General features: G+C 40.5%; 3 protein-coding genes across 7 annotated transcripts; 2 read left to right on the top strand and 1 right to left on the bottom strand.

Annotated features, from left to right (window-relative positions):
• Positions 1-24,857: 24,857 nt before the first annotated feature.
• On the top strand, positions 24,858-67,847 carry SGCG (sarcoglycan gamma). 3 transcript variants are annotated; one of them, XM_060194711.1, is made up of 8 exons: positions 24,858-25,017; positions 37,810-38,004; positions 50,915-51,016; positions 53,379-53,466; positions 57,140-57,259; positions 62,980-63,052; positions 66,039-66,162; positions 67,058-67,847. In XM_060194711.1, the coding sequence occupies exons 2-8, from the start codon at positions 37,810-37,812 to the stop codon at positions 67,229-67,231; spliced, it is 876 nt and encodes a 291-aa protein (XP_060050694.1). In that variant the 5' UTR covers positions 24,858-25,017; the 3' UTR covers positions 67,232-67,847. The 3 variants fall into 3 exon arrangements, with proteins under 3 accessions (XP_060050694.1, XP_060050693.1, XP_060050695.1); XM_060194710.1 differs by having other exon boundaries at positions 67,055-67,847; XM_060194712.1 differs by lacking the exon at positions 50,915-51,016 and having other exon boundaries at positions 67,055-67,847.
• Positions 54,144-54,960, top strand: LOC132539447 (thymosin beta-4-like). Its single transcript, XM_060194713.1, has one exon. It carries the CDS (start codon positions 54,462-54,464, stop codon positions 54,699-54,701), a length of 240 nt encoding a protein of 79 aa, XP_060050696.1. The 5' UTR covers positions 54,144-54,461; the 3' UTR covers positions 54,702-54,960.
• A 6,281-nt stretch (positions 67,848-74,128) lies between the features above and the next one.
• On the bottom strand, positions 74,129-131,779 carry SACS (sacsin molecular chaperone). 3 transcript variants are annotated; one of them, XM_016192771.2, is made up of 10 exons: positions 131,563-131,779; positions 131,338-131,488; positions 115,283-115,370; positions 114,217-114,302; positions 109,520-109,631; positions 98,008-98,154; positions 95,510-96,995; positions 94,263-94,354; positions 91,716-91,742; positions 74,129-86,948 (listed from the first exon to the last, which is right to left on the bottom strand). In XM_016192771.2, the coding sequence occupies exons 1-10, from the start codon at positions 131,571-131,573 to the stop codon at positions 75,388-75,390; spliced, it is 13,761 nt and encodes a 4,586-aa protein (XP_016048257.1). In that variant the 5' UTR covers positions 131,574-131,779; the 3' UTR covers positions 74,129-75,387. The 3 variants fall into 3 exon arrangements, with proteins under 3 accessions (XP_016048257.1, XP_060050697.1, XP_060050698.1); XM_060194714.1 differs by lacking the exon at positions 91,716-91,742 and having other exon boundaries at positions 131,563-131,778; XM_060194715.1 differs by lacking the exons at positions 114,217-114,302; positions 131,563-131,779 and having other exon boundaries at positions 131,338-131,364.
• Positions 131,780-144,179: the final 12,400 nt, after the last annotated feature.

Raw genomic sequence — 144,179 nt, 5'->3', positions numbered from 1 at the left:
AAACCTGCAACTTCAGAGGCTCAGACTAAAGTATTTTTCACAATCATTATGCTATCTCCCCAGCCCTTTCATCATCGTCATCATCATCATCATCATCAGTAGTAGTAGTAGCAGTAGTAGTATACCAGAGCACTGCTCATCTCTAGCTTATGGTAGTGCTGGGGGTTGAACCTGAAACTTTGGAGCCTCACAGGCATGGAAGTCTTTACATAACACTTATGTTGTGTCCTCCACCATAATTAACATTCTTACACACTGGTACACACCAGTACTGAATCCAATAATAACAGAACTTGGAGTCAACTGGATGAATAGACAGTCCACTAGAGAAAAACCCGTGTTAAGGCTCTTATGCTAAATATGAATACTCAGGACTCCCAGTCAGATCAATTTACTTAATAGTTAATTGTATTTATAAATCCTTTTTCAAGTTTGAGAGCTACTTTCTACCCTAATCTAGATTTCAAGTTCTATTTGCAGCTCTGACCCCATCCTCCCAGACAATATTTCTAATCTAGCCTCATGTTAGCTATCAAGCTTAAGCAAAAATTACCAAATTCATAAGCTCCTAGGAACATACCTAAAAGGGGAGTCCTAGCTTTTTTTCCACCCTGGGGTCTCTTTTCTTATCTGCTATATTTTAATTATGAATGGCCATAGTCTTCTATTTTTTATATGAATAATTTTTAATATTTATTTATTTCCTTTTGTTGCCCTTGTTTTATTGTTATTATTGTTGTCATTATTGATGTCATCATTGTTGGATAGGACAGAGAGAAATGGAGAGAGGAGGGGAAGACAGAGGGAGACAGAAAGATAGACACCTGCAGACCTGCTTCACCGCCAGGGGCTGAAACTGGGATCCTTAAGCTGGTCCTTGCGTTTTGTGCTACGTGCGCTTAACCCACTGCACTAACAACCGACTCCCAGTCTTCTATTTTTTTTTTTTTTATTTAAGAAAGGATTAATTAACAAAGCCATAAGGTAGGAGGGGTACAACTCCACACAATTCCCACCACCCAATCTCCATAACCCACCCCCTCCCATGATAGCTTTCCCATTCTCTAGCCCTCTGGGAGCATGGACCCAGGGTCACTGAGGGTTGCAGAAGGTAGAAGGAGTGGCTTCTGTAATTGCTTCCACGTTGAACATGGGCGTTGACTGGTCAGTCCATACTCCCAGTCTGCCTCTCTCTTTCCCTAGTAGGGTGTGTCTCTGGGGAAGCTGAGCTCCAGGACACATTGGTTTGGGTCTTCAATCCAGGGGCCTGGCCAGCATCCTGGTGGCATCTAGAACCTGGTGCTTGAAAAGAGAGTTAACATACGAGGCCAAACAAATTGTTAAGCAATCATGGGCCCAAAGCTTGGAATAGTGGAGAGGAAGTGTTAGGGAGGTACTCACTGCAAACTCTAGTGTACTTCTGCTTTCAGGTATATATTTTGCAGTAGTTTATGGATACGTGTGAACATAAGCTCTCTCTCACAGAAACTGGTGTATATCTAGGTTATGGGACTTTGTTAGAAAGTGAACCACCTGAGATGAAATTAGGAAAGGTCTCACCCGAGTAATGAAGCTGAAGGGTTGTCATTCCATATGTGAAGTCTCTGGACACAGTCTGAAGTGAAGCATGTTGCGGTGGCAATCATTGCGTTGGATAGGTTGTGATCGGCGGATGCAATATTATTTGATATGGATTGGGAGAGGCATACGGGAAAGTGGGCCCTATTCAAGGGTTCCAGGACTGGGGGAAGTAGGGGCTCTATAGTGGAGATGTGAGGTTCCTGCTGTCTTAGGGTTCAAAAAGACAATGGATAGTTAGTGTTATCATCACATTATTTGTTAATTGGGTTAACTTTGAAAAGTCCTTTTGTTATGGTTTGCTGTACATTATCCAGTATCTTGTATATAGCTGTGCTATTGGATGCTTCTAATCTACTTGGTTTAGGCTTTTGAGAGAGTCCACATATCAAATACACAGCCTATATATTAAAAAGATTCAGTTTGTGTTTTGAAAAACTTTGAGACATACAATTGATTTTCCCCCTCTCATATTAATTAACTACTGATTTATATGTCTACATTTTGCTAGGAGTGTACATAAACACCATTCCCACCACCAAAAGACTATGACCCATCCCTCCCACCCACTCCCACCCCCCCACTGTCCCAGGAAGCTGCATGTCTACCCCTCACCACAGGGTTTTTACTTTGGTGCCCTACTTACAATTTGATCAGGTCCTACTTTTAGTTTCCCTTTCAGATCTTCTTACTCAACTTCTGTTGATGAGTGGGATCATCCCATACTCATCTTTATCTTTCTGACTTAGCTCACTTAACATAATTCCTTCTAGCTCTGTCCAAGATGGGTCAGAGAAGGTGGGTTCATTGTTCTTGATAGCTGCATAGTATTCCATTGTGTATATATACCACCGCTTTCTCACCCACTCATCTGTTGTTGGGCACCTGGGTTGCTTCCAGGTTTTAGCTATTATGAATTGTGCTGCTATGAACATAGGAGTACACACCTCTTTTTGGTTGGGTGTTATGGAGTCCGTGGGGTATAACCCCAGGAGAGGAATTACTGGATCATATGGAAGGTCCATGTCTAGCCTTCTGAGAGTTTTCCAGACTGCCCTCCACAGAGGCTGTACCAATTTACATTCCCACCAGCAATTTAAAAGGGTTCCTCTGTCCCCACATCCTCTCCAGCATTTATTGCTGCTGTCCTTTTTGATGTATGCCATTCTTACAGGAGTGAGGTGGTATCTTAGTGTTGTCTTAATTTGCATTTCTCTGACAATCAGTGACCTAGAGCAGTTTTTCCTATGTTTGTTAGCCTTTTGGATCTCCTCTGTAGTGAATGTTTTGTTCATATCCTCTGCCCATTTTTGGATGGGGTCATTTGCTTTTTTGGTGCTAAGTTTCCTGAGCTCTTTATCTATTTTGGTGATTAGTTTCTTGTCTGATGTATAGCATGTGAAGATCTTCTCCCATTCTGTGAGGGGTCTCTCTGTTTGTTTAATAGTTTCTTTGGATGTGCAGAAGCTTTTCAATTTGATGTAGTGCCATTGGTTTGTTTCTGCTTTAGTCTTCCTTGCAATTGGGTTTGATTCATCAAAGATGTCCTTGAGGTGTAGGTGGGAAACTGTTTTACCAATGTTTTCCTCTAAGTATTTGATTGTTTCTGGTCTAACATCTAGGTCTTTGATCCATTTGGAGTTGATTTTTGTTTCTGGTGAGATAAAGTGGTTCAATTTCATTCTTCTGCATGTTACAACCCAGTTTTCCCAGCACCATTTATTGAAGAGAGCCTCCTTTTTCCATTTAATCCTTTGGGCCCCCTTATCAAAGATTAGATGCCCATAGGTGTTGGGATTTATTTTGGGGCTTTTAATTCTGTTCCACTGGTCTGTGTGCCTATTTTTGTTCCAGTACCATGCTGTTTTGATGATGATGGCTTTATAATATAGTTTAAGGTCTGGTAGTGTGATGCCTCCATTTCTGTTTCTTTTCCTCAAGATGGTTTTGGCAATTCTAGGTGTTTTCAGTCTTCTATTTTTTTTAATAGAGGAAGAGAAGGCAGAAAGGAGAAGAGAAAGAGAGAAAGTTAAAGAGACCAAAAGACTGAAGCTTCATTCAGTGCAGTGAGGGCTGGTATCAAATCTGGGTTACTACATAATACAGCAATGCACTATCCATGTGAGGTACTTCACTGTCTTGAGTATTTCCTTTAGGATCACACAGAGGCTAAAATTGAGCTATGTTTCTGAGAAAATCATTTTGGACTCAACAGTCTTCTCTCAAAATTCTAACACTAACTTAATCAAGAAATTGAAGCTGTCTAAAGTGATTGTCTAATCACACATGGTCAAAGAGTGCATACCACCATGCACAAGGTTCTGGGTTCAAGCTCCCAGTTCCCACCTTCAGAGGAGAGGGAAGGCTAATGGGTGCTGGAACAATGATGCAGGTGTCCCTCCTTATCTCTGCCCCTCTGCCTCTCCCTCTCTCTAACTCCCCTCCTCTCTGTCTCTCATACTTTAGCAAAAAAAAAGGCTGCTATCTTCTTCAGTATCATCTAACAAGTAGTTTTTGTGATTCTGTGGTTGTTTTTTTTTTTTGCAGTAGCCTTCAGATTTTAAAATATTAGACACCACTGGAAACAGGAATTTCAGGTGCTGAAATAAATGCATCTGTGAAATTCACTCATGCACGTGAATTTCATTAAGCTAAGTGGAGCAAATAAAATTCATTGCTATGAAAGGGACATTTGACAGCTCATAATTACATAAAAATAAACGTAGCTGTGAAGGAGTAGAACAAAGTTAAGATGTCAGCATTGATGAATCACATAAGTGAAAATCTTAGAAACTCAGGAACTTTTTTCTGTTTTGTGTAACCATGTGAAATTTGTAGCAAACAATTTTGCAGCAACTTGACAGTATTTTGTGCTTTTTGCTGTTTTTGTCATTTCTGGGAGTTCACTGCTCTGAGTCATTTTTTAATTCCAAACTGCTGGATTTATTTTATTTTTTGGTGATTTAATAGAGCTTTACAAGATTATATAGTGGTATATATAAGCTTTAAAACATTATAAGTGGTATATATACAAGATTATATAGGGTGGTATAGTTGTTCACCACTCCCATCGCCAAAGTTCTATGCCCCCCACCACACCCCGCCTCCCCAAGAATAACCACCATGGTTCTTTCAAGAACTTAGATATGGGTTGGCTATTTTTTATAATTTTCAAGTTCATGGTTTCAGTTATCTAGATTTCACATATGAGTGAAAGCATCTGGTAGTTGTCTTTTCACATTTTTACTTCACTAACCATAATTACTTCCAGTCCTATTCATTTTATCCCAAAGGACATCATCTTTTTTTAATTGTCAAGTAGTATTCCACTAAGAATATGTCCCACAAGTTCTTTATTCAATCATCTGTCAATGGACATTTAGATTGCCTCCATATTTTGGTTATTGTGAATAATGCAGTTATGAACATGCTGGTACATATGCCCCTTTGAATTACTTTCTATGTCTTTTGGATAAATGTCTAACAGTGGTATCGATGGATCATAAGGTATTTCCATTTTTATTTTTAAGGGTTCTTCATACTGTTTTCCATAATGGTTGCACCAGTTTGCACTTCCACCTGCAGTAGAGTTTCTCTTTTTCTACATCCTCACCAACACTTATCATTTCCTCTTTTGTAAGCCATTCTCACAGATGTGAAGTAGATTCTCAGTGTGGTTTTTATTTGCAGTTCTCTAATTATGAGTGAGGTGGAGCATTTCTTATCTGTGGGCCAACTGTATATCTTCTTTAGAAAACTGTCTATATATGTTTTTATCCACAGCTATATTGAATTGTTCCTTTACTTTTTGTTGAGCTATATGACTTCTGTATAGGTACTGGATATCAAACACTTGTAAGACAGGTGGTATGAAAATATCTTCTACAAGTTACTGAGTTACTTGTTTATCCTTGTGGAATTTTTATTTGGTGTGTAGAAGCTTTTTTAATTTGATGTAGTTCCATTTATGAAATGTTGGTATGCTTCTAATTCTGCTTCTAAAACCCCTTCTGTTTCATTGGTTTAATCCCCCCTGCTTAACACTGTATTCTATTTACATAAGCACTGTTAACTAAGCACTGCCCTGCCTGCAGGGCATTGGTTTAATCCCCACTGGTTCATGATGTCTTTTTGCTCCACCCCCTCTCCTAGTACACCCTGATTTCCACCAGTCTTTTTTCGCTTCACCCTCTCTATGTCATATCCTGTTTCCACCCTACTTGGCGAGTATATATAAGGACAGGATTGTGATTAGAGATAGCTTAGATTGTGCTGCGTTCCACATGAATAAAGACTGAACTGCATACCACTCAGCCATGAGTCCCGGGTCATCTGTCTCCCACCCACGAAGCTAGTCCAGCAAAATGGTGCCCAAACAGGGGCTGGCAATGTAACCTTGTCTTAGCTTCACTTAGCCTTAGAGCTGAGTCTTCAAATATATCTTTGATGTTAAGGTCCTAAAGTATTTCACCACTATGTTCTTCTATGTATTTTATAGTTTCATGTCTAATATCTACATCTTTAATCAACTTTGAATTAATTTTGGTATATGTTGTTAAGTAGTGATCTAGTTTCATTTTTGTACATGTGCTGTGATAAATTTTTAGATAGAAAGACAGAAAGAGAAGGAGAGAGAGAAAGACCACATTATTGAAACTCCCCCACCCCTTGTGTTTAGTGCTTAAAAACAAGGATTACAATACACAAAATAAAAATGACACTATTCAAGTTAAAAGTTCATTAAAAGGTAGAAATCCCTGTCTTTTAGCTCACTTTTCGAATGGGCCATCATCTAGGTGGGGGTGGGTTTTATCAATAAAGAACTTACCTTGTATTTTCGTGCAGTAACTCAAGACCTCCAGCCAAAGGATAATGGAGAGAAAATTTTTTATAGAAATATTAAACAAAGGGGCTGGGGGATGGCACACCTGTTTGAGTGCACATGTTACAGTGCATAAGGATCCAGGTTCAAGTCCCCAAACCCCACCTGCAGGGGGAAGCTTTGCGAGTGGTGAAGCAGGCCTGCAGGTGTCTCTCTGTCTCTCTCCCTCTCTATCTCACCCCTCTTCTTCATTTCTGGATGTCTCTCTGCAGTAAATAAATAAAGATAATTTTATTTAAAAAAAGAAACATTAAACAATCAACTGATGTTGGACCCTGCACTGAGCTCTGAGCATCAAATTAAAACATTCTGCACTGAGGTTGTGGGGACAAAGGAACCCTCCTGCACTGCTGGTGGAAACGTAAATTGGTCCAGCCTCTGTGGAGAGCAGTCTAGAGAATGCTCAGAAGGCTAGAAATGGACATACCCAATGACCTTGCAATTCCTCTCCTGTGGATATATCCTAAGGAACCAAACACAACCATCCAAAAAGATTTGTGCTTACCTATGTTCATAGCAGCACAGTTTGGTCTAAAACCTGGAAACAACACAGATGGCTGATTAAGTTGTGGTATATATACACAATGGAATACTACTCAGGTATTAAAAAATAGTGATTTTACTTTTTTGAGCCCATCTTGGATGGAGCTTGAAGAAATCATGTTAAGTGAAATAAGTCAGAAACAGAAGGATGAATATGGGATGATATCATTCACAGTCAGAAGTTGAAAAACAAGATCAGAAGAGAAAACACTAAGCAGAACTTGAACTGGATTTGGTGTACTGCACCAAAATAAAAGATCTGGAGTGGGTGAGTGGAAGGGAATACAGGTCCTGGAACATGATGGCAGAGGATCTAGTAGGGGTTGTATTGTAGTGTGGAAAACTGAGAAATGTTATGCATGTACAAACTATTGTACTTACTGTCGACTATAAAAACATTAATTCCCCAATAAAGAAACTAAACACACACACACACACACACACACACACACACACACACACACACACATTCTCCACCACTGTGCCTCTGAAGGTCAAGTTTTGGATCAACTGTTTTAGGAACATCCTCACCAGTCAACCTCTTTTCCTGAGTCCCAACACCCTCTTTCCTCGGCAGCTTTCTGGTGATGATGCCCCTATTGTATCCCTCTGTGGCTCATTCATGGGTGCCCCAGTCAGAAGGACTGATTCTCTAGAGGCAGATGAATCCCTACTAAACCTACCCAACCAAGCTCAGTGCCCCTTGCTTTCCACATAAACAGTCTGATGGGGATCCGGGTAGTGGCACACACATTAGAGAATACATTACAATGTGCAAGGACCTGGGTTCAAGTCTCCAGGCCTCACCTGCAGGGGTAAGTTTCATATAGAGTGCAGCATTGTTGCAGGTGTGCCTCTCTATCTCTCTCCCTCTCTATGTCCCCCTTCTCTCCCAATTTCTGTTTCTATCCAAATTTTTAAAAATAAAAATAAACAAATAAATGGTCCATGATGCTTGAACTTCATAGAAACCCTTGCAGAAATGATGAACTGTGGAACAGTGCTGCTGGTGTTATTCCTTCACTGTGTTTCTCTCTTCCTCTATTTCCCTCCCTCTCTGTCTCTCACCCTCTACAAAATTAAGAAAAAAAGAGAAAAAAGCTGCCAGAGCCATGGACTCATTATGCAGGCACCAAACTCAGTGCAAAAGATTTTTTAAAAAATTAAAAACATGGAACATTGAGATCTAAGCACACATATCACCATGTGTAAGGGCTGGAGTTCCACCAATCTCCTCCCCACCTGCAGGGGGGATGCTTCACAAGCATTGAAACAGGTCTGCAGGTTTCTCTCTTGGAGTGTCTTTCTCACTCCCTGTATCCCTCTCAATGTTCTTCTGTCCTATTAAATAAAATAGAGAGGAAAAAAATGGCCACCAAAAGTGGTGTATTCTTAGAACTGGCACCAAGCCCCAGTGATAACCCTGGCAGCAAGTAAATAAACAAACATGTAACGCCAATCATGTAGCGTTTTGCGCAGAAATTAGGTTTACTTTGAAAAAATGCTCCATCCTGTGAGTTGTGGTGCATAACAGGTTTGCATAACTAGCAAGAGCATCATGGCCAACACTCACACACATGGAACTCTTAGTTTTGTGTCAGAACCCAGTGACCCATCCGCTTCGTGAAGCATAACTACAAACCCAAAGAGAAGAAGCTGTAATCCTTGGAAGTTTAATGCAAGTGCCACACTACCTGAAATCTGCTCACTAAATCGCCAGCCACCCATCTTTTTTTTTTTAATTATGTAAAACTTAACTGATGTCTCAATCTAGAGAAAGGCAACCCAAGAATATAAGCCAGTACTACCGAATGTTACGCCTTAATCAAGGCCAGAGCTGCATGGCCATTGGCCACTATTTGTTCTCTGACTTTTCAGACTGTAGATAGAAACACACAAGAACTAGCAGGAAACGCCAAGCCACATCATCACAACTGAGGGAACAGACACTGAAAAAAAAATTACACACACACACACACACCAAAGCGCCTTCTTTAAAATAGCATTGTTTAGGAGCTAAATGCAGCATTATTGGGGCTGCTATCCTGTTTCTGCAAGTTCCTAGCTTTGCAGGAGTGTCTGAAAGCCCTGTGCCCCGCTTTTGGGCTGCGCTGGGGGGGACCACCTATGCCACCTACCATACCCCTTCTAGTCCCTCACCCCCACCCCAGGTTTGGCCTGAAGCCTCAGCTCTGGGGGACGGGACTCTTGCTGCAAAGGGAGGGCTGAGCGGGAAGAGGAGCCAGGAGCTCTGGGAGCACAGGCAGCAAGGAAGTTCCCCATGGGGGTAGCAGTAGAAGCTCCCAAAGTTCTGCCTGGGCAGAGCTACCCTTGAGGAAAAGGAAGGGAGCTGTAGGGGTGCAGCGGTGGGAGGACTGGACAGTGGCTGCGGAGGCGGAGGCGCAGACGCGAATCAGGAACGCACAGGGGCTTGTCATGTGGTTGCGGGGGGGGGGCGTTGTTTCTGGGGTGTAGGGGTATGTGTTAGGGTATAGTGACGGGGAGTACATGGGGCGTTCCAGGGGGCTTAGGGGCATGTCTGGGGGAGTAGGGGCTTATCTGGGACGCAAGGCCGTGTCTGGAGTAGTATAGGAGCGTGTCTGTGGAAGCACCGGTTTGTCTGGGGTGCAGGAGCGTGTCCAGAGTGTGGGGAGTAACCTACACAAGAGCGTGTCGGGTACAGGGATGAGTCCAGGTGTATAGCGGAGTGTCTGAGGCGCAGGTGCTTCTGAGCTGCAAGGGCAGGTCTAGGATGCAGGGGCGTAATCAGCGTGTAAGGCGTGTCAGGTGTGTAGGGGGCGTACCTAGTGGCACAGGGCGTGTCTAGAGTGTAGGGGTGTGTCCTGGGTGCAGGGGAGTGTCCAGGTTGTAGGGACCAGTCTGAGGGTGCAAGGGCGTGTCTGAAGGTGCAGGGGTGTGTCCAAGGTACAAAGAGGAGTCTGGAGCGCAGGGGCGTGTCCACGTGTGTAAGGGCATGTCTGTGGTGCAGGGACTAGTCCAGAGGAGGTGTGGGCCAGATAGCGCATCCCTGTGAGTCCTTCTGGTAGCTTCTGGGTTGCATGGGGACTTCCCCAGGTGCCGCTCACCCACCCCCTTTCCCGCCGCAACCCGGGGATGTGTGCACTGGCCGCCTGGGGGAGCAGCTTCCCTCCAGGGCGCTGGGCCGCGACGCGGGGGCTAAGCCTGAGACCAAGCTCGGGCCGCCCTGGGTGCTGTGTCCTCCGGTGGGCGGTATGCAGGGCCCCGCGGCGCGCGCCCCTAGACACCGAGGACACAGGCAGGTAAGGACCTGCCCCGCACACACTGCCCGGCGCCACCCCGCCCAGGACCTATCCAGGTCCCCTTCGTCCTGGGTGCGTGGTTAGTCCCTCTCTGCCAGCGCTGAGAGCCATGCAGAGCTGTACAGCTTGCACTATCTGTGCCCTCCCAAGACTTTGCTGAGCTGCACCCTTAGATGCGAGAATAAATGTGTGTGTGTGTGTGTGTGTGTGTGTGTGTGTGTGTGTGTGTGTGTGTGTGCGCGCGCGCGCGCGCGGCGCGAGCGCCCATTCACTTAGGAGGTCTGTAGGTGACCAAGTAAGCCGAGAGTCTTACTTAAAAAACAAAAATAATGCAAGCTTGCTTTGCGTTATTAAACTTATTATAAAACTTGGGCATTTTCTTTTGAAATGTTTGCGTTTATTTATTTATTTATTTATTTACTGCATAGAGACAGACAGAAAGGAATTGGGAGGGGAGAGAGAGAGACAGCGAGACAGAAAGACACCTGTAGCCCTGCTTTACCATTCATCAAACTTCCCCTCTGCAGATGCGGACTTGAACCCGAATCCTTGCACATGGTGACATGTTCACTCTACCAGGCGAACGGGTCACAACCTGACCCCTTAACTTGAGCATGTTCAAGGGGACACCTAGGTCTTCTAAAATTACAAAGGGCTGATGTCTTCAGGGGTATTATATTGTAACTTGATGCTGGACCTCTTAGACCTACCAACACCCCCCCCTGCGCCCTCCACACACACACACACACACCCCTTATTGGTATATTTACATGTTACCGCTTGACATTTGATCATTTAAAAAGATCCGTGCTGCCTGGTCTGGTGCTTCCATATACTGAGGAGATCATGTGTGGTTTATCAAGTAATGCTGAGTGACATCCTAGACCTTTACTGAAGTATAGAATGGGACCAGGAAGCTAGCACAGAGGTATGCAAAAGACTTTCATGCCTGAATTCTGAGATCCCAGGTTTAATCCCTACCACAGGGATAGAGAGGAAGGAAGGAAAGAAGGAAGGAAAAAAAGGAGGGGAAGGGAAGGAAAGGAGAAAAAAATTATATTCTGTTTAGATTTCCAAGTGTTTCTTCCAACTAAGAATCACCATATAAAGCCAGATAAATAGAAGTTGCTTTTCTCTTTGAATGTGGTTTCTTTCTTGTATGATTTTTTTCACTTCCTCTTTAAGTTTTTACCTTTTTTCTATCATCTACTGTTTCTTGGATTACTGATTCCCTTATTGGCTGAAGATTATATATATATATATATATATGTATATATATATATACATATATATAGTTTCTAATATTTTATTTGCTCGGTGGTTTTTACCTGTTTTTGTAAGTTCCTATCCACTGTGAATGACTCTTCAGAGGGAATCTCAAGTGTACCACTCGGCTTTGCTTTGGAATTTAGGTGTGTGCTTGTTCATGGGGCAAGGTTTATGCAAGTATCCTGCTCTGTTGTTAGAGTGCCATATATTGCTCCAGATTGTAACATACTGATATCACCACAGTCCAGGCTTCTGGTTGGCACAAGCTCATGACTTTACTGTCTTTCTCGTGATTTGTCTTTCCACATGCATCCTGAGAGGAGGTTTGCCAAATATCATCTCTTCCTTGTTTGGGGCATGAAATACTTTATTTATTCATTTATCTTATACCAGAGCACAGCTCAGCTCTGGCTTATGGTGGTGCTGGGAACTGAACTTGGGAGTTCAGGAGCCTCAGGAATGAAAGTCTGGTGTACTACCTATGGTGCTATCCTTTTTTGCCCAGTTGTCCAGAAATTGCGGATGTGTGCCAGGCTTCCACTTTGAAGATGGCACTGTGAAGGGAGTTCTCACACCTTTCCTTCCTGAAGTCAACAGCAAGCATCAAGCAGAGTAAGAGTCTCATTCATCAAAGTTGGAGACAACATCCCAAATCATGAAGTCAGTGCAAAACTACTTGGGAGGTGGGGTGAAACAATTCACTTGGATAGTGTGCTGATTTGCCAGGAGCATGACCCAGGTTCAAGCCTGGCCCCACCCACCACATTGCAGGAAGCTTTGGTGATGTGGTCTCTCATTCTCTGCTTTTCGTCTCTCTGTCTCATTGTATATGAAAAATAGGATAGGATGGATAGGATAGGATAGGATAGGATAGGATAGGATAGGATAGGATAGGATAGGATAGTTAGGATAATGGAGTAGAGTGGAATGGGATGAGATAGGATGGAATGGAGCAAACTGAGCAGATGCCTTTCTGAAAGGAATAGCGAGAAAGTCACAGAATCACTCTCTGACATACACTTGTTGCCACTGGTTCTTTCTTGGGATTCCTGTTACCCTACAAAGCCCTTCCCTGACCATAGCTTTTCAGACATTCTCCCCATCATCCTCTTTCTTCCTTTTTCCTGTGGCCCAAGAGATCAGAGTCAGGACCTCACCACTGAACCAGCTCCCTAGCCCAACTTCCTTCTCTGTGCTGGTGAATGAGAGATAGAGAGAGTAAGAGAGAGAGGAGGCAATCAAAGCTCTCCCCTCCATGCAGTGAATGGAGCTCTGAGCAGCGTTGGGGATAGAAGCAGAGCCCCAAGCATGTGAGGATACCACTCTGTGCTAAGTCACTCACCTGGCCCCTCTCTGTCCCTTTTCCTAGAAAATGTATTACTCTGAGAAACTGTCTCCTTGACTGTTTCTTATTTCCTGAGTGTCTCTGCTCAACTGAACTTGGAACTCTAAGCAGGCGGAGGGAGCTTGTTGGTGGGTCAGTGTTGGCTACTTAGCATCTAGACCAGTGTGTGTTGGGTAGGCAAAACAGTTCACTTTGTGGACAGTGTGCTGCTTTACCATATGTGTGACCCAGGTTCAAGCCTAGTCCCCACCACATTAAAGAAAGCTTCCATGTTGTGGTCTCTTTCATTCTTTCTCTCTTTCTTCCTCTTTTAAAAAAAGAAAACTAGAGAGGGTCGGGCGGTGGCTCAGTGGGTTAAGCGCATGTGGTGCAAAATACAAGGACCGGCGTAAGGATCCCGGTTGGAGCCCCCGGCTCCCCACCTGCAGGGGAGTCCTTTCACCAGTGTTGAAGCAGGTCTGCAGGTGTCTTTCTTTCTCTCCCCCTCTCTGTCTTCCCCTCCTCTCTCCATTTCTCTCTGTCCTATCCAACAACGAACAATATCAACAATGGCAATAATAATAACCACAACGAGGCTACAACAATAAGGGCAACAAAAGGGGGAAAAAAATGGCCTCCAGAAGAGGTGGATTCATGGTGCAGGCACCGAGCCCAGCAATAACCCTGGAGGAAAAATAAATAAATAAAAATAAAAATAAAGAAAACTAGAAAGAAAGAGGAAGAAGAAAAAAATCATTAGAGCAGTGTGTGATGCCCACTAGGATCCCACATAGCAGGGCTGTTCCCAGCACTGTGCTTCCAGGTAGCCTTCTCACCATGTAGTGACTCATATATCACAAACCAACTCAACATCCCAGAAAAAAAAAAAAAACCTTTCAGGGGTGAGAGTGAGCCTTTTTGTGCAGTTACCTAAAATCAAATTACTTTCCCGCTTAGACAAGTACTGGATGTGTCGTGTCATTTAGCAGACACACACACACACAGAGACACACACACAGACAGACACACACACACACTAACAAACAAAAGCAAAGCTCAGACAATCCTGGATGAATTTTATCTAAAATTGTGGTTGACAGACAGTTGCTATCATCCCTCACTCCCTTGGACTGTTATCATAGGTGAGCAATCAAAATATCCATCCCCCCACATATGTTAATAGCTTTTTACTGAGAATTACATTCAGTGACATGTGATAGTTAAATCGGCAGAGGTATTTGTTTTCTTTGTGGCATAAAAACAATATTTTTAAAATGGCCAGTCTTAGACCAGTAAAATAGCTCACCTGGATAGTGTGCTGCTTTGCCATTTCTGTGAGCCACATTCTAGCCTGGCTCCCACCACATTGAAGGAAGCTTCAGTGCTGTGGTCGCTTGCACTGTCTTCCTCTCTTACTTCTCTGTCTCTACTAAAATAAATAAGTAAAATGATAAGTCTTAGCTTCCATGAAAAAGCCAAAGGTTTTCTTATATGGTTTCTTGAATTTATACTAGGTCTACAATTTCTTCAGAATTCCACTGGTCTTTTCTTGTCAAATAAAGTGATCTCTCTTTTAAAAACTACTTATTTGTGTTAATTTATTTATGAGAGAGGGGAGAGAAAGAACCAGAGCATCATTCTGACACATGTGATACTGGGGAATGAACTTGGGACCTCATGTTTGAGCCCAGCACTTTATCCACTATGCCACTTCCAGGACTATTCAAGAAATTTCTCTTACCTTTGACCTCCCCAGAGCAGGTGATAGATCAGGGGTGCCACCAGAGAAGACTTGGATTTCCATGACTTATAGGCTTTGTTGGTACAACCAAGGTCAGAGAGTCATTCTCATTAGTGTTCATCATCTCTCTTGGTTTTCTGAAGTTCTTCTCATTCTAATATCACCAACTCATTCTTGCATTTCTTGGGATTTGTGTACACTCCACAGCATCCTAAAAAAAAAGTTATTTACATGATCACATTGGTTTCACTAAAACTTATATTAGACATTTATGCTCAAATACCAGCTATACAACAAGAATATCCCCCCCAAAAAAATTCTCTCTCTCTTTTTTTTTTTTAGTAGACACAGAGACAGAGTGAAAGTGGTCACAGCCCTGAAGCTTCCTTCAATGTGGTGGGGACTGGGCTCCAACCTGGGTCATGCAAAAAGCAAAAAGGCAATTTCTTGGCTGCAATCACTGAAAAATACAAGACAAAATCTGGCTCAGTTGTATCTGCATCCATGCTGCCATTGGTAATAGTATCTCAACTATAGGCTAATGCTATAGTTAACAATTTCAAATATGAGGGGCTTATTTAGTAGAACATATGTCATGCAGGAAGGAAGCTTCACAAGCACTAGAGCAGAGCAATGTAGGTGTTTCTCCTTCTGTTTTCTCTCCATCTCTCTCTGTCTCTCAACATCTATCAAAAAGAAATAGTAATAGCTTCCAGAGTGATGCAGGAACTGAGCTCCGGGTGGCAAAAGGGGGGGGGATATTTCAAATATTTCAAGTATAACACTATGTTACTTAAAGATTCAAAGTAAGTATGAGAACATCTAAGTAGTGACTTCTGGCCAATGGAATTGGAGACAGGACAAAGAAAAGCAGGAGAGAGTTTGTTGTTGTTGTTTTAATCATTTAAAGAGGGGGGGCTCTTTCCACATATAGGTCCCATTTTTGCAATTCTTGGTGCATTTTCTGTGAATATTGTAATGCCATAATTCTATAGCCTGCCCAAAGTGAGAATTCCTGCTCATGAAGTCTATACTGAGTGCAACACTGTCTGTTCCCAGTAAAATATTCAAAGTCATATGTTCCTGGAATCATATATTTAAAATATTATAACTCAGTTCACTGTAGAACCTTTACAACTTCAGGTACTATTTAGTTTTTCTGTTCTGAAGCCTAAAAGTGTTTTTGTTGTTGTTTTGTTTTTCCAGAGCACTGCTTAGCTCTGGTTTATGGTGGTGCTCAGAACTAAACCTGGGACTTCAGAGCCACAAGCATGAGTCTTTTTGCATAAGCATAGTGCTATCTCCCAGCCTTATTCTTTTTCTTTTAATCCTTCATAACCTCTTATTTCTCTGCCATTTATTTGTTCTACCCCCTGCCACCTTCCCATTCTGTCTTCCATGACAACACTCATTGACCCTTTATATTACACACTAACTTCTAGACTCCCTGCAAAGTACCACTAGGAATATAAAATACCTGTACTTAACAGCCTAGTGACAAGTTTCATTTCTGTTGATATGACAACCATCAAGGGAGTTATTGTTACTAAAATGTGTACAACTGGAGTTAGAGAGATAGCTCATTGGGTAGGGCATGTGCCTGTTCAACACAGGGTTCAGGGTTAATTAAACCCAGGCACCACATGAGAGGTTCTGTGGCAACAGAAGAATCAGGCGCTATGGTTTCTCTCACTCTTTGTCTTAGAGTCAGCAATCACACATGTGCAAGCCCCACCCCATACTCATTTAAAAAATGAAATGTGCACACTTGGATGATTCATGTTCTAGATCAGTCAGGGAACCGTTGGTGCCACACCCAGTTCAGCGCACATGTTACTATGCATAAGGGCTTGGGTACAAGCCTCTAGTCCCCACCTTCAGGGAGGAAGCTTCACTAGCAATGAACAGTGTCTGTCTCTCTCCCTCTCAATATCTCTATCCCCTCTCAATTTCTCTCTGTTCTAATAAATAAAACAAATATTAATATTTTATAAATCTGTCATTCTCAAAATATATCTTTGAAAACAATTCACTAATCCAAGAAACTGGGTGAGAATCATCTACTTAATTATACCAATTATATTCCAGGAGATTTTTTTTTTGAAGCACTTCATCAGTGTGTTTTGATTATGTGACATTTATGGGGCCATATATTTCAAAAAGGCAACTTCAATCAGGCCAGCACATAATTATCATGATATTTCAAGAGGCCTAACGTTGCAGCCAGAAAATGGCACAGTGGCTGGAGTGTGGGACTCTCAAGCATGAGGTCCTGAACTTGGTCCCTGGCATCACATATTTCTGGGTGAGGGTCTAGTTCTCTCTTATGTTGTAAAAAATAAATTAATCTTTGGGCTATGTTAGATAGCATAGTGTTAATGCAGAAAAACCTCATGCCTGAGGCTCCAATGTCCTGGTTCAATCCCCCACACTATCATAAACTAGAGCTGAGCGGTGCTCTGGAAAAAAAAAAAAAACCTCACTAAAAAAATAATTAATATTTTTAAATAATAATAATGATGGGCCAGGGAGTGGGATACCCAGTTGAATACACACACTACCATATGCAAGGACTGGGGTTCAAGCCCCCATCCCAACCTTGAGAGGGGAAGCTTTATATAGAATAGAGTAGAGCTCAGGAGTCAGGCAGTAGCACAGTGGGTTAAGCGCGGGTGGCACAAAGCACAAGGACTGGCAGAAGAATCCGGGTTCGAGGCCCCGGTTCCCCACCTACAGAGGAGTCGCTTCACAGGCGGTGAAGCAGGTTTACAGATGTCTATCTTTCTCTCCCCCTCTCTGTCTTCCTTTCATCTCTCCATTTCTCTCTGTCCTATCCAACAATGACGACATCAACAACAATAACTACAACAATAAAAAAAAGAATAGAGTAGAGCTATAATAGAGTATATAAATAGAGCCCTAATAGAGTAGGGCTCCAAGTGTCTCTCTCCCACTTCACTCTTGATTTACCTATGTCTCTATCAAATAAATAAAAAATATTTTAAAAGAAATTAAATGAGTAATTATATTCAAGACTTTAAACTGATCACTTCCAAAATCATTAGATTCTACATTTCCTTGGTCCTAAAAGACACTTTCAGTGCTGTTGTACTGACCTCTTGTGGATGATTCTTAGAATGGCAGCCTGATCACTCACTGCATCTCTGCCTGTCACTGAGTGGAGTCATCAGCATAGATGAACTTCCTTGAAGAAGTTTCTGGGAGGTCATTGATGTAAATATTAAATAGCGTAGGAGTCAGAACAGAGCCCTGGGGGAGGCCACTTGAGACAAGTCTCCATCTGCTAGACTTGTCACCCAGATGTACCTGGAATCTTCTGTTTTGGAGAAGAAACGATATAGTGTTGGCCACCCATGGAGGCAGGCATCTTGAGATCTTGACTAGGAGACCACGGTGCCAGACCGTGTCATAGGCTGCTGTGAGATCAACAAAGACAGCAACTCAGGCATCCAAGTTTGACATCCTCGAGGAAACACTCACGAAAGACATGTCTCTGATATCTGATTACTGTAAAAAATGGCGACTAATCCCTAGCACTGCAAAAATGGTATCATCTGTTTTCCATCTACACCATGCCTCGGCCTCGCGTGAGCTTAATGTGCAGCTTGGCGATACGAGAATCCGGCATGAAGCCCAGCCAGTCTATCTTGGCGTTACTCTCGATCGCACTCTGTCATTTCACGAACATCTCATAAAAACTGCAGCAAAGGTGGGCGCGAGGAATAACATCATTGCAAGACTGGCCAGCTCCTCATGGGGCACAAGCGCTTCCACACTACGATCATCATCTCTGGCATTATGCTATTCCACTGCAGAATACTGTGCCTCAGTATGGTTCCGTAGCCCCCATGTCCACTTGGTCGATTCCAAATTATATTCCTCCATGAGGATAATTTCTGGAACCATGGCTGCCAGTTCTTAGCAACATCGCCCCGCCAGATATTCGTCGGGATGCGGCATCATCTAAGTTCATTCCCCACGTCATTATATTATTATATAATGAACAATATCCGCGTATATTGTTCATTCTGCCAATATACGCGGATATCTTCGCCCACCCTGTTCAACGCTTGACGTCTCGTCACCCAATCTGGTCCCCTACACCTACACTGAACTTCTCTGTTCCAGTCTCTTGGAAACAGAGCTGGCAGTCAGCTGAGGTAAAGAACAAACACCTCATCACAGACCCCTGCAAGCGTCAACCCGGCTTTGACCTAGCACGTTATGATTGGGCCCTCCTCAATCGCTATCGAACAGGCCATGGCTAGTGCGCCGCTATGTTCCATCGCTGGGGAGCCAGAGACGACCCGAACTGCCCCTGCGGCTACAGACAGACTGTGACCCACATAGTCAATGACTGCCACCTCTCCAGATTCAAAGGAGGTCTCGAAACTTTACATCAGGCTCAACCTGATGCTGTTGACTGGCTACGGAAGAAGGGCAAACGCTAGAAGAAGAAGAACTGAGTGGAGTGTAGCTGTGGACAGACTGTTTATGGAACACTCACTGATGGAGGATGCCCAGTGAGGCCCTGGTAGGGCAAAAAAACAGCTGACTTCACCTTCTGCAGGGATTTGCAGTCTCAAATTGTGGTCCCCCCACAGAAGACAGGATTGTGAGATCCACCATGGACCCGAGAGCAGTGAGTTCTCTCTGGCTTCTCTTAGAAATTGAAAAGCAAGGCACAGCGTGTTGGACACCTGACACAACCAACCCCACCCAAGGTGTGTGTCCTGCTGTGACAGTGAGGGTCCCCCACTAGATGGGACCAAGCGTGGAGCGCTCAGGCAGAACCCAAGAAACTGAGGGTGGGTGGGGTGTAAGTGGAAGATGACTGATAGGCTGGTGAGTGAGGGAGATTCTTAAATCTCTAAGAAAGGAAAGAGGTACAAAACAGTGGGTTTAGGAGCAGGTTTAGGGTTTAGGGGAGATAGTATAGTGGTTCTGCAAGCAGCTCTAATGCCTGAGGCTCTGAAGTTCCAGGTTCAGTCCTCAGCACCACCAAAAGCTAGAGCTGAGCAGTGTTCTAGTCTCGGTTTATCTCTTTCTCCATCTCCTCTCTCTCTCTCCATATATATATATATATATATATATATATATATATATATATATATATATGTCTCCATATATATGTAAAATCTTTCCTTTTCAGTATATTTATACAACACAATTCCAATATGGTATGCATCCACATTGTAGAATACAGTCATAAAAATATAAAATGTACAGGCTCGGGACTTAGCATAATGGTCTGCAAAAGACTTTAATGCCTGTGGCTCTGTGGTCCTAGGTTCAATCCCTAGCATCACTAGAAGCTAGAGCTGAGCAGTGCTCTGGAATAAACAAATGTAAAAAAATAGGAAATGGGTATTGTGCATTGGAGAAGTAGGGATGTCCAATCCCAAATCCACCTCCCACCCTGTCCTTCTTGCCCTTTTTTATATTTTCTGGTTCTTACTAATGTGAAACTCATTAGGTTCACCTCAAGTAAGTTACCATGTAAGCTACATGGTCAATTATTCTCTGTGGTTTTCCAGGTGAGGGTTAAAATTGTGAATTTTCCAGGCTCACAGCCTGGGGGAAAGACCAGATATTTTTTATTCTTTCTTGCTTGTTTACAAGAGCCCTGTGAGAAATTGCGTGTTTTTCACTAGCTTTAAGAGTGATCACTCTGGACACATTATCATACACAAGGACTTGGGTTGAATTCCCTGGTCCCCATCTGCAGAAGGGAAGCTTCGTGAGCAGTGAAACAGTGCTGCAGGTGTTTCTCTTTGTCTCTCCTTATTTATTTCCCCCATCTTGTCAATTTTTCTAACAACACAAAAAAGAAATAAGAAGGAAAGAAAGGAAGGAAGGAAGGAAGGAAGGAAGGAAGGAAGGAAGGAAGGAAGGAAGGAAGGGAAAGAAAGAAAATAAGGAAAATGGATGGTCACCAGGAGCAGTAAGTTACTTTTTTGCAGGTACCAAGCCCTAGAGATAAGGCCTAGTGACATTAAAAAAATAAAAAATGAATAAAAGAAAGTAAGTGATCACCCTAACCCTAGTTCTAATCTAAGTCACAAGCTGCAATGTCATTAGTCCTCCAAACAGAGGAGGAGCAAGGAAGGGGCAGAATTGCTCAGTGATGACCCAGAGGTTGAGGGAGAGTTCCAGAAGGTCCCCAGAGCATATACTATGTGTAGAGGCACTTTTGTGTTGGAGCCTAGAGTCATTCAAAGGCAGTTCTTCCCCTACCCAAACAAACCCTGTTATGTTGAGTATAGTGTGAGACTATGTATTTTTTTAACACTTCAAGATGTTGTGATTCTGTTAAAAAACAATTAAGATGTATACATGTGAGTCACAAACTTGCTAGATAGGCCTACATTAAAAATAGCTCACCTGGATAGTGTTCTACTGGGCTATGTGAACAAACCAGGTTTGAGCCCAGCACCCACTACACTGAAGGCAACTTTGATACTGTGGTCTCTTTCATTCTCATTCTCATATTCTCTCTCTCTCTCTCTCTTTCTCTCTCTCTCTCTCTCTCCCCTTCTCTATCTTTAAAAAAAATTTAGAGATCTTATTTTAATAATTTCAACTATTCTGTGGAATCAAGACTTTATTCTCTAAGTCAGCCAGTCTCACAACTAAGAGTAGATGCTGATGTGTTGAATGAAAGTATACATGCAAGCAGAGCCTAGATACATAGATCTGTCTCCAAGACACCACTAAAAAATTCACAATCATCAAAAAAGTTTACTGACAGACAAAAATGTCCCTTAAGGGTGGAAATAGATAGCATAGTGGTTATGAGAAGAGACTCTGAGGATTGAGCCTCCAAAGTCCTAGGTTCAATCCCCTGAAGCACCATAAGCCAGAGCCAAGTAGGGCTCTGATAAAAAATAATAATAATAATAATAATAATTCCTCAATATGTAACCTTTAACTATGTGATATTTTAACAAAACCATTGGCTTGGTGCTCATGTTCTGACTATTCAGGCACACACTAATAGAAAAAAATCTTGTATCATTACTTTCTCTCTCTCTCTCTCTCTCTCTGTATATATATATATATATATATATATATATATATATATATATATATATATATATATATATATGTCAAGTGGTGGCACGCCTGGTTATGCACACATAGTATTAAGTGCAAGGATCCAGTGTGAGCTATCGGCTCCCCACCTGCAGTAGGCACACTTCACAAGTGGTAAAAACAGGTCTGCCTGCAGGTGTCTCTGTCTCTCTCTCCCTCTGTTTCTCCCTCCACTCTCAATTTCTCTCTGTCCTATCCAATAAAATGGGGAAAAAATGGCTGTAAGGAGCAGTGGATTCGTAGTGCCACCCCAAGTCCCAGTGATAATCCTGCCTGGAAACAGAATAAAAGGGGGGTGGCATGAGGAGGCCAGAGAAGGAGTGGAGGAGACCACAGCACTGAAGATTCCTTCAGTGTGGTGGAGGCTGGGCTCAAACCAGGATCATGCACATGGCAAAGCAGAGCAGTAAGTGAGCCCTTCTGCAGGCCCATGTTTAATATTTTTGTTAAGAACTTTAGCTGCGCCATAATACTATATCTAACCAAACTGCCTCCGTAGGAAAAGTAGTAGTATACAGAGAATGCATGAAAAAAAAAATCTCACTATTTCATAAATAAATGTATGTTTACTTGAAGTTTTTAAGTCCTGCAGCTGTTGGTATAAGAGGTGTCAAATTTCAAAGAGAGCCTTTGAAAAAATACTGTAAGAGAACACTCCCCTGAGGGCAAGAGTCATTACATTGCTCTCATATTTAAAGCAGGACATGAAAATGCAAACCCCAAGTGTGCCATTTAGTCAGCTTTAGTGCAAGCTGCAAAGCCGGCAGTATAGAAATAATGTGTAATGAAAACCTGAGATGATTTAAAAACTTTTAGTCTCTGATCTGGTTTTTTTTTTTTATGCTTTACAGAAATTGAAGGCTCTTGAAGGTTATTTATTTAAGTAAAAATAGCAAAACACATTGATGTATTCACACAACTTGTTAGACTTAATATGAATTTAGTTTACTCAAAAATATTGTCACCATTTCTTATAATTTTTATTATCTTTATTTATTGGATAGAGACAACCAGAAATCAAGAGGGAAGGGGGAGATAGAGAGGGAGAGAGATAGAGAGACACCTGCAGCCCTGTTTCACCACTTGCAAAGTTTACCCCTGCAGGTGGGGATCAGGAGATCAAACAGGGGTCTTCGCACATTGTAAGGTGTGCTCCACCAGGTGTGCCACCACCAGGCCCCATAAAATATTGTCATAGTTTTAACATACAAGTTGTTTGCCTTTTCATTTTACTTTTAGGAGCAGACAGAGAGAGTGAGAGAGACCACAGCATCTCCAGAGTAGTGGGGGCTCGGCTCAGACCTGGGCTGCACACGTGACAGAGCAAAGCACAATCCAAGTAAGTTAGTTCAGTAGCCCTGGAATGATTATCTTAAAGCTTTTTCTAAGGTCCAGAGACATAAATCATCTGGAAGGATGCCTGCTTTGCCATGAACAAGGCCCCCAAGTTCAAACCCCAGTACTCCATGGCAGGTGCCATGACACTAGATGAAGTTCTCGTGCTGTGGTATCGTTCCTTTTCTCTCTTATCTCAATGAAAAAAAAAAATCCCAGAAGTGGTAAAGCCACACATGTGTGACACCCCCTGCCCCCTCCACCAGCCCTAGCCAGGCCCTGAAAATCAGATTTTTCTCCTCAAATATTAAAGAGGATTACAGAAGTTGGCTTTTGAAGTATTAAGTGATAAGGTACATTTTGTTGGGTTGATAATAGTTTTCACTGGACATAAAAAAAAAAGTCACAAGCTTTCAGTAGTGCCTGTCAGCCTGAAGTATTTTATCTGATTCTTGTGGTATTTGATTCTACTGGAAACTCATCTCAAAGGTCTGTTGCTGATACTATCATTCAAATATGAACAGTACCAGGAGTTTGCCATTACCAGACCTGCCTTGCAAGAGTTATTGAAAGAAGTGGCAGAGAAAGAAACAAGCAATATTCAACTCTCAGCAAGGTGATACACAGTAAAACAGACCCCAGAACACAAGCAATGGGAATATGAGGCGACTTTAAAGTATTAAAGGGAAGGGGGAAAAATGGATAGAGGATGTTTAAGCAAAGAATGGTGAGACAAGGAAGTTGGGTGGTAGTCCAGCGGGTTAAGCGCACATAGTACAAAGTACAAGGGCAAGTAGAAGGATCCCGGTTCGAGCCCCCTGACTCCCCACCTGCAGGGAAGTCGTTTCACAAGTGGTGAAGCAGGTCTGCAGATGTCTATCTCTCCCCCTCTCTATCTACCCCTCCTCTCTCCATTTCTCTCTGTCCTATCCAACAAAGACGACATCAGTAACAACAACAATAATAACTACAACAACAATATAGAACAACAAGGGCAACAAAAGGGAAAATAAATAGATATAAAATTTTTTTAAAAAAGATTTCCCTTAAAAAAAAGAATGGTGAGACAGTTTTTAAAGACTCTTAGATTCATTTGTATAAGCTATATGCAATACCTTTATGTATGATACATTTACATGCACACAGTCCTCTATGCCTGGTTAAGTCATGTCATTTCTTTTTACGACTTTTCAGTCTTTCTTCTTTTTTTTTGTTGTTTGTGTTCAAGAACTCTTATTGCTATAGCTTTTATCTGTTACCAAATGACCTGCTTTTCTCTGAAAGACAGCGGCCAGGTGATTTCACTCGTAAGTATGATATAGAGAAATGAGCTATGTGATCTTCCTAACAAAGGAAAAAAAAAAGTAGTGAAAGTGTCACTAAGATTTTTTAAAACTATGGTGGTTACTATTGGGGAAAAAGGGGTACAGAACGGTGGTGGTGGGTGAGGTATGGAATTATTCTTCGATAGTCTTATGATCTTGTAAGCCATATTAAATCACTAATAAAAATAAACTTAAAGAAAAAAAATAAAATAAAATAAATAAACTTAAAAAAATATGTCCGCTGCTGTTCCTTTAAGACAAAGTTTATTTTAGAGAGTGATGCTTACATAGCACTATCATGATTCAGGGTTGTAAATGTTGGTTTTGTAAGATATATATTTTTTCTTTTTTGGCACACAGAGTGTCCTAGAATCAGTGGCCAAACAGTGTTAAGTATGGTCTGAGCTGTTTATGTCACTGGGTAAAATTAGATATGCCTGTTGCTAACAGGAGGGGTGAAACATGAAACCAGGCCAAACCCAAGTCTCTTCTGTCAAGCAGGACTGGGAGGCCCACACTCTCCCTTTTCACTTTGCAAATAAGGAGAAACTAAGTCATTTTCCCGCAGCTAGAGCTCAAGCAGGCTCCCTTAATTCACTGGAGGGCCTTTTCACACATCTAAGGTAAGTGACCAGTTTTAATTTGGATTCTTGATAATAATCAGAGTGTAGAACTTCAAAAAATCAAAAAGGTACAACACTTATGTCCTTCCCCGGGGGACACAAAACATGTGAAAGTCATCTGGAAGTAACACTATGGTATCAACAAGAATGAGTTAACTTCTCACACCAACTTCTTAGAAGTTCTCTTGACTACCTTGCTAGGTATTTTAGCATAATGAAGTATGTCTGATTTTTTTTTTAACTTGCCGAGTGCTATGATACTATTTGTCTTTCTTCTGCATTCACTTAGTGCAATTCATGGAGACACAGTATAATTTTCCAGATCTCCTACTTCAAATTCTGCTCTTAAAGTGGAGGGACTGAATTCTGTGTGCTTTGCATTTTGCCAGCAATTTCCTTATAGATCCTCAGAGACAGATTTTAAGATTAAGGAGACTAAAGTTGCTGGTTGCTTGCTTAAATCGGGAATAAACAGAACCAGAGTAAAAACACCCACTTTTGAATGGAGAGGGGAAAATGATTTTTCTCCCCAAGTATGCCAAAGCTAAAATGTCGTTCGGCGTGTGTATCAAATGGTAAAGACAAATCGGGCAGAAGGTAAGCGTATGCTAGTAGTATTTTTGGCTGGCTGAAGTCCTCAGGATTTTCTTATTGTTTCCCATGTCGAAGCCATTAAAAGTAAGTGCTTGGAGAAAGCAGTGGGTAAGATAACTAGGGGGAAATGTAATTCAAGTGGCTGAAAGGTTTATAGCCCAGTGGGATGACTCATTGTTACAAAATAGGCCACTTTACTTTCCTGGAGACATTTTGTAGTGAGGAGCAGAAGGCAGCAGATGCACAGAATTTAAAACGAATGAGCCAAGTTAACTGTACAAGTTCCAGAATTTTCCAAGCTTTCCATTTGAGGCCAGATATAAAGGACTGTGCAGGGACTTTCAAGGTTGAATCCCAGCGCTAACAAACCCAAGTTTCCAAAAGATGCTAGTTAAGCTTGCATGCTGAAGATGCAACTGGTTCCTGCTGTCATTTTTTTTAAGTGTATTTTCTGGGTTGATAGAATAGCTAACCTGGATAGTGCCCTGCTTTGCTATGTGCAAGGCCCAAATTCAAGCCTGGCCCCCACCACATTGGAATAAGCTTTGGTCTCTTTCACTCTCCTTCTCTGCCTCTATCTATCTGAAAAATAAAGGTATAAGGTGTATTTTGTTAGCCATTAGACTGAATCGCTATTTTATTGAATATAAAAGGCAGATAATGACTACTGGCGGTACTTGATCTGGGGCCTTTGCAGAAGCTCCAGTTCTCTTCTCTTTCCTGCCCTGCTGGTCTCTGCCCAGTCCCTGGTTTCTTCTCCCGCAGGCCTAGGTCTGCCCTGGACACCTGCTGTGGTTTTTCAGTGGGAGGAAGAATTGCAAAATCTGTCTGTGCCGCCTGCTTCTGGACCCTGTCCCCTCTGAACCTGCTTCTGCCTTGCTTTCTGTCTGTCCTTCTCTCTTCAGTTCTTTTTTTTTAGTTTTATTTATAAAAAGGAAACTCTGACAAAAACCATAGAATAAGAGGGGTACAACTCCACACAATTCCCACCACCAGAACTCTGTATCCCATCCCCTCCCCAATTCTTTCTCAGCCTCATGAGCTCCTGGCCAAGCTTCATTCTTCACTGGTGACTGTGAGGAGACTCAACTGTGTGAGCCCATGGGTTTGGTCCTAACACTGCATTAAAAGAATAACAGCTTTGTTCTTCTCTGGACCTGCAGGGCCAGGCACTTCTATGATAGTTTCATGATTGTTTGGCAAGTCTTTATTTTTATTATTTATTTATTTATTTATTTATTTATTTATTGCCACCAGGGTTATTGCTGGGGCTCATTGCTTGCACTCTGAATCTACTGCTCCTTGAGGCTATTTTTTCTTATTTACTTCTTTTTTTCTTTTTCTTTTTAATTTGACAGAATAGAGAGAAGAGGGGAAGGCTAAAAGGGGCAAGAAATAGAGAAACCTGCAGCACTGCTCCAGTGCTTATGAAACTCCACCCTGAAAGTATGGGCTGGGGTTTCAGTCTGGATCCTTGTGCATGGTAATGTGTACGCTCAACCCGGCACTAGTGTTTCACAATTCTTTGCCCACTGTGTTTGCTATTTCAGACTCCAACTCAACTTTTTTTTTTTTCAACAGACAGACAGAGATGAGGTGATTTCACTGCTTTGGGCTGCTTTTTAGTCAGAAAGATTGTTAACACAGAACAATCACCACACTGAAGTTTCCTCCAGTGCCACAGCCTCCCATGGGGTTCCAGTTCCGGGCTTAGAACCCAAGCCTTATGGATGGCAAAACACATGTTCCATCTTGTGAGCTTCCTCCCTGGTTTTCTGCTTTACTTTTTTATTTCTATGCTTTTAAAAAATATATATTTGTTTATTTTATTATTTGATAGGACAGAAAGAAATTGAGAGGGAGGAAGGTAGAGAGGGAGAAAGAGACCAGAAGTACTTCTTCACTGCCCTGTGCAACTGAGGACTGTGGGCTTGAACCCAAGACCTTGAGCTTTATAACATGTGGACTCAACCAGATATGCCACCACTTGGCCCCTCAACTTTACTTTTGATTTGTTTGTTTGCTTGTTTGTTTAGATAGAGAGGCAGAGAGAGACCACAGCACAAAAGTTTCCTCCAGTGCAGTGGAAGCTGGGCTCAAATCTGGGTCACTCACACTGCAAAACAGGACACTATCAGAGTGAGCTATTTTGTCAGCCCTATTTTTTTTTAATGATTTACTTATTGTCATGAGACACACACACATGGGGGCGGGGGATAGAAACCACAGCACTGTGGTCTCTAGCATGTGTAGAGCCAAGGACTGAAGCCTCAGGGAAGTGAGTACTTCCCAGCCCTGCTTCAATTTTATGTCATTAAGACTTAGAGGATTGTATGGTAGAATGAATGTAGAAGCCTTTACTGTGTTTTGGGTTTGCAAAAGCCTCAACTCCTCCCTCAGTGACGCTGCTAGGAGGAATGTATGCCTTCCAGAACACAAAGAAAACAACATTCTTCCTGACAGTCACCACTGCCTAGGGGAGATCTTTAGTATTCTTGAAAGGAACAATAGATGATTGAGATTCCTGGGACTCATTTCCTGTCATAAAATATTTTAGATGGCAAATGAAAATTATCTAGAACATACTCTGAAAGTATGTATTTATTGTCAGGGCTCAGTGGTAAGAATTTCCTTGCTTTTTTAAAAAAATTTTATTTATAAAATGGAAACATTGACAAGACTATAGGATAAGAGGGGTACATCTCCAGAGTGCCCACCCCCAGAGCTGCATATCCAGTCCCCTCCCTTGATAGCTTCCCTATTCTTTATCCCTCTGGGAGTATGGACCCAGGATCATTGTGGGATGCAGAAGTTGGGGGGTCTGGCTTCTGTAATTGCTTCTATATTGAACATGACCAGGAGTGAGGAACATCCATTGCTTGGTTGGGTCCTGCCATGGTAACCACAGACAACACTCAAAATTCAGGACAGCTATCAAGGGAAGGGGATGAGATACGGAGTTCTGGTGGTGGGACTGTGTGGAATTGTACCCCTTTTATCCTATGGTTTTGTCAGTGTTCCCTTTTTATAAATAAATTTTTAAAAATTCCACAAATCTAGGAGCTTTTCTCTATAAGAACATTTGCTGCTGATCGTTTTTTCTAGACTGAGAATGATGCCAGAACTCCTACCTTCTCCCCCCCCCCAAAAAAAAAATTAAATAAAACAACCTTGACTCATACTTCGTACTCCCAGTAGGGGAAGAAGTGATAGGAGGAAGAAGTAAGAGGGCTCTGAACTCCAGCTCCATCAGCACCTAGAGAGAGAGGAGGAAAAGCAGAGAGACATATGGAGGTAGCAATGTTGTTATAAGTGGCTTGGAGGGGGAGAGAGGATTGGATCAGGAAGAAAAAGGGGGCAATTGTGTATAAATGTGAACAGTTGTAGAGATGATGGTTGGCCCATGTCTACAACATTAGGGGAACTGTGGTGGTTTGCAGTAGGGAGACTAGAGATTCAGAACTGTGGTGGTGGGAATGTTGTGGATTTATACCCCTGTTGATATGTAATTTTGTAAAACTAAATAAATTTTAAAGAGAGTGATGCTATAAATGACCCTTGGCAGGAAAAAAAAAAAAGGTTCCACTGCTCTAAAGGACAAGAGACAAAGGGGAGAAGGAGCGACACCACAACACTGCTCTACCACTCATGAAGCTTCCTTCTGCAGGCAGTCCTATGTGGGGCTCAAACTCAGTTCTGTGTGTGGTCTGTGTTCTCCACCAGATGAGCCACCTGTTGGGCCCCCAAAGACCCTAAAATGTTCATCTTGTTGAAACCTAGAAGTGCAACCCTATAGTAGTAGTATGCATCAAAATGAGGGATTTTAGGGGCCAATGGTGGCACACCTGGTTGAGTGCACACACTACAGTGCACAAGGACCCAGGTTCAAGCCCCCTGTCCCCACCTGCAGGGGGAAAGCTTCACAATTGGTGAAACAGAGCTGCAGGTGTCTCTCTGTCTCTTTCCCTTTCTATCTCCCCCTTTCTTCTCAATTTCTGACTGTCTCTATCCAACAAATAAATAAAGATAATAAAAATGTTTTAATGAAGGTTTTATAATAAATAAATAAAGATAATAAAATAAATAAAGATAATAAAAATAAATAAAAATAATAAAATATAAAGATAATAAAATTATAAATAAATAAAGATAGTAAAATAAAAATAATAAATTAAATAATAAAAAATTAATAAAGATAATAAAATTTTTTAATGAGGGGTTTTTTTTTAGGGTGGGTTGCCACCAGGGTTATTGCTGAGGCTGTGTTGGCACAAGAAATCTACTGCTTCTGGTGGCCATCTTCCCCCCCTCTATTTTTTTCTTTCCAGTTTTTATAAGATTGGACAGAGAGAAATTGAGTGAGGATGGGGAGATGGAGAGAGGGAGAGAAAGCTAGACATCTGCAGCCCTGCTTTGCCACTCATAAAGTGAACCCCTTGCAGGTGGAGAGCAGGGACTCGAACCTTGATCTTTGGGCATGGTAATTAATATGTGCATTTAACTGAGTGCACCACTGCCTGACCCCCAATTTCATCATATTTGAAAAGCACTTTAGTTTCCTTTTTATAAATAAAAATTTTTTAAAAAATAGAAGCACTTTAAAGCATCACATTCCAATCACAAAGAGAAGATGACTCTAAAAATAGAAGTGAGTTATGACCTTGAAGTCCTCTGACACTTTACCATGAACCAGCATGACAGGACAATCACATTTAAACCACATTTAACAAGAGCTGATTTCTGTCTACCCAGAGAATTCTTTTGTGCTTTAAGTCTTCCAGCTTGAAATTTGTGACTAGAATAAAACTCAGTTTGGTTGAGATTTTAATTACTTTCTTTGCTTCAAGATTGGGGGGGGAGGGCAGCAGGCAGTGGAATGCCTGGTTGACTGCACATATTACAGCATTACAGTGCACAAGGACCGAGGTTAAAGCCCCTGGTCCTCACCTGTAGATAGGAAGCAGTGTTTCAAGTGTCTTTCTTTCTCTTTCCATTTTTTTAAAAATTTTAATATTAATTTATTTATTCCCTTTTGTTGTCCTTGTTGTTTTTTATTGTTGTAGTTATTGTTATAATTATTGATGTTGTCATTGTTGGACAGGACAGAGAGAAATGGAGAAAGAAGGGGAAGACAGAGAGAGGAAGAGAAAGACAGACACCTGCAGATTTGCTTCACCACCTGCAAAGCTACTCTCCTGCAGGTGGGGAGCCAGGGGCTCGAACCAGGATCCTCACGCCAGTCTTTGTGCTTTGCGCCACCTGCATTTAACCCGATGCGCCTCTCTTTCCATTTTTATCTTCCCCTTCTCTCTTGGTTTCTGTCTCTATCAATAATAATAATAATAAATATTTTTTAAAATATTTCCCTTAACTTGGAGATGACTACTTTGTCAGAATTAGAACTTAGAAAAATGCTGTTTGGAGCCATGAGAAGAACTGAAGAGGTGAAGTGGGGAGGAGGTTACATACATTTAGTTGGTTTGCCCGGAAATTTCAGTTGCAGGTATAAAAATCAAGATTTAGTGCAGCTGATGCCAAGTGAGGCTACCTTCTTTGGTTCAATGCAGTTGAACCAAAAGGAGAGGGGGAGAGGAGAGAAGGAGAGGGAGGAAAGAAGAGGGGGAGAGGAGAGAGGGAGTGGGGGAGGGGGAGAGGGGGAGGTGAGAAAGGAGGAGAGGGAGATGGAGAGGGGGAGAGGGAGAAAGAGGGAGAGAGGGGGAAGGGGAGAGGAGGAGGGGGAGAGGGAGGAAAAGGGGGAGGGGGAGAGAGGGAGAGGGGGTGAGGAAAGACATGAATCAGAGCTTCACTCTGGTTCATGTGGTGCCAGGAATCAAACTCCAGACTTTATGCTTTCACATCTAATGCTCTAGCTGCTATACCCTCCTGGGCCACTGACACATATTTTAATAAGATGATAAATTGTACCCCTAAGATAAAAGACATCTTGTAAAATAACATTTCCTCAGAATATTTTTTATTTTGAAGCAAACCAAATGAAGTAGCCATACATATCCTTTTAAAATGCAAAGACTGTTGGTGGGGCTACCATTCATGCTGAAAAGTGGAGCAATGTGTGGAGTCCCTGAGGTATGATATGAGGGGGTTCAATTGATCAAGTTATCAGGGCAGTCTGCTCCACAATGTGGAAATCCCTTCATTCCCCCTTATTTGTATGGGTTCTAGGTTTTTTTCCTAGCAGGTTAGAGGTTTTCTATTGAAGTAGGTAGGTAGGTATTAGTTAAAGAGTAAGTGTGAGAAATATATGAACCTTGAGTAGAGATGGATTGATTGGGCTGGGGAGATGGCATAAGGATTCTGTCTCTGCCTAAGGATCTGAGGTCCCAGGTTCAATCCCCAGCACCACCAGAAACCAAAACTGAGCAGTGCTCTGGTGTATGTATGTGAATGTCCTTTTCTTTTTCTTTCTATATCTCTCTCATTAAAGTAAATAAAATATTTTTCACACATGAAACAGCTTAAGTTTTTGTTATAAAAGTAACGTGTTCAGTCTATAAATTTCAAACCGTATAGAAAGGTAGAAAGCAGACTGCAAAACTTTAAGTCACTTCCTCCACAATTGAAAATAGCATTTGTTAACATTTTGGTATATATTATTTTTTAATTTATTTAAAATTTTTGTTATCTTTATCTATTGAATAGAGACAGCCATATATTGAGAGGGAAGGGGATGATAGAGAGGAAGAGAGACAGAAGGACACCTATAACATTGTTTCATCACTTGTAAAGCTTTCCTCCTGCAGGTCAGGACCGGGGGCTCAAACCCAGGTCCTTAAGCATTGTAACATGTACATTCAACCAGATGAGCCACTACTGGCGCTGGTATATAATCTTCTGTCTCGTTCTATCAACTTTAAACAATGATGTATAAATAATACTTATACATATTGCCTTCAGGGTTATTGCTGGGACCTTAGTGCCTGCACTACAAATCCACTGCTCCTGGTAGCCATTTTTCTATTTTATTGGATAAGACAATGAGAAATTGAGAGAGGAGGGAGAGAGAAAGATAGACACCTGCTGACCTGCTTCACTGCTTATGAGGTGACGCCCACCCCCACAGGTGGAGAGCAGGGCCTCAAACCAGGATCCTTGGGTGGGTCCTTATGCTTCATACTATATGCACTTAACCCAGTGAGTCATCACCTGGACCCAATAAAATATGTTTTAAAGGTGGAATGATTTGGGATTCAAGAAAGGAAAGCTTTCAAGGAACAGTAAACCATTTCAAATAGGATAAATAATAGAACATATAAAACAAGATAAATCAATAAAATAAGCATAAGAAAGTACATACTTGGTTTGGAAATAGGGCTATACAATCTCCTTGACAGTGATCAAAGACAAAGTTATGAAATGACTTTTTATAGAGAGCTAGAGAAAGGAGAGAGGGAGGTAACGAGGCAGAGGAGGAGAGAGAGAAAGAGAGAAACACTGAACCTTCCTTTAATTGGTGGGGACCAGGCTTGAATCTGAGTTGTGCATATGGCAAAACAACACACTATCCAAATGAGCTATTTTGCCAGCCCAGATGAAAAGACTTTTTCAGAAAAACAAAAATCACTTTGTAGCTAAACATTTGATTTCAGTAAGGAATCTACCTTGCTAGAAAAGCAAATGGTCAGAAGTAATTGGAAAACATTCTCAAGTGGGTACCTTTTTGTTCCTTTCTCTGTGGCTCAGAGTTGTAGAAGGTTCTGCTCTTAATCATCTTGATGAATGTATGATTCAAGATGGCTTCGGGTGTGAGTGACAGAAGCACCTGTCAGATCAGCTCAAACAAAGAAGGAATCAGAAGGTGCCTCCTGTGCAAGGCATGAAAATAGATGCAGGCTTGCTTTGTGGCTGCCAGCTCTTTCTCAATATAGCACTATTTGGCACTAGCTTAAGTTTCACACATCAAATGGATGTGTGAGCACTGAATCAGAGGTCAATAAGAGGTATAAATTATGCCAAGAACTACAGTTTCAGCCTTGTCCAGGCTGAAAGACTAGGTCTCAAATGCAGCCATTTCTACAATGATACTTTACTGCATGCATTCTAATTGACATAAATCAGGTTCTTGCTCCATTACTATGTTCTATGTCTTATTCTGCCAATTTCAACTTCTGGAATCAGGGAGACAACACAATGGTTATTGAAAAAGACTCCCATGCTTGTAGCTCCAAGATCCCATGTTCAATCCCTTGCACCACTATAAGCCAGAGCTGATCTATGTTCTGAAGAAAAAAAAAAAGAAAGAAGACTAAGGACAAAGTAAAAGGAAGCAGGGGGAAAAAATCACTTTTTAAATGCTGGTAGTACTATAATGACAATATAGTCACTTTAGATTTCTGAATTTATTAATAAAAACAAAGAAAATCGCAAGGAAAGCTATAGATACATTGATGGCCTTTATAAACATAATGCTGTTTAAAAATTAGCCTATCCCTGAAATTAAAAATTTAAAAGAAACTGCAGAGCACAATTGGTGAGTCTGAGTCTTTTTCCCCCTGTATGTATTCAAATAAAGGTTTCTTTCTGGTTCAGGTCTGTGGACTATAGGTGGTGGAATCCACTTGTTCTGTTGATCTGTTGTGTTTTACAAGGAGCTTTTCTAAAAATAGCAGTATTTGAAATTTGTTTTAAACACCAGTACTGTTTATTGTGGCAAACGCTAGAAGAAGAAGACTGTTTATTGTCAGGGACAGGGAATAATTTGGGAACTTTTATAATCTGTGTGTGTCTAGGTGTATCTGTGTGTGCACATACACATATGCTCCCATGTGCTTGTGTATTGCTAATAGGGCCTGTGCAGTAGTGAAAATAATGCCAGTTGTAAATTTGCATGAAATTGATGGTTATAAACCATGTATTTTGCTATGCTGATATGTATCTTACTGAAGAATTTCACTAAAAACAATAGTATTCATGAAGTTATTTGGCCATCCTTAATATGTAAACATAAATTTGGTATAATTATAGCATGTTTATTATTGACCATGCTATAATTAAAGGCATACACATTCTAATCTGAAAAAAAAATCTTTGGGAAATCTAATTTTTAAGTGACGCAAACAGATCATAAAGAGAAATCATTAACAATTTTAAATTTTCTTTAGTCTTCTCTTTTTCTGTGAATATAGATTTTAATCTCAATATTAAATATTTATATTATACCTTTCTTTTCATTTATTACAATATTATTATTGTAATATCGTTCTCTGGGTGTCATAAACTTTCCAAACATTTAATTCTCTAACTGTAGTATTTCAGTGAATCAACTGCTTTTACTTTTTACAGTTTTTACAGTCAATCACAGTTACTATTTACTTCTTAACTTGACATGTTTCCAGATTTTACTGTTTACTTATTTATTTAACTAGTTTCCAGATTTTCATCATGATAGATAATGCTAAATTAAATACCGTTAAACATAAACCTTCATTTTCATTCTTATTTCTTTAGAATAACTTCCTAGAAGTACCATGCTTGAGGCTTTTGGTACATAGAGTCAAATTCCTTTCTAGGATTATGTTACTTTCTCTTTTAATAACAGAGGGATCCTATCATCATTTTTTAAAATACTTTGTCACTATTTGGCTACTACCTGCTTTTAAATATCTGTTAATCTAATGAGACTTCAGGGGAAGATACCAATAGAAACCAAGCAAGCTAAAAGGGGCTGGTACCTACCTTTGCTTTGGTCTTGAAGTGCCCGCATCCCAACATTCATGATTGACTGATTCTTGTTTACACGATCATTTGTGATTGGCCCACGTAAAGGTGAGTGGCACTTTGTCGGGGGTCACATGTTAGTAGTGGTGCTGAGGAGGGGGCCGCTATGTTTTCTCCTGAGTATCAGCCACCTGGTCTTCACCATTTTTACGTTTTTAATATAAAACTATCCCTACCCCAAACCCATCTCAGTTTTAATTAGCACTGTCACACTTGTGTTTACTTGCATTTCTCTAATTCACAGTAAAATGAAAGATTTACTCTGTATACTAGTTATTTGTGTCTGTCTCTTTGTCTATCAGCTTTGTCATGACCTCATTTGCCATTATAGTAGCATACAACTGTTTAACACCTAAGTGTCATTTTACACATCCAGTTGTACAAGATATAGTTATGGGCTGTCCATAAGCTGATTATGTAGTCGTAATTAACCTCTCCCATGAGCCACTTTGTCTCCTTCATGGCTGATGAAAACTATACCATCACAAGATGGTATAGTTACATAAGCAAAAGTTATGCTGCTAGGATCTAAGAGCTGAGCGAGGTTCATGAAAGACAACTTTTAAATTTTGAAATACAGTTCTCCCTCGAGCTTCAGGAAATTTGAATGAATGCTGTAAGAGGGTTGACAAACAATTTGGCCATATGCCTCCTCCCTCCCCATGACCCATAGGACCTTACTTGTGGCATATTGAATTCCATCCTTGCCACTCAGGTGAATCTCCAGTGAAGAACAGAGGACTGGAAAAACTGTATCCATTGGCCCCACCTCCACCCCTTAACTTGCTGCCTTGTAGTGACCTTTCCTGAAATTAGCCCACCAACTTATCCAAGAAAACATAATATGAAAAAAAAAACAGAAAAAGAAAGCATAATATGAATTAGATGCATGTATCCAAGTGAGTGTATTCATCAAGTCTCAACCACACTCCTCTTAATGTTCCTCAAAGACGGGGTTTTGTCTGATCCATTATTCTGTTACGCTTGCCTAACTTTACCCTGCTGTCACCAGATCAAAGACTTTATAGAAAGCATGTACTTTCGTATTTCTTCATAACACCTTGTGGAGTAGTATGTTATCTTATTTTACAAATGTTATGAGTACTTGGAAAGAATAGTGTTTCCCAGGCTGGCAAAATAGTTCACTTGGTAGTGTGCTACTCAGCACTGCATATGCCAGAGTGCTGCTCGGAACTTTCTCTCCCCTTTTTCTATATCTCTTTATCTTATGGTATAAATAAAATAAATCCTTAAAGAAGAAATAAATAAACAATGCATTGTAAGATCATTAAATGTTTAGCATTTGAATAATGTAGATTGCCCTCAGGATTTGACAATCTTACATGATGACTATACCACAATATTAGATAAACAGAACAAGGGGACACACTTATTGTTAAGTTAAAAAGCAAGTTTAAGAACTATTTTAGGCTATGATTTACTTTAAATAAAATATCTTCACAATATTTCTAAAAATAAATATATGACATTTGCATAAAAAATCCCAGACTTTTATGTTATGACTCATTGTTTCAGAACATTTATAATCAGAAAAGTCTTCACGATCAGTCTTCACTTTGTAAATTAAATCCATTGTCTTTTTCTCTTTGCATAAAACAAAAATAAATTTCTCAAAAATGTTTTTTTCTAAACTTTTAAATTTTTTCATTAATAGTACGCTACAAGAGTGTAAGATTACAATGTATACTTCCACACCACACCCACACCACAGTCCCATATCCCCATTAAAAATATTTTCATAGAGTTGAAATGTTAAGTTGTTAATCTAGTGTCTACAGTACAATATTTTTAGAATTTATATGCACACACATTTTCTAACTTTCTTGTAAAGGAACAGTACTTGGAAAATATCATAGGCAAAAGTTAATATGGTAACTACCCTGTAAATATTATACTTAGTTGAGTAGTTCATTAACTGAAAAAAAAGATGTGATTTAATCATTTGACACAAAACTGAGTAATTGAACTGTAGTTTTTAGAATCTGTATAGGTACCAACTTGATTATCTTTCTATTGCATCAATTAATCACTTGAATTATCTTTTCATAATCTTTTAATGATTTGGTCATTTTAAGGTGATGCTTCAATTTCAATTTTAACCTGAAGAATTTTAAAAGCTATATGTAAACTGAATTTATTGATCAAAATCTAAAGCTCTGGTCATTGGACTTTAGATGGATTTGACATGTGCAAAATATTCCCAGCAGCATTAAATAGCACTTTGGTTGGAGCACAGTGATATATTTGAAAGTAAAGTTTTAGTCTGTATGTTAAAATTGGCCATTTGGGAAATTTTGGCTAGATTCATACTAAGTCATAAATGACAAATAAGTCTCTCTCCTTCTCTGCCTGTTTGTCTCCCTCTGTCCCTCCCTCTCTCCTCTTCCCTCTCTCCTGACCCTATCCATCCCTCCCACCCTCACCCACACCTCCTGGTGACAGATGGTACGTGAACAGTACACCACAACCACAGAAGGAACCCATATAGAAAGACCAGAGGACCAATACGTGTACAAGATAGGCATTTATGGCTGGAGGAAGCGTTGCCTCTACTTATTTGTTCTTCTGTTACTCGTCATCCTCCTTGTGAATTTGGCACTCACAATTTGGATTCTGAAAGTGATGTGGTTTTCCCCTGTAAGTATTCCTTCCTGGTAAGCATGTCCTCATTTTGTTTGCTGTATCACTTCACCCACATGGTATTGGAAGAAGCTGATGGTCCTTTCCTTTCTGAATCAGAATTTTCCACAGTACAATATACTAGAGCATTTACCTCATTTTTTTAACCTCTTGTAGAATTCCACTGTGAACTACAATGTGTTGGGTTTATTAATTTTTTTTACTGTAATTCTTCTCTAGCTAGAAGGGAAATTCTAGTAATTTTGAATTTGTGGTCAGTTGGTTCAAGGTTGCTTGAGAAGTGCTTAATTCATTCATTTGGAAAATTTTATAAATCATAATTTCCTAATCTCACTAATTCCTGAATATTTACCACCCAAATGCTATTTTCTTCTCCTTCTCTCTCTCTCTCTCTCTCTCTCTCCGTGGTATGTGTTTCCTTCTCTCTCATTGCCACCTGAATTTTTGTTGAGGCTCAGTGCTGGCATAATTCACTGTTTCTAGTGTTCATTTCCCCCCCCCTTTTTTTCTTTCTTTTTGATAAGGAGTGAGAGACAAAAAGAGATAGTGAGATAGTGAAGGGGAGAGAAAGGAGAGACACCTGCAGCATGACTCAACCACTTGTATAGCTTCCCCCCAACAGGTGGGAGCTGGGGGCTTGAACCCTGGTCCTCATGCATGGTACACTCTAATTGGTAAGCCACTGTCCAGCCACTAGATGCTACTTTCTTATTTAAAAGAAACTCCACTCTGACACTTAATACATTTTTGTTCATACTTCAACATTTAATAACAGATTTAGTGACTAAAATAGCAATGTTCCTACAAAATTCATATTAAATTTTAAACATCCTCCTATTCTCAGGGTAGGTGGGTGCTTTGATGATATTTTGTGTAGTTTAAAAAAAATGATTTAATGCAGGATATCATATTTTTATGTGGATGTTATATTCATTCTGAAATGCCTTTCACTGATAAGCATTTTTCACTTTTTATGCCCTGACATACAATTTAAAGATTTATTTTATTGTTTAATAATAAGAGATGGAAAGAGAGAGAAGCTAGAACACACACTCTGGTACATGCAGTACTGGGGATTGAACCAGGAACCTCAGGCATATGAGCCCAATGCTCTCTGAGCTATTTCTTCAATCACACTATACATTTATTTCTATCCTACCAGATTTCTGCCACCAGTAAACACATCATTTGTTTGGCTGGCATAATTGATCAATGTTTATATTATCATATATGCAAAGAAATTTAGTATCAACCCAAATGAAACATGGCTTGAAATGTGTTGTTTAATATAAGTGTGTTTCACATATCAAATAAACATTTCAGCCAAGTGTACATTGTGATATATACATTATGTAACATACATTATGATAATTATTGACTATAGATATATGGATTGACTATACTGACTATATAATTATTGACTATAGATATTAAATATATAATACAATATATATTATATAATAATTGGCCATAGATATATAGATAGGTAAATATATAGAAATATTTAAATGGTCCAAATTTAGGTAGCCACTACTGCTTAAAATCTACAGCAATAATATTTGCAGTTTCACAGTAGGATTCCATTTTATTGGACAACTTCACTTGAGCTTGGTGTTTTATTCAACATTAGAAAGCTGGTGCTAACTAGTCATGCATGTTGAGGAGTCTTTGAAAAGTGATGCCTTTCAACAAAACAATGTGAATGAACACTAACATTTGTGGGATCAGAAGGCAAAATACACAGAGGTATGATCCCAACTGAAGAACCAGGCCTTAAAGACGGTGCGTAGACACTATCTCATTAATTTCACAATGGAATGACATAAATGAACTTGATACTCTGTTTTTTGTAAGTACTGTATACATTATGAAGCTCTCAATTGTAAAGCTATGCTTTATGAATGTCTACATAAAAGATTTCATTTTCTTCTTAATTCACAAATAATGTTCTGGGAGTTGGGCGGTAATGCAACAGGTAAAGCACACGTGGCATGAAGCACAAGGACTGGTGAAAGGATCCCAGTTCGAACCCCCGGCTCCCTACCTGCAGTGGTGTCGCTTCACAAGCAGTGAAGCAGGTTTGCAGGTGTCTGTCTTTCTCTCCCCCTCTCTGTCTTCCCCTCCTCTCTCCATTTCTCTCTGTCCTATCCAACAACAACAATAATAATAATAACTACAACAACAATAAAAAGCAAGGGCAACAAAAGGGAAAATAAATAATAAAAAAATTAAAATATTCTTTCTTGACTATGTGCTCACAAAGTAGACTCTAAAGAAGCTTTTTCAAAAGTGCTGAATCTGAAGTAATTTTCAGGTAGAACTTTCAACATTTAAAAACAGATATCAGGGGACCAGGCACCAGATTAAGCACACATGACAAGAAACGCAAGGTCTGTCATAAGGATCAGGGTTGGAGCCCCTGACTCCCCACCTGCAGGGGGGTCACTTAACAGGCAGTGAAGCAGGTCTGCAGGTGTCCATCTTTCTCTCCCTGTCTCTGTCTTCCAGTCCTCTCTCCATTTCTCTCTGTACTATCTAACAATGGTGACAACAATAACAACAATGGCAACAAAATGGAAAAATGGCTTCCAGGAGCAGTGGATTCCTCGTGCAGGCACCGAGCACCAGCAATAACCCTGGAGGCAAATATATATAATTTTGAACATTTCCTTCTTTTTTTACAAATTGATAGGAGTTGAACATTTGAACATAAATTTTGAACATTTATGTCTAGTATATAATGCTATAACTAAAGTCAATATAATGACTTTTTACTCAGCTATACTCTCTAACCAGACTAGGTAAGAGATAGCTGTTATTTCTCAAATTAACCAAGTTTAGCAAGCTTTCTCTACTTAGATAGTAGCAGTAAAGCAACGTGTCTATTATGTAATATGTATTCCCATTTCTTTCTTATTTTGCCACATCTGCTCTATTCCGCTGTGCCTGGTAGACTCTCTCACTCTCTTTTTTTAAGATAGAGGATGAGAGACAGAGAAGCAGAACAGTACTGCTCAACCATTTTTGAAGCCTCATTTTTTCCCGTTTATCTGTGATTAATAGTGGGTTACAAGATTGTAAGATTACAGTGTAACGGTGGCGGGGGGCAAGTGGTGGCACACCTAGTTAAGCACACACAGTACAGTGCAATGGGACTACCTAGTGCCACTTTAGATGGCACATCTTCTAACACAGTTGCTGAGACTAGATATAGGCTAGGGTTTAGTTTACTGGCAACAGGTGTACCTGTATCCATAAGCAAGAAGCAATTATGTAACTCAAGGTAAATGTGCTTAATAACCCTCTGTGATAAGACTTAGACACAATAAGCCTGGAATCCTAATAGAAGTGCCTCAAGAAAGCATTATAAATTTTCTAATCAATCAGATTTAGACCAAATTAGCTTGACAATCTAGCAGAAAGGCCCAAAGAAGACAGATCCCAAAAACTGAATTCTGGTGGGAATAGTAAATGTCTCTCAATGCTTAAACAGCTGGGAGAAAGTCTAAAGTCATCAGATAAAGAGAGGACTGCGAAAGTTGGATAAGGACAAGAGACTGGCTCACTTAATAATGGCCCTTTTGGTCAATATCACACTACCCCATAATCTATGGCCCTAGTTAAGGAATCCTGAATTCCCACATAAATATGAAGGGCCTAGACCTCTAATAGATATATCTCCATATCACTGGTCACTTCCATCAGGAACAACATCATAAGCCCTCTTTCAGGCCTTCCCAGGACCTTGCTCTCACCATAAAGCAGTGATGTAGAGGTTGTCCCAGTCTCCAAAGGGAGGTTGGGGTATCCTGCCCTAACACGCCAGAAAGACTGGTCCTGAATTAAGTGCATTTTGCGATGTTCCCAGATGTAGCCATAAACTGTGATCTCAAACCAATAAGGACTCAGGTTACACAGGCTCTAGTGCTATATATATGCCTTAGGTCAGGTGGATGGAAGAAACAGTTAATTTTATTAATAGATTTTTTTTTAAAAGGGGAGCTATTCTCTGCCCTAATCCAACGTTCTAGTCCTTTTCTCTACTCTGACACCATATCCTTATCCTTTTGTTCAACTCCATGTTAGCTATCAAACGCAAGCAAAAAACTGTGATCATTGTAGAACCCTAGAAACATGCCTAAAATGACCTTCCTAGCTTCTTCCTGTCCTAAGATCATTAACTTCATCTGCTCTACTCCTTTTTGTTTCCTATTCATTAAACATTTTTCCCTGCTTTAAATCTTAACCACCTTTCAACCTCCAAATTATGGACACTATCATGACCTCACCATGTCCTAGAACCTCACCTCTCCAGATAAAAACAGGCTGGGGGTATGTATCGACATGCCAATGCCCAGATCCAGTGGAGAAGCAATTACAGAAGCCAGGTCTCCCACCTTCTGCACCCCCAAAATAAGTTTGATCCATACTTCCAGTGGAGGAGTAATAATAGGGGGAAGAAGACCAAATGGCTCTGAACTCCAACTCCATCAGGAATAGGAGAGAAAGGAGGAAAAAGGGAAGGACATTTGGATGTAGAAATAGGTGTATGTGTGACTTGGAAAAGAAGGTAAGATGAGGCCTTAAGGTGGGGGTATTTAGGCAGATAGTTGTAGAAATATTAGTTAACCCATATCTGCAACCTTGGGAGAACTACTGTAGCTTACAATGGAGGTATTGGGGATCCAGAACTCTGGTGGTGGGAACAGTGCAGAATTGTACCTGTTATCTTGTAATTTGTAAGTCAATATTAAATCACTAAAAAAAAAAAAAGCTTATTGTGTATAGTTCCAAACCACTCCCACCACCAGAGTTCTATGTCCCCACCTTCTCATCTCTCAAAGATAACCAGCATAGTTCTCACAAGCCTCTGCTGACCTCAACTAAATCCGTGCAATGAGTGCCACCACTCCACATTTCACCTCGGACTGTAACCAGAGCACCAAGCCTGAGTGAGATGTCAACCCTCCAACTCCAATAATCTAGTGAGACCTTTCCTAACACATGGGACTTCCACCTAATTCCATTTCATATGGTGCATTTCCCAACAGTTACAGAACCTACAGGCCTAAGGGACAGGGCACATATGCATGTATCCATAAGTTAAGGGAAAATATATACCTCAAAGTAGAAGTGCTCAGTAGTCTGTTGTGACTAGACTGAAACCTAATAAGCTCGGCAATCAAGTATAAAAGCCTAAAGAAGACACTGTAAAGTACCTAATAAAGTATTTACTACTTAGGCCTAGACACCCTCCTCTCCTACCTCATATTTCACGTCTCTCAATCACTTTAAGTCTAACCTCATCAGATAAAGTAAGGAATACAAAGTCTGGATAAGGGCCAGAGACTGGCACACTTTAATAATGACCTTTTTGGTTACTACCAGGCCACCCATCATCTGGAGTTCAAGTCAGGGAATCCTTGGATTCTCACAAAAATGGGATGGGCATAGACCTCTAATAGATCCCTCTCTCCACCATCACTGGTCACTTCCATCAGTACTGTCATTATAAACCCTCTTGTGGGCCTCTCGAAGACCTTGCTTTCAATGTACAGCAGCAATGGTAGGGATTTCTCCACTCTCCAAAGGGAAGTTGGGCAACCTGCTATGCCACTTGAGGAAGACTGGTCCTGAAATGAGTGCAGCCTAGAACACTCCTAGCTGTGACCATGGACTGCGAGTTCAGACTGACAGGGATGCAGAAGTTACATAAGCTCCTGTGCTAAACAGGAATATATATGAGCCCTAGGTCAGATCAGTAAGGTCAATAGCTAATGGTGTGTGTGTGTGTGTGTGTGTGTGTGTGTGTGTGTGTGTGTGTGTGTGTGTGTGTGTTTTCCTCATATTTAGGAACTACTCTCTGCCCTAATCCAGCTTTCTAATCCTATTCTCAACTCTAACACCATCTTTCCAAACAATCTATTTAGCCCACCAGCATGTTAGCTATCAAGCTTAAGCAAAAATTATTCAAGTCATGGACCCTTTGGAACATACCTAAAATAGACTTTCTATCTTCTGCCCACACAAAGACACCTAATTTCATCTTCTCTATTCCTACTTTTGGGTTCCTGTTTATTAATGTATATCCTTTAAGAAGATAAAAAATCCTCAGAAGATGTATCCTCAACAAGAATTTTAAATTAACTCATTTTAGGAAGTAGCAGTTCAAAATCTTCCAACAAGGATCTTCGCATTAAGCAAACAAATCCCAGGCACATTATCTCTGCAGATTTCCTTTGATAAATACTTCATTGATGGGGCCAATATAAGTCTGATTAGACTGAACAGAGTTTGATTTTTAAGTAGCTTATTGGAGGGCTGGGGAGTCAGCATAGTTCTGCATAAGACTTTCCTGATTCAACAGATGAGTGGCTGAGAAAGTTGTGGAATACTATTCAGCTATTAAAAATAGTGATTTCACTTTCTTCACCTCATCTTGGAGGGAGCGTGAAGGAATCATGTTGACTGAGATAAGTCAGAAAGAGAAGAATGTGTGCGGTCCAGGAGGTGATGTGGTGGATAGTGTTGGACTCTCAAGCATGATGTCCCAAGTTCAATCCGGGCTGCACACGTGCCAGAGTGTCTGGTTCTTTCTCTCTCTTTAAAATATCTTTAAAAGAGAGAGAAAGAGGGAGAGATGAATATGAGATGCTCTCACTCATAGAAAAATGGTACCATGATGCCAAGATGCCTCCCCTGGGCAGATGACCTCACCAATGTGTCCTAAACCCTACCTTCCCAGAGTCCTACCCCACTAGGGAAAGATAGAAACAGGCTAGGAGTATGGATCAACCTGTCAATGTCCATGTTCAGTGGAGAACCAATTACAGAAGTCAGGCCTCCTCCCTTCTGTGCCCCATAGAGATTTTTGGTCCATACTCCCAGAGGGATAAAGAATAGGGAAGCTGGGGTGTCAGGCGGTAGTGCAGTGGGTTAAGCGCATGTGGCACAAAGCTCAAGGACCAGTTTAAGAATCTCAGTTTGAGCCCCCGGCTCCCCACCTGCAGGGGAGTCGCTTCACAAGTAGTGAAGCAGGTCTGCATGTGTCTGTTTTTCTCTCCCCCTCTCTGTCTTCCCCTCTTCTCTCCATTTATCTCTGTCCTATCCAACAACAACATCAATAACAACAACAATAATAACTACAATAAAACAACAATGGCAACAAAAGGGAATAAGTAAATATTTTTTTAAAAGAATAGGGAAGCTTACAATGGAGGGGATGAGATATGGAACTCTGATGGTGGGAACTGTATGGAATTGTACCCCTCTTATCCTATAACCTTCTTTATAATTATTAAACCACTAATAATATTGAAAATAATTTGAAAAATAAGAAAATACAAAGCAGAACTTGAAATGGATCTGGTGTACTGCACCAAAGTAAAAGACTGGGGTGGGGGTGGGGGTTCAGATACTGGAACATGATGGCAAAGGAGGACCTAGTTATGTGGAAAACTGAGAAATTTTATACATGTAAAACTACTGTATTTTACTATTGACTGTAAACCATTAATCCCTCCAATAAAAAAAAGAGAGAGAGACTTTACTGCCTGAGGTTCTGGGGTCCCAGGTTCAATCCCCAGCACCACCACCACCACCAGAGATGAGCTATGTTCTAGTCTATTTCTCTGTACCTCTCTCTTTCATTAAAACAAATAGGTAAAATATTTTTATTTGTTTGTGTGTATTTTTACAATACCATTGCTCAGTTATTGCTGATGATGGTTCTGGGGAATGAACCTGGAACTTTGGAGCCTCAAGCATGAGAATCTCTTTGCACAACCATTATGCTGTCTTACCCTGCCCAGTAAAATATTTTAAAAATAATAAATGGAAGTTAGATGGTAACACAGAGGGTTAAGTGCAGGTGGCTCAAAGAACAAGGACTGGTGTAAGGATCCGGTTTTGAACCCCTAGCTCCCCACCTGCAGGGGAGACCTGCTTCACAAGCAGTGAAGCAGGTCTTCTGGTATCTATCTTTCTTTCCCACCTCTGTCTTCCCCTCCTCTCTCCATTTCTCTCTGTCCTATCCAACACCAACGACATCAATAACAACAGCAATAGTAACTACAACAATAAAACAACAAGGGCAACAAAAGGGAATAAAGAAATATTTTTTAAAAAGAAAATAAATAAGAATGGGAAGACAGCATAGTGGTTATACAGACTTTCTTTTTTAAAAATATTTTTTAAAATATTTTTATTTATTATTGGATAAAGACAAAGAGAAATTGAAAGGGATGGAGGGCGGGTGGTGGTGCAGTGGCTTAAATGCTTAAGTGTTCAAGTGTTGCTTGTCTGAGAAGATTTTTATGCCTCCATCTGTTCTGAATGAATGTTTAGCAGGATACAGTAATCTTGGTTGAAAGCCTTTCACATTGAGCACTAGATATATAACTTGCCATTCTCTTCTGGCCTGTAATGTTCATGTGGAGAAATATGCTGCTAATCTTATGGGTTTTCCTCTGTAAATGACTCTTTGGTTTTCTCTTGTAGCCTTCAGAATCCTTTCTTTATCCTTATTCCTTTTCATTCTAAATATGATGTGTCCTGGTATCTTTAAGTCTGGATTACTTCTGTTTGGGAATTCTTTGAACTTTGGGCTTCTTGAACCTTTATGTCTTTTATGTTTTCTAGAGTGGAGAAGTTCTCAGCCTTTATGTCCTATAGAATGATTTCTCCCCCTCCCAACCCCCCACTTTCTTCCTCTGGTAGGCCTACAGTGCATATATTACTTCTTTTGAAGTCATCCCATATGTCTCTATTGTTGTCTTCAGTATTTCTTAATCTCTTTTGAGATCTTTACTTCTTTCTTAGTTTTCTCTATTTCATCCACAATCTTGCTAATTCTAGTTTCTGCTTCATTTATTCTATTCTCTCCCCCTTCTCTTGTATTTTGCAGCTCAGCTATTTTGTTACCCTGTTCTGATACCATATTAGTTTGTTCAGCTAGTTGTGCTCTTATCTCAGCTATTTCCGCTTTCAGCTCTCTAATTAGCTTGAGATTGTTAGTGTCATCTTTTGGAGTCTCTGTTGTTTCCCCATTTATTTTTTAACAATTTTATTTATTTGTTAATGATAGCGAGAGAAAGAACCAAACATCACTCTGGTACATGTTCTAGTGAGGATTGAACTCAGAACCTCATGCTTGAGAGTCCAGTGCTTTAGCCACTGCACAACCTCCCAGACCACTTATTTCCCCATTTCTGATTACATTTTTTTTCAAACTCTTTTCTCACTCCTGTTACTATTCCTCAATTAGTGTTTGGATCTTGTCCTCATTCTTATGTGCTTCTATCTTTGGGGGGCTTTTATCCAGGCTTTTGTCCTGGTTCATTTCTCCAATGTTTCTTCTTGGTTTAACCACTGTATATTGTGTGCTATGATGTCCCTCTCTCTGTACGTTTCAATCCACTGATCACTCCTGGATTGACTTGTGTCTAAGTAAGGTACTTAAATAGTTCACAGTTATGGAAATTAATAGTTATTTAAATGTTTTCTCAATCACTGAGTTGAAGCACAGTGGTTGTTAAAGCCTCTTTTGTTCTTTTTTCTTTCCTGTAGGCTATGGTAGCCTGAGGGATTTTTTCTATAAGTAGGTTTTTAACTTAATCACTCACTTCTTGCCAAGAGATAAAGCAGGATGGGGCAGAGATAGCACTGTGGTTATCCAAAGAGACTCCCACAATCCAAGGATACAAAGCCCCAGACTCAAGTTAGCATCTCTGCTGGCATCCAGAAACAAGCCTAGCAGCATTATTTGAACCTGTGAGTTTCTATACAAGTCCCATTGATAGTCTGTGGGTTCTGAGGTATTCACTGTGTTCTAATCAGAACAATGTCAATGTTTTTGTTTATTTGTTTTTTTATTTTCAAGTACTGTTTTTTAATTTGTTATTTGCAGGGGTTTGTAAATGTATTTGATTAAAAATCATAAAATTTTATAGGTGAAAGAAGATATGCTAATCTTATACAAATACCTTCATTTTAAAACCAGCCGGAGGATAAAACAAAACATGGCTAGCAACCATTAGCTTTGGTTATCTGCTTGTGTAAATTATTTACTTCAGAGATAGAAATGACAGTAACTGTATGGACTCCTCCCCCCAACCCCAAGTATATAATATTCTAGAAAATTCCTGCCATTTATTCTTTTGAATCCAGAAAAATCACCAGCAGATCTTCAGATTAGAATTCATAGTCTTGACATCTCACTTAGGTGAACTTTAGCATGTTAACTTCTTGGTGAAATTGTTGGCTTAAAATGACTTATGTTTACATAACAGTGTGATGTAACTAAGGCTACCAAAAGGCAAAGAGGTTAAAAAGTTGCAGAGTATTCATGAAGGGCTCTAAGTATTCATTTTTGTTAGGTAAAAAGAAAGAGATGTGCAAACTCAGCACACATAAAACAGCTTTAAAACAGTTTTCAGGGTATCTGAGAGTAGTGATGGAACTTTTCTGTTCTGACTGTGTTGGTGATTACATACACCTCAAAGGTTCATTTATTATTATATTTATTTAAAAAATGTAAAGATGGTGCTGGAACATACCTAAAAATAGACATCCTAGCTTCTTTCCATCCTATGATCCCTAATCTCATTCGCTATATTCCTATTTTCTGGTTCCTGTTAATTAAACATTTTGTTCTACTATTGCCACCAAGTTCCAGATGCTACTATAATCCCATCCTGAACTCTCTGGGCAAACAGCCTCACTGACATGTCCTGGAACCTCACCTCTCCAGAGCCCTACCCCACTAGGGAAAAATAGAAATAGGCTGGAGGTATCGATCAACCAGCCAATCTCTATGTTCAGCAAAGAAGCAATTATAGAAGTCAAAACTCCTTCCTTCTGTAGCTCTCCCCTCCCCCCCCCCCTTTTTTTTTGTCAGTACTTCCAAAGAAGGAAAATATTAGGGAGAAATGACCAGAGGGCTCTGAATCCCAATTCCACTGGGACCTGTTAACTTTTGTAACCAGGAACCTTTATTTATTTATTTTTAATTTTTTTATATTTATTTTATTTATTCCCTTTTGTTGCCCTTGTTGTTTTATTGTTGCAGTTATTATTGTTGTTGTTATTGTTGGATAGGACAGAGAGAAATGGAGAGAGGAGGGGAAGACAGAGAGGAGGAAAGAAAGATAGACACCTGCAGACCTGCTTCACCACCTGTGAAGCGACTCCCCTGCAGGTGGGGAGCTGGGGTTCGAACCGGGATCCTTATGCCAGTCCTTGTGCTTTGCTCCACCTGCGCTTAACCCGCTGCACTACAGCCCGACTCCTGGAACCTTTATTTTTATTCCATCATAAAATGAGAGGGAAGATAATCTGGATAACACCCAAGGAAGTTGGGTGCTGTTTTTCTTGTCTGAGAGAGAAAAGGAAAAAGTAAGGACACACTGAAGTTGTAATAGATAATAGATGTAGGGGTGACTTAGAAAGGAAGTGAAGCCAGTGCCTTAGAAGTGAATAAAAATAGACACACACACACACACACACACACGCACACACACACACACACACACACACACACACACACCATATGTATAACCTTGGGAGAATTCTAGCAGTTACTGCTGGATGGGGATGGGGGCACATAACTTTGGTGGTGGTAGTGGTATAGAGATATACCCCTATTATCTTATATTCTTGTAAGTCATTATTAAATAACTAATAAAAGAATAAATAAATAATAATAAAAGAGACTGGTAGTGGTACACCCAGTAGAGAGAATATATTGCCTGCCATGCACAAGGACCCAGATTCAAGGTCCCAGTCCCCACTTGCAGAAGGAAGGCTTCACAAGCAATGGTTCAATGCTATAGATGTCTTTATTTCTCTCTCTATCTTTATTTCCCCCTTCCTTCTTTACTTCTCTGTCTCTATCCAATAGACTTTTTTTTAATTGTGAAGAGAAACTGTGGAGCTAGTAGATAGCTTAGCCAATAGACACTCACCTTATATGTGTGTACAAGTCCCTAGGCTTAAGCCCCAGCATCACACAGGAGCACCGAAGCCCCAAGGAAACTCCATGAATAGTTTGGTGGTGTGGTGGTACTCCTTTCTCTTTTTCCCCCTTACTACCTAAATTTTATTTATTTATTCATTTATATATATCTCATTATTAGGACTTTTTTTAGATAAAGAGAAATTAAGAGTGAAAGGGGAGGTAGACAGGAAGATATAGAGAAAGAGAGACATTGTATTGCTCCACCATTTCTGAAGCTTCCCCACTGCAGGTGAGGGTGAGGGCTTGAACCTGAGTCTTTGTACATGGTAACCTGTGTGCTGCACAGGATGCACCACCACCTGGTCCCAAAATTTTAAAGGAGTGAAAAAGTCAGCCACGGAGTATTAGGACCATGGTCAAACAAGAAAAATTTGATTACTATTACTATGATTACTATGACTTTTTTCATAGTAAGATTTTTTTCTTACATGGTAGTAGGTTCTTAGATGTTATTGGAAAGTAAATCTTAAGTGTATTTCTAAATAATTCTTTGTATTTACACAGGATTTAATAAAAGGCTGACTATGAAACTAAAACAGCTAAAATTTCAAAAATTAAAAAAAATACAGAAAAGTGCCAATAGGAGACCACTGAAAATATATACATAATGGGATTGGATGGTGGAGCACCCATTTGAGGGCTCACATTACCGTGGGCTAGAACCTGGGTTCAAGCCCCTGGTCTCCACCTGCAGGGAGGAAGCTTCAAGAGTGGTAAAGCAGTGGTATGGGTGTCTTTCTCTCCCTAGTTCCCTCTCACATCTCAATTTACCTCTGTCCTGTCAAGATAAATAAACAAACAAACAAATAAATAAATAATGCATGGACAATTTAAGTTGATTCTGGAGAAATCAAAGTAGTAAAAACATTCCTCTTGTCTCTTCTCTTCCAGACAGGAATGGGCTACTTAGGGGTTAAAAAAGATGGACTTCGCCTGGAAGGGGAATCTGAGTTTCTATTCCCCTTATATGTCAAAGAAATACACTCCAGACTGGTAAGAACATGGCAAAACAGGTCAATTTTTGTTTTGTTAGTAAATGATGGCAAAACAGAAATGAATTATTGCTGTGAAAATAGAAAATCTTAGGTCTGGGCAGTGGCCTACCTGGTTAAGCGCATGCTTAAGGACTTGGGTTCCTTCCCACTTGCAGGAGGGAAGTTTCATGAGCAGTGAAGCAGTGCTGCAGGGTCTCCCTTTCTTCTTATCTCCCCTTCCTTTCTGATTTCTCTCTGTATTTATCTAATAAATAAATAGTTTCTGTGAAAACAGAGAAGCTCATTCTGAGCTGCCAGCCTCAACCTTCTCCCCTGGAAAGTGGGAACATGCCCCCTATTGCTCACAGCAAGCATTACAGAGTTTTCCAATGCACCTGTCAATATGAAGAACTCATCAAAAATGAGGAGTACAATGCACCAAACTTGTCCAAGATTGTGTTTTCTCTTTCTGCCCTTGTTTCTTAAGTTCCATCTATAAGTGAAAGCAGCAGATTTTATTTCTTGTGAAATTACTACATTTACTGAATGTCATGCCATGACAAACTATGGCTATTTTTAAATACACTCTGACCTAAAGGTATTCCTTGGGAAAGTAGTAGTATTTATATTGTTATACATTTGAAAATAGAGCATCACACTTGCAAATAATTACTTCTTATATTTAGTTTTTTTGGCTTAAGCAAATACAACATGGTTGTTCTCTTTGATGTTTTAAATGCTAGTGAGCAAACATCAGTCCCTTGTAGTAATAAAAAATGTATGTTAAAAAAAATGAGAAGCGCACGTCAAAAATCTTTTGACAAAATCTTTCCTGTTAAGTAGTCCAGGAATAATTTGTATCATTTTGATGTTGATATGTTACAGAGCAATTTCTACTTTACATTGCAAGCCACAAAATACACCTGCTACTGGCCAAAACTAGTAGAACATTTGTACTTATAAAAGAAAGAAAGAAAATGGGGGTCGGGCGGAAGTGCATGTGACGCAAAGTGCAATGGCCGGGCGGAAGGATCCCGGTTCAAGTCCCCTGCTCCCCACCTGCAAGGGAGTCGCTTCACAGGTGGTGAAGCAGGTCTACAGGTGTCTCTTCCTCTCTGTCTTCCCCTCCTCTCTCCATTTCTCTCTGTCCTATCCAGCAAAGAAAGACATCAACAATAATAATAACCACAACAAGGCTACAACAACAGGGGTGACAAAATGGGGGGGGGGAATGGCCTCCAGGAGCAGTGGATCTGTGGCCCAGGCACCAAGCCCCAACAATAACCCTGGAGGGAAAAAAAGAAAGAAAGAGAGAGAGAGGAAGGGAGGGAGGGAGAGAGAGAGAGAGAGAGAGAGAGAGAAAGAAAGAAAGAAAAAGAAAGAGAAAGAAAGAAAGGAAGAAAGAAAGAGAAAGAAAGGAGAGAGGGAAAGAAAGAGAAGGAAAGAAAGGAAGGGAAGAAGCTATGAAGGGCAGAAACAGTGCAATCAATAGCACAAGACCAACAGTGTCTCTGCCACCACCACCACCACCACCACCACCACCACCACCACCACCACCACCACCACCACCACCACCACCACCACCACCACTACCATGCCCCATTCCCAGGGGATGAATTGTGAAAGCTCTTTTGAATTTGTGAAAAGCAGGAAATGTTTGCCTTTTGGAAATAAATAGCCTGGTATTTGTTATAGGAGACCTAGCCATTCTCCAGCCTACCTCCTAACACATTGTGTTTTGGATATGGATGATAATTGAACTTTGATATCTTCAAAATAAAAAGAACACTGGTTAGAATTTGATTGTGTTAGACCTTCCCCTTGAGAACTGACTGGGCACACTGTAATACATGCACCAAGTGCTATAACTCCAAGACATTGTTTTGTGTGCTGAAGTGACACTGGTTTACTTCATTGTCTGTGTTTCCCAGTGCTTTTGACACCTCTTTGTAAGTCAATATTCACACTAGACCCATCACTAAAGTCCCCAAAGTCTCCTCTCCACCACCACTAAAACCTACATTATTTTATGGGGGAAATAGTTAATGCATCTGCTCCCATAGCAAATAAAATTATCTGGACCAGCATATTAGCTCACTTGGTTAGTGTGCCTGGTCCTCACCTCACTGAAGGAAGCTTCAGAGCTGTGATAGCTTTCTCCCACTCTCTTCCTCTCTGCCTTCTCTGTTCCTATCTAAAAAAATAGTAATAGGAATAAAAATCGAAGATGCTTAGATAATCTTAGCCACAAATGTACAGTACCATTGAATCTATGACTATGGGAAAATTATTGCACATAAATCCTAAAACCTACCTATCAGTGTAAAGGCAGTGCCATTGGAAATGGTCTCCACTCACCCAGTGGTGTGATCCCTTCCTAGGAATCATCTCTGCTTCTGCAGTCGACTCAGAATGTGACAATGAGCGCGCGGGACCCTGAGGGAGAGGTCACAGGCAGGCTCAGCGTGGGTGAGTCTGTCCTCAGCACAGTGTTTCACACTTCCATGGCCCCTGAATAGCGATGCTTAATGATTGGATGGTTTGTTCTTCTAAATCAAGCTGGTTGACCCCAGAGAATCATGAACATCACATGAAGGGAATGGCCCAGAGGATTTTTTTTTAATTAAAGTTATTCTGATTTCAAGAAGCAGAAAAACAAGGCCCAGGTGGTGGCTCATCTGGTAGAGAGCACATGTTATCATGTGTGAGGACCCAGGTTCAAACCCTGGTCCCCACTTGCAGGGAAGAAGCTTCACAAGTGATGAAGCCGTGCTTAAGGTGTCTCTACTTCTTTCTGTCTCTGTCTCCTCCTCTATCTCTCTGTCACTTTCTATCAAAAAAAAAAAAAGGATGAATAGTATGGGTGTTTAGCCCCATCAGTAACAATAATGGCAAACAAATATTTTTTAATTAAAAAAATTAAAGAAATTAAAAAATGGAGAACTATGCCAGGAAATATAGAAAGCATAATAATTGCTATGGTATACAAAAGAACTCCACAGGCACAAAAAGAAAAAGCAAAGATTGGCCTCAAAATAGCAGAGACAAGAACCGAAAACCAAATGTAAATCCCACCACTCTTTCCCTCCTCCCCATGGTATTCCTTTCCAGGGCAGCTCTGCCCATAAGTTCTACTTGGATACTGTGGCTGCATCAGTTCTAACTCTACAGGAACCCTGTGGCTCTTTATCTCATTGATCATAGTTCTCAGCACCAAGTAATTTAGTCTCCAGCTTCACAAGTACTAAATTCACAACAAAGACTCTAACCAAGCTAACTTACCTATTTATTCTTCTGAGTGCACTTTGGGTCAGTCATGTGCACACATTCATCTGTCAGTTAAGGCTAAAGAGTAAGGCTCCATGGGAGTGAGACCCTAAGGACCCTTACTAAAAAAAGAATAAAAATAAAATATAGATGAAAGAAATAGTAAAAAAGGAAATCACCTGGTGAAAGGAGTATGTATGTATTTTTTACACTATCAAGATAAGATGCGACACTTGGTGGCTGCACTGTCACAGGTCAACTCTCCGCTCCACTCTTGCCTAGCTCCGCTCTCCTCTGCAACCATGTCTGATAAACCCGATATGGCTGAGATTGAGAAATTCGATACGTCAAAATGGAAGAAGACAGAAACGCAAGAGAAAAACCCCCTGCCTTCAAAAGAAACGATTGAACAGGAGAAGCAAACTGGTGAATCGTAATGAGGCAGGCGACCCCAATATGCACACTGTACATTCCACAAGCATTGCCTTCTTATTTTACTTCTTTTAGCTGTTTAACTTTGTAAGCTGCAAAGAGGTTGCATCAAGTTTAAATGACTGTGCTGCCCCTTTTCACGGCCAAGAACTACTGACAACGATGGCCAAGCCTGCCTCTCCCACCCCTTGGCTGGCAGGGAAGGGAAAGAACTTGCATGTTGGTGGAGGTGGAAGCTGGGTGGGAGACTGTGAAATCTAGAGTCAAAATCCTAAGGTGGTCTAAGGTGGCCTGCAGGCTATAAAATGCAGTTACATCAGAGTGCCATTTTTTTTTTGCTCAGTAATTTTAATTATTGGAATGTACAATTTAATATGCAAATAAAAAATTTAAGCCTGAAGAAAAAGAAGATAAGATGCTAAATCTTGATATGCTTAATCTAAGAAATTGGATGGTAGTCCCTTACAATGGGAAAACAGATGAGAGTTGGACTGAGAAGATAGCATAATGATTATGTAAATAGACTCACGCCTGAGGCTCTGAGGTCCCAGGTTCAATCCCTGGCATCACTATAACCAAAAACTGAGTAGTGTTCTGGAAGAAGAGGGAGAGAGAGAGAGAAAAAGACCTTGTCTGAGGAAAAACATGGTTATTATCCTCTTTCAAGTTAGGCTGCTAGGTTGGGTATAAAAGATGAGTTCCTTAATTTTTTTTTTTTTGCAGAAATGTAAAATCTTTGAGTTCTATAGAAATGGCTGTATTATGAACTCTTCCATTTAGCAGTAACTTGGACCCCACCTACAGGGGGAAGCTTCACAAACAGTGAACAAGCTTATCTTTTTGTTTGTTTGTTTAATATTTTCCTTACTTGATAAAACAGCTAGTGCTAAGTATGAACGGGAGTGTGCTACTAAATTCTAGTAAGCAATTATACCCTAGGGTTAAGCCCCCAGTAAGAAAGCCATACTATAGGGGGCCAGGCGGTGGTGCACCTGGTTAAGTACACACACTGCAGTACACAAGGACCCAGGTTCAAGCCCCTGGTCCCCATCTGCAGTGGTGAAGCAGGGCTGCAGATGTCTCTCTCTCTATCCCTCTCTATATCCCCCTCACCTCTTAATTTCTGTCTGTCTCTATCCAATAATAAATTAATAGAAAAGTATTTTTTAAAAAGCTTCTAAAAAAAAGAAGAAGAAAGAAAGCCATACTGTACATGTCTCAGTGAAGTTAGAATCTTAAATAAATTGTGTATTCAGGGACTGGGAGATGATTCACCCATTAGAGCATACACTTTACTATAGACAAAGATCAGGCTATGAACCTGTGGCCACAACATGGGGGCATCATGCAAAGGAAAAGCTTCATAGACAGCAGAGCAGTGCTATGAAGTCTCTTCTTCTCTGTATGTGTCTCTCTGTTAAACTATCTGGAAAAAAAATCTAAGGGGGCCAACCCATGGTGCATCTAGCAGAAAATACATATTACCATGAAGAATGACCCAGGTTCAAGCCCCTCAGTCCTCACAGGGGGTAGCCGCATGAGTGGTAGAAAAATATTGCAGCTGTCTCTTTTTTTTTTTTTTTCCTCCTCCAGGGTTATTGCTGGGCTCAGTGCCTGCACCATGAATCCACCTCTCCTGGAGGCCATTTTTTCCCCCTTTTGTTGCCCTTGTTGTAGCTTCGTTGTGGTTATTATTATTGCCCTTGTTGACGCAATTCGTTGTTGGATAGGACAGAGAGAAATGGAGAGAGGAGGGGAAGACAGAGGGAGGAGAGAAAGATAGACACCTGCAGACCTGCTTCACCGCCTGTGAAGCGACTCCCCTGCAGGTGGGGAGTCGGGGGCTCGAACCGGGATCCTTACGCCGGTCCCTGCGCTTTGCGCCACATGCGCTTAACCCACTGTGCCACCGCCCGACACCCGCAGCTGTCTCTTTTTATTTCCCTTTTTATCTCCCCTTCCATCTCAGTTCCTCTGTGTCTCTATCCAGTAAATGACTAAAGAAATTAAATTAAACAAATGTCTGTTAAGAGTTTTAGAATCGGGTAGGTGTGAAATCTCAGTGGCCATCCTGGCTGCAAAAACATAAAATAAAATAAAGTGTATGTTAACAGAGGGTTAAAAAGCATAATGGTTTTGCAGAGACTCCTCTCATGCCTGATTCATCGAAGACCCCAGGTTTAATCCCTCATACCACCATAAGCCAATGCTGAGCAGTGCTCTGGTAAAATAAATAAATAAATAAATAAATATAAATAAGAATAAGATCAATCATAAATTGTATGTCAGCTAAAAAAGTTTACTCACAGAACAAAAATAGTTATTGTTTCTTAAATATTTCATCATCTGTTTTTGCTGGATGACACAGCATGTGTGAAAATAAAAACTTTGACACAGTTTACCGTCAACTTGTGCTAACTAAACATTTTAACACATTCCTCAGGTCCCAAGATGGTGGATGTCCAAAGCCCACAGCTTCAGATCAATTCCAAAGATGGCAGAATGTTATTCACAGTGGATGAAAAGCAGGTAGTGGTTGGCCCAGACAGACTTCGGGTAACAGGTGAGCACACACTACAAGTTTACTTTCAGGGGAGTCAGGCAGTAGTACAGCAGGTTAAGCGCATGTAGCGCAAGGATCAGCATAAGGATCCAGGTTTGAGCCCCCAGCTCCCCACCTGCAAGGGAGTCAAGGGAGCTTGTGAAGACAAGCAGTGAAGCAGGTCTTCAGGTGTCTGTCTTTCTCTCTCACTTATCTAAGTCAGCTTGTTTTTTCCAGATAGAAAGGGAGAGGCATAGAGCCAATAGGAGACCAAGAAATAGACCACAGCACTGAAACTTCCACCAGCATGGCAGGGGCCGTGTTCAATACTTGGTTGTGCACCTGGCAAAGAAACGGCACTACCCAAGTGAACTATTTTGCTGACTCTATCAACCCACTTTTAAAAATGAGAAACCTTAGTCAGCTGAGGCATGGTTACTTGCCTGAGATCACTCAGTTGAAGCAGGAATAGAATCGAGATCAATCCAGAATCTTAGTCTCTAGGTTACTCAGCTAGAGTGGATTTCCAGTTACCAAGAAAGACACTTAGGTTTCTTGGCAATTTCATCGTTAGATTAAAAACTACATTATATACTTCTGAAAGAGTTACTCCCTTACTTTTGATAGAAAACAGAGCAGCTGTTCAGCTCTAGCATATATTAGTATCTGGAGCTGAACCTGGAGCCTCAGATGCAAAAGTCCTGAGCTGAGAAGGTAGCTTGATGATGGTTGTAGCTGATGCTGATGCAGCATCTCTGGGGACCACACTGAGACTCACTGCCCTACCCTAACTTGACCAGAGTCAGGAAGAAACAGCATATCAGCAACCCACAGATGCTCTTGCACACACATTCATGTCATCTTATAGAACAGGTACTTGATCTCTTTATTCTAAGCACTTCTTCTCCCTAGCGAAACTCTCTACCTGAAATATCTCTCTCTCTCTCTCTCTCTCTCTCTCTTTCATATCATCATCATCAACAACAACAACATCAACTTGTTGTATTGTCACAGTGTCTTTGTAGCAAGCTAAAAAACTTGTCACAGGATGTCTATGAGTGGTGAGTGTAGGGACAGCACAATTTGAACCCTAACCTGCACATAGTAAGAGAGTAAAAGAATTGGTTTTGGGCTGGCAGAATAGCTTATCTGGATAGTGCATCTGCTTTGCCATGAACATGATCCAGGTTTGAGCCTAGCCCTACTGCACTGGAGAAAGCATCAGTGCTGTGATGTCTCTCTCCCTCTCTCTACCTCTCTCCTTCACTGCCTGTCTGAAAAACCTCAGCTGAGTAGACTAATAAAGTTATACCAGTTACTTTTTATAATTTTATAGCCACAGATGCAAGCTTACAAGAAACATAATTACATTGAAAATTAGCAACCATTTACTAAGAATTGTTCTGTGAAACCTCTTAGAAACCCCTCATTTTTTTCTATTCAAACATATTCTGAAGACAATTTTCTCTGAGGCTGAACACTAATTAAATAAACAAGATTATACAATTAGGCACTTACAATTCAATTACAAATAAACTGCTCCCCTCATTTAAAGATAACACATGCTAGTGTATCAGCTTTATGTCTGCTTACAAGCACAGTAGCATTAGTATATGTTTCTGTAAAACAGCTAACTGGTCATATTAGAACATAAGTAATTGGCATATGCTTATAAATATATTATGTAGTTATATTTCCTCATAAAAATAGTGCCTCTGGGTACTCTTTAACTTCCTTTTCTTAGGGGAAACATACTTGATGCCATCTTTAAATTAAAATCATCCCTGCTACTAGGAGTATGTATCAACCTGTCAACACCCATGTTCAGCAGGGAAGCAATTACAGAAGCCAGACCTTCCACCTTCTGCATCCCACAATGACCTTGGGTCCATACTCCCAGAGGGTTAAAGAATAGGAAAGCTATCAGGGGAGGGGATGGGATACAGAGTTCTGGTGGTGGGAATTGTGTGGGGTTGTACCCCTCTTATCCTATGGTTTTTGTCAGTGTTTCCTTTTTATAAATAAAAATTTAAAAATAATAATAATAAATAAAATAAAATCATCCCTGCTACTGAAATACATTGCAAGTCCAACTTCAGTTTTACAAAAGTGATACATTTACAGACAATAAAATATGTGGCTACTTTCTTTTTTTTTCTTTTTTCATTTTTTATTTTTAACCAGAGCACTGCTCAACTCTAAGACTAGAGTCTCAGGCCTGAGAGACTCTTTGTGTAATTCTCATGCTAACTACCTCACCAATTTTTTTTTTTACTGATGATACATTTTATAAATTTTTTCCTAGAACATGGTGCTGATCTGGAATAAAGACTACAAGGAATACAAGTATTATACAGATTGATGTGCTAAATTATTTATCACTGCACAAGAAACAGAAAATGTCTGGGGCAGCCAAAATAACTCACTAGAATAGTATGTTGCTTTGCCATGTGCATAACTCAGGTTCAAGCCTGGCCTCCACTTGCACTGAAGGAAGCTTTAATGCTCTCTCTCTCTCTCTCTCTCTTCCCCCCCTCCCTCCCTCCCTCTCTCTCTCTCCCCCTCCCTCCCTGCCTCGGTCTCTCCCTGCCCCCACCCTTCTCCCTCTACCTCTCTGCATTCTCTATAAAAAAGTTGTCTTTTAGGTAAACCAGGAAATGTATTACAAAATTTGATTAGTATCATTTACTGTTGAAATGCTAATGTTTAATATCTCCTTCCTCTGCACAATGGTTACCATTATTATTCAGCTTTGCTTTGAGTTTTTATTTGATTTTTTTAAAGAGTTATTTATTTTTAATAGAGACAGAGAAAAATTGGGTGAGGGCAAAGAGCAAGAGAGAGACCTACAGCACTGTTTCACTTATGAAGCATCCCCCTGAAAGTGGGGACCTAGAGCTTGAACCAGGATCCTTGTGGAAGGTAACATGTATGTTCTACCAGGTGTGCCATAGTGTGTGTAGGTATGTGTGCTTAAGGAGATGTATCCTGTTATAGCAAGTATGAGCATCTGTTTTTTCTCTCTCTTTTAGTACTTTATTGTTTATTTATTTGTTTGTTTATCAGATTACTGCTCAATTCTGGTTTATTGGGGTACTAGGGATTAAACCTGGGACTTTAGAGCTTCAGGCATGATAGTCCTTTTGCACAACCAGTATGATATCTTCTGAACCCTTAGCCATCATCACATCTGTGTGCACTTTCTTTTTAGTTAGTCATAGTGTTGATGCTAATCATGCCTCTACTTCTGATCTGCAATTTTGAAGTTATATTTTGTACTAATTACAGACTCTTACTTCATGTGCCACAAACTATTATTTCCTGAATGAAAGCTTTCAGTGCACATTTTGTCATGTCCTCATATGAAACAAAATCGGCAGTGAATCACCTTAACAGCCTCTTAGCCTATGTTTTTTGTCAGTGCTTCCTTTTTATAAATAAAAATTACAAAATAATAATAAAAATAAAAAATAAAAATCATCCCTGCTACTGAAATACATTGCAAGTCCAAGTTCAGTTTTATAAAGGTGATACATTTGCAGACAATAAAATATGTGGATGCTTTCTATTTTTTATTTTTCTTTTTTTTAAAGTTAATATAGTCAGTAATAGTATATAGGAAATGTGAGAGCATTGTAGCTTGCTAAACTTGTGAAGAATTCTGACAAGACCTTGTGTTTAAGCTTCTAATTTCTCACCTTCTTATATGAGACACTGACACCCAGATAACTTTTTTCAATATCAAACATCAAAATTAGTCCAAGAGTTTGTAACTAAAAGCATTTATCAAATCATTTCAGTGTTTTCGAAAGAGGACAGTCTACACAATGAGAAGGAAATCCTAAGCATTTTGGGAGGGATATCATTTTACTGGCAGAGAGGTTGATGGATACATAGATACAATCTCTTACCTCCCCTTGATAAGTGTCTGCACAATGGAATACTACTCAGCTATTAAGAATGGTGAATTCACCCTTTTTGCCTCAACTTGCATGGAGTTTGAAGGAACCATGTTAAGTGAGATATGCCAGAAAAAGAAGGATGAATATGGGATGATCCCACTCACGAACAGAAGTTGAGAAATGGGAAGTCAGGCGGTAGCACAGCGGGTTAAGCACAGGTGGCACAAAGCGCAAGGACCAGTGTAAGGATACCAGTTCGAGTCCCCGGCTCCCCACCTTCAGGGGAGTCACTTCACAGGCGTGAAGCAAGTCTGCAGGTGTCTATCTTTCCCTCACCTTCTCTGTCTCCTGCTCCTCTCTCCATTTCTCTTTGTCCTATCTAATAATGACGACATCAATAACAACAACAGTAATAACTACAACAATAAAACAACAAGGGCAACAAAGGGGAAAATAAATAAATTTTTTAAAAAATTTAAAATCAATTAATTAATTAAAAAAATAAGTTGAAGGGAGTTGGGCAGTGGGGCAGCGGATTAAGCGCACATGGCACAAAGTGCAAGGACCTGCAGAAGGATCCCGGTTGGAGTCCTCAGCTCCCCACCTGCAGGGGAGTCGCTTCACAGGTGGTGAAGCAGGTCTGGAGGTGTCTGTCTTTCTCTCCCCCTCACTGTCTTCTCCTCCTCTCTCCATTTCTCTCTGTCCTATCCAACAACAATGACATCAGTAACCACAACAATGTTAAACAACCAGGGCAACAAAAGGGAAAATAAATAAATATTAAAAAAATAATCTTTAAAAAAAGAAGTTGAGAAATAAGAACAGAAGGAAAACACAAAGTAGAATTTGGATTCTGTTTGGTATATTGCACCAATTTAAAGGACTGGGTGGGCCAGGGGGTGGGAGGCCTCTAAAGCCCTGGTGCATGATGGTAGTGGAAGACCTATTCAGGTGGAGGATAGAGTGTTCTGCAGAAAATTTTAAAAAATGTACACATGTACCAACAACATTTACTGTAAACCATTAATCACCCATAATTTTTAAAAAATTTGAATAGGTTTAATAGATTAAATGGGAGATAAAACTTATAGCAACTCCATTAAATAATTTGATTACTTTGAGATTTGAAATAAAAAGTGTAGAGGACTCTTTTAAATACAATATGAAAGACACACTTGGATGACCCTATGGAATCCTTGGCGTTCCCAGTGAACTAGGTTGGTTCATTTCTAAACAAGGGCCATGTTTCCTGCCTCTGGGCTACTGTTCTTGAGAATCATTATCTGTGCACCAGATGATGGTGCACCCAGTTGAAGACACATATCACCAAGCACAAAAGAATCATTGTCTGCCGTGTGTTCATAAATGTCTGTTTTATGTTATATGAGAATCCCTACAGCATATGGATTATTACAAGTGTGGACTTTAGGGTTGGCTTTTTGTGCACCCAGTAGAGTGCATACATTGCCATGCACAAGGACCTGGGTTCAAGACCCTAGTCCCCAATTGCAAGGGAGAAGCTTCACAAGCAGTGGAGTAGTACTGCAGGTGTCTCTCTGTCTACATCTCTATCTCCCCCCTCCCTTCTTACCTCTCAATTTATCTCTGTCCTATCAAAATAAATGAATAATGAACTGAGTGAATATTCAAGGGATAGTTTTGAGGTTTAAAAATCAACCTGCTTATTTATCACGACTTAGAAATCTAGAGAAAAACACAATCACTTTGAGAAAGCTGGAGGGCAGCTGTGTCTCTTTCTTCCCTATAGCTGAATGCCTCATTTGCTTGGTGTTGTTTACATGATTTCTCTTAAATACTGCACCTTTTGTTTTTGTTTAGGACCTGAAGGGGCTCTGTTTGAACACTCTGTGGAGACACCCCTTGTGACAGCCGACCTGTTTGACGAACTGAGGTAAGAGTTTTGTTCTTCCTTAGAAAATAAGTGCTTGGATTCCGCTTGTTTTTGCTGGAATTCTGTGCTAGCATTATCACCATGTCCTTGTTCCTTTAATTGTCTGGATTCTTATGAAATGACTCAGAAACACTGATTGCTAGAAATCACATAATTTTTAAAACTTAGAATTTTTTATTTTTTTCTATATATTTCCTGATGCGCCTTGAGATACAGTTGACACAGGACATACGTTTTACTCATAAAAGCTAAAGAATCTGTCAAATTAATCAAGTGAATGTACTTTGAAAATATTAAATGATATTTCTATATCCATTTCTGACTAGTTACTACTTACTAAAATCCATTATTATTTTTTACAATTATTATTATTACTATTATTTAGCCAGAGCTCTGCTCAGCTGTGGTTTATGGTGGTACTGAGAATTGAACCTGGGACCTGGAAGCTAGAGGCATGAAAGTCTTTTGCATTACTATTGTGCTATCTCTAAGGCTCCAATGGCTAACGCTAAAGTGTTGTTTTTGACGGGCTGGCTTCACGGGCGGGTAACAGACGACCAGGGACTCATGGTTGAGCTGTAGGCAGTATCTCTTTATTCATGCAGGACGCAGTGCAATCTATACCAAGCTAAGCTAAACTAACTAACTACAAACAATCTTGTCCTTATAAATCTACTAGCCCAGTAGGGTGGGAACAGGATGCGACACAGAGAGGGTGGAGAGAAAAGTGACTGGCGAAAATCAGGGTATGACAAGGAGAGGGGGCGGAGCAGGCAAGAATTCTACCACTGAACCACCAATGCCCTGGAGGGAGGGTGGTGCTTGTTAATAGTGGTTATGTAAATAGAATACAGTGGTTATGTAAATAGAATGCAGTGTTAAGCAGGGGGGATTTAAACCAAATGAAACAGAAGGGGTTTTTAAAAGCATACCAACACTAAAGCAGGAAAAATCCTGCCGATCTTCTGCCCTGCTTTTCTCCAGCCCTCTATGCTGACCTGGATCACTGCTTCTGTTTAACACTCTTCTGTTCCACAAGCTTCTAGGTTTGTCCCTTTTCAGTCTGTCCTTCATACCAAAACTAAAGGAACTGGGAGTCGGGTGGTGGCGCAGTGGGTTAAGCGCACGTGGCACAAAGCGCAGGGACCGGAGTAAGGATCCTGGTTCGAGCCCCCGGCTCCCCACCTGCAGGGGAGTCGCTTCACAGGCGGTGAAGCAGGTCTGCAGGTGTCTATCTTTCTCTCCCCTCTCTCTCTGTTTTCCCCTCCTCTCTCCATTTCTCTCTGTCCTATCCAACAACAAAAGCAATGTCAACAATGGCAATAATAATCGCAACAAGGCTGCAACAACTAGGGCAACAAAAAGGGGAAAAAATGGCCTCCAGGAGCGGTGGATTCATGGTGCAGGCACCGAGCCCAGCAATAACCCTGGAGGAGAAAAAGAAAAAAACAAAAAAAAAAACTAAAGGAACTTTGTTACATGCGGCTCTCTAGAATGTTCCCTAGACTCTGACTCAGGCATAGAAAGATTTGGAGCTCCCCAGGATACTCACACCTGCATAAACAACACAGCAACACTACTGCTCTGCAGCCTGGCCCCAGCTTCATATTGCTACACAGCTATTCCCAGCTCCCACAACTTATCTCACTCCAGGAGACCTCAGAGATGTCTGCTTGCCCTTCATGTTTGATTTCTGTCAGGTGCTGCAGTTTTTTCACTCTTGTCTTTCACCAGTTCATTGTTTTCCCCTGAAAATCATCAGCAAACATTTCCAGAAACACCTACCATCAGAGCAGAATCTTTGTACCAGTTAAAGAAAGAAAACTGGGGGGGGGGGGGAGGTTGAGCAGTAGCGCAGCATGTTAGGCACACATGGCAAAGTCCAAGGACCAGCGTAAGGCATGGTTCGAGCCCCCGGATCCCCACCTGTAGGGTCTCGCTTCACAGTTTGCAGGTGTCTGTCTTTCTCTCCCCTTCTTTGTCTCCTCTTCTCTCTCGAGTTCTCTCTATCCTATCCAACAACAACATCAATGACAACAATAACAATAGTGCCCCCCCACAGGTGGAGAGCCAGAGGCTCAAACCAGGATCTTTGCACAGGTCCTTGTGCTTTGTACTATGTGCACTACTTCCCAGTCTCTAATTTTTTGTCATTATTGGGGGGATTAATGGTTTACAGTCAACAGTAAAATACAGTAGTTGGTACAAGAACAAGGACAACAAAATGGGAAAAAATAACCTCCAGGAGCAGTGGATTCGGAGTGCAGGCACTGAGCCCCAGCAATAATCCTGGAGGCAAAAAAAAAAAAAAAATCGAGTAAAAACTAAAAAGAAAGAATGGCAGTCCTATGTAAACTTGAAATTCACACATACACAAAGACATTTCTGAACGGAGAGATGCACCCCTGATTTCAAAGCCATACTATTCATGATAACCGAAGTATGGAAGCAACCTCAGTGTCCACTGACTGATGATTGAAGAAAGAGATTATAAGAGGGCTGGTGAAATAGCTCCCTCAGATAGTGAATTGCTTTGCCATATGCTCAAGGGAACCTCAATGCTATGTTTCCTTCGTCCTCTCTGCTTCTGTACCTCTCTATATCTATCTATCTATCTATCTATCTCTCCATCTAAAAAAGTCGTCCGGAGCTTTTGAGTTTCTTGTTCACAAGTCATCTTTCTTCTGAGAGCTATGCTACAGTGTCTAACCATGTAAAACTATAGCACAGGGCTGGGGCTGACTAGTGTTTTCCATTGCTTTTAAAGAGCACCAATTTCATGTACTCTCTTGAGTAAGTAATGTATTTACTATAAAGAACACTGTTTCTGCCTTTGCTGGTGAATAGTGTATGTCAGTACATAAGAATAGCATGAAGATGCTGTACACCCTCTAAACTGCATTCTCTGTGCTAAGATGCTCACTGAGGAATTTCTGGGATAATGTTTTATTGTTATTATCTTTTTCTTGTTTCCTTCCCATTTGAGACTGGAGTCCCCCACACGGAGTTTAAGCATGGATGCTCCAAAAGGTGTTCACATTAATGCTCGTACTGGGAAAGTAGAGGCTCTTTCTCAGGTGGATATCATTCTTCATAGTAGTGATGGAGAGGTGAGTTCAATAGCTCAAGCTTTTTTTTCCCCCCCAAAGAACTTATTTTATTTATATTAATGAGAGAGAAATACAAAGAGAAAGACCTGAGCACTACTCAGCTTGAGTATATGGAGGTGCCCAGGGATTGAACCTAGAACCATGGAGCCTCAGGCATTAGAGTCTTTTTGAACAACCATTGTGCTATCTCCTCAGCCAATTTTATTTCCTTCTACTATGAAGACACCCTAGACTGATCTGATTGCCCCTTAAAATGGTTCATAATTCCTAATTTCCAATCTCAGTCTTTGTGCTGAAATATGAGAAAACTACCATAGAATCAAAAATATCCCATCACTTTCATTTTATTTTGGTTGACTTTGGCTTTTCAATATCTAACAACAGGCAACTGAGTTTCAAATTATATTGGTCACCTAGGGAAATGGTTGATAGCTAATGGGATAAATTTTACAGAAATTTATCTTACAGAAAATAGAAACAGAATTAATTCCAACATCCACAGGTAAGGATTATTCAGATGGTTCTGTTTTTTATGGCCTATACATAATATTAATAGAGAGATTTAACAAAGTGGATCACAAGAGAAATGTGACCCAGCAAAAACCAAACTAAGTCATTCTGAAAAATGGTTTTGAGATGCAGTATCGGAGTAGTCCTAGCTCAGCTAGAAAAATGGATGAAAGAAAGCTACTTCCTTATAACTTAGAAAAGGAATTCTAAAGCTCAAGCCTAGATGGGAACTAGAATTGGAGTCTAAAGTATCAGGTCACTGAATGAATTCAGTCCCGTCAGGGACCAATTTCATATTCTATGCAGAAAACTAGTTCCTAGTTTGGTCCATTTTGAGAACATGAAGTTCATGCGTTCATTCTTTCTCTTCTTTCCTCCCAAGCAGCTTGTCCTGGATGCAGATACTGTGTTACTACCCAAGTTGATTCAGGGAAGTGGGGGCCCGGCTGGCAGCTGGCAAAGGCTCTATGAAATCTGTGTGTGCCCAGACGGCAAACTGTACTTGTCAGTGGCTGGTGTGGAGACCACATGCCACAAAAATACTCAAGTGTGTCTCTAGACCTTCAGCAGCTTATAAAGAACACCACCTGCTCACCTCAGCCTGATTTCCTGTCTCCACAGTTAGAACTATGCCCAGACACTGAGTAGGGGCACAAAGACTCACTTCCATAGGAGGCATTCCAGAAAAACACACTAGTGAAAGTTTTCTGATGAAATGACATGATCTCAGAGTGGTAGGTGGAGAAGTCACAGAATGTCAGAAGGAGGGGGGTTACTCCCATAGGTCAGTGTTTATCAAACCTCTGTGCTTTTTCTTGCCTCTCTCCTTCATCTATTGTATAATGAAAGAGACAGTGGAGTAATGGGTTGGTGCACAGAATTCATGATATTCCACTCTGGATAGCCATATCCAACTCTGTGTAAAAACAGCACCTGAAGAAGCATCTTGGCCTCAAAGTTCTGAGATGTTGCCATCATTTCACACAGACTTGTATGTTCTTCCTTCACTTTTAGGCAATGTGTGTTAGGTTTCACCAGGAAATCTTCAGGCTTTAAAAGGGTTTTGATTTTATTTTCAAAACATAGTCAAAGGGGGGGAAAGCTATACAAAAATGAATCAATCTTTTTATAGTTAAAAAGCAATAAATATCAAGCTACCTTTTCCATAAATTTAAGATGATGTCTTGCTTTCTTTAACCCTCAGTACAAACCTTAAAGGTAAGTATTTTTCCTCAAATTACTGGTTACAAAACAGACTCAGAGAGAATGTGAAGGGGGGAGAAGGGGTGGGTGGTGGCACACCTGATTGAGTACATGTTACAGTGTGCAAAGACCTAGGTACAAGCCCCCAATCTCACAGATTGGCTGTGTTCTGGCTGACAGTAACTTAAGCAGCCAATTCTGAGCACAGTCACAAATGCCTAGTTATAGTCCCGCGAAGTTACATGTAGTCTTCTATCTGTAGGGGTAAGGTACACACACAGGGCAGACTATTAAATTCCCATCACCTCCAATAATCTGTCTGTAGATGAACTATACTTTTCTTGAATACTTTATGCCATATAACTTCACTCTTCATTGAAAGTCCAATGTCATGATTTAATGAGGTCTCAGCCTTGGCATTTGAAATAGCTATAGACCAGAATGTTATTTTATTGGCCAAAACAAAAACAAAACAAAAATCAGCCTTTATTTTTTATTATCTTTATTTATTGGATAGAGACAGGCAGAAATCTAGAGGGGAGGGGTGACAGAGAGGGAAAGAGGCAGAGTGACACCTGCAACACTGCTTCACCACTCTCAAAGCTTTCCCCCTGCCAGTGGGGACCAGGGGCTCGAACCTGGGTACTTGTGCATGGTAAGGTATGCACTTAACTAGGTACGCCACCACCCAGCCCCAGCCTTTCTTTCTTTTCTGGTTATAAACCAAATGATGTAGACATGAGCCAAATAATCAAAATCTCAGTTTTAATAGTAAGTTTGATTTGGAGCAAAACAGACTAAAATTTCAAAATAATATTAACCTTTCTCCCCCAAGGAAGAGGTAGGTACAGGTTCCAGACTCCTGCCATCCCACAATGTGAGAGGGGCCCCAGGGGAAGAATGAGTGAATGAATGATAACCATCATACAGCATGCTCGTTCCAGCCAGGCATGGCAAGTCTTTGGAAGTCATAGTTGTAGGAAGTTCTGCAGGTACACACTGCCCGTGGGGTAGACCTGCATCAGGAAACATAGGCTTACCCAACCCCCACAACACCAGGTAGTGCTTGCCACTCCTCTCGTTTATGTCCCCAAGTGCCCTGAGTAGTACACAACTCATTAAATTCATTTCTATTGGCTGTTACCAATGTAATTCTTGAAAACACTGAATGAAACACATCAAGAACAGAAAATGTCAACTGCCTGAAACGAAAGAACATCCGCCCACCCCTAACCCAGCATCAAATCAGACCTGTGAGTGACTTCACTGTTTTATCCTAAGACATTGATTTCAATATCTTATCAACATCCTGCTTGGGTAACTGGCTCACCCCACACTTCCAGAGACTCCTGCTTTGGAAATGGGTTGGAGTGGGTCAACCAGTTAGCTCATTTGGGAGGGTACCTGTTTCACTATGTACTCAACCCAGGTTTGAGCTCAGCTCTCACCACACTGGGGAGAAGAGCTTCAGTGCTATGGCTTCTTTTGCTCTCTCCCTTTGTCTCTATTTCTCTTTAGCTGACCATCCTAGCATCTGAGGCCCTAGTTAGGGAATCCTTGGATTCTCACACAAATATGATGGGCCTAGACCTCTAATGGATCCCTCTCTCCACCATCACTGGTCACTTCCATCAAAAATGCCATCATAAACCCTCTTACAAGTCATCCCAGGACCCTGCCTTCACTGTAAAACAGCAATGCCAGGGATTGCCCCAGGCTCCAAAGAGAGGCTGGGGTCTCCTGCCCTGTCTCTCAAGAAAGACCTGGCCCTGAAATGAGTGCAGCCTGCAGTGTTCCCAGTTGGAGCCATGAACTGCAAGCTCAGACCAATAGGGACTCAGAGGTTACACAGGCTCCTGTGCTAAATATAAATATATATGGGCTCTGGGTCATATGGATAAGGTAAACACTTAATTTTATTCACAGTTTTTTTTTCCAAGATAGGGAACTATTCTCTGCCGTAATAAAACTTTCCCTTTTTATTTCTTAATTATCTTTATTTATTGGATAGAGACAAACAGAAATTGAGAGGAGGGGGGAAGACAGATGAAGCTTTCCCCCTGCAGGTAAGGACCGGAGACTTAAACCCAGGTCCTTGTGCATTGTAACGTGTGCTCAATCAGGTGTGACACCCCCCAGCCCCTCCTTTCTAGCCCTTTTCTCTGTGAAACCCTCTTCTCAGACAATATTCTTGTCCAACTCCATGTTAGCTATCAAACTTAAGAAAAAAACCCATGATAGTCATAGACTCCTAAGAGCATTCCTAGCTTCTTTCCATCCTAAGATCCCTGTCTTCATCTGCACTACTCTTTTTGTTTCCTGTTCACTAATCATTTTGTCCAACTTTATATTTTGCTGCCTTTCAGTCACCAAGTTGCATATTCCATCCTGACTTCTGTGGGTAGATGACCTCACTAATGTATCCTAGAACCTCATCGCCCCAGAGCCCTACCCAACTAGGGAAAGACAGAAACAGGCTGGAGGTATGGATCAACCTGCTAACGCTCATGTCCATCAGAGAAGCCAGAACCTCCACCTTTTGCACTCCAAAAATAAGTTTTATCCATACTCCCAGTGGGGGAGAAATGATAAGTGGAAGATGATCAGGGGGCTCTAAATTCCAACTCCATCAGGACCCAGAGATAGAAGAGAGAAAAAAAAAAAAAAAAAAGGAGGGATATTTGGATGTAGTAATAGGTGTATGTGTGACTTGGAAAGGAAGAGAAGATGGAACCATAGGGGAAAAAGGGGGTGGTGGGGAAATGTATACAAATATAAACAGATACTTGTAGAAATAATAAACACTTATCTCCAACCTCAAGAGAACTGCTGTAGCTTACAGAGGTGAGATTAGGGATTCAGAACTCTCGTGGTGGGAACGGTGTGGAATTGTACTGGTTATCTTGTAATTTTATAAATCAGTATTAAATCACTAACAAAAGAATTTTTAAAAGAAAGCTACATACACATACAGAAAGGCCACATCACTACTCCACCATCCATGGTGCTCCCATGTGGTGCCAAGGCTTGAGCCCAGGACCACACAATTGATAAGGTATGTGCTTTACCAGGTGAGCTCATTTTCAGCCCCAATAGCAAAAACTTTATATATATATATACATATATATGTATATATATATATGTATATATATATATTCCAATGGATGCATGACTTTATTCATTTTTGCCTGAGCCTGACAGCTAAAATGCAGGTGGACTAAAGATATTGTCTGGGGAGATGGTGTCAGAGTTGGAAATAAGACTAGAAAGCTGTATCAGGTAAAAGTATATAAATACCATTAACTATATACCCTATCGATCTAATCTGGGGCCCTATCCAGCACAGGAGCCTGTGTAACCTCTGCATCCCTGTAGGTCTGAGTTCACATTCCACAGTCACAGCTAGGAACATTCTAGACTACCCTCATTTCAGGATCAGTCTTCCCCAAGTAGCAAAGTATGTTGACACAGTCTCCCTTCAGAGAATGGGGCAGTCCCCACCATTGTTGTTCCACATTGAGGGCAAGGTCCTGTAGAGGCCCACAATTGGTTCCATAGTGTTGTTCCTGATGATGACGACCAGCAGTGGTGGAGAGAGAGGTCTGTTAGTGATCTAGGTTCATCATAATTATGTGAGAGTGCCAGATTTCCTTGACTAGGGCCCCAGATGATTGTGTGGCCTGGTAGGGACCAAAAGAGCCATCATTAAAGTATGCCAGTCTTTTGCCCTTATCCAGTTTTTGTAGTCTTTACCTGATAAGGTTAGCCTTAGAGTGGTTGAGGAAAGTGAAGTAGAAAGTAGGTGAGGAGGGTATCTAGATCTAAGTAGAAGCTATTTAATACTTTATAGTGTCTTTTTTTTAGGTTTTTCTACTTTCTTGCTATACTTATTCACTACAAACTACTATGCACTTTTACTTTAAGGTATATATATATGTTCCCCTAACTTATGGATGCATGTGCACATGTGCTCTGTCTCATGGGCTCTGGTCTATATCTAGGTTCTGTGGCTTTGTTAGGAAGTGTGCTACCTTCCTGTAATGGAACTAAGGAGTCCTATGACTTAGGAAAGGTCTCACCAGAGTAATAGAAATGGAGGGTTGACATCCCATGCCTAGCATCTCTGGACACAGTCCAAAGTGAAACATGTTGAGGTGGTGCTGGTTGCATTGATTTGATTGGGCTCAGCAGATGCAGTATCATATGGTATGGATTAAGAGAGGTATCAAGGAAAATGAGCCAGAGGTTCCAAGACTTAGAGAAATATGAGTTTTATAGAGAATGGGGAGGTTCCTGTTGTCATGGAGTTTAAGAAGGCAATAGATATTGTTATAACCAAGTTATTTGGAAATTTGGTTTACAAATCCATGCTTAGGATTTGCTATATACCACATTAGACCTTACCATGATTTACATCATTTAATGCTATTTACAAATAACTGTATCTTATATACTGACAAGACCAGTTGCTTCTGTTTTCCCTGGTCTAAGATTATAGGTGATTTAATATTTCAAAAAAAAAGCCAATATTAGAAATGTACTAACAATTCAAGCCCACTGTTAAAATTCAATCAGGTTGCCAATTTGATACTCTAAGTGCTTAAACTGAAGGAATATATACTCAGAACTGGGGTCTATGCATCAAAAAGTTTGAGACATTCAATCCATAAATAAGCTTCCTAGCTTTTTGCAAGATGGAGACCTCCCAAAACTCATCTGCTCTTCCTCAAAACTCATCCTTTAGGTTCATGATTAGTCAACAATTTGTTCTGCTTTCTATCTTACTGCTTTTCAACCACCAAGTTGCAGATGCTACCATGATGCCAACCTGACTTCCCTAGGCAGACAAACTCATCTATTTTTCCTGGAACCCACCTCTCCAGAACCCTGCCCCAAGGGAAAGAGAGGGACAGTTTGGGAGTATGCATTGACCTGCCAATGCCCATGTCCAGTGGAGAAGCAATTACAGAAGCCAGAACCTTCCACCTTCTGCACCCCTTAATGATCCTGGGTCCACACTCCCAGGGTAATAAATAGGAAAGTTTCTAATGGAGGAGATGAGATTTGGAACTCTGGTGGTGGAAATTGTATGGAATTGTACCCCTCTTATTCAGTGGACTTGTCGATCATAATTAAATCAATTAAAAAAATTGATTGGGTGAAAATATTCAATATCCTTGTTAGAAATGAGTGCGTACTGAAATTTATACTTATCTACATCTATTTATATTGTTTATATATTAAAATTTCCCATTGACTATCCTGATAATAATAAAAATTTATTGGGGGATTTAATGGTTTACAGTAAGCAGTAAATATAGTTGTTGGTACATGTGTAAAAAAAAAATCTGAAAACAGTTTTCTGCAAAACACTCTAACCCTCTTGCCTAGGTTCCCCTCCACCATAGTGCACCAGGACCTAAGAGCACCCTTCAACCCCCAGAGTCTCTTTATTTTGGTCCAGTACTTTTAAACAAAGTTCCAGGAAGCTGAAAGCCCAGGATTAGAACAGAGAAATCCATGATCTGCTCTGTCAAGTTAAAGACTTGCTCCTCATTCATAATAATGAGCATTTGCTCTCTGTAAGGGCTGAATGAATCAGTACCACACAAGAAGGTCTCCCTTGTGGCAAAGGAAATAGCACATCCACCTACAGGAAAGACACACTGAACGAAGCTACTTCCAAACATATACACTATAAACATAATAACTCCACTCTAACCAGGGTCACATTTGCTTACTTAGCATATACATATACATCTGCATATTTATTACAGTATTGCCCCACCCAAAGATGAAACTCTAGGTCAGCAGATACTGAATAAAACTTGGCATACACCAAATGTTTTCTATCCATTAATGGAAAAGAAAGCTACTAAAATTCTAGCATGAAATATAGAGAAAAAGTCCCAATATTTCCAATGAGGGCATACACATATATCAAACAAGTATAAAAATATCACATTTGGTGTGTGTGTCTATGTGGTTGAGGGCCTGCACATGCACAATTTCATTGCACTCAAGATGACTGTTTCACTCAAACAGACAAGATGGTCTGGGATTGGAGAAGTGTCGCCAAAACACAAGATCAAGAGCTTCCTCCCCCAGTTCCATGGCACTCTCATATGGTGCTAGGGCTCAAACCTGGGCCACATCTACAGCAAAGCATATACCCACTACCAGGTAAGCTATCATTCCAGTTCACATTTGAATTTCAATGAACATCTTCAAAGGAAATACTAGTTACAATGACTTCATATGTACATTTCCTTTATTAAAATTATGGCACTTAAAATAACAGAAGAAATAATCAGATGGCTCCAAACCCAGAAGCAATTGTGGAGGCAAAACATTCCTTATTACCAATAAAAATTAAAAAGTTTTTACATGTTCCATAAGCCCTTAACTGTATATTATATTTAGCATCATGTACAGCCAGCACACGGATATAAATTATTGATTATTACCTTTCTTCTATACTCTGCAAAGCAATTATGTTGAGAAAGGATAGCAGGACACTCAGATATGATGAAAATCCAATGTCAGTTCTGAATCACTCATGGCAACAATACAAACTAATCACTGTTTCAAAGCTATCTAATAGGGTCCTAATGATTTTATCATTTTCAAATTATTTCAAAGTAAATCCCAAAAAAACTCCACTTCATTTTGAAGGACAAAATTTTGTTATATGCAGCACCTTTAGACAACAACAAAAAACTACATCCTGTTCAACCTCACTGTATAAATTAGGACATCTGTGAGAATCACATACATACAGAAAACCAACGTACAGAATTGGCCCTCTGTTGTTTTGGTTGGCAGTTCTCAGAAGCAATGTTAACATCTATTGTCAAGACTCACCTGCCACTCTTCCGAATCTCTATAACCTATCTTCAGGAAATGGGAAGCTTGTAAACATAAAGTGTAAAAAAAAAAATTCAAATAAAAATGGAAAAGGCTACTCAGTGCACCCTAGGAAGTACTAGATGCACACCCTTGATCAAGTTATGTTCAGGACTAAAATGCTGTACCATTTTTGTAGGATTTACTATTGAAGATGTAAAACTACTACACATTATTATCAGATCCAGCTGATAAGAAAAGAATACATCCCAAAGAGGAGCCACTTAATAGATTAGCTCCTTGTGTGTGTATGTGGGTGGGGAGTGAGGGAGAGGTCAGTGATATATCCAGTGTTTCATGAGCTCCTTCCAAACTACCTTGTTGGAAACACAAAATTAACTCTGCCCTAGCCAGAGGCACACAGACCCTCTCCCTCACACTCTGCCAAGCTTTGGCTGGTAAAGTGCAGTTCAATGCTGTGTGATTCCAACTCATCAGACAACTTTGTAGTTAACTACCCGCTTCAGAATGTCAACTTCAGCTGAGATCTTCCGTAGGTATTCCAATCTGTGCTGTGTTTCTGGGTTCCTAGGGAAATGGCAATCAAAATAGCAACCAGTTCACCCATGTCACACACACCAGGATTCACCTCAGCATTCTATGCTGTCACACCTTCTGCTGTATGAAATTCTCCAGTTTGATGATGATGCACGCAGTGCACTCCATCACCCGCATGGCCACCTCAGAAGTGAACCTGTCATTGGGGATCTGGGGGAACGGGAGCAGGTCCGGGTATCTCGTCTTCAGACTGTCCACGCCATAGGCCTCCAATGTGTGCACATCATTGGTGAGCCCTTCCAGTTGCTGGCTGTACTCCTCAATTTTCTGTGCCAGGGCAGCTGGCTTCACATCTTTGTCGGACTTGCCCCTCACGGCGTAGTCAGCTGCAATCAGAGCAAGCTTGGTGGACAGGTAACATTTGAAACACACCCACTCATTGGCGTTTTTGTGAAGATCATTCCTGGCAGCAGAGAAGTTGGCCCTGGCTTGCCTAAGCCACCTCCTGGCTTCGACAGGATTCCCGACCGACTTGAAGGTGGGAGGGACGAAGAAGCGCTGGGAGTAAGCCTGGCCAGCCGTAAATGTACACCTGTCTTTGTTTTGCTGCTGCCGTTCAGATTTGTGGCTTGTTGCTTCCTGGTTCCAAGAGGTATAGAACCTCTGGAAGGAATACTTGTCCGACTGGAAGCGGGATGCTGCTGATGTGGTGAACGTGCGCCTAGAGGTCCGGTCTGCACTCTGGTCAAGAAAGGCCTGCTTCTCTAACCTATTGATCTCATTTTGCAGGTGCTTAAAGACTTCATTGGCCATGTCATGATTCTCGGGGTTTTTGTCCGGGTGCCATTTCAAATACAGCCGCCTAATGATCTTTTTCCTCTCTGATTCTGGCAGCTTCCAGGCCTGCTCCACCACGGATGTCACCTCTTTTAGGATTTCTGGTAGAGAATTTGCCTTCAACTTTTTGGGAGACTGGTGTTTGGAAGAGGAGGGCCTGTGGCTCTCCTTCCCAGAGAACAGAGGGGGGATGCTCCGCAGCCCAGGTGTCAGTAGCTCTGTGGGGCTGGTGGGAGTAGAAGGGGCACTGTCTCTGCTTTGGGAGCTCTCCTCGGGCCTCGAAAACTTATACAAATCAAGAGAGCTGACGATTTTATACTCACTGTAACCAATATCAATCTGATAGATCTTTCCTAGAAAGCTTGAATTGTCAGCATCCTCTCTTTCAACTTCTTGCACAATGATCGCATATGTGTACGTTGGCTGGTATGAGCCGTAGATATCACCACCCTCAGCATCAACAAGGTATCCAACATATTCTCCCGGGTAGAATACATTCATGGGGTCCATCAGCAGAGTGTAATGGATTTCAGCAGGTATTGGTGTGCCAGGCATTGGAAGTTCCAGTTTGGAGGGTTCAGAAGAGTCATATTTCACCCCCAAACTGTCAAGTTTCTCACTGAGCCTATAAATGTCATTGCAACCAAGCATAGCAATTAAATATGAAGTGTCCGAAATCAGATTGTCAGTGGCTGACTTCAGTGTCATGGCTAATGCTAGAAGGAAGTTGATGTCTTTACTGTCCGAATGCTGGATATAGAGGAGGATAACCGCATTCCCAAATCGCTTCAAGAATGCAAAGGTCTCGCTCCTGCTGTGAGGGATGGGGTTGAAGCCTTTGACTCTCAATGTTGTCTGGAGCTTTTCAAAGCAGGAGACTTTGAGTCCTTCTCGGAGGGCCTTGCAAAGCCTTATGGCTTTCTCCTCATTGGCCAGGAATGCATTGTCATTCTCATGCTTCATGATTCTAATGAGTCCTGTGATGAACTGTTCAGAAGATAAGAGTAACTGGAGCCTTCCCTGGAGAGAGCACAGTGCTCCAAACTGACAGACCTTGGGTGTTTCTTCATCCAATTGTTCCTCAAGTATACTGCTCAGTAAGCGAGGCCTGAGTTTTTGGGGGAAAAGCATTATTAACTTTGTATGAAACCCATGGTCTTTTCCCAAGTAGCACTGGCTGAGATCCACCAACATCTGCACACCAATGTTCCCCTGGATTCTACTTTTGTAGTGGGGTGCATCGTCAAACACCAGGATGCTTGACTTGACCAACCTTCCATCCTGGCTGGGGAGGTGAAGTGCAAGGTCTCGAACATTCTCAAGGTCACTCCTCACTTTGACTGAATCATTCTGAAGACTCTTGAACAAGCCAGAAACGACTCTCTTAACTGTACGCATTTCATTGGGATCCAACTGTTTCCCTTCGGAGTTTTTGAAGATGCGGCTCAACACTTCCACGTATTGCTTAGTGGAAATTATATCTTCCGTACCTAGAAGTTTGAACAGTTGGTGGAATGTGCCCAGTTCTAAAGGTAGCTTGTATAAGTAAGGCTTGAAATCAGATTCATATTCTAGGTTTATCACAACCTCCTCAGGCTTCAGAAGTTTCCAGCCATCTTCTACCATCACAAAAGCAACACCCCGAAGTTGAAAACGAAACTCTCTTTTCTCAGCACTGAGAAACTCATATATGCTCCTTAAAACCTTAGCTCTAGTCTTGACCATTTCTTCATCCAAAGTTGTTATGTTGCAAATGTTTCTACAGTTATTAATGACCTTATCAAGTGGAGGGTCCAGATTAACATTAAGCATACTTAAAACTTGCTCAAGCTGTTCTTGTGGACCAAGGTCACTACCTTCTTGTTCTCTGATACTCAGGGGTGTGGCTTTTTCTGGAAGGATAGGACAGGATGTCCATAACAACTGGAGCACATCACACTGCTTGAATTTCGGATTCACCTGTGCTCCATTAAACTTTATAAGAGGTAGTGTTCCATTTACCTCTTGATATTGAGGATGGAATCTAATGAATTCAGCAGGGGCCCGCTCAGGACACAAGAATGGTATTAAAGACAGTTCTTTGAGAAAATTTCCAGATAGCAAATCCATTCTTTCCTGAAATATATGCTGGAGAAGGATATCAACTGTATTTTGCAATGTTTCTTTAGACCAGTTTTCTGTATTTGCTCTCACACTGATCTCCTTAGCAAACTGTAACAACTGTTGCTGGGAAAGGATGTATTTTAGACCAATGTTTCTTAAGAACTCTACCCAGGATGTCATAAAGGCAACCTGATTCTTGGGTTTGATAAGCTGTTCCAATTTTTTAAAGAAATCCTTAGGGATAAAACACTTTTCAGGAAGCATCACCTCAAAAACTCTTATAGTTCGATCATAGAAATGCTTTGCTGGCTTTAATCGACTATTGGCATCGTGGATTACTAATAAGGTTTCCAGCTTTTCAAAAAGTTGTTCCTTAATCTCTGATGATTCCTCAATGCTCGATAATCTAGTCTTAATATAGATCAGATGCTCTAGTTTTGCATCATAAGATAGGTTTTCAATCTTTGGTAAAAGATGCTTCAGATAGACTTCAAGGTCATCTACAGGTACACACCCGAGCACCTCATAGAGCTCTTTCAAGTGTATTTTTTCTTCAAGAAATGCAGATGGTGATGACTGTGTCCATTTTTCTACTTCAGCTGAAGGAATGCTTTTTGTAAGTACATAGCTTGTCCCAAATTTGGCAATGCTCATATAGCGGCCACTGATGGACTTATAGCATGGAAGTGACTTTAAAATCTTAATGTCATCTTGGGACATCAAGTGGTTCAGATTGCAGTTGAAATACATCAAAAGGGCTTCAAAGTCACTTTCGACTAATTTCTCAGTTCTAAACGTTGACGTTTGGACCATGTGATGAACAGCCTTCAAAATGCTAGTGGGGCTTTCTATGTTGGCTGTGTGGCATGACAGCAGTGGGACAAATGCACTGTCTTTGGAACATATTTTGTTCAAGGCGAGCTGAATGCAACCAGCTTTCATGAGAGTGTGGAAGACTTTGTCACTTTGAGCATTGGGGAAGACGGCAATGTGCATAAGGCTCAGTGGAAGCAGAACATCCCCTTCAGGAACCACAAGATGGTTGGAGGATACAGTAAACTTGATTCCTGGAAGTAGTGCCCAGTCTTTCAGAGTGTCAACAATAACCTCAAATGTTGGTTTCATTTCCTCTTGGTCTTCTTTCACACTTACAGATTCACTGATGAAGTGCCATGTGTTCTTAAGCCAGGACTCACTAGCAAAATTCTCTTTCCACTTGGTAAAATTTTTGGTCTTATATTCACGAGGCAAGACAGAGGGAAGCAAATCTGCAAAGCTGGACATTTCAAACACTTTTGCAACTTTGCAGTTCAGCAAAATGCTACTATACTTCAGGTATAAAGTGTTCATGAACAAGTCCTTGCGAGAGGGAATCAATTCATGGTATGTGGTCAAGAACTTAGCACGCTTCGCATCAAAAGTCTGCAGAACACTGTCCAGGGTAATGAGAAGGGGAAGCCCCTCCACTTCAATTTCACTTTCTTCTGCATCCTTAAAACAATAGTCAACTAATAGCTTCAAACTATGGAAAAGTTTCAGATTCGTCTGCTGGAGACGACATGGCAGCTTTCCAATGTGGCAATTTGTATCAGGAGAGGAGAAAGTCATTAGGAATGCTCTAACATCAGCAGGAGTCACGTAACTCACAGGTATGTCTGCATCAATAAGACAGTGGTACAGGTTTGCAGTTTCATCACAGTTGTACACCAAGTTGAACCCAATTTCCAGGAGGAGGTGCTTCAGTCTGTAGACATTCTCAGCCACTGTTTTGCGTGTGGTAATGTTATAGTCAGCATTTTTCAGGTGTTGCAGTTCATCCTGCAGTAAGTTGTCAAAAAACGGTCTTGTTTTATTGGAAGTAGACATATTGATCCAGGTAATGATAACTGCTGAGTGCAAATCAGAGCCATCAATATTTGGAGCCCGTACAACAGGCAACAGACGCTTCATGTCCTCATGGATACAGCTGTAGAGGGCCTTCACTAGACAGTAAAGGTCTGGTTGCAAGTCAAGCCTGTTCACTGGGAAGAAGGACAGGAATTTCTTTAAAGTGTCCTTCACAACATGAATAGGGGTGTTCTGCAAAACAGACAGTGTTGGATCAGAACCAGGGAAATAGCGCTTTTTCAGCTGAATCAGTAACTCAACATATGCAGGGGCTATGAGTGCTGTCATCAAGCTGTTGTTCCAGTCACTCCGAACACCCACCCCATTGTCATCCCGCCACAAGTTTCTTCTGGCTGAGTCTAGAGCAAAGTGGCCATTCACATGAAAGGGTAAGCCTGTTTCTAAGGAGAGGGGCAAAAAGCAGAAGACCCTGTGGGGCTTTTTATAATTGTGGGTAATGCAGGCAGCCACTCCACCTCGTGGGAAGAGAGTAATGTCTTGGTTCTTGTGAGCTGATATCACACTCTTAGAGACTTTTTCCATGCTGGAAAAACCTGATCTATTACATATCAGCCATGTAGTAAGGTTGCCTTCAGTGTCCTCGGTGTCCATAGTGTAGGTTATCTGTTGAACTGGTATGTCTTTAAGCTGCCTCTTTTTGGTGACGCTATCAATTACAGATGCATGGAACTGCTTCCTTTTCAGTCGGTCTCCATCCGTGATTTTGCCCTTCACAGAATACAGCACATTGAGAGCCCCCGTAGCTTTGTCTATTTCACAAATAGAGATTTTTTCCATATGATTTAGAAACATTAAAAGCTCTGCACCATCTGAGCGCAGTTTGTCCAGAAGGTTCTGGACCATTCTGTCTGATGATGGAACTGATGAAATTTCTGAGACTTTCGCCATTTCTGCATTGCGAAGGGGAAACCTAAACATGGTGCAATTATCCAGCTTAAAGTGGCTTCCCAAGTAAAGATCCAGAACGTCTGAGAACTGTGTCCTAAAATCTACATCCAGATCTCGAAACATACGCCCAGGGCTAACAGATGTGGCTCCTGGTGCATACCTGGCATGAGGGTCAAAAATGCACAGGATGTCATTGCCAGAAATAAAAGAAGGGCAGTCTGTAATATGGTACACAGAATTGAATCCTATTCCATACTGTCCTGTTTTACAAGGATTTCCTTCCTTGGTACCCTTGCCTAGGTTCTGAATTCCTCTGACATCATCTTCCGTAAAAGGCTGGTTATTATACACACAGAGTGCAGGTCCCTGCAGTGGTGCCCATTTATCATCGAATATCCTATCAACTGGGTGCTGTCGTGGATCAAACACAAAGCAGATCTCTGTGGCCTTTGCATCATCAGCATTCTGAAGCAGTTCTTTCAACATTTCTTTTTCTGAAGGATAGGCATTAAGGATGCTCTTGATTCTACTGGTCAATTTTTCTTTCTGGCCAAATTCTGTGCCAAGTGTTGTAAAACAGATATTGGAGGCATACCTTTCTAAGGCTTTGTGTCGCTTTGGCACTGCTCCTAGTTTCACAGCTACTTCCCTGGGTATGTCAGCATGACAATATTTCACAGAGCTATCCTTTACTTTTATCCAGGGGCAATCATTATAGCATAAAGATTTAGCAGGAAGAAGCTTAAGGTTAGTATCTGGCAACAATATTTTACCATAATTTTTCTCACAAAATTCTTGTTTCTTTTCTCTGATGAGACTCCATATCCCTTCACTAATTATTCTCCGACAAAGCTGAAAATTCTCTTCTGTTATTTGCTTTGATCCCTTTTCTTGATCAATAGCTTCCAAAACAAGGGCAAAATCCTCAACAGAAAATGACTGCCTCACACCCACACTTTCAAAAAGTTCACGAAAATTATTCTTATATTTATTAGGCAACTGATAAAGGTATGGTGCTGCTTCAAAATTCAAATGGAAAGAGACCTTTTCTGAATCAACATAGGCATTCTCAACTAGGATGAAGCAAAAGAGTTTCAGCTTTTCAGTTATTGCCAGCTTAGTGACCTCATTTTGCAGCATGGCTTCATGAAGGTATTTGTAACAAGCATTTGTGATGTTCTCCTGGTACAATGTAATCCCATCATCAACAGATCTAGCAACTTCTTTTAATTGGTTTACCACCAGATCAACTGTTGGTTTTCTCAGTAAGCCCAAAAACTCCTTCACAGCCAGTGGCACAGAACCACAGCCTCTGAAGGAATGTGAATTTTCATTTAGAATTGGCTGCAAAAGGCAAACTATGTCTTGATGCTCAGCTGTATAAAGATCAGTTGCTGCAAACATGGTTTCAGGCTTAAAGCTGTTGCCTTTCCAGTTCAAAGAGAAACCCGCTGGCTTGGTTAGAAATGGAAGAAAGGGGATTGTTTGATATTTTGCAGCAAAATCCTTTGCTCTGGGATCCCTGATTTTCAGTTTCTCATCAATAAGGCTGAGGAGGATGCTACTTCGCAGGCAAGCAGAAGCATGATCACTTTTGTTAATTTCAGCTACAGACTCTGCACGTTCGAGCATGTCATCCCACAAGATGTCATCTTTTGCCATGCCTAGCTGAACCAGTTTAATCAAGATAATGGGGTTGAGATAGTCCTGGGTAGAGCCATAAGGAAATCGCCCATCTGTGGTGTCAAATAACTTTGCAACTCGTCCTTCAGGATGGATGAGTCTTGATGGTAAGACCAAAGGATGGCCCTCCAATGAGCAAGGAATGCAGGGAGTAACACGGAGAATCCCTGAGAACTCATCGAGCTTTTCATTAAGCACAAAGCTCATTAAAGGATCTCTGAGTTCGGCTTCAATTTCCTGAATATTTGGAAAAAACACTTCTGAAAAAAACTGTCTCTCTGAAAATGTGTTTTCAAGCAGTATATGTTTGCAGCCAGCTTCTTCAAATCCTAATTTTACTGAGGAAGGAAGTTCAACAGCACACAGGTTTTTTGACCCAGTTTTCTTAAGATATTTCAAAAATATCTTGAAGGCTGCTGGGCCAACATCTTTTCTTTTAAGGATAGAATCATCTAGAAATCTCACATTTTTCATGGACACCCATGTCGAACCATCAGAGAAGACCCGGGTCAGTTCTTTCCCTTTTCCATGAGCTATGTCTTCATAAAAACCTTGACAAATCACAGAAAAGTCATCATGCACTGAGTCAGGATCAGGCCACACTACATAATAAGTATAATCAACTAGCTCTCCGCTGATGGCCAGGTCACGCAGGACACAAAGTGCCTCTAAGTATGCTTTCACGATGACATGTCTCATGAAAGTGGTATTCCACCGCCCTTTTGTGTCTGTCTTCCAGATTTCTTTTCTATTTGAGGTGACTGCAAAGCACCCATTTATGTGGACTGGAAGGCCTGTTCTTATTCTTAAAGGTAGGTAGCAGAATACTTCTCCAGTGTGTGCCTTCACAGTCCACTTCTGATCTTGGATTTCAGACAGGAGAACTCCTACTGCTCCACAAGGAACCAACCCTAGTCTTCTGCCACTTTCACTCAGAGAAAACTTCAGAGCCTCTCCTATGTCCATGCAGGTACAAATAAGCCACGTGGTACAATCCACTGTCTTCTGTGGCAACTCGTCTGATGGCTTTTTTGACTGGCCAGACTTAGCCATCTCAAAGAGAGCAACTGGATCATCATCAGGCCCTCTAAAAAGTGGCGACTGTAAATCGGCAATCCTTCTGAATACATGATGGAACTCTTCCACTGTGATCTGAAGAATGCAGGAGGACTTTGGTGCATCTGCAGGAAGCTTCTTATTACTGGTGCTGCAAGTCTTCATGAGCTTAGCAGCTTCTTTCAAAACACTTAGGACAGGTGCATTTAATGCTTTGGAAGGGCAGGGATTTTTTTTTATTATTATCGTATCTTGTGCTAAGTTGGGATTGGCTTCCTCTATTTTCAAGTACTTCAAATACATTGAATTTACACTCTGAGTGAAAATGATAAGCCGGTGTCCACAGAGACTAAATTCATCCACGAGAGAATAAATATCTGCTGTATTATAGCAGGTACTGCTAACTTCACTCACTTTTGCTTCCTGTTGGGTTCTAAAAGATAGTCGGAAAAGAGTTCCATTGTAGCTATATGGTGCTTCTACAGACAAAGGTAACTGACAGCCAAATACATCAATAAACGGTTTGAACTGGTTAGGAAATTTCCGAAGTCTTTTCTGCTGTTTACTCCAATTAATTTTGATCCCAGGGTTAGACTTGTCCTTAATGTGTTTGCTGATATGGTTTATATTTGGATCAAACATTATCATGAATTCTCGACTCATAATAATAGGAATGTCAGTGATATGATACACAGAATTAAACCCAAGGCCAAATTTCCCAACTTTGTCAACTTCTCCTCTTTTTAAAGATTCTCCTAATCTAGTTATGTTCACAAAATCTGAATCAGAGAACTCAGAATTGTTAAATGACCACAAAGCCGGTCCATGACAAGCTGCCATTCCTGGGTCTAAAAGATTCTCTCTGATGTCCATATTTCTTCTCATGTCAATCATGAAACTGCATTCTGTTGCATTGGCATCATCAGCATTTTGAAGCAGTTCTTTAAAAATATCTGACACTGAAGGGTATTCTTCCAGAATATTTTTTATCCTTACAGTAAGTGGCTCTCTTTGTCCTGACTGCTCAAATCCCATATTTTCAGGGTTGATCAATCTTGTACTAAGACATGGAACTTTCAACCATTCTGCAGTTTTCATTGGTATATCTTCGTGCACTAAGATGATTGGTTCTACTGAATCTTCCAATATGTCATTAAGATCATCAACTTTGATATCACAGTAACAGCATTCATGAATTGGTTTCATGATGAGTTTAGAAGGATTTCTGCTATGATGTATAGGAACTGGAGTGTTGAGGCTTGCTGGAATCTGATTGCTATACAGCCATCTAATAATATTCAACATAAGATGAAGATTCTGTTTGCTTTCCTGCTCACTGAGATCTTTGTCACTTTTGAGGTATACCTTCTGAATAACCATGGAAATGTGATCTGATGTCAATTCTTCTATTGAGCCACAGACCTTAAACAGCTGGTGGAACTTTGCCATAGTTTTAGGCACACTATGCAAATAAGGCTGAAGGTCCAGATCATGAAATGGTTTTATCACTGCCTGGGCAAGGGAACAAAATTTTTTGCCAGTCCAAACCCATGGGAATTTTAAGGCTCTGAAAGCATCTTTCCCTTCATTTAAATGATCATGCATGAATCCATAAATTTCAAGTAAGATATGCTGGAACTGGTAGTAGTCTTCATCACTGAACATTTTTGAAGTATACCAGTCAACAACAATTTTGAAGTGTTTTAAGACTGCACTGATACTTGGCTTGGTTAAGATCCCCAGTGCTTTTTCCAAGTTGATGTGGATAGTCTCAACAAGAGGAAGAGATGAGCCCACCAGAACTGCATGGGCTACATCACACATGTCTGGTGGTGCACAGAGATGACAGAGATCTCCTTTCCAAACTAAAGAGGCTGGGTAATTTGGAGGCCTCTCCTTATAAGCTGGGATCCACTTCATCTTCTTCAGTGCCATCTTCCCTTCAGGTGTCTGCAGTAGAGTATGATTCTTATTTAAAACAAGCAAGAGTGTTTTGGCTTTCTTTAAAAGAACATCCTGATTTGGATAAGAACTGGCCTGTAAGGCTTCAACTTTCTTTGCCACTTGTATAATGTCCTTCTCTTTGAGACTGCCTTCATTTTTTAAACCAATCTGTCGTAAAGAGTGAAGAATATCTGGTGAGGTAAAGCCTTCAGGTGGGAAACAAGTTGCTTCTTCAAAGGAAAAGAGGTCCTTGAGTACTTCTACATCAGGATCGAAGAGTTCACTGGCTGATACCATCTGCTCAGATGACATCTGAATAAATTTTAATGGTACTAACCAATCAAGGACATTTGGATTCTCATTTTTAAGAGAGGACAGGTTCTCAAGAATCCACAACATAAGGTGTGTGACTTCTTCATGTGAATAAAAAGCATTTTCAATGTCTTTTAAAATAAGCTTTAAGCAACTAGTAGTCTTCAATTTCTCTATTTTCAACATGTTGGCCAAGCGAATAGTAGCTTCATCACTACTATCTATAACTGAAACAGAGAGTCGGAGATCTGGTGGAAGCTTGGCAGTGTGGTGCATAACTTTACAGCCTTTCAGTTTTGTATAGGAGGAAATGCCCTGACCAGATGAATGGTTGATCCGCTTGAATATTGTCAACTCTTGGATTATTCTTTTCTCCTTTTCACTGATATCAGTTAAACTAGCTAAGAACTTTCTCAGGGCATCTTTGTGTGTTGGAAGAAGTGAAGTTACCTGACTGCACAATTTCTGCAGTGGCATCTTCTCCATTATCTGCAAAACAGCACTTGGTAGTGGAGAATGAATATACTTTTTAATAAGTGGATGTTGTATGGAGGCATCTAATTTCTTAAGGACAATCCCTCCAAGTTTTTGTATAATCTCTGCTATAAATTCTGGGAGCTGTGCTTCAGATTCATCGTCTAAAATGACTAATGAGGGAATCCTGAGTCTAATAAGTTCCACACATGCATGGCCTTCTTCTAGGGCAGTTCTGGGGATGAGTGGCATCTCATCAACCAAGGTCAGATCCTCTGAAAAATGTATATAGAGATTCTTCCAGACCATTTTAAGCCAGGAAAGAGATGGGTGATTCTTGCTTTCATCAAATGGATACCACTGAACAATCAGCTCTCGGCCAGGCCAGAATGTATTCATTACTTCTTTGATAAGACGTACAAACCGTTCTGGATTTAGAAGCTGCAGCTGTGTACATGGTCTCCCTGTAAAATAGCAAATATAAATAACATCAGTATATATCATTCTGCTCTATTTCACGTAGCTCTCTAAACTAGAAAGCCACTTAAGTACACTATGAAAATGTCACAGTTCACCATCAGCAGGCTGAAATAATTTCAAAATAACAAAATGGAAAGAACTGACAAACCAATTCCTATTTATAATAACCTGTGGGAAAATTATTTCTCTCTGGAAAGTGTTTATGCATACAATGCGTTTAAATACTTCTGTGGGGCATAAAGACACAAAGCCAGAGAACAGGCAGAGCCAACTCCTAGTCTCTGATGGCAGACCTGAGACTGCCAAGAGCACTGTGTGTGTGTTGGGGGTGGGGGACGCTTTGGGAAGAGGGAGGGAATCCTGTGGTTTGTGGTGGGGGGACACTGACACTTCGGTGGTGGGCCTGGTGTGGCAGCACCTAATTTGGAGAGGTGGGAAATTATATCCCTAAAACATAAAACGGTCCTGTAAATGAGTGTTATCTTAACTTTAAAAATCGTTGCAAGATGAAAATTTCAAGATATTTTTAAGATGCTTTTTTAAAAAATTATTGGGTTGTTGGAAAAGTCACAACATAAAAAATATACACCATAAATTTTCTGACAACCTGATATCTTCTAATTCTATAAACAACATCAGCATGGAAATGTTCTGTGCATAGTTATCCACAAATCAAAGATACACGATCTTCAGATGTCTAACCTTTATATAGGTAGAGGTCACAGAAGTAAGACTTTATTTAAGGGAGTAATTTATAAGCACTGGGGCCAAGTGGTAGTGCACCTGGTAGTGCACATGTTATAATTCGCAAGGACCCAGGTCAAAGCCCCCAGTCCCCACCTACAGGAGGAAGCTTCACAAGGAATGAAGAAGGGCTGCAAATGTTTCTCTCTCCATCTCTTTCTCCCCCATCACTCAATCTCTCTCTGCTCTATCCAAAATTTAAAAAAAAAATTATTAAAAATAAAACACTAGGGGCTGGGTGGTGACACACCTGATTAAGTGCATGTATGCACAAAGACCCAGGATCAAGCTCCAGCCCCCACCTGCAGGGCAAAAGCTTCACAAGCACTGAAGCAATGCTGCTGGTGTCTCTGCCCTTCTCTCTCTCTACTTCCCCCTCCCCCTCAATTTCTCTCTGTTCTATCAAATAAAGTTTAAAAAATAAAAGAATAATAAAATAAAACATTTTTAAAAAAAGTATACGCAGGCACAGCATGAAGCTTTTTCAGCTACTGAATTTTTCTATGGGTCTCAGGCTGCCAGGACAGTGAGAAGGGCAAGAGCACAGGAGTAGGGGACTAAGTCGGAGTAACATTTTCTGAAGCTGAAAAAGGAAAAAGATCCACAGATTCCTGTCTGCTACTAGCTGGATGTGCAAGCGCCATGAGACTTAGACTTCCTGGGACTTAGAATCTCTCACCTGAAGAAGATGGGGAGATTCTAGGTATTAAAATGCTCTATCTGGAGCATGTTCACAATGTCTCTAGGCAGCCATGACCCAGCTACCTCGGTTCAGCAGTGAGTTCTTCAGAGTCCTGGGGTGCTGCAGAAATCCTTCAGAAAAAAGCAACAGCAGGGCTCTGAAAGCAAGGTAGGGCTGTCCACCACCACACAGCTCCACTTAGGAGATTAACCTGACTTTGGGAAGGGTACCTGCTGATTTTTTAACCACTGGTGCAGAAAAGAATGCTTTATTTCTAATTGCATCTTATGTTTCAGAGTATTTATGATACCAACAGAAACAAAATGTGAGAAAAAATAAAACGACCTAAAGGTTGATATTCACCCATAGACAGAGAAATTTAAAAAGCATTCCAAATTTATTCTGTAGAAAATCAAAACTCAACTTTCTCCTTTTATACATATAATAACTATATTCTCAAAACACTAATTTTGAAAAAAAAATATGAGGGCACACATCAGGTTTCTTGAAAATTTTGTATACCACTCTTTTTCAACTAAGGACAGACACCCGTATTTTACTCTTACACATTAGAAAGGTAACTTTAGCATCCACCAAGAACATTATCTTTCTTACTAAAATGACACACTTTGAAATGACTACCACTGAAACTGAAGAAAGGGCAACTTTTAGAAGATGTAAATATCCAAATTCAGGACAACTGTATCTCTTTTTTAAAAGGTATTTTTAAATAATTTTTATTTGTTTATTATTGGATATAGACAGAAAAAAATGAGAGGGGAAGGAGAGATAGAAAGGGAGAGAGAGAGAGAGAGACACCTGTAGCCCTGCTTCACCATTTGTGAAGCTTTCCTTCTGCAGGTGGAGACTAAGGGCTTGAACCTGGGTCCTTGTGCACTGTAATGTGTGCACCACCACCCAGCCCCCAGTTTATGTCTCTATATCACTCAAGGTAAATCAAGTGGCAATGTTTAAGAAATCATCAAGTGTTATCAGTAGTCTGACCAGGATAGCCTTCTTTAGCTTTGAGTCCATTAAAATATAGTTTTATAATTAATTCATAATGATGTTCTAAAAAGGCATTTACTAAAGTAATTATAATAAAATTTCCAAATCATAACTAGGGCATGAGTATTATGTCAAAGGTATAAAAAAGTTAAAAATTGAAATTCAGAACACTCAGAAAACACAAATATGCACTTCACTGTGTTCTTTGTTAATAATTTCCACACAACATGCATTTTTAGAGGCAATTCTTTCTGATATCCTCGCATGGAATTTGGCAATTTGTAAAACATATATCTACTTATGGAAAATTATCTGATATTAAAGTATAAGTGGAATACCAACAACACATACACAAACACAAAAACCACATATAACATGCAATTAAAACAACTACCATGCAGAACTAAAAATCATAACAAAAAATAAAGGAGAGAGAAAATGTAGGAAGATACATTCTCAGTATACAAAAGTTTATTCTATTTGCTTTCAGCTTTTAGCCCTAAAGGACAACAGATGTGAACAGAAGAGGGGAAAAAAAGTGACCTGGATTAAATAGTTTTGAAATGATAAAGGACCTCAGGAGACCAGCAAAATTTTTGTAGCACTCAAATAAACAACTTGTGGATAGCCTAGGCTTTAAATTTAGCAACACTGCCAAAAAGTTAACTAGATAGTACTCCACAGGTGGTGAGAAATGGAAAGGTCCTCTCTAAACTATTCTGATTACTTAGACATAATTATGAATAGCTTCTGCTTTACTGTAGATCAGCTCAGAATAATGACATCCACTGAGTAACTGTAAAATTTGTGCTACTTTACTTTTTAAATGTATGTACACATTCTATACATTTACACAATCAGTACTAACATTGAGAAATATTCTCAACATGGATGGAAATATTATAATAGGGGCCAGGTGGTGGTGTGCCTAGTAAAGCACATACCTTATCGTGAGCAAAGACCTAGGTTCAAGCCCCTGGTCCCCACCTGCAAAGGAGGAAGTTTCATGAGTGGTAAAGTAGTGCTACAGGTATCTTTTTCTCTCTCCCTATCTCTCTGCCTCTCACACTTTCTCAAAGGAAAAAATGGTTGCCTAGAATGGTAGAGTCATCTTGTAGGCACTATGTGATAACTCTAATGGAAAAAAAAATAAACTAACTAAAAACATTTAAAAATTAAAAGATAAAGTTTATTTTAAAGTGTTCCTAACCGTTGTGTATCCTGGGTGCTGTCACTAAACAGTTCACCACACATGACCAGGCTCTCTTGGAGCCACACCCAAATAACTACTTATGACCCCTAAGCTTAGCTGTGGCTCTAGACTCTCCTCAAACAGAATGGCAAAAACAGCTGATGGTGGATGAGTCTAGCAATGCTGTGTTGTGATTTGTAAACACATGTAATAAAAGAAGGCTCAAGTACATGACATACATGATAGAGTCTACTGTCAAGTCTCCAAAGAAAAAAAGCAACACAGAGAAAGGGTGAAGACCTTAAGTGTTAAGTGGTAAACCACTTTAATACAAGCCAGAAACCAAATGTAAGGTTTGTGCATATTATCTGTATCACAATCGAGTGGTTTCTAAATTAATTTTGAAACACCTATAATGAGCTTTAGAAATCAGAATGACTCCAAAGATTTGATTTACTCTACTGTAGTCTCTGATTTTCTAAGTCAGGCATGAACTTGGGGAAAATAATGCAAGCGAGTCAAAGCCTTTTTATTAAAAAAATAAAGATGAAGAAAGTCACTAAATAAAATGCTGCAAGAAAAATCAGCCTTTGCTCCTACTGAGAGCACATTAACTGCTATCCATCTTGGATGTCAAATCCAGGAACACTCAGCTTCTCCCAGCTTCAGCAATGTGTCTACCTACCACCGTAGGTGTCCAATCTACCACCGTAGATTGCCACTTGCCATAAGGCCACCCTTCCTAATCACAGATTCTAGAGCTGACTCCCTGTTAGCCTTCTGTTTTTATGTTTCCTATAGCAGAAGTGCATTCACTCTCTCACTCTCCTATTAAGTACCACAGTTCTAAATATGAGTTTCAGCATGATGCCTTTATTTGGGACTGAATTCTCTAGAGTGAGGGTTTCAAGTCATCTTAGTGTGACTTCACTGTGGTATTCATAGTAACCACTTATATGTCTGTATTGGTACTGTTTCCTCTCTCCTTTAAATATTACCACAAAAAAAAAATCACCAGTATGAGCCTAACTACTTAGGTTAATGAAGAAACGGGATTCAAAGAATCAAATCAACAAAAACACCAGACTACAAAAAAAAATTACAACACTTAGCCAGTTATCATACCTGAGTATCCCCAGAGAAGCTGTTGTGCTAGAACATAATTAAATCCATTCTTAGAAAAAGTCAAAATTGACATAAATTTTCACATGATGGCTACATAAACAATCCTGTATCTTAAGATAATAGTGCTTTAATTGAACTTTACATATCTTTATGTAAATGGAAAACCACTTAAAAAAAAAGACGAACAAAATATACATTTAAAATGTTAAAATATATCTCAATGCAAGCTAAATCCAAACTGCATAATTGTAGGAAGTCTTTACTCAAAAAGAAAGCAGAGATAGAAAGAGTATGTACTCACTATGAACAAATCACATTTCACCATTTGAAAAGCTACCAAAGAGCTTTTGATACAGACTGTCCTTATAGAGTACTGAGATATTCTAGATAAAAAATTAACAATAAGAACTTGGGGGCTAGGAGCTGGTGTATCCAACAGACCACACGTTACTATAAGCAAGGACCTGGGTTCGAGCCCCCACTCCCCACTTGCAGAAGGGATGTTTCACAAGCAGTGAAGTGGGTCTGCAGGTGTCAGTCTTTTCCTCTCTATCTCCCCCTTCTCGTTCAATTTCTCTCTATCCTATCAAGTAAAATAGAAAGGGGGAAAATGGTCACCAGCAGCAGTGGACTGGTAGTGCAAGTACTGAGCCTAAGTAACAACCTTGAGGGCAATAAAAAAATAAAGAAAAGGAAGAGCTTTTGATTTTTAATCTGATTTGATAATTAAACAAAGCAAAACAAAGGCAAGTTTTAGCTGTTTGACTATGATAACCATACAACCCAAAGAACCATTCCAGGGATAACTAACATCTCCTGTGTCTAATGGAAGCCATTTACTTATCAGGTGTATTTTATACACCTCTGTCAAATGCCTGCATCTGTATGCCTTAGGCTAGATTAGGCACATAACACAGAGACTACTGCTTTTATCAAAGCAATTTAAACTTTTCTAATCTTAACTTCTTCCAATTACTTTAGAGGCATTTTATCAGTCAGTCAACACACTTCTTTTCGGAAGGGAACAAAACAGACCTTGTCTTACAGCCTAATGGAGAAGGTAGGTTTTAGGAACAGTGTGTTATAGATGGTTAAACTGGCTCCAGTGTATGAGTGCTCAGTGCTTAGTCATCACAGTATGTTAAAGATGAGTGTGAGGCAGCATGAGAAAGGGGGCATGGCTGAGGAAAACATAGGTCCTATACTAAAGGGGAGAAAAGAGCAGCTTAATGAGAGGAAGATTAAGGGAGACCATGAAACTAAGGCAGGAGATTATTTATAATCATTATACTAGCCAGCATCCAGATACTGAAAAACACCCAGGAAAGAGAGGTGACTCAAAGTGCTGATTTCTTTCAGTAGAGGAAAGAAATTCTGGCCTTTGTTCCCAGGCAGAGAAGGGAAGGCCTTAGAAAGATTTTCACACAGAAAGTGGGGGGGAAAAGAAGATGAAGAAGAAGGAGGAGGAGGAGGAGGAGGAGGAGAGGGAGAGGGGGAGGGGGAAGGGGAGAAGGAGAGGGAGGAGAGGGGGAAGGGGGAGAGGGGGGAAGAGGGGGAGGGGGAGAGGGGAGGGGAGGGGGAGGAAGGAGGAGAAGGAGAGGGAGAGGAAGAAGAAGAAGAAGGAGAGGGGAGGGAGAGGGAGAGGAAGGAGAGGAAGAAGAGGAGGACAAGGAGAAGGAGAAGGAGAAGGAGAAGGAGAAGGAGAAGGAAAGGAAGAGGAAGAATAAGAAGAAGAAGAAGGGGAGGGGAGGGAGAGGGAGAGGAAGGAGAGGAGGAGGAGGAGAAGGAGGAGAGGAAGAGGAAGAAGAAAAAGAAGAAGAAGAAGAGAAGAAGAAGGAGGAGGAAGAGGAGGGGAGGTAGAGGGAGAGGAAGGAGAAAGGAGAAGGAGAGGGAGAGGGAGGGGGAGAGGGAGAGGGAGAGGGAGAGGAAGAAGAGGAGGAGGAGGAGGAGGAGGAGAAGGCTGGGAGCTCACGAAAGAAAGGAAATGGGAAAGCACTGGAGAACTGTAATACCCTGTACAGATCTGAGAGATTATTTCTTTTTCTATTTGTTTGTTAACTGGCTAGGACAGAGAGAAATTGGAATGGGAGGGGAAGACAGAGATGGTGAAAGAAAGAGAGAGACATGTAAACCTACTTCACCATTCATGAAGCATCCTACTTACAGATGAGCAGCAGGGGTTCGAACCTGAGTCCTTGCACATGGTAATGTGGGAGCTTAACCAGGTGCACCACCACCTGGTTCCTGAGAGATTATTTCTATAAAAGCACAACACTATACTGTGACAGGAGAGCCTTAAGTGTAGCATCATCTCTGGATTCTTTCAGATGTCAGAATTTCATATTCAAACATCTTAAAATATTAACAGTTACAATAGATTGAACCACATGAAACTGCCACTTACAAGTTTCAAGTGAAAAACTACTGGCAATTTTATAGTGGTTTAACTTAATAGAAAAGTTATACAGTTTATGTATATTTTTACAAATATGTTTACTTAAAAAAAAGAATAGTAATAATAATAAAATTGGCAAGCAACTATAATACCTCGGGTTTGAGCAGCTTCTTTTAAAGCAGCTATAAGGTGAGGCTTCAAGTTATCTAAAACAAGTCTTCCTTCAAGACCTGGGAAAAGGGACCTAACAGTGAAAGAAACACAGTGATTAGTTCTTCAATAATTCCAAGATAAAGACAGCCAACCACATAACATCAAGCTGGCTAAGTGACCAGCTTTGTACGTCATAAAGCACATGTCAAACTACAACCCATGGCACTTTCTGTACAATATTATCTAGGCTTTGTTTTAAAACATGAGAGTAGGATTTACCACATCCAAAACCAAAAACAGAATTAGTTCTTTTTCTGAAATGTCAATACATATCCTGCTACAAGGTATTATTTAATTTACAACATTAGTTTAAATTTTATGAAGATCACTGGCTAATCTGACTAAATTCATACTAGCACTTGGTAATCACTGTTTTTCAGTGTTATGTTATGGAAATTTTCAAGAAAAGCTACCTGGAAACCCTTTTATTTTTTCCAGAGAGAGAGAAAGAGAAACCACAGTACTGATGCTTCCTTCAGTGAGGAAGGAACCAAAGTGACACACCTGTCAAACAGTGCACTATCCAAGTGAGTTATTTTGCCAGCCCTTAGATAACTTTTTAACTGACAAAATGTCAAAATAATTCTGTAATGTAGAAATACAAGATTTCATATTTTTTAAGATACAGAAAGGCACAGACAGTAAAAGAGACCTCAGCATTAAAGCTTTTTTATTTTTATTTATTTATTTGTTTGTTATTGGATAGAGACAGAGAAATTGAGAGAGAAGGGGAGATAGAGAGGAAGAGAGACAGAGATACATCTGCAGACCTGCTTCACCACCTGTGAAGCAACTCCCCTGCAGGTGGGGAGCCAGGGGCTCTAACCAGGATCCTAACCGGTCCTTGCGCTTTGCATCACTTGTGCTTAATCCACTGTGCTACCGTCCAACTCCCAGCATTAAAGCTTCTTTCAGTGCAGTGGAGGCCAGACTTGAACCTGGGTTGCACACTTGGGAGAGTCGTGCACTATCCAAGTGAACAATTTCACCAGCCTGCAACCTTTCATACTCTTATGAAGCATTCCTGCAAAAGTCTTCCTTACTATAAAATCTACATTGAAAATTGGGTTGTAAATTCCACAATTTGCATTGATATTTGATGAGTCCCCCAATGAATCAAGGTTGCCCATCCCTTGCCTACCCAAAAGAGAGATAAAACAAGTAGTTAAGAAAGCATGCTCTCTACCTTGGGTAGTCTTCTGAGGTAATATAAATAACATCTTGATCTGATACAGATGAGGAAAAAGGAATAAAATGTCCATTTTGCAAAGGTAGCAGCTCCAACCCAAGCAGCTCACTGTAGGCCTGGTCAGAGAGCACGAACTCCAGCAGGTGAAGCTTCTCAGCTGCAGTGCCCAGGTGTGCAGACTTGCGCAGCATCTGCCGCACCCAGGCAGGGGTTACCTTCCTCACAGGATTAGCACTGGATGCCATGAGCTCCACTGCAGCTGCCAGATTCACCGGCACCTTTGCGACCTGTTTCCCTGAGCTCTGGAGGTAGTTGAGCACGGTCTCTGTGTATCCCTGGCTCCCATCAAGCTCTGAGAAGTATACCTGCTCAAGCTGGACCCACTGCCCACTCAGGGAGTGGATGACAGCATTCTGAAACAGCTCACTAAGCAGGGGCTCCAGCATCGGCTGCCAGTGGGCCTTGACTTGGCCTGAGTCTGGCCAGAGCTTGTAGATGGCGTCAATGGACAGAGGAAAATCGCAGCTCCTTTCTGTCTCCAGGCGTTTGATGGAGTCTAAGATCAGCGTGGCGTAAGCTTTTGGGACAACATTCAGGACCAGCAAGTCATTCCACAAGGCTGCGGGGTCCCGCCACTGATCCACCTCTCTCCACTTGATGCTCCTGCGGTTATCCGTCAGGCCAAAGAACCCACTGATATGGACGGGGAGGCCCGTCTTGCTCTCCTCACCTGGTGGCAAGGGGAGGAAGCAAAAGGCTTTTCCTGAGAATCCAACTGTTGCTCCTTTCTCTTCCTCACCTCCACATGGCAAAGGCATGGCAATTCCAATGAGTGGAATGAACTTCAACTCGTCTGCCAGGGCGTCAAGTTTGCTGCAGATGCCCCGCCCGCCCACACTGTTACACACTAGCCAGGACGTCTTCTGGGCATCCCTGGAGCTCTCGTCCTCTAAGGCAATGCTGATGTGGTATGTGACACAGGTCACACTGTTGCTTGGAGTCTTTTTACAATAGTTGCTGATAGCGCTGCCCAGGATCTTTATAGAATTCGGCCGCTCATGTCTCAGAGCCTGGTTCTCATTTGCTGTCACTCTGAACACCAGCTTCTCCGTCCCATCAGCCTCTCGAATGTGTAAGGAGACATCTTGCACACTTTTCAGAAAGAGCAACACTGTGTCCGCATCAGCCCGAAAAGACTCAAAGAGCTCCAGAACCTTCTGCTTATTGTAAAGGTTGCTGCTGAGCTGGGAGGGTTGGAGGCGAAGGGGGAAACGGAAGAAAGTGCCAGGAAAGCTGCCATTTGTAAAGGTTTCCTTGGTGCTGCCGAAAATGCCTATGAATGGGGCAAACTGGTCAGAGAGTTCGCTAATTTCTTTGCTGTCCTCTTTGAGGTTCCAACATTGGCCTGATTCATGGAGACCAAAAAGTGTCTGGTGAGGGTCTAAAATCCCAATCTGGTCACCACTGAAGATGCAGGGAACATCTGTCAAGAAAAAAACCCCACAGTCATGCTCAGCTCTGAATCACAATAGACACCTCCAGTCACAGTAACTCATTCAGAATCTTGAATGTGACATAAATCACACCCTGATTTGTGACCCTGAAAGACATTTATCTAAAAACAAACTCAGTTTTCAGCTTTGAAAGGTAACTCTCTGAAGATGAAAAATAATCTGGCCAACTCTTAAAGATTTTCAGTATAAAATTTTTTAGTGTAGCATTTTTGTTAAGTATTTTAACATTTGGGACTTCAGATAAATTTTCTGATTACAGATTCCCTGGGTCATGATGACATTAACTTTCAAAATTTTGATGTAGTTACTATGATAACTTTAGAAAACTCAAAGCATCCATGTGTCATTGACAGACTTTTTGCCACTGAGAGATAGTTTAGAAACAAGGCCTCTTAAAACAGTTAACCCCGGGGTTCGGGTGGTAGTACATCGGGTTGAGTGCACATGGCGCAAAGCACAAGGACCAGCCTAAGGATCCCGGTTCAAGCCTCTGGCACCCCACCTGTAGGGAGGTCGCTTCTTTCTCTCCCCCTTTGTCTTCCCCCCAATTCTCTCTGTCCTATCCAACAACGAACAACATCAACAACAACAATAATAACCACGACAAGGCTACAACAACAAGAGCAACAAAAGGGGGGAAAAAATGGCCTCCAGAAGCAGTGGATTCATGGTGCAGGCACTGAGACCCAACAATACCCTAGAGGCAAAAAAAAAAAAAAAGTTAACCCCAAAGCTATCCAAACAAATCAGTGGGCTGTCAAAATGGGAAAAATGGCCTCCAGGAGCAATGGTTCCTAGTGCAGGCACTGAACCCCAGTAATAACTCTGAAGGCAAAAAAAAAAAAGCTTATCTATAAATATATTTATATACATATTTTTCAACAGTTTTCCATGCAATAATGCATCATGACTTTTCCACAACCCAACATAAAGTATAGGCTGTGATAATTTTTAGTGAGATTAAAAAGTCAAATGCTATACCTGTGATATGATAGACAGAGTTGAACCCAATTCCAAATCTTCCAACCTTCAGAGGATCATCCTTTTTCCTGCTTCTTGCTATCTCCTGGATGCCATGCCAGTCCTCTGGAGTGAACACTGCATTGTTGTATACATAGAGTGCAGCACCTGGGTGTTAAAAGCACAAACAGGAATTCAGAGGGGCACAGTCCAGTGTTCAGTTCTACAAGATGGAGAGAAGGGGATGGGAAGACTAGATTCTGTGTGATAACCTTGAATGCTTTCACAATAAGAATGTTTTTAAATTGAAAGTAAAGATTACCAGCAGAAAGATTACGGCATTTTGACCACAAATAAAAAACTATGGCTGTTATAGCACTAAGACATATAACACATAGAAAACCAAGAATATTAATCACAGTGTACCATGTTACAAACATTGCTCCAACTTGAGTTTTATACAATTTTACAAATTGAGGAGCAGTAAGGAGGAGATGTTGGTGTATAAACTGTGGTTGACCTGCAAAGCTAGCACCAACAAGGTAAGCACAAGTACCCTTGCTAGAAGCCGTTTCCAAGGAGGCTATTTCTAACTCTGTGGTGTCACAATGACACCTTAGTGTACTGGGGACTTGTTGAGTTATAGTTCAGTCTTCTTCTTCAGGGCTAAGAGTGCTTTTCTCTGACTTCCATTACAGCTTGACATGCTTGGCAGTAGAGTCTGTAGGTAAAATGACCTACAGTGAGAACTCCAGCATAGTAGCTTCCTTCCAGTCCAAACTGTTTCTGCAAGGTTACTCTGTGTACCCGCCTCTGACTTCCACAGCAGCAAGAATGAAACTGGATAACTGTATATCACCATGCACAAAAGTCACCACTTTTGTTTGTTGGATTAAAGATTTGAATATTAGACTGGATATCATAAAATACAAAAAAATATAACATTGCCAGGACACTCCACAGTGTCAACTTCAGAACTATCTTTGGAGACTCAAGTCATTAGCAATGAAAACAAATGCAAAAGTAAACCAATAGGATTACATCAAACTGAAAAAGTTCTCAATATCACTCAATAGAGAAATACAAACCAAGACAACAATGTGTATCACCTCACACCTGTGAAAACTTCACAGGTGAAAAATGAAAGATCAAGGGGGAAGCTTTGCTAGTAGTGAAGCAGGACTGTGGGTGTCTCTCTCCTTTTCTATCTCCCCCTCCCTTCTCAATTTCTCTCTCTATCCAATAATAAATAAATAAATTTTTAAAAAAGAACAAAGTATTAAAAAATAAAATATGAGAGCTTGTCTTTTATTACAAGATGGATGGAACTGCAGGGGATCATACTAAGTGAAATAAGCCAGAAGAAGAAAGAACAACAGTTTTCACTCATTAGTTTGATTTAAGAAACAAAGCAATGGAACAGACAATGTGAAATATATATACTCCATGGTCAATTTCAACAGCTCTAAGGATACTAAAGGGGAAGGGAGCATGAGGATCCCTCAATAAATATAAAGGTATCAAAATGATTTTGCTAACTTTTACATGTCCAAGATCTTCTTAAATAATTTTTCCTTAATATTTATTTGTTTATTTATTGGACAGAGGCAGAGAGAAACTGAGATGGAAGGGTGAGATAGAGAGAGAAATATAGATACTTGCAGCACTGTTTTACCTATCAAGAAGCTTCCCTCCTGCAGAGTTTGAACTCATATTCTTGCACATGGTAACATGTACACTCAACCAAGTACACCACAACACTACCTGCCACAGTTTATAAACAGGCTGGTGTGATCTCACCTAAAGAGCCTATCTGGGGGTCGGGTGGTAGTGCAGGTGGCTACAAAGCACAAGGACCGGATAAGGATCCTGGTTTGAGCCCCTAGCTCCCCACATGCAGGGGGTCACTTCACAAGCAATTAAGCAGATCTGCAGGTATGTTTGTCTCCCCGTCTCCCTTACTCTCTCAATTTTTCTCTGTCCTACCCAACAACAGCAGCAATGACAAAAATAATAATGACAACAAGGGTAACAATAAGGGCAATAAAATGGGAAAAATAGCCTCCAGGAGCAGTGGATTCCTAGTGTAGGCACTAAGCCGCAGCAATAACCTTGGAGAGCATACAAAAATAAAAATAAAAGGCCTATCTATAACTATGCTTATATACAAATTCAGAGAAATAATCTTGTTTCAATTTTTTTTCTACTAGATGAAGCCAAGACTATAGGTAAAATTCCCTAAACATCTGAATTAAAGAATCTCTTCATATTCTCACCCTAAAGGTTCTGTAATAATTTGTACCTGTATGATACCAGACAAAAATATTGCAATATAGATGATCTGATTTAGAAGTCCTGGCTAAGCACACATAGTACTATACTGAAAGACCCATAGGTTTCAAGCCCCTGCTCCCCACCTGCAACAGGGACACTTCACAAGTGAAGTAGGTCTGCAGGTGTCTATCTTTCTCTCTGTCTCCCCCTCGCTTTTCTTTTTTTTTAGATTTTTTAAAATATTTATTTATTTATTCCCTATTGTTGCCCTTGTTGTTTTATTGTTGTAGTTATTATTCTTGTTGTTACTGATGTCCTTATTGTTGGATAGGACAGAGAGAAATGGAGAGAGAAGGTAGAAGACAGAGAGGGGGAGAGAAAGATAAGACACCTGCAGGGAGGAAGGAAAAGAAGGTGGGAGGGGCAACTTTCAGGTAGGAAGATAACAATGATTATGCAAAGAAACTCTCATGCTGGAAGTTCCAAGGTCTCAAGTTTAATCCCCCACACCACTATAAACCAGAGCTGAACAGTGCTCTGGTAAAGAAAAAAGAAAAAAAAAATTCAACTTGCCTACCCTAAATCTGACCTAAGAATGAATATACTGGCAATAGTAAATGCTGAGTATTTACTGTTTAAATATTTACTTAAGGGAGTTCCCGGAAGATGGCAGACTGAGAAGCAGCTAGTGGCTTGAGCTCTGACCACTTAATCTGGAAACGGTAGGATTTTCTGCCTTTAGTAGGCCAGTCAATAAGGGGTCCTAGCGGTGACACCAAGCAGGTGACTATAACTTAATTTGAGTTAAAAAATAGAGTAGAAAAAAAGGGAAAAAAATTTTTTTTCTTTTAAATTATTATTCCCAAAGCGCACCTCCTCTCCCTTCCCCCACCATAACCAATCCCTGGGGACCAGCTCCTAGCAGGCTCCCCTGCTGACCTTCTTTCTTTACCAAGATTCCTGTCCCACCAGGGAGTATCATTCATTCTAAGTCTATTCCCTTCTGAAACCTCTGGCCTTTTTTCTTTCTAAGTAGCCAACCCCCCCCACCACCACCACACCCACATAGCTAATTAAATAATAAAAAATAAATAAATAAATAACTCTTTCCTTTCACTGCTCTTTTATTACTGTTCTTTTTCTTATCTTTTTCTTTTTTCTCTCTCTCTTTTTTTTCTCATTCTTGTCATCCTTTCTTCCTTAATTCTACAGCTTCCAAAGCCACAGGCCCCATCCCCCACACCACAAAACAGTGTGCTTTCACTGAATTCACTGATACATGTTTGGGAATTATTTGGGGGAAAATTCTGACTCAGAGTGGACTCTCACTAAGAGTATCTCTGCTCAATTTCCATTCCTCCTTTAGCTACCCCTAGAATATACAGTGTATAGTAGATTTGCATAACTGTCTATCCTTGTCTAGTCCTGAGGGTTTTTTTTAATTTGTTTTTGTTTTGTTTTGTTCTTTCTTAACAATCAGCTGCCTCTGCTCACGAGGTTTCAGGAAATCTGGGACAAGGTTTTTTTTTTTTACCCTGCTCTATTTTATTATTAATATTATATAAAGTTATATATATCTTCCGCCACCTTTAGGTTGATTAGAATTGACTCTTAGGGTATCTTTCATTGCTAGGGTACTGGGCATCTTATCTATTGTGGGAAGAACTTGTCTCGTTAATCCTACCTCCACTACAGACTCTCTGCTTCATCCTCCTCCTAGCTAATTAAAAAAATTTAATTTAATTTAAATTAAAAATAAAGTAATCAAAAAAAACTTTCCTTCCATTGCTCTTTAATTACAGCTCTTTTTCTTATCTTTTCTCTTTTCTCTTGTTTCTTTTTTCTTTTTTTTTTATCTTATCATACATTTCTTCCTTCCTTCTTCTTTGTCTTTCTGAATTTGTGAATTATTTTTGGGGAAGAAATCTGGCTCAGAGTGGACTCTCTATGTGTGTATCTCTGCTCTACTTCCCTTGCCCCTCTTGTTACCCATAGAATATACAGTGGATAGTAGATTTGCATAACTGTCTATTCTTGCTATCCCTTCTTTCTTTTCTCTTTCTTCTTCACTTGGATTTGGTTACTATTTTTTCACGGACTGGAGACATTGTTTGGCTAACTAGTAGTGATTAAACTGCTTCAATACTTGCTACTGTAATTCCTGAGGTTGGTGAGTGCAATTGTCATAAAGGTATTTAGTACAGTGTTGCTTGTACTCAAGACACAACAACTGAGGAACAACAGAGCATAAAAAAAAAGAAACACATAAATCAAAAAAATGGGTAGATCAAAAACAAATAAAACTGCTACTCCAATGAATGAAGACAAGAGCCCAGAAGAAACTATAAATCAGCCAGAAGTAACCATAGATAAGAAAAGTATGCAAGCAATAATAAACTTATTAATCACAGAAATGAAAACAGCATTGGAGGAAAGGAATGGAAGTATTAGGCAAAAAACAGTTGAGACCACCCCAAGGAAAATACTGATTATCTTGAGGCAATTAGAGAACTGAAAGCTGAAATACCTGTAATGGAGAAAGAAGCTGAGGCAAGGGAAATCAGACTAACAGAAGCAGAAAACAGAATTAGTCAGACAGAGGATAAGTTAGAGAAAACGAAGAAAGAGGTGAAAGAGCTCAAAAAGAGACTGAGAGACACTGAAAACAACAACAGAGACATATGGGATGATCTCAAAAGAAGTAACATTCGTATAACTGGCCTGCCAGAGGAAGAAAGAGAGGAAGGGGAAGCAAACATTCTAGAGGAAATAATAGAAGAAAACTTCCCAGACCTGAATAACAGAAAGGACATCAAGATTCAAGAGGCCCAAGGAGTTCCAAACAGAATCAACCCAGACCTGAAGACACATCATAGTCTCAATGAGAAGGAGTAAGGATAAAGAAAGGATCCTAAAGGCTGCAAGAGAGAAACAAAAAGTCACATACAGAGGAAAACCCATAAGATTATCTGCAGACTTTTCAACTCAAACTCTAAAACCAAGAAGAGAATGGCAAGATATCTATCGAGCCCTGAATGAAAAAGGGTTTCAACCAAGGATAATATATCCTGCTAGGCTTTCATTCAAACTAGATGGAGGGATCAAAACCTTCTTAGACAAACAACAGTGAAAGGAGGCAACCATCACCAAACCGGCCCTGAAAGAGGTTCTAAAAGACCTCTTATAAACAATAACATCACTATAATACTTACAATATATCAGAGCAAACAAAAATTTTTTCTGAACAACGGCACTACAATGCATTAAATCCATAATATCAATAAATGTCAATGGCTTAAACTCACCCATCAAAAGGCACAGAGTGGGGGGATGGATCAGAAAACATAACCCAACCATATACTGCTTGCAAGAATCCCACCTGTTACAACAAGATAAATACAGACTTAAAGTGAAAGGATGGAAAACTATCATAAAGGCTAATGGACCACAAAAAAGGGGAGGAACAGTCATTCTCATCTCAGACACGATAGATTTTAAAATAAATAAAGTAATAAAAGATAGGCAAGGACATTACATAATGATAAGAGGATCAATCAGCCAAGAAGACTTAACAATTATTAACATCTATGCACCCAATGAGGGACCATCTAAATACGTCAAGCACGTCATGAAAGAATTTCAAAAATACATCAATAGTAATACAATAATAGTGGGAGACTTCAATACCCGACTCTCACACTTAGATCAACAAAGCAGAGAACCAACAAAGATACAAGAGAATTGAATGAAGAGATTGACAGACTAGACCTCTTGGATATTTTGAGAGTCCTTCACCCCAAAAAACTGGAATACACCTTCTTTTCAAATCCACATAACACATACGCAAGGATAGACCACATGTTAGGCCACAAAGACAGCATCAATGAATTCAAGTGCATCAAAATCATCCCAAGTATCTTCTCAGATCACAGTGGAGTAAAACTCACATCTAACAACAAACAGTATTAAAAGTCACAGAATTTGGAAACTAAACAACATACTCCTTAAGAACCACAGGGTCAGAGATTCACTCAAGCAGGAAATTCAAATGTTCCTGGAAACAAATGAAAATGAAGACACAACCTATCAAAATATTTGGGACACAGCTAAAGCAGTAATGAGAGGGAAACTTATAGGCATACAAGCACATATTAAACAACAAGAAAAAAGCTCAAATGAATGACCTTACTGCACACCTCAAGGACTTAGAGGAAGAGGAACAAAGGAACCCTAAAGCAACCAGAAGGACAGAAATAAGTAAAATTAGAGCAGAAATAAACAACATCGAAAATAAAAGAACCATACAAAAGATCAATGAAGCCAAATGTTGGTTCTTTGAAAGATTAAACAAAATTGACAAACCCCTAGCCAGACTCACCAAACAAAAAAGAGAGAAGACTCAAATTAATAGAATTGTAAATGATGGAGATTTCACAACTGACACCACAGAAATCCAGAGAATTCTGCGAAACTTCTATAAAGAACTATATACGCCACCAAGATAGAGAATCTGGAAGAAATGGAACAATTCCCAGAAGCATATGCCCTTCCAAAACTGAACCAAGAAGAACTACAAAATCTAAGTGCACCAATCACAGACAAAGAAATTGAAACCGTTATTAAGAATCTCCCCAAAAACAAAAGTCCTGGATCAGATGGCTTCACAAACGAATTCTACAAAAATTTCAGGAAACAGTTAGTAGCCATACTTCTTAAGCTTTTCCATAAGATTGAAGAAACAGGAATACTCTCTTCCACCTTCTATGAAGCCAACATCGCCCTGATACCAAAAGCTGATAGGGACAGAACAAAAAAGGAAAACTACAGACCAATATCTCTGATGAGCATAGGTCCCAAAATATTAAACAAGATCTTGGCCAACCGGATACAGCAACATATCAAAAAGATTGTTCATCACGACCAAATGGGATTCATCCCAGGAATGCAAGGCTGGTTCAACATCCGTAAGTCAATCAATGTCATTCACCACATCAATAAAAGCAAAGCCAAAAACCACATGATTATCTCAATAGATGCAGAGAAAGCCTTTGACAAAATCCATCACCCATTCATGCTCAAAACTCTACAAAAAATGGGAATAGATGGGAAATTCCTCAAGATAGTGGAATCTATATATAGCAAACCTACAGCCAACATCATACTCAATGGACAGAAGCTGAAAGCATTCCCCCTCAGATCGGGGACTAGACAGGGCTGTCCACTGTCACCATTACTCTTCAACATAGTATTGGAAGCTCTTGCCATAGAAATCATGCAAGAGATAGAAATCAAAGGAATACAGATTGGAAGGGAAGAAGTCAAGCTCTCACTATTTGCAGATGATATGATAGTATACACAGAAAAACCTAAAGAATCCAGCAGAAAACTACTGGAAGTTATTAGGCAATATAGCAAGGTATCAGGCTACAAAATCAGTGTACAAAAATCAGTGGCATTTCTTTATGCAAACACTAAATCTGAAGAATAAAACATCCAGATATCACTCCCATTTATTGTTTCAGCAAAATCAATCAAATTCCTAGGAATAAAGTTGACCAAAGAAGTGAAAGACTTGTATACTGAAAACTATGAGTCGCTACTCAAGGAAATAGAAACTGATACCAAGAAATGGAAAGATATCCCATGCTCATGGATTGGAAGAATAAATATCATCAAAATGAATATTCTCCCCAGAGCCATATACAAATTTAATACAATACCCATCAAAGTTCCACCAAGCTTCTTTAAAAGAATAGAACAAACACTACAATCATTTATCTGGAACCTGAAAACACCTAGAATTGCCAAAACCATCTTGAGGAAAAGAAACAAAAATGGAGGCATCACACTCCCAGACCTTAAACAATATTATAAAGCCATCATCATCAAAACAGCATGGTACTGGAACAAAAATAGGCACACAGACCAGTGGAACAGAATTGAAAGCCCAGAAATAAATCCCCACACCTATGGACATCTAATCTTTGATAACGGGGCCCAAAGGATTAAATGGAAGAAGGAGGCTCCCTTCAATAAATGGTGCTGGGAAAACTGGGTTGTAACATGCAGAAGAATGAAATTGAACCACTTTATCTCACCAGAAACAAAAATCAACTCCAAATGGATCAAAGACCTGGATGTCAGACCAGAAACAATCAAATACTTAGAGGAAAACATTGGTAAAACACTTTCTGACCTACACCTCAAGGACATCTTTGATGAATCAAACCCAATTGCAAGGAAGACTAAAGCAGAAACAAGCCAATGGGACTACATCAAATTGAAAAGCTTCTGCACATCCAAAAAAACTATTAAGCAAACAAAGAGACCCCTCACAGAATGGGAGATCTTCACATGCCATACATCAGACAAGAAACTAATCACCAAAATATATAAAGAGCTCAGGAAACTTAGCACCAAAAAAGCAAATGACCCCATCCAAAAATGGGCAGAGGATATGAACAAAACATTCACCTCAGAGGAGATCCAAAAGGCTAACAAACATATGAAAAACTGCTCTAGGTCACTGATTGTCAGAGAAATGCAAATTAAGACAACACTAAGATACCACCTCACTCCTGTAAGAATGGCATACATCAAAAAGGACAGCAGCCACAAATGCTGGAGAGGATGTGGGGACAGAGGAACCCTCTTGCATTGATGGTGGGAATGTAAATTGGTCCAGCCTCTGTGGAGAGCAGTCTGGAAAACTCTCAGAAGGCTAGACATGGACCTTCCATATGATCCAATAATTCCTCTCCTGGGATTATACCCCATGGACTCCATAACACCCAACCAAAACGAGGTGTGTACTCCTATGTTCATAGCAGCACAATTCATAATAGCTAAAACCTGGAAGCAACCCAGGTGCCCAACAACAGATGAGTGGCTGAGAAAGCTGGTGTATATATACACAATGGAATACTATGCAGCTATCAAGAACAATGAACCCACCTTCTCTGACCCATTTTGGACAGAGCTAGAAGGAATTATGTTAAGTGAGCTAAGTCAGAAAGGTAAAGATGAGTATGGGATGATCCCACTCATCAACAGAAGTTGACTAAGAAGATCTGAAAGGGAAACTAAAAGCAGGACCTGAGCAAATTGTAAGTAAGGCACCAAAGTAAAAACCCTGTGGTGAGGGGTACACATGCAGCTTCCTGGGCCAGTGGGAGGAGGGAGTGAGTGGGCGGGATGGGTCACAGTCTTTCGGTGGTGGGAATGGTGTTTATGTACACTCCTAGTAAAATGTAGTCATATAAATCACTAGTTAATTAATATGAGAGGGGGAAAATTAATTGTATGTCTTGAAGTTTTTTAAAACACAGACTTAGTCTTTTTAATATATAGGCTGTGTATTTGATATGCGGAATCTCTCAAAAGCCTAGACCAAGTAGATCAGAAGCAACCAATAGCACAGCTATATACAAAATACTGGGTACTGTACAGCAAACCCTAACAAAAGGACTTTTCAAAGTTAACCCAACTACCAAATAATGTGATGATAACATTAACTATCCATTGTCTTTTTGAACCCTAAGACAGCAGGAACCTCACATCTCTACTATAGAGCCTCTACTTCCCCCAGTCCTGGAACCCTTGGATAGAGCCCACTTTCCCGTATGCCTCTCCCAATCCATATCAAATAATGTTGCATCAGCCGATTGCAACCTAATCAATGCAACGATTGCCACCTCAACATGCTTCACTTCAGACTGTGTCCAGAGACTTCACGTGTGGAATGACAAACCTTCAGCTTCATTACTTGGGTGAGACCTTTTCTTTCATAGTATACTCTAATTCCATCCCAGGTGGTTCACTTTCTAACAAAGTCCCAAAACCTAGATATACACCAGTTTCTATGAGAGAGAGCATATGTTCACATGTATCCATAAACTACTGCAAAATATATACCTGAAAGCAGAAGTACACTAGAGTTTGCAGTGAGTACCCCTCTAACATTTCCTCTCCACTATTCCAACCTTTGGGTCCATAATTGCTCAACAATTTGTTTGGCTTTGTATGTTAACTCTCTTTTCAGCCACCAGGTTCCAGATGTCATCAGGATGCCAGCCAGGCTTCCCTGGACTGAAGACCCCACCAATATGTCCTGGAGCTCCACTTCCCCAGTGACACACCCTACTAGGGAAAGAGAGAGGCAGACTGGGAGTATGGAGCGACCATTCAATGTCCATGTTCAGCAGGGAAGCAATTACAGAAGCCAGACCTTCTACCTTCTGCAACCCACAATGACCCTGGGTCCATGCTCCCAGAGGGATAGAGAATGGGAAAGCTATCAGGGGAGGGGATGGGATATGGAGATTGGGTAGTGAGAATTGTGTGGAGTTGTACCCCTCCTACCCTACGGTTTTGTTAATTTATGCTTTCTTAAATAAAAAAATAATAATAAAATAAAATAAAAAATATTTACTTAAAATAGTAATCACAAAGCATCTTAAAATATATAGCGATAAAATACACCCAAGAAAGTCTGAATTGATCTTCTTTTTTCTCATTAATTACTATCATAAAGTCATTCACAATCATTCTATTGGCCTTAGAGCTGCAGTCAAAGTTAGAAATAATCCTTTCAACACAACACTTTAAAGAGTAGGGCCAAGATATGAGGGATCGCTTTTTTTTAATTGGGGAATGTTTTACATTTGACAGTATATACAATAGTTTGTACATGCATAGCATTTCCCAGTTTTCCATATAACAATACAACCCCCACTATGTCCTCTGTTACCCTTTTTGGACCTGTATTCCCCCTCCACCCCCACCTCCACCCCTAGAGTCTTTTACTTTGGTGCAATATGTCAATTCAGGGATCTTTTGATAATGGTTCTCTAATTTTCATTTTCTTACTCACCCTGTCTTTCCTTCAACCTGTCTTCCCACTTCACTACAAAACACTTCAAAGATACCCTAAAAGTAGAAAATAACACACCAGATAACAGATGCTTATGACTTCTTTAAAAGTGAAAGAGTGATGTGTGTGTATGTGTGTGTGTAATTTCCTTTTGCTTTGCTGCTAATGTAAAATATAAATTGACCTAGTAGAATCAGCTATTGTGTATTTATAACACTTATTCTTTTATCTCAAATACCTGCCACCAAAACTAGAGAAAAACATGTGAAGAAGTGAACTAAATACATGAAGAAGTACAATTATATTCATTAGAAAGAATATTGTAAGTCACTAAAAATCACCTGTTAGCACATAAAATCAAACTTTTCCTGAATTAATGACTCTTACCCTGATATTGTGCCATATCGTTTGACCAAAGAGTCTCTGTTCCATATTGAGTTTCATCATATAGAAATTTAACTTCTGTGGCCCCAGCATCTTCTGCATTCTGAATTAATTCCTGATCATAAAAATGCATCAAAAATAGTATTTAATAACATAGTAATCTACTGCCCATCTTTATTTTTTGTTGCCAGGAAATTCACAGTGCATTTTTGCACAGAAAAATGCATCCTGACTTTTCCAACAACTCAATATATATGTCTATAATATTTAAAAATAAATTACACTTAAGTAAAACAAGTCCACTATTTGCATAATTAACTTTAAGTTTTATAAGTATTCTACTGAAATAATTATATAAATGTGAATATGGTTTTAAAAAATCACCAACCCTCCAAATATACATACCTAGTAGGTGTGTTTTTACCTTGCTTGTAGTCTCTAAATACAAATCCCTAAGACTCAGGAGACCATCATACAACCAACATAATGTTGTTAATAAAAATATGGTACTCCATACCCAAACCTGCAAAGACTGTTCTGCATATGAGGTTGGTACTTCATTCTTAACCAGTTACCAAAAGTTAAACTTTATGTATAATTCATTTACCAAACTTACCATCCCTCGAAAACACACAGTACTAATCTACAAGTACTAATTTAGTATTCTGTATTCCTAAGAACTTGAATTATGAACAACACTTTCTCTGAAACTAAGGAAGACTTTTAAAGATTACAACTCCAATTTAAAAAAAAAAAAGTATTATTGCTTGGTGGATGGGAGGCCAAATGGGGAGTGGTCAGACTCCTGTAGAAAGGAAAGAGTAAGTCAGTAAGATAGCCCACCTGGATGGTGTGCCTGCTTTGCCATGCACCTGACAAAGGTTCAAGCCTAGTCCCCACTGGTGGAAGTTTCAGAGCTATGGTATCTTTCCTTATCTCCTTTTGTCTTTGACTTCCTCTTTCTAACTGAAAAGCAGACCAGGAATAGTGAAATACCAGTGAAAAAACAACAAAAAAATGCCAAACTCTAAGATCTACGTCCATCAGTAGCCTCAATTAATTAATAAATTAATCCCCAGTACAACAACCCAATTACTTTGTATACCTGCCCAAAATATACTCCCTTGGAGAAGGACCACAGGTTCTGAATTGAGTTCAACCTCTAGGGCCAAGTCCATAATTATCAAAGCTAGGAATAAACTCCAGAGGCACAACTCCCTTTTTATCCTAGATTTGTCTAGAATAAAGTCAACAGGTGACCTAATCCTGATGATCCTTGATTCAAACCACCCCAATCCAAGGAATTACATTGCAAATGGATAGGACTTCACAAATACAAAAATTCAATCTATAATCTGTATGGATGGGGCCTCAGAAATGTAAGAACTCACCCTTTATTGTGACATGCATGAACATCTAACTTTGGGAAGACCACTTTCTATTTTCCTAGCATGCTGGGATCACTTATAGGGAGGCAGGAAGGCGGAGAACAGCAGAGAGCTGATTCTACTGCTACCGCTAAGCCTTGATCAGAATTAAGGCTGCCCACATAAAGGGGATAGCTATAAGACTACAGGAGGAGGTGCACCTAGTGCACCATGGGTGTTGTGGAATCCGATCCCCCCAGCTGCTTAACCCCAAACACAAGCATTTAAACCAGAACTTTCTCCTTCTCAGCTAAAAATACAAATTTACACAATACTTTACACATCTGCTGCTTATCAAAGAATCTGTAAGTAAGGGAATTGAAAAAATGCTAACAAAGCTTATCTGGAACCAGAAAAAAAAAAAAAAAACAGGTCGCCAAAGCAATTCTGAGGAAAAATAGGAGTAAGAATGGAAGCATTACTTTTCCTGACTTCAAAATATACTAAAGATCTGTGATAATAGAAATACAGTTATACTAGTCACAAAATCAATATAGAGTAGACTGAGAGCCCTGATTTATGCCCTCACACATATAGGCATTCAAATTTTAACAGTGTTTTCCAAAACATTAAATAAAGATATGAGAAAAGGAAAGTCTTTTCAATAAACATTGGGAACATCTGTTACACATTCAGAAAACTTAAACCACATCTCACTATATACAAAATGGATCAAAAACTTGGACATCAGACCATAAACCAGCAAATACATAGAAGAAAAACACTATCAGAACACTCTATGATGTCTGCTTTCGTAATGTCTTTGGAGACGTAAGTCTGACTGTAAGGAAAATAAAGGCAAAACGGGACAAAATAACAAGTGCTGGTGAGGATGAGGTGAAAAAGGAACCCTTCTACACTGTTGGTGCAAATGTAAATTGATTCAGCCTCTATGTAAAATAATCTGGAGATTGCACAAAATACTAAAAGCAGACTTATTATCCTAGGTATCTACACAAAGAAGACAAAAGGCACATAACTAGAGAGATCTATACACACCTATGTTCACTGCAGCACTGTTTTTAATAGTCCAAATATGGAAACACCCCAAATGGCCAACAATATGTAAGTGAACAGGGAGTCTGTGGTCTACATACACTATGGAATACTACTCAGCCATAAGAAAAGATGACATACTCTCTTTTGCTGCAACTTGGATGGAACTTGAAAAGAATCATATTAAAATGAGATAAGTCAGAGCAGGAAGATGAATCCAGATGATCTTACTCAGAGATGGGACTTATAAAGCAAATAAAGGGAAAATGCAGGGTGAAATTTCATTAGTTATGGTCTATTCCAGCAGACCGAAGGACTCTTAGGAGAGGAAGTAGAAGGGGTTTATTGAAAGAAGGGGGGGTACTTTGGGGGGAATAAAACTATACCTGTGGGAGTCAGGTGGTAGTGCAGCGGGTTAAGGGTAAGGGCCCGTGTAAGGATCCCAGTTCGAGCACCTGGCTCTCCAACTGCAGGAGGTCGCTTCGCAAGTGGTGAAGCAGGTCTGCAGGTGTCTATCTTTCTCTCCTCCTCTCTGTCTTCCCCTCCTCTCTCCATTTCTCTCTGTCCTATCCAACAACAATTACAACTACAAGAAGCACAACAACAAGGGCAACAAAATGGGAAAAATAGCCTCCAGGAGCAATGGATTCATAGTGCAGGCACCAAGCCCTTGCAATAACGCTGGAGGCAAAAAGAAAAAAAAAACTACACCTTTGACAACAGTACTGTAAATCAGAATTTTTCCCAATAAAGTGATCTAAAGTAAATAAATAAAAATAATTTTGTGATCCATTCCTACTCTATTCAGTCAAACAAAATCCCTAAAAATTAGCAATCTTACTAATGTTATCATGTCATACTATAAAAAAAACATGAAATAGGTAATGCAATACAGTGTTATTTTATAAAAATTACTTAGATGTTGGACCTTGGTTTCTTTTGGATTTCTAATTGTAGTTTATGTGTATTTTAGGGGACAGATGTGGTAAATACTGGAGATGAAATTCCAAGTCCCAGGCTCTATCAGTCTCAAGTAAATAATAATTACAAGAACAGTAAGAACATATTTTTTCCTCAAGGAATGTCTTTCAAACTGTTTCTGTGCAGAAGAGACAATAAACACCCTAATCGTGTAAGATATGCAGCAAGTAACTCCAATGTCTCTGGACCTACTTCAGCAAAAATCACAAAATATGGTAGGCTGAGTCTAGGTGACATCTGAGGTTCTTATGAAATCTGAAATGGCCAAACTTTACTAAATATCCAATATGACAATGAATTGGATACCACGCAAATATAATCACAGTGTACATAAACTGGAAGGACTAAGTGTCATCCAGCTACCCAAAACCTCACTCAGAACATCTACCTTGTTTCCAAAGGACCCTAGTCACTCACATTTAAGATGAGGCCCCACTCCTACCAACTAATTGTACTGTATTCAATTCTACCAACACAATCACCAAACTAGTCCGTGTCCACCTTCCTATTGTTACTTAAAGGCTGTTTTCAAATTTTCTGGGAACTGCTGGTACTTATTCTAAAAAATGAACTTAAACCACTCTAAGACAACCATTACTCAAATTTCTACAAACATGCAACAAAGAGACTTAGTTCTATTCCCAACTGACAGTCTAAAGTAGGTAGTTGAATAATGGCTAAAAACTTAAAAGTGAGAAATTCAAAAAAAAAAAAAAAAAGGAAGGAAGGTAATGTGCTGTAATTAATCTCTATAGCAGATAACCTCACTCATAGATGGGATTTAAGAAACAAAGAAAGAGAAAATGCAGGCTGAAATCCAAAAGTAGTTTAAAACAAAGCCTAATGTTTACAATAGTTCCCCATTAATGCTTTGCTATAATTACTCAACTTTGTATAAATGCATTCAAACTGAAAGAAATATTCCTACCATAAGTAAAAATATTTAGTGCAAATAATTATCACATTAAATAAATTCACTGCCAAACTAGATGTGGAAAAATGGGCATATTTTCATAGCCTCTAATTTTTTTTAATATAAAATGTTCTTAGAAAGATACTGTGTTTGCTTATAGAAAACAGCTGCTTAGAGCATCTCTTTGCTCCAATACCTCATAAATTACACAGATTATACCAACTGCATTCTCTACTCAACCCATCCAGCTCGTGCACTTCAAACTTGAATGGAAATACAGCCAATCAAATCAAAATGAGACATGAAAAGATCTGAATGTAAACAGGACTTCAACTCCTTTTGGTCAAAGCAAATCCACACATGTACACCCCATACTGGCCTACCTTAAGGATCTGACCTCCTTCTGGATATCTTCTTAAAATATCTTTGAGAAAATCAACAAGCGGAGGAGTTGTTTGACCAAATCGACCTAAAGTATAGACCACACATGAAGTAATTTTAAAAAGAAAAAAACCTCATGGTTGGTTATAAGATGTGATATAATTATGTACTTTATAGTCTCAGACATTTCCCTGCAACACTGGTACAAAATCTACCTGACTAACCATTCTGTAGGAAATGAAGCAGTCCAGATTCAAAGTTGTCAAATCTCAAGATTTTCAAAGTATTTTTAAAAAGTGTGTAAAATACAGTATCTGGAGTTGGCACACAGAATAACCCATTGGGCCTGTGAGTGTGTGAGGTGCTGAGCTTGATCCCCAGCACCACAAATGCCAGAGTGATATTCTGGTTCTCTGTCTCGCTCATTAATCAAATAAATCCTTAAAAAAATGTTTAAAATATACTCTAGATATCATAAAAGATTATCAGTTCAAAAGCAAATGATATGGAATAGGGGAAATTGTGGCTATTTTCCAAAGCAAACAAAATAAGCAGCACTAGCTCATGCCTATTATGACTGTCTCAACACTCTCAACTAATGTTCTGACTATTCTGAAATTCAACATGTGGAATCACTGACTCAACAACTCTTCCAGTAAAAGCAAACCATTCCTATATTCAAGAAACTAAGCTGGATATGTGATTAACCAGAATGCCTTCAAGAGTGTAACAAAAAAGTAAAGGGAGACAGAGGGATAGAAAAGTGATTTTTCTAATGCATAAAATTTTGAATATATATATATATTTCATATATATATGAAATAACTATTTAGAAAATCAAAATCATCATTATAAGTTTGGTCATTCTGGTACAGCTAGCTGCCATGAGAAAGCCCTGATAAGACTCTGTTTTGGAAATTTCCCTTTTATACATTTTTTAACTTACTCATTCCACCCATAGCCACTCATGGCACCCATCTAAGTGTTCATTTCACTGGTAAAATATAATCTTTATGCAATTACAACTGCCACGCTGCTGGGAAATTTTATTATATTATAATATTATACCTCCTCCTTTTAGGCCTTTTGATTGAAGTTTTACAAAGAGATGACAATTTTCATAGGTTAGATCTCCAATCTTGATCCAGTCAGGTAGCTGAAAGAAATAAAATACATGATTAGCAATAAGCTCCCAATACTGTAAACTCAAAAAAAAATTTCTTCCATAATGAAGTGAAGCTGAAGTCATCATTTTTAATAGCTGAATAGCATTTCATTGTGTATATTTACCACTTTTTTTAAAAAAAATTTTATTGTCTTTATTTGTTTACTGGATAGAGACAGCCAGAAATTGAGAGGAAAGGGGTTGATAGAAAGGGAGAGTGTCAGACACCTGCAGCTCTGCTTCACCCCTTGTGAAGCTTTCGCACTGTAGGTGGGAACCTGGGGCTGGAACCTGGGTCCTTGAGCATTGTAACAAGTGAGCTCAACCAGGTGCACCACCACCCGGCTCCCTTATACCACAACTTTCTGACCCACTCAACTGTTTGATGTTGAACATCTGGGTTGCTTCCAGGATTAGGCTATTACATATTGTGTTGTTATGCACAATAAGTATACACAAGAAAACTCACCAGGAATCAACTAGGAATACCAAAGGAGACCACCTGGGACCGAAACAGGACAGGATTAGACCTACTTCAGGAACCCACCAGATCATCGGTGAGTGCAAACACGTGTGGCTGGTGGACAGAGAGGAACCTAGGGAGAGATTGGGTGGCTGGTAACATTCCTGCAGTTTATCAGTGGAGGCACCACCTCCAGTCTGTTTCACCAACAAGGGGACAACAGAAGGGAGGAGAGAACTCCCCAAGTGCAACTCCATGAGTCTCAACAAGTGCAACTCCATGAGTCTCCATTGCTATTGCCCTCAGAATCCAGAGCAGCGGCAGGGAGGCCCTGTGCTGACACCAGGGGACAGAGAACTAACCAGGAAACTCAGGAGAAGATCTATATCTCTGTGGCATAGCAGTGGGGCTGTGAAACTCTCTTTGCATAAACACTGGATTATCTCTGCCACACCCTGCTTTATCTCTTCCTCAGGAGTCAGTGATTAAGCTAAGAAGCCTATTTATAGTTTAAAAGCCCTCAGGTTCCCATAGCCTACAGGGAAGAAAAAGCACAAAAGAGGCATTTAAGCTACTGAGCTTCAAATCAGGGATTAAAATACTATTGAAACAACTGTTAACTTCCACACTGTGAACCCTTTAATTACTTTACTTAGACACAAGTCAACCCAGGCAAGAGTAATCAGTAATTTGAAAAGTACTGAGAGAGGGACCTCATAGAATAATATATAAAATGGTTAAACCAACAAGAATATTGGAAAAATGAACCAGGACAAGAGTCCAGCTAAAAGCCCTCTAAAGGGTGAAGCACAAAATAATGACGTCAACATCCAAACACTAGTTAAGGAAATAATCACAGGAGTGAGTAAAGAGTTTGAAAGAATTGTCACCAGAAATGCAGAAACGACAAATGAGACTCTGGAAGAAAATATTAATTATCTCAAGGTGTTTAGAGAACTGAAAGCTGAAAGAGCTGAGCTAAGAACACAATTAGCTAAACAAGTTAAAACAGTATCAGAACAGGGTAACACAATAGATGAACTCCAGAAAACAGTAGACGGGAGAGAGAATAGAATCAATGAGGCTGAAGACAGAATCAGCAAGATCGAGGATGAATTAGAGACAACTAAAAAGAAGTAAGAGATCTCAAAAAGAGATTAAGAGATACTGAAAACAACAACACAGTCCTATGGGATGACTTCAAAAGAAACAATATACACATTATTGGCTTACCAGAGGAAGAAAGAGAGGGAGAGAAAGAAAGCATTCCTCAGGCCATAATAGCTGAAAACTTCTCTAGTCTAGACAACATCAAAGAACAGGGTAAAGAAGTCCAGAGGGTCCCAAACAGAATAAACCTAGACTTAAAGACACCAAGACACATCACATTTAGAATGAAAAGGAATAAGGATAAAGAAAAGATCCTGAAGGCTGCAAGAGAAAAACAAAAAGTAACCTACAGAGGAAAACCCATAAGATTAACCGCAGACTTATCTACACAAACACTAAAGGCCAGAAGAGAATGGCAAGATATCTAGCGAGTACTCAATGAGAAAGACTTTCAGCCAAGACTACTGTATCCTGCTAGACTGTCATTCAGACTAGATAGAGGCATAAAAACCTTCTCAGACAAGCAACAGTTGAAGGAATCAACTATCACCAAGCCTGCCCTGCAAGAAGTTCTGAAAGGTCTCCTATAAACAGTCAGACCACCATAAATAGGCCATATATCAGAACACTCTAAAACTCTACAAGAATGGCATTAAAATATCTTCAATCTTTGATATCAATAAATGTCAATACCCTGAATTCGCCTAATAAAAGACACAGAGTGGGAGACAGACGGTAGTGCAGCAGGTTAAGCATGCGTGGCACAAAGCACAAGGACCACCATAAGGATTCCGGTTCAAGCCCCCGGCTCCTCACCTACAGGGGAGTCGCTCCACAGGCTGTGAAGCAGGTCTGCAGGTGTCTATCTTTCTCTCACCTTCTCTGTCTTACCCTCCTCTCTCCATTTCTCTCTGTCCTATCTAACAACAACAACATCAGTAACAACAATAATAACTACAACAACAATAAAAAGACAACAAGGGCAACAAAAGGGAAAATAAATAAATAAAAATTTTAAATAAATAAATAAAAATAAAAGACACAGAGTAGGAAGATAGATCAGAAAACACAACCCAACAATATGCTGTCTACAGGAAATCCACTTAACTCAACAAGACAAACACAGACTCAAAGTGAAAGGATAGAAAACTATCATACAAGCCAATGGCCTGCAAAAAAAGGCAGTAACAGCTATTCTCATATCTTACACGATAGACTTTAAAATAGATAAAATTTAAAAAGATAGGAATGGATACTACTTAATGCTCAGAGGATCAGTCAATCAAGAGGACTTAACAATTATTAACATCTATGCACCCAATGAGAAGCCATCGAAATATATCAAACATCTACTGAAAGAGCTACAATATATTAACAGCAACAAAGTCATAGTAGGGGACTTCACGGGAAGATAGACACCTATACATATGCCCCCCACATGCACATGGGTAGTGGGTATTAAACCCCAGTTTCTTGCACAGTGTAATGTATGCACTCTATCGGGTGCACCGCCACCCTGTACCTAAGCTTTTGAAGAATAAATGTGCAATGAATTAAAATTCTCAGACTGCTTCAAAACAGTGAGGAGTAGTAAATATAGATCTAACAAAATAAGACACAGGTTTTCAATGTTTAAAACTGAAAGATGAGCTCAGAGAATTTGTTATAACTATGGTCTCTATAAATTTTGCCATAATGATTTATTACAATTTTTTAAAACCCAAGATAAAACTGAATAAATGTGATGAAGAAAACTGTAGCATGCTATACATAAAGAGTTTCTGAGGGGCTAAGCAGTGGTGCACCTATTTAAGTGCACACATTACAGTGTGCAAGGACCCAGGTTCAAGCCCCTGGTTTCTAAGTGCAGGGCGGTAGGTTTATGAGTGGTGAAGCAGGGCTGGAGTTGTCTGTCTCTCTTCCTATCTCTCCCTCACTCTCTCAATTTCACTCTGCCCTATTCAATAAAATTTTTAAAAAATGGCCACCAGGAGTAGTGGATTCGTAGTGTTCACACTGAGCCCCAGTGATAACCTTGGAGGCAAAAAAAAAAAAAAAAAAGTTTCTGGGAGATAGCTCACTCAGTACACCAAGTAGACCTTTATTTATTTATTTATTTATTTTTAAAGAGTTTTGGCTCTTTTTATTGCTTTATTCTTTTATTTATTGGACAGAGACAGCCAGAAATTGAGAGAAGGGGAAGATAGAAGGGAGAGAGACAGAGAGACATCTGCAGCACTTCTTCAGCACTCATGAAGCTTTCAACCTGCAAGTGAAGACCTGGTGCTTGAACCCAAGTCCTTGTGCACTGTAACATGTGCGCTCAACCAGGTGCGCCACCACTCTCAACACCCCCCCCAAAAAAAAGCAGACCTCAAGAATTCGGGTTCAAGCCACAGACTACAACTTAAAAGCACCAAAGGGTAAGGTACATAAGCCATGAAGCAGGACTGAGTATCTTTCCTCTCCTGCCCCCTTCTCACTATCTCTTACATATTTGAAATCACTCAGGCACAAAGCCCCAATGGGCTCCAAGGAGCAAAATAACAATAATAAAGAGCTTATTTTAATTAAGTAGGAAAGAATTATATTAAAATATGATATTTAAACTGAGTAAAAATTAAAAACAAAAAACAGCCAGGCAGATGGAACAACCTCTTAAAAAGCCCACAGGAGAGAACACGCATGTGAAACAAAACTTCCAGAAGAAAAGGATAGTGAACTGTACTGACCATGGGAGAGGAGATGCAGGGAAAAAAAGTTAGGGGAAAATATACACTTTTTAAAAAAATACTTATTTATTTATTCCCTTTTGTTGTCCTTGTTGTTTTCTTGTTGTAGTTGTTATTGATGTCGTTGTTGTTGGATAGGACAGAGAGAAATGGAGAGAAGGCAAGACAGAGACAGGGAGATAAAGACAGAGACAGGGAGATAAATATAGACACCTGCAGACCTGCTTCACTGCTTGTGAAGTGACTCCCCTGCGGGTGGGGAGCCTGGGGCTTGAACCGGGATCCTTACATCAGTCCTTGCACTTTGCACCATGTGTGCTTAACCCACTGTGCTACCGCCCGACTTCTGGAAAATATATACCTTTAAGCAAAAGTGTACAATAATTTGCAGTGAGTCAATAAATGCAGCAAGAAAGTAGAAAAACCTAAAAAGGAAACCATAAAATAGCTAATCAAATAGTTTCTACTTAGACCTAGATACCTTCCTCACGTACTTACTATTTCACTTCCCTCAATCACTCCAAAGCTAATCTTGTCAGACAAAGGACTACAAAACCTGGATAAGGGCCAGAGGCTGGCATAATGATGGCTCTTTGGTCACTACCAGGCCACCCCATCACCCAGGGCCCTAGTCAGGGAGTCCTGGGTTTCCCACACAGACATGACAGACCTAGACCTCTATTACATTCCTCTCTCCACTGTCACTGGTCATCTCCATCAGGAACAGCATAATGGATCCCCTTGTGGGCCCTAATAGGACCTTGAACTCAGTGTGTATCAACAATGGTAGGGACAGCACCATTCTCCAAATGGAAGTTGGGCAACATACTCTATCACTCAAGGAAGATGGGTCTTGAAATTAGTGCAACCTAGAATGTTCTTAGCAATGATCACAGAATGCAAGCTCAGAACTACTGGGATGCAGAGGTTACACAGGCTTCTACAATGAATACGGGCCCCAGGTCAAATCAATGGGGTTTATAGTTCACAATATTTATATACTTTCCCCATATTTGGGAGCTACTCTCTGCCCTGATCCAGGCTTTCTAGTCCTGTTTCCAACTCTGACACCATCTCCCCAGATAATACCTTTGATCCACCTGCATGTTAGCTGACAAGCTCAGGCAAAAAATCAATAGTCATGGCCCCTTGGAATAAATCTAAAATAGACCTACTAGCTTTTTCCAAAATGGAGACTCCAAATCTCATCTGTAATATTCTTGCCTTTCTGTTCCTCATTATTTAACAATTTTTTCTGCTTTATAACTTAATGCTTTTTCAGCCACCAAGTTCCAGATTCGACCATGATGCTGACCTGACTTCTCTGGGCATATGACCTTTCCAATGTGTCCTGGGTCCCCACCTCCCAGAGCTCTGCTCCACTAGGGGAAGAAAGAGACAGGCTGGGAGTATGGATCAACATGCCAATGTCCATGTTCAGCAGATAAGCAATTGCAGAAGCCAGAACTTCTGTACCCCATAATCATCCTGGGTCCATGTTCCCAGAGAGATAAAGAGTAGGAGAGCTTTCAAGGGAGGGGGGAAGGATACAGAGTTCAGGTGGTGGAAATTGTGTGGAATCATACCCCTCTTATCCTATGGTCTTGTCAATATTTCCATTTTATAAATAAATTTTAAAAAATTGGTGGGTCTAGATTTCTATACAAAATCTAGACTAGACATAAAAGTCTGTAAGCCAGGAGATGGCTCATATGATATAGTGCACCTTTTACCATGCATGAGGGCCCAAGTTCAAGCCCCAGCACCACCTGCAAGATTCATGTATAGTACAGTATGATGTCTCTCCCTATCTCTCTTAATTTTCTTGCTCTATTTGTGATTGTCATTCATACATGAGGACCAGCTTCACACAAAAGGAAAAATAAGTCACTTGATGAAGCTTCAGGGAAACTAATAATCTTAAAGCATGTCAATTTTTCTATTGAACCAGGAATAAAGGAAACACTTAAAAAGAGGCACAAAATATGTAGCACTTGCTTATCAGGACATTGTTTTTCAAAGGGCTGGGCGGTAGCACAACTGGTTGAGTGCACTTGTTACAACATGGAAGGACCTGGATTCAAGTCCTTGGCCCCCACTTGCATAGAAAAACTTCATGTGCAGCAGAGAAACAGTTACAAAAGACAGAACTCCCACCTTCTGCACCCCAAAAATAATTTTGATCCATACTCCCAGTAGGGAGGAATTGATGGGAAGGTGACCAGAGGGCTTTAAAGTCTAATTCCATCAGGAACCAGAGAGAAAAGAGGAAAGAGGGAGGGATCTTTGGATTTAATAATAGGAGTATGTGTGACTTGGAAAGGAAGAGAAAATGGGGCCTATTTAAAAAAAGGCCAATATCTACAAATATAGACGATAGTTGTAGAAATAGTATTGCAACCTTGGGAGAACTGCTGTAGCTTACAATGGAGGGTCTGGGGATCCAGAACTCTGGTGGTACAGAGTTGTAGCCCTGTTATCTTGAATTCTGTAAATCAATATAAAATCACTAGTAAAAAATAAATTAAAATTAAAAGTTTAAAGTCCTAGGAGCCACATACAGCATCATACACCACTGCAAGGACAGAATTATGACTAGTGAAGCAATACTGTGGTGTCTTGCCTGTATTTCTGTCTCTCCTTTTCTCTTCCTCTGAAATTAAAAAAGAAAAAAAGATATTGGGGCTGGGTGGTGGTGCACCTGGTTTAGTGTACATGTTACAATGCACCGGGACCCAGGTTCAAGCCACCGGTCCCCACCTGCAGGGGAAAAGCTTCACAAACGGTGAAGCAGTGCTGCAAGTGTCTCTCTGTCTCTCTTCCTCTCTATCCTCCCCTTCCTTCTTGATTTCTGGCTGTCTCTGTCCAATAAATAAATAGATAATTAAAAAAACTTTTTAAACTAAAGATTGTTTTTTTAAAAAAGAAAACAGATATCTTTAAAAAGTATAGTAGACACTTGCAGGCTTCTAAAAACCCTAGAGAAAAAAAAAAAGACAAGGAATCAAAAAGAAGGTACAGGGCACAGAAAAAAAATGGCCAGGGCCCACATAAATATAAAACCACTTACACAAACTTCTTAAGTTAATGGTAAGAGAACCTGCTTAATGACAATGGTTTGTTTCAGAAAAACTAAGTAAAATTTAGAGTACTACAAGGAAACCTTATAGAGTTATTTTCATACATAGTAAGCTCTAAAACTTACTCTATTAATTTTATAAAATTTCATATGTGACATGTGAGAAACTTACATACTAGCATATGCATTAGCCACATGCATGCATAGGTACTGAAAACTAATATGAAGGATTAGTGTGAAGGTAAAGGGGGAAAAAAGGAAAAATGAAAAAGAAGTTATATTTTCCCCTCTAGCTCTACTTTCAAGCACACTTGTCCAGGGAAACATATTACTGCAGTCTTTGAGAAGGTCGTATTTTACATTTCTAGAGAAACCAAATTTTCTCCTTCTGAGGTCAAGCTGCCACTTCAAGTAGGTTTTTATCCTCACTAGAAATTTGTTCCCATAGAAAATGTTTCAAAATAGCAGGAAAGTAATAGATACAGTTCTTGATAATATTATCATGTTTCCTCTGTCTTGGATTACTTATCATTTCCTAGCTGACTCTTACATGTCTTGTTCTGAGTCTCAAGTTAAAAAATCATATGCATTCATTCATAGTTTCCGTTTTAAATATCTAATTAAATGGGGCTGGTTGAGTGCACATGTTACCCTGCACAAGGCCCTGGTTCCCATCTGCAGGGTGGATGCTTCACAAGCAGTAATGATATGTGCACTTAACCAGGTGTGCCACTGTCGGCCTCCCTTCACAAGCAGTGAAACAGAGCTGCAGGTGTCTCTCTTCCCCCTCCTTCTAGTTTTCTAGTTCTCCCCTTCCCCTCTCAATTTCTCCCTATCTTATGAAAGGATGGGAGGGAGTGAGAGGAGAGAGGGAGGGAAAAAAGTAAGTTACCACTGGGAGCTATGAATTGATTGTGTAGGCACCAAGTCTCAGTGGTAACCCTGGTGGAAGAAAAATAAATAAATAAATAACCTCAGTACTACTCAGTGACTCCTTACATAGACTAATATTAAAGAAAAGAGGATGAAGTTTATACTCAACCTATATCATTTTAAGTATCATTGTACAAAATTATGCATACAAGTGGTAAAAGAATCATAGCTGCCTCTCCCACTTTGGATAGGGCCCACTTTCCCGCATGCCCCTCCCAATCCATATCAAATAATATTGTATCTGCCGATCGCAACCTAATCAACGCAACGATTGCCACCTCAACATGCTTCAGCTCAGACTGTGTCCAGAGACTTCACGTGTGGAATGACAACCCTTCAGCTTCATTACTCAGGTGAGACCTTTCCTTTCATAGTATTCTTTAATTCCATCCCAGGTGGTTCACTTTCTAACAAAGTCCCAAAACCTAGATATAGACCAGGTTCTGTGAGAGAGGGCATATGTTCACACGTATCCATAAACTACTGCAAAATATATACCTGAAAGCAGAAGTACACTAGAGTTTGCAGTGAGTACCCCCCTAACATTTCCTCTCCATTATTCCAACCTTTGGGTCCATGATTGCTCAACAATTTGTTTGGCTTTGTATGTTAACTCTCTTTTCAGCCACCAGGTTCCAGATGTCATCAGGATGCCAGCCAGGCTTCCCTGGACTGAAGACCCCACCAATATGTCCTGGAACTCCACTTCCCCAGAGACCCACCCTACTAGGGAAAGAGAGAGGCAGACTGGGAGTATGGAGTGACCAGTCAATGTCCATGTTCAGCAGGGAAGCAATTACAGAAGCCAGACCTTCTACCTTCTGCAACCCACAATGACCCTGGGTCCATGCTCCCAGAGGGATAGAGAATGGGACAGCTATCAGGGGAGGGGATGGGATATGGAGATTGGGTGGTGGGAATTGTGTGGAGTTGTACCCCTCCTACCCTATGGTTTTGTTAATTTATCCTTTCTTAAATAAAAAATAAATAAATAAATAAATAACCTGAGTACTACACAGTGACTTCTTACATAGACTAATATTAAAGAAAAGAGGATGAAGTTTATACTCAACCTATATAATTTTAAATATTCTTGTACAAAATTATGCATACAAGTGGTAAAAGAATCATAGCTGCCTCTCCCTCAAGCAGAGCAGCCCACTCTCTCAACTTGACAGATCATCCAGGCAGAAAATCAATAAAGACATAAGGGAGTTAAGTGAGGAGATAGATAAACTAGAACTATTGGACATTTTCAGAGTCATGCATACCAACAAACTGGAATACACATTCTACTCAAGTCCACATGGGTCACTCTCAAGGACAGACCACATATTAGGCCACAAAGACAGCATCAGCAAATTCAAGAGCATTGAAATCATCCCAAGCATCTTCTCAGACCACAGTGGAATTAAACTAACACTTAGTAATCAACAAAAGATTAATACTAGCCCCAAAATGTGGGAGCTGAGCAGTATACTACTTAACTACTGGGTCAAGGAAATCAAGGAAGAAATTAAAATTTTTCCAGAGTTCAATGAAAATGAAGACACAAGCTATTAAAATATTTGGGACAAAGATAAGGCAGTATTGAGAGGGAAGTTCATAGCCATACAAGCACACATTAGGAAATAAGAAAAAGCATAAATAAACAGCCTGATTGCACATCTTAAAGACTTAGAAGAAGAAGAACAAAGGAACCCTAAAGGAACCAGAAGGACAGAAATCACTTAACTTAGGGCAGAAATCAATAACACTGAAAATAAGAAAACCATACAAAAGATCAATGAAAGTAAATGTTGGTTCTTCCAAAGAGTGAATAAAATCAACAATCCTTTAGCCAGACTCACAAAAGAAAAGGGAGAAGACCCAAATAAATCAGATACTAAATGAAAGAGAAGATATCACAACAGACACAGCAGAAATTCAACATATCATGCGAGGCTTCTATGAACAACTATATGCCACCAAGCTAGAGAACCTAGAAGAAATGGGCAATTTCCTAGATACCTACCAATTTCCAAGACTAAGTAAAGAGGAAGTAAATATGGGATGATCTCACTCTCAGGCAGAAGTTGAAAAGTAAGATCAGTAAAGAAAACACAACTAGAAACTGAACTGGAGTTGGCGTAATGCACCAAAGTAAAAGACTCTGGGCTGGGTGGGTGGGGAGAATACAGATCCAAGAAGGATGTCAGAGGACTTAGTGGGGGTTGTATTGTTATATGGAAAACTGGGAAATGTTATACATGTACAAACTATTGTATTTACTGTCGAATGTAAAACATTAATTCCCCAATAAAGAAATTAAAAAAAAAAAAAGCTCACCAATGTATCCTGGAGCCCCACCTCCCCAGAGCCCTGCCCCACTAGGGAAAGAGAGAGGCAGGCTGGGAGTATGGATTGACCTGTCAATGTCCATGTTCAGTGGGGAAGCAATTACAGAAGCTAAACCTCCCACCTTCTACACCCCACAATGACCTTGGGTCCATACTCCCAGCAGGTTAAATAACAGGAAAGCTATCAGGGGAGGGGATGTGATACGGAGTTCTGGTGGTAGGAATTGTGTGGAACTGTACCCCTTTTATCCTATGGTCTTGTCAGTGTTTCCATTTTATAAAGAAAACTTTTAAAAAATGTTTGAGCAAGAAAATGAAGTCAAGAATGAGAAAAACAAATAAAACCCTAAGCCTAGCAGGACAAATAAAAGAAAATAAATACCTCAAGTACATTGTCAATAAAAATTTCCTGTTAGCAAAAAAAAATTAACTCAGTTTTTTTTCATATATGAAATAGTCTTCTTTATTGTTCATATCAGGAAATAAGTTGTTCTGTAGAAGTAAATGTCTCAAAGAGTCAAAGGTTTAAAAATGTAGTAAACTTTTACCTAAATAATCATAAGTAAAGGTATACACATAATACAACTTAACATAACATAATTTAAAATCATTGATATAAACCAAAATCCTCTTTTGATCTGTATTTCCAAAGTGCACTGCTCAGAACAAAGCTCCATGGACTATCAATAAATACCAGTGGACCAAGTAAATGTGTTTACAATGGTAGAAGTAATCTGGGGGAGGGGGAACCAAGTGCTATATTGATATTTATGGTCATTTCCTTAGAAAGGATTACCGGGCTGGCTGGTTGAGCGCACATGTTATAATGTGCAAGGACCCACGTTCGAGTCACCAGTCTCCACCTGCAGGGGGAAAGCTTCACAAGTGGTGAACCCGTGCTACAGGTGTCTCTCTGTCTCTCTTCCTATCACCCCTCCCTCTCTATTTCTGGCTGTCTCTATCCAATAAATAAATAAAGATAATTAAAAATTTTTTTTAAAAGAATGGATTACCTTAAACCATATTTCACTAACTTTAGTAGCAAAACTTTTTTCATTCATTTTCAAAGAGCATCTTATAGGATATTTCCCCTAGAAATGCACTTTTGGAAGCACAGCTGTAAATATTTTTAAAAAATAAAATGAAGGGGCAAATAAGGATTCTAACCACTTATGTTTCTTTGGCCTATAACTTTCCTAAGATTGGATTTCCTGAAAAGCATTGCTATTCATCTCCTCTTAGTACTCATGCCTATTTCTCATGAAGGCAAACAACAATGTATGTGATCAGCAGCTCAGTGGAGCAATTAATTTGAAAAACAAGGTAACTCCTCAGCAGTCCACTGGGTCAACAGTCTGCAAAGCACTCCTCAAAATTTCGCTAGAAAAATCACCTTGTAACACCCTGCAAGGCAGAGAGGTGAGCACTCACCCCACCAACAATCCAGTACTTCTCACCACCACACTGGCTCACACTTATACTTTTCCCAAGGTTCCTCATATTTAGCCTGTCAGAAGCAGACTGACCTCACTAGTTTTCCTTCCAATAATCACCTATCACTGTTGGTCTGTATCTCAATTTTTTTAACAGCTTCTTTTGTTTTAATTTTTTAATCTTTATTTATTTATTTTGAATTGAGACAGAGAGAAATTGTGAGGGAAGGGGGAAGAGTGGAAGAGAGAGACAGAGAGACCTGCAGACCTGCTTCACCACTCATGAAGCTCTTCCCAAACTGCAAGCAGGGACCAGGGTCTTGAACCCAGATCCTTGTGCACCGTAATGTGTGCACTTAACCAGGTATGCCACTGCCTGGCCACCTCTGTATCTCAATTTTTTTTAACTTTTTAAAAAATATTTATTTATTTATTCCCTTTTTGTTGCCCTGGTCGTTTTATTGTTGTAGTTATTATTGTTGTTATTGATGTCGCTGTTGTTGGACAGGACAGAGAGAAATGGAGAGAGGAGGGGAAGACAGAGAGGGGTGAGAAAGAGAGACACCTGCAGACCTGCTTCACCACTTGTGAAGTGACTCCCCTGCAGGTGGGGAGCCGGGGGCTTGAACTGGGATCCCTACGCCAGTCCTTGTGCTTGGCGCCACATGCGATTAACTAGCTATGCTACCACCCAACTCCCTCTGTATCTCAATTTATAGTAGCATTTCCTACCATGTGATTGCCAACTTCATCTCTAATCTTTCCCTGTTTCTTGGTTCACCATGGTACCTTCTACCCAGTTACTGTGTCAGGGACACTTAGCAAAGGGGGGCCTCTCCCCCTAGGCCACAGGTCCAGCTCATTTCTAGATCTCAAGCACCTGTTTCCTTCAACTTTAACTTGCTCATTTCCTGTTTCAGTTACTCAGACTCTCAAGGTCTCTTGGACTTTTATAACACTGCTATCTCTTCTCTTTACTTTCTATACATCTTGACTGTAGTCCTATTTCTAAAACACATGCCTCAATACTTTGTTACAGCTCACAGTCTATACAGCATTTCCATATACATGACCCCACAGAAGGTTAAAGCTAACCTATTTAAAAATACTTCTCACACAGTAAATATAATCACAGCAACACCACCACTTAAAAATTTAAAAACAGCAGAAATTCTCTAACATGTTCATACAGTGGAATATTCTGCACCAGTGCAAATGAGTTCACTAAGCTCTTGAGATCATTAAGCAATGTAATATCAAGTTTAATTTGGATCTCTCAAAACTTTTCCCTCTGCTCCACTGTCAAGGACACAAAGGAAGTCCTCAAGATTAGAGAGCTACTAGAAAGAACATTTAATGATCAAATAAAATAGTTATCACAAAACTCCTAGTTTGAGACCCAGACACATTTGACATGGAGAAAATGAACTAGGAAGATGCACAACTATAAAGGACAACTTCAGTCTTTCTTCATGGGACAGCAGGCACAATGAAAAACTTAGAAAAGTTCACTCCAGACCAATAAAAGCAAGAGAGAAAAATAAGATGGTAAAGGACCAGAAAGACAGAGAATCCAACAGCAACCCAAAGCAGAAACTAAAAAAGAGTTGTCAACCACTTTTGCTTTCTGTCCATTCTGAAATATTAAGAAATCTAACAAACAGTTCAAATCTAAAAGGTTTGGGGGCAGCGTGGAATTAAAAGGAAAAGAAGGCTAATTCTAAAACTCTAGGAAAGATCTGCTGATATAAAACTATAAAAACGACCCTTTTTGATGGCACGTGTTAGTATTGTTAAATACACCAGTTCAGTAAAAGGCACTCTTTGAATCAGTAGAGAACTGATTCAAACTTGTTTGCTGAGTGAGCCCCACCCTTGACTTCAAAGTTTGTTTAATGGTTTAAGCCTCCTCTGTTTAAAACAATTTTACACTTCGTATCTATTCCCACTGGACATCCTGACTGATTCTCTGTGGCACGGAATAAAGGAGATGGAGAAGGAAAAGGAGGAGGAGGAGAAAGAACTCACAACCTTTGGAATCAGACCCGCCTGGCTTCAAATCCTTATCTGATAGCTTGCCGCTGTGAAAAAAAAAAAAAAATGGACTAGTAATCACTAACTTGTGCTTGGTTATAAGGATCAAATAAGATGTGATCTATGTCTAGAACAAATGTGGAGCACAGTCAGTTGCTCAACAAATGTTAGTCTTAGTCCCCATGCATTTTACTGAAGGACAGAGGAGCAAGCCACCTGTCAAAATTGCCTCTCCAGGCTTGCCCTTTACCTTATAAGTCCAGACTGACAGGCAAACTGAGTAATGCTATGTAGTCTAGACCTTTATACACCAGAGCTCTCAGAATTGAATGGGATCCACTGACCCCCATTCTTACTAAAGATTAGGAAGCAGATATACCACAATGATGAACGTGGCCCCGCTAGTAGGCAGCACAAGTAACAGGGTCTAAGTCACCAAATAGCTTCTTTGCTGTCTACCCATCAACAAAGCCACACAGAAACACAGGATGATCATTCCTCTTCCAAAATCAGACCACCCCACTCTTGTTTATTTGTCAACTGAGCCACTATTTTCTAGGCTGATGTAAGACTGGTGAACATCCCTAGCAGAGCCCACCTAATTCTACAGGGAGTCCCTGCCTCCCACCACACAGGGCTACTTGTTTTGACACCAAAACAGCCCTCATTCTGTATGTCTCCTCCACACCTTCCACATCTCTAATCACAGACTAACTAGACCCTTACCACCTCACACTAGCACAAGTCTCTCACTGGGCCCCTTCATGGACCCACTCATAAGTTCAATATCACATTTCAGAATCTCAAACCACAGGTGCCACACACTCTGCCAAAATTTGTTCCAAATGAGAAAATTCAATACTTGATATGAATTCTTTGGACTCTGTTCAACTTTTTTTCCCCCTCTGGCCTCTTTTAAGTCCTGGAAATAAATGCTCTTTATCATAGAAGTGAAGCCATGCATTAGGATGGAAAAGACAAGTTAGCTTTCAATAAAATGTCTTCAATTAAATTCCTCCCTCAATAAAATTATATTTAGGGCCAAGTGGTGGAACACGTGGTGAAGCTCACACTTTGTCTTTTGCAAAAACTCAGGTTTAAGGCCCCCCCTACACACACACAAATACACCGGCAGGGGCGTAAGGAAAGGAAGCAGTATTCCAAGTGTCCCTCCTCTCTATATAAAATAAAATAAAATATCCCTGGTTCCCACTTCAGGGAGGAAGCTTCATGAGCCATGGACCAGTACTGCTGGTGTTTATCTATCTCTCCCCTGCCTCTCAATTTCTCTGTCTCTATAAAAATTAATTAATTAAAAAGGGGTTTTTTCAAAAAAAAAAAAAAAGGGGGGTATTTTCTCCCACTCTGAAAGGATACATGTGACCACATGCAATACTGCTACTTTTCCAAGTTCTGAGATCTAAGTCATTCCATGTGCACTTGATAAGGTTTAATACAAAGTCGGTCTTCAGAACAACAGTTCTCTAGGAAAGGATGTCCGAAGACCCTTTCAGCTCTAAGTGTCAGCGATGTAAAAAACAGGAGGCAACTTGCAAGCTAGGAGCAAGGGAAGATCAGCAGCAACGCCCCAGTTAAATCGCAGAGCCTGGTAGCTCAGCATGCGCAGTGACCTTTAAGTCATTTCAGTGACGATGCGTCTAAACAATCGGAAAAGCCGCCGCTCTGTCTGCAACGCGCATCAGAAAACTGCATTTTCAGGAAGTGAAGATGCAGACAGAGTAGAGTCCTCTGGATGAAGGCTGGCAGGATGAATGGCAGCGTCAGGCTGCGCGGGCCCAGCACCAGGGCCCCTCCGCCCTCGGGCGCCCCCTCACCTCGCGGTCGCCGAGCCACAACCGCTGCTCCGCCGCCGGGAAGCCCGTCTCCGCACTCAGCTGCGCCTTGAGCTCGCGCACCGTCCCTGCCGCCCGCAGCGCCAGCGTCCTGCAGCCCGCACAGCCCGGGAGCACGGTCACCCGCAGCCACCTGCGCAGAGAAGGAGGCGGTCAGCGCGCCGGCCCGGCCCCGGCTCCCGAGCCCGGCCCCCGGCCCCGCGCTACCTGTCCCCCATTGCGGCCCGGCCCCGCCGCCTCACGCCCTGCCCCGCCGCCTGCAGAACTCCGGCGCCCGCCCGCCCTGCCAGGGCCCCATGGCGCCGCCTGCCCGCCCGGCTCGCGCAGCCCCGGGACTGCAGCCCAGCAGGGGAAACGCCAGAGGAAGCCGGGCCGCCGAGCGCGACCTGCACCGAGGACACGCCCCGCCCGGACCGTTAGACCCGGGCAGCCCTGGAGTGTGGCCACGCCCCCTAAGCGCCCCAGGGCGCCGCCGGATAGGCCAGATCGCGTCTCGCCCCGCCCACACCGCCCCTGCCGCAGGCCCCCGGCCAGCCCACTCCCGCTAGCTGGGATGTCACTCAACTTGGAGGCCCCGCCCCCTCCCTCCCACACTGCTTCTGGCGATGTTAGTCAGCAGGCCCCGCCCCCGCCGTAGTCATCGCCCCGCCCACACCGCTGACTAAGGATGTCATTCATCCGAAAGGCACCGCCCCACGCCTACCCTCCCCCGCCATCTCTGGAGACCCCTGGGCTGAGATCCTCCTTCCCAATTGAAATTTTTCAATTCAATCACTTAATCCCACGACCTTAGTTTAAGGCCAAGTTCCATCTTCAAAGCCTATGCAAGTCACCCCCCTAAACATCTCCCAGAAACGCCGGTGACCCCCTAGCAGAATGCATGCAGTGGTCATTTTCAATAGCCACTATGTCAGACAAATAGCCCAACTTACCTTCTCTTTGTGTTAATATGGACGCAATCACTTTACATTTATTTTTAGTTGTGATAAACTTGCTTTGGGAAATGATGTCATGTTTCTGAATTAACATCCCTGCCATTTGGACTTCCAAAGATGGCATGACTAGCCCCCTGAAGAACTAGAGTAGTGCACTGACTTCACAACATGATTTTGAATCTTTGTATGTTTGAATGAACGGTAGCTGTTTAGTGGCCAGAACCCCTAGATTATTAAGAGTTGGCTTTCCAAGGCAAAATTAGTCAGTTAAGACCTTGAGGGCAAGCATGCTTACATATGTCCAGAAAATATTCTAGAGGGAGTGTGCTCTAGAAAAGAATAAGGTGACTTAGACCTTCAGATGTTGTAAAGCAGACTCATATTGAGCTGTGTTAGCCATCCCAAGGAATGATAAAACCGCATGTGGTTTCTGAATTCTTCCATTTATCATGACTGCTGATTAAACAGAGGTCTTGGAACATAGAAAATGTGGAGACAGAATGAGCTGGCTAAAGTCACTTGTGGATGAAAATAGATTTCCTGCATGTTAATAATTAGTTCTATGCTGTCTTCATCCCAGAAACAATAGTAGGAAACTTATGATATAAATCTATGAAACATTCTGCCATAAAATTGATTAAGTTGAACATGAAAAGGGAAACAGTCTGGACAACAAATGTAACCAAGAATAAAAGACCCCATTTTAATTGACCTTTGCCGCTGTCCACCAGTCATTGCCTTCAGTGTGAGACTTCCTGCCTACCTCTACATTGTCACATCAAATCTCTTCATGGCCTTCACTCTCCACTGTCCCACATTTATTTTTCTTTGTCAGTAGCTAGAAGGAAATATTTCCCTCAACCTGAGAGTATGGATGTCTGATAAACCAGCTGCAGACGGAAAGTGGAGACCAAAGCATCTCCTTAGGGGTAGTCTCCGATCACAGCACAAAGACCTCCAGGTGCAAGTCAGGCACTGTAATGTTATCTTAAATTTCTTTTTAATAAATTAGTGTGCCATATAACATAGCAACCAATGGTGAAAAAAAAAAATAAGAAGAAAGAAAGAAAGAAAAGAAAAAGGCCTGACAATTGACTTCCTTTACCTCAGTATTATAGTGGCCCTTTCCTAAGTTTCCTCTCCATTTCTTTTCCTATATAACCATTAAGTCCCTGTCAGAGAACAAGAGGAGTTTGTAGACACAAGTCAGCCATCTTCTCCGGTTGGTAGCACTTGAAGGAAATTGTGCTTCATTTCACCAAAATTTGTCTCTTGGATGTTGGTTTTACTTGATGAGCAACTAATTCATGACATGTCAGTGGCATGAATGCCACAATACACTTTTCTGTTTCTTCTAGTAACGGCTATTCTTCTAGTCAATATATTTTCTTTCTGGTTTGCTCTCTATTTTTCCCACTTATTGTTTGCTACTTTCTATCCTTCCCCATCTACTTCTGTGTGGTAGTGGATGAAGAGTTATGAACCCAATTCTCAGATCTGCCAATGGGGAGGTTTGTTACACCAACAAGCTCACTCTCTTACCTCAAATCCTTCCTTGTGAGGGGAATGGGACTGTTTCTGAGCTGGGAGGAGTTCTTTTTAAATTATTATTTTTTAATTATCCCCAGGGTTACAATGAATCTACCACCACTCTTGGTATATATACCAGAGAGAGAGAAATACAGAGAAACTGACACACACAGACAGAGAGAGAAAAATTTAGAGGGAATAGGAGACAGACATGGAGGGAGAGACATTTTCAGCACTGTTTTACCTCTCATGAAGCTTCCCCCCTTCAGGTAGGAACCAGGTGCTTGAACCCATGTCCTAGCACATGGTAATGTGCATGCTCTAGCAGTTGGACATCTGGTCAATCCCCAAATTTATTCATTCACAAAAAAAAAATTAATGGTGGGACAAGGAGGTGTTATGCTCAGTTAAATAAAGCAGGTTAAAGCCCCTCCTCCCAACCTGCAGGGGGGGACATTTCACAAGCAGTGAAGCAGGTTTGCAGGTGTCTATCTTTCTCCCTCTCTGTTCCCACATCCCCTCTCCATTTCTCTCAGTTCTATCTAATAAAAATAAAAAGAAGGGGGAAAATGGCTGCAGGGAGCAGTGGATTCTGCAGTGCCAGCACACACTCCCAGTGATAACCCTAGTAGCAATAAAAATTTAAAGTGTTAAGTCTGGAACACTACTTAGATCTGGTTATTGGTAGTGCAGAGGATCAAACTTGAGACATCTTCCTTGAAAATCTTCTGCAATATTGCTGCATATCTCCCTGGCCCTTTTGAGAAGGCTTGGAATATTCTTATTCAATGAATTTATAAATATCTGAACTTGGGGTGATGCTGGAAATGAACAGTTTCATGAGTCTTCATAGTTTCATCTCTGTGTAACACCAATGCCACAGGACATTGGAACTATGAGACAAGGAGACCACGTCTGTGAATTTGTACAAAGCAGCACTTTGCATTTTTTGTTTTTGTTTTTTAACCAGAGCTCAGCTCTGGTTTATGGTGTTGTGGGGGATTGAACCTGGAACCATGGAGCCTCAGGTATGAGAGTCTCTTTGCATAACCTTTATGCTATCTATCCCCACCCGGCTTTGCATTATTCTGTGCTTTATGATGAAGAGGAGCAAGATACCTTCTTGGGCACACAGCAGGGTTTATACCTGGCTGCAGTTTTGCTGTCTTAGAGAACAATTATAGCATCTGGCCAGCAGCCACAAGCAAAGGGGATAGATGCAAAGGGAATCTAGTTAAAAATAGGTTGAGGAAGAGAGGGGTTTGTTTGTTTGTTTGTTTATTTGTTTTTGTGTGTGTGTGTGTGTTTAGTTTTATTTTTAAGGAAATTAGGAATGAATAAAAGATGTATGTTACATAATTTCAAAAGCAAATGAAAGATTCATCTTAAAATCTTACATTTTGTTAGTTTCCTGTAGTGTTTCAAATTTTCTTTTAATAGATATCATTGGGTTAACTTGATAGCTACAAAAGGAAAATTTCTACTGACTATAAAAAAGAATTCTAAAATTTTAAATTATAAAAAGCATCTAATAATATTCAGATGTACCTCTTTTTTCCACAATTGATGTAGACCAAAGTCTAAACAAATTGTATGACTATTCAATAGTTCTTTCACTTCTGAAGAATAACAAAGATCACCAGAGAGCACAATAATATTCTGAGAACCCACCAAGTCACAGGAGAGTGCAAACATGCATGGCTCATGGACAGAGAAAGGCCTAAGGAGAGATTTCAGGGGCTGAAAGCCCATATCTACTTGGGAGCGACTGGTAACAGGCCGGCAGTAAACCAGTTGAGGCACCACCGCTGGTCTGTGTTTTACTAACAAATAAACTGTTGACAGGAAGAGAGGATTCCCTAAGGCTCACCAAATGCAACTGTGAGTCTCCACTGCTACTGTTCCTGGAGGTTGGAGTGCTGCTGACACTGGGGGCAGAGACCTGATCGGCAAGTCAGGAGAAAACATACACTCCCAGTGTTCTGGAAGTGGGGCTGTATGGTGGCAGCTTTTCCACATTGTTCTCTTAAGGAATTTGGAGACAAGTTGAATAATTACCTCAGAAGCCATGGAGTACAAACAGGATTTGTTTAGAAACTCACAGGGCCAAGGACTAGTATATTTCTTGGCTCTGACTGCTGTCAGAGAAGCTGAATTGGGCCTGGGGCTTTGGACCTTTGGGGCATGGGTGTCTCCTTCCATAACCACTGTGATATCTCTCCACCATCCTGTTTTATCTCTAGGTTAATAGCAAGTAATTAAGCTAAAAAAAAATCTACTTATAGTTATAAAGCCCACAGGCCCCCATAGCCTACAGGGAAGATAAAGAACAAAAGAGAACAGCCATCATGTTTCACCTCAAGGATTGAGACAACATTGAAACAACTATTAATTTCCATAACTGTGAACTCTTTAAGTACTGTACTTAGACACAAGTCAATCCAGGCAAGTGTGATTAGTGAATTGAGTAGTACTAAGAGAGGGACCTCATATCACACCATATACAATGGTTAAACCAAGAAGAAACATTGAAGAAGTGAACCAGGACAAAATTCCAGATAACACCTCCCCAAAAGTAGGAGCACATAAGAATGCAGACAAGATCCAAACACTAATTCAAGCATTAGTCAGAAAGTGATGAAAGAGTTTGAAAGTAATATCAGAAATGTGGAAACATCAAATGAAACTCTGGAAGAAAACACTATCTATCTCAAGGTGATAAGAGAGTTGAAAGCTGAAATAGCTGACCTAAGGGCACAACTAGGTGAAAAAGCTAATACAGTATGGGAACAGGGTAACAAAATAACAGAGCTACAGAAAACAATAGATGGGAGAGAGAATAGAATAAGTGAGGCAGAAAACAGAATTAGCAAGATTGAGGATGAATTAGAGAAAACTAAGAAAGAGCTCAAAAAGAGATTAAGAAATATAGAAAATACCAACAGAGACATATGGGATGACTTCAAAAGAAGTGGTATATGCATTATTGTCCTAACAGTGGAAGAAAGAGGGAAGGGAAGAAAACATTCTACAGGATATAATAAGAACTTCCCTATTCTAGACAACATAAAAGACATACAGGGTCAAGAAGCCCAGAGGATCCCAAACAGAATTAACCCATACTTAAAGACACCAAGAAACAACACATTTAGAATGAAAAGGAATAAGGATAAAGAAACGATCCTGAAGGCTGTAAGAGAAAAACAAAGAGTCACCTACACTGGAAAACCCATAAAATTAGCAGCAGATTCCTCCACACAGACACTAAAGGCCAGAAGAGAATGGCAAGATGTTGTTTTCGATGGGTTATGTTGTTTTTGCCGGGCTGGCTTCATGGGCGGGTAACAGACGACCAGGGACTCATGGTTGAGCTATAGGCAGTATCTCTTTATTCATGCAGGACGCAGCGCAATCTAAGCCGAGCTGAGCTAAACTAAAGGTACTGTAAAACTCACAATGCTGTCTTTATATATACTTGCAAAGTAGGGTGGAAACAGGATGTGACATAGAGAGGGTGGAGAGAAAAGTGACTGGTGAAAATCAGAGTGTGACAAGGAGGGGGCAGAGCAGGCGAGACTCCTATCACTGAACCACCAATGCCCTGGAGAGAGGGTGGTACTTGTTAACAGTGGTTATGTAAATAGAATGAAGTGGTTATGAAAATAGAATAGTGTTAAGCAGGGGGGATTTAAACCAAATGAAACAGAAGGGGTCTCATGCATACCAACAGCAAGATATCTAGCAAGTGCTCAATGAGAAAGGCTTTCAACCAAGACTACTGTATCCTGCTAGACTGTCATTCAGACTAGATGGAGGTATAAAAACCTTCTCAGACAAGCAACAGTTGAATCAACTGTCACCAAGCCAGCCCTGCAAGAAGTTCTGAAAGGTCTCCTATAAACAATCATATCATCATAAACATGTCATATATCATAACACTTTAAAATTTTAGACTAATGGCATTAAAATATATTAATTCCATAAGATCTATAAATGTCAATGGCTTGAATTCACCTATTAAGAGGCACAGAGTAGGAAGACGGATCAGAAAACACAACCCAACCATATGTTGTCTGCAGGAATCCCACCTATCTCAACAAGACAAACACAGACTCAAAATGAAAGGATGGAAAACTATAATACAAGCCAATGGACTACAAAAGGGGGGGGCAGAAACAGTTATTCTCAATCTGACATGATAGACCTTAAAATAAATAAAATTTTAAAAGTTAGGAATGGACATTTCTTTTTTTAATTAATTTTTTTATAAAATGGAAATGCTGACAATAACATAGGATAAGAGAGGTACAATTCCCACCACCAGAGCTCTGTATCCCATCTCCTCCCCTGATAGCTTTCCTATTCTTTAACCCTATGGGAGTATGGACCCAGGGTCATTATGAAGTACAGAAAGTGAAAGCTCTAGCTTCTGCTTCCCTGCTGAACATGGGCATTGATAGGTGGATCCATACTCCCAGCCTGCATTTCTCTTTCCCCAATGGGGCAGGGCTCTGAGGGAGCGGAGCTCCAGGACATATTGGTGGAATCATCTGGGAATGGACATTTCTTAATGCTCAGAGGATCAGTCAATCAAGAGGACATAGCGATTATTAACATCTAAGTGCCCAAGAATAAGTCATCAAAATACATCAAACATCTACTGAAAGAACCACAGCAATATATTAACAGCAATACAGTAATAGTAAGGGATTTTAACACCCCTTGGATGTTAGACCATTAAATACTTAGAGGAAAATATTGGCAGAACTTTTTTCCATATAAATTCTAAAGGCATCTTCAATGAAATGAATCCAGTTATAAATAAAAAAAAAAAAGATGAACAATAAACACAAAGCAGAACCTGGACAGCATCTGGTGTATTGCACCAAAGTAATGGACTTTGGGGTAAAGGGGAGAGTTCAGGTCCTGGAATATGATGGCAGAGGAAGACCTAGAAGGAGGTTTAATTGTTATGTGAAAAACTGAGAAATGTGAACAGGGGTAGATGTCATAATGGTTATGCAAAAAGACTCTTATTCATGAGGCTCCAAAGTCTTAGGTTCATGGTGAATTCACCTTCTTTACCCCATGTTGGCTGGAGCTCAAAGATATCATGTTAAGTGGGATAAGTCAGAGACAAAGGATGAATACAAGATGATCTCACTCACAGACAGAAGTAGAAAAAAAAAAGATCAGAAGGAAAAACTCTAATCAGAACTTGAACTGGAGTTGTTGTACTGGAGCAAAGTAAAAGACTCTGGGGTGGTGGGAAGGTTTTGGGTCCTGAAACATGATGGCAGAGGAGGACCCAGTGGGGGTTGTATTGTTATGTGGAGATGTTATGCATGTACAAACTATTGTATTTTACTGTTGAGTGTAAACCATTAATCCCCTAATAAAGAAATTTTAAAAAATAGTTCTATCACTTCTATAGATGTACTGCTAGTCTGGATATATAACATAATAGTTATGCAAAAAGACTTTTATACCCAAGTTCTGAGGGTCCAGATTCAAGCCCCACCACCATCAGCCAGACTAAGTAGTGCTCTGGGGGGAAAATAATGATTATTAAATAAGTATATATACATGCTTGGTATGCAGTATGCAGTTTACTTAAAATACTCATCAGTTCAAAAACTATTGGGGGCAATTGAATGTCTTACAAATATTTATGTTGTCTCAGTCCCAGAAACAATAGTAGGAAGCCTATTTCATACACCTATGTTTTACAATGTAAAATAGATTAAACTGAACTTAAGGAAAAGAAGTAGTCTGAGCAGCAACTCTAACTAAGGTAGAGAGACTTAATTTTAATTCTTTTTTTAATATCTTTTTTGTTTTTAATTTTTATTTTATTTCATAGAACAGAGAAATTGAAAGGAAAGGGGAGACAGAGAGGAGCAAAGAGAGACAGACACCTGCAGCACTGTTTCACCTCTCATAAAGTTTCCCCTCTGATGGTAGGAACTGGGGACTTGAACCTAGGTCCTTGCACATGGTAACATGTGCACTCAACTTGGCATGCCACCACCAGGCCCCTCAGTTTTAATTCTTAAGTGAGCCACTATGCACATTTCCTTAATGTGATGGCTTATGGCAGTGTTGGGAATTGATCTTAAGAACTCACAGCCTCAGGCATGAAAGCTATTTGAATAACCATTATGCTGTTTCCCCAGCTCCACTTTTCTAAAAACATTATGATTTTCATTTCATCAGTAGTGAGTTATTTGGTTATTTGACTTTTAAGTCTCTGATCACTTTCTGTTTTCTAGATATTTTCCAGTTTGTGTTTAAATAATCTGAAGAAACTATAAATTAAAAAAATGATATCCTAGCAGAGAGATATTGGCTATTTTCAGAAATCTCTGACATATATCTTTCCAATCAGCCACCAAGTCGAGTGCTTCACCGTTTTTAGTAGCATTAGAATGCACATCTCTTTGAGGGTCGAGGAGGTGATGCAGTAGATAAAGCATTGGACATTCAAGCATGCAGTCCTGACTTCAGTCCCCAGCATCTCATATGCCAGAGTGATATTCTGGTTCTCTCTCTTGACTCCTTTCTCTTTCATAAATAAATAAATCGTAGAGAAGAAAAAAAAAGAAAGAAAAGAAAAGAAAAAGGGCTGGCAAAATAACTCACATAGCTAGTGAATTGTTTTGCCATGTGCTTGACACAGGTTCAGGCCCAGCCCCAAAGACATTTGAGGAAATTTCTGTGCTGTGATCGTCTTTTGCTGCACATATATATCTAAAAAAGTCATCCCAGAGTGGTAGAACCTTGATGATGACCAAAATAATGATAATAATAATAATAATGAAAAATAATTTAACAATAATAATAATAACAGTGCAATATGCCGATTCCAGTTCAGGTTCTACTTGTGTTTTCTTTTCTGATCTTGTAATTGGTGTATTGCACCAAAGTAAAAGACTCTGGGGTGGGTGGGTGGGTGGGGAGAATACAGATCCAAGAAGGATGACAGAGGACCTAGTGGGGGTTGTATTGCTATATGGAAAACTGGGAAATATTATGCATGTACAAACTATTGTATTTACTGTCAAATGTAAAACATTAATTCCTCAATAAAGAAATAAAATAAATAAATAAATAAAAATGAAATAGATAAAATAATAATAACAGTGGTCCAAGAGGTGGTACAGTGGAAAAAGTACTGACTCTCAAGCATGAAGTCTTGAGTTCAATCTCTGGCAGCACATGTACCAGAATGATGTCTGGTTCTTTCTCTCTTCCTGTCTTTCTCACGAGTAAATAAAATACTTTAAAATAATAATAATAACAGAAATAATGAAGAATATGTATTTCTTCTTGTTGTCCATATTGAGTGAGAGTCTTACTCAGTTTTCCTCAGACCTTTAGATCAGGGTTCCAACTACTCTCATCATAATTATTTTCCCTTCCAAACAGTTCTTCACAGAATTATTCTGTAGTATGAATAGAATGTGACTGAATTGAGGGCTGGCAAGTAGCTCACCCATTAAATTGCATATATTTCCATGTGCAAGGACCCTAGTTCGAGCCTCTGGTCTATATACATAGGAGCACTTTGGGAGAGAAGCTTCAGAAGTGATCCTGTGGTATCCCTCCTCTCTCCGTTTTTCTCCCTCTTTGTCTCTCACCTATCTAAAAGAAAACAATGGCTGCTGAGAGTAGTGTAGTCAAGCAGGCACAGAGCCCCTGTGATAATTCTGCTGGCAAAAAAAAAAAAAAAAGGAGGAAGAGGAGGAGGCTAAACTCTTTGCAAGAGGATGCTACTTAGAGCTTTCCATTACCAATGCAATCGAGTCCAAATGTCTCAAACCCAGATTCCTCTCAGCAGCCTGCTCTTTTACTTTTAGCCCCAGTTTTGCAGCATGTTCTCATCCCTGCACTGTGTGACACACTTCCCTGCATGTTTTGCTTCCTCCCTTCTGGCTAAACTCTCTACCTAGATTCAATGTCTTAGTTCAGCTGTCACTTCACTGGTGAATCCTTCCCTCTCTATTTTACACTGTTAAAAAAAAAAAAAGGAGGAAGAGGAGGGGGGGTGGAAAAGGAGGATGAAATGATATACATGAACTTGTCAAAAAAAAAACAGAAGCAAGCAGGCAAACTGATGGGTGGCAAGACCACACCCACTACCAAAGTTCTATGTCCCCACCCTCACACCTCCCAAAGATAAGCACCACAGTTCTCACAAATCTTAAAAGCAGTCATTGTTTCTGGGGCTTTTTTTTTTTTTTTTGGAGGGGTGTTGTTTTTCAAAGTAAGATTCAAACCAAATATATGTCTGGCTCAAAAGCCTGTTTCTTGTTCTGGAAAGATATTTCACTGGTTAGTTCTGGCATATGTGGTCTGAGCTCAAGTTCTACACCACATGAGAGGGACTATGGCACTGCTGGAAGCTCTGGTTCTGTGGTGTCTTTCCCTCTCTGTGTCTCTTCCTGACTGAAAAAAAAAAAAGTGAAATCTCCCATGTGGGCAGTAGTACATATCATTTTTTTTTGCCTCCAGGGGTGATATGGCTGGGGTGAATCCACTGCTCCTGGAGGCTATTTTTCCTATTTTGTTGCCTTTGTTGTTGTGTTTGTTGTAGTTGTTATTGTTGTTATAGCTGTTGTTGTTGGATAGGACAGAGAGAAATCGAGAGAGGAGGGGAAGAAAGACAGGAGAAGAGAAAGATAGACACTTGCAGACCTGCTTCACCACATGCAAATCAGCCTTCCACAGGTGGGGAGCCCGAAACTCCAACTGGGATCCTTAGCCGGCCCTTACACTTTGTGCCATATCTGCTTAACCCGCTGCACTATGCCCAGGCCCCATCCATATCTTTCTTTCCTCAATTTATTTTCTCTTGTGAGGGGATTGGCAAGATCCCATTGGAGTCTTTGGTTTGGCTTGGGGGAGTTGTCTTTAAGGAAAAGAGGAGAGAGAGTGAGCACAGACGGAGCAGTGCTGATGTCTTCTCTGTAGGTACACAAGGGACTGGTATTGAGCTCACAGGGACAGGAAGTAAAGACAGTGTCCCAACAGTGCTGGAGAGGATTCCTCCCAGGAAACAAAACCAACAAGGGCTTGAGCAGTCTCTCATCAACTACTCACCACCTACCTCTCATCAGGGTAAAGAATTATTTTGAGTCCATGAGGCCCCTGGGGTAAAGGTAAATCTTAACAAGACACCAGTTGCAGTGGCCACTAACAGGTCCCCTTGACTGAGAGACCCAAATGGAAAGAACATGATCAAATGGAAAGTGACGTGAGACAGCTTAGCCCTGAGGGTGCCCAGAAATAGCTGGGGAAGGATTGCAGCTGAGAACAGCATGGGGGTCATGATCTTGTCCATCAGGGAAGGTCTGAAGTAATGGAAATAGGGTGGAAATATTAATCGGCCCTGTTTATGTTCACAAACTATGGTAACCTAGGAAGTGTGAAGCATGGCTAACCCACTTGTTCTTTTCTTGGATCCCTGTCACCTTGGGTCTGTTTCTGGGATCCTGCCACTAGTGTCATAGTTCCAAGCCAAGATCCACTCCCATCCCCTACACAGAATGACAAGAAGGATTCACATTCTTGACCCTGTGCTGCCCATGCTAGTTGGAGCTTACAGCACATGGTCTTGACATCTGCCCTGGCTGGCCTCTATTCTCCCATAATAAGTTGTGTTGCCTTGTTGTGACATAGTATATGATACACTTTTTAAAACATTTTATTTTTTGTTTAAATTTATTTATTCTTCACAACAACAGAGATAAATTGAGAGGGAAGGGGAAAACAGAGAGGAAGAGAAAGAGAGATACCTTCAACACTGCTCAACCACTTGTGATGTTTCCCCCTACAGGTGGGAACCAGGGGCTTGAACCTAGGTGCTTGCACTTTGTGACATGCATTCTCCGCTGAGCATATCACTGGCCACTCCCCAGTAGACTATATTCTTCTGTGAAGCACATTTTCATTTCTGTTTTTCCCCAGTAAAGTGTTCAACTCAGAGAGGACTGGAGGTCAAACAGTCCCCAAATCTGGCATTGGAGTAGCCCGGGGTTCTTTTTTTTGCAGCTGGTACTGGAAGTAGGAGAACCTAGAAGGTTCAGTCTTTGCCCTGTGGGGTTTGTGCCAACTCTGGGGAGTCAGTGACAGATTTGAGTTGTTGGGCTTGGAGAAGTGGAGAATTGTTGGTGGTTGTTGGGAGAATGATGCAGTGCCCATACAATCAGGCCACTGAGACTTTCCCTGAGTGTACTCACCAGTTCAGCACTACCAGATGGAAAGGACCTTCCCACAGCCATGCTGAAGATCTGGACTCAGGGGCCACTGTGGAATCCTCAGACAATATCTCCAGTGCCCTGTCACCTAGGTAGTTAC

This window comes from Erinaceus europaeus, chromosome 7, assembly GCF_950295315.1.
Source record: "Erinaceus europaeus chromosome 7, mEriEur2.1, whole genome shotgun sequence".
Classification (NCBI taxonomy): Eukaryota; Metazoa; Chordata; class Mammalia; order Eulipotyphla; family Erinaceidae; genus Erinaceus; species Erinaceus europaeus.
This window is presented reverse-complemented; position numbering and strand designations above follow the sequence as displayed.

What these genes read in the sequence shown, in the direction of transcription:
- SGCG (XM_060194710.1), top strand. Translation starts at nt 37,810, where the DNA reads ATGGTACGTGAACAGTACACCACAACCACAGAAGGAACCCATATAGAA. An exon ending in AGACAGACTTCGGGTAACAG is followed by an intron (nt 57,260 to 62,979) that starts GTGAGCACACAC and finishes GTTTTTGTTTAG; the next exon opens with GACCTGAAGGGGCTCTGTTT. An exon ending in GACCTGTTTGACGAACTGAG is followed by an intron (nt 63,053 to 66,038) that starts GTAAGAGTTTTG and finishes TTCCCATTTGAG; the next exon opens with ACTGGAGTCCCCCACACGGA.
- SACS (XM_016192771.2), bottom strand. An exon ending in AGAAGCTGCTCAAACCCGAG is followed by an intron (nt 91,743 to 94,262) that starts GTATTATAGTTG and finishes ATTATGTTCTAG; the next exon opens with CACAACAGCTTCTCTGGGGA. An exon ending in GCTTCTCTGGGGATACTCAG is followed by an intron (nt 86,949 to 91,715) that starts GTATGATAACTG and finishes GCTATTTTACAG; the next exon opens with GGAGACCATGTACACAGCTG.
- LOC132539447 (XM_060194713.1), top strand. Translation starts at nt 54,462, where the DNA reads ATGTATTTTTTACACTATCAAGATAAGATGCGACACTTGGTGGCTGCA.